Source organism: Anomaloglossus baeobatrachus, chromosome 2 (genome assembly GCF_048569485.1).
Source record: "Anomaloglossus baeobatrachus isolate aAnoBae1 chromosome 2, aAnoBae1.hap1, whole genome shotgun sequence".
In the NCBI taxonomy this organism is placed as follows: domain Eukaryota; kingdom Metazoa; phylum Chordata; class Amphibia; order Anura; family Aromobatidae; genus Anomaloglossus; species Anomaloglossus baeobatrachus.
Window position 1 is genome coordinate 149,677,803 of NC_134354.1, and position 144,179 is coordinate 149,821,981.

At 43.8% G+C, this 144,179-nt stretch overlaps 2 protein-coding genes and 1 non-coding gene across 8 annotated transcripts in view; 2 read left to right on the forward strand and 1 right to left on the reverse strand.

The window, feature by feature from the left end:
- Positions 1–24,223: 24,223 nt before the first annotated feature.
- RS1 (retinoschisin 1) lies at positions 24,224–105,824 on the forward strand. The gene is made up of 9 exons (XM_075333467.1): positions 24,224–24,412; positions 63,921–64,093; positions 64,166–64,236; positions 81,556–81,624; positions 85,781–85,797; positions 95,068–95,155; positions 102,864–103,005; positions 104,564–104,759; positions 105,481–105,824. Exons 1-9 carry the CDS (start codon positions 24,224–24,226, stop codon positions 105,631–105,633), a joined length of 1,098 nt encoding a protein of 365 aa, XP_075189582.1. The 3' UTR covers positions 105,634–105,824.
- On the forward strand, positions 37,211–37,283 carry TRNAV-UAC (transfer RNA valine (anticodon UAC)). Its single transcript has one exon. It is a non-coding gene; the product is annotated as a tRNA-Val (tRNA).
- A 14,047-nt stretch (positions 105,825–119,871) lies between the features above and the next one.
- CDKL5 (cyclin dependent kinase like 5) overlaps positions 119,872–144,179 on the reverse strand; it is a 482,986-nt gene continuing 458,678 nt past the window's right edge. For 5 of the 6 annotated variants that reach the window (XM_075335447.1, XM_075335445.1, XM_075335443.1 and 2 more), the window contains 4 exons: positions 136,303–136,399; positions 127,905–128,027; positions 123,499–123,618; positions 119,872–121,031 (listed from right to left, as the gene is read on the reverse strand). In XM_075335447.1, the coding sequence (XP_075191562.1) occupies positions 120,648–121,031; positions 123,499–123,618; positions 127,905–128,027; positions 136,303–136,399 (724 nt within the window). In that variant the 3' untranslated portion in view covers positions 119,872–120,647. The remainder of the gene's footprint in view (positions 121,032–123,498; positions 123,619–127,904; positions 128,028–136,302; positions 136,400–144,179) is intronic. The other variant, XM_075335448.1, reaches the window with a different exon arrangement.

Consider the following 144,179-nt stretch of genomic DNA (forward strand, 5'->3'; position numbering starts at 1 on the left):
GTGGGTATTGTGAATAAACCAAATTGTCCTGGGTAGTGTATTCCAAAGAATTGGCGCAGTTTGCGAGACGTTTTAGAGATGGGAGTGTTTGGATTATAAATGATGCCAGTCATTAGGTCATTAGCAGAACAGAGGGCACGAGTAGAGTGATAGACAGAGATGAGGGAGGAGATATACAGTTAGGTCCAGAAATATTTGGACAGTGACACAAGTTTTGTTATTTTAGCTGTTTACAAAAACATGTTCAGAAATACAATTATATATATAATATGGGCTGAAAGTGCACACTCCCAGCTGCAATATGAGAGTTTTCACATCCAAATCGGAGAAAGGGTTTAGGAATCATAGCTCTGTAATGCATAGCCTCCTCTTTTTCAAGGGACCAAAAGTAATTGGACAAGGGACTCTAAGGGCTGCAATTAACTCTGAAGGCATCTCCCTTGTTAACCTGTAATCAATGAAGTAGTTAAAAGGTCTGGGGTTGATTACAGGTGTGTGGTTTTGCATTTGGAAGCTGTTGCTGTGACCAGACAACATGCGGTCTAAGGAACTCTCAATTGAGGTGAAGCAGAACATCCTGAGGCTGAGAAAAAAGAAAAAATCCATCAGAGAGATAGCAGACATGCTTGGAGTAGCAAAATCAACAGTCGGGTACATTCTGAGAAAAAAGGAATTGACTGGTGAGCTTGGGAACTCAAAAAGGCCTGGGCGTCCACGGATGACAACAGTGGTGGATGATCGCCGCATACTTTCTTTGGTGAAGAAGAACCCGTTCACAACATCAACTGAAGTCCAGAACACTCTCAGTGAAGTAGGTGTATCTGTCTCTAAGTCAACAGTAAAGAGAAGACTCCATGAAAGTAAATACAAAGGGTTCACATCTAGATGCAAACCATTCATCAATTCCAAAAATAGACAGGCCAGAGTTAAATTTGCTGAAAAACACCTCATGAAGCCAGCTCATTTCTGGAAAAGTATTCTATGGACAGATGAGACAAAGATCAACCTGTACCAGAATGATGGGAAGAAAAACGTTTGGAGAAGAAAGGGAACGGCACATGATCCAAGGCACACCACATCCTCTGTAAAACATGGTGGAGGCAACGTGATGGCATGGGCATGCATGGCTTTCAATGGCACTGGGTCACTTGTGTTTATTGATGACATACCAGCAGACAAGAGTAGCCGGATGAATTCTGAAGTGTACCGGGATATACTTTCAGCCCAGATTCAGCCAAATGCCGCAAAGTTGATCGGACGGCGCTTCATAGTACAGATGAACAATGACCCCAAGCATACAGCCAAAGCTACCCAGGAGTTCATGAGTGCAAAAAAGTGGAACCTTCTGCAATGGCCAAGTCAATCACCAGATCTTAACCCAATTGAGCATGCATTTCACTTGCTCAAATCCAGACTTAAGACGGAAAGACCCACAAACAAGCAAGACCTGAAGGCTGCGGCTGTAAAGGCCTGGCAAAGCATTAAGAAGGAGGAAACCCAGCGTTTGGTGATGTCCATGGGTTCCAGACTTAAGGCAGTGATTGCCTCCAAAGGATTCGCAACAAAATATTGAAAATAAAAATATTTTGTTTGGGTTTGGTTTATTTGTCCAATTACTTTTGACCTCCTAAAATTTTGAGTGTTTGTAAAGAAATGTGTACAATTCCTACAATTTCTATCAGATATTTTTGTTCAAACCTTCAAATTAAACGTTACAATCTGCACTTGAATTCTGTTGTAGAGATTTCATTTCAAATCCAATGTGGTGGCATGCAGAGCCCAACTCGCGAAAATTGTGTCACTGTCCAAATATTTCTGGACCTAACTGTAGGTCATTGCAGAACTGTGGAGCGCTTTGTGGGTGAGAGTGATAAGTTTATATTGGACTCTATAGCGGATGGGCAACCAGTGCAATGACTGGCACATGTTCATTAACTTTGTGTGCATTGGAACAACATAAAAAAATGGAAAAAAGGCAAATTGATTATAATTTCACATAAAACTCCAAAAATGAGCAAGACAAAATTGTTGCCACCTTTCTAAAATTGTGAGTAAACAACTTTCTTTCAAGCGTGTGATAATCATTCAAACTCACCTAGGGCAATTAACAGGTGTGGGTAATATGGAAGTCACACCTGAACCTAGATGAAAAGGAGAGAAGTTGACTCAATTTTTGCATTGAATGTGCCACACTAAGCACGAAGAACAGGAGAGGAGAAGAGAACTGTCTGAGAAAATGAGAAGCAACATTGTTTAAAAATATCAACAATATTTTCAAGGATACAATTTCATCTCCAGAGTTCTTGATGTTCCTTTGTCAATGGTGCGCAACATAAACAAGAAGTTTACAACCCATGGTACTGAAGCTAGTTTCCCTAGATGTAGATGGTAGAGAAAAATTGATGAAACATTGCAATGCAGAATAGTCCGGATGGCGGATAAGCAGCTACAATCATGTTCCAAAAAAAATTCAAGCTGTCTTGCAGGCTCAGGATTAGAGTTGAGCGCGGTTCGCGGTTCGAGATTCTCCAGTTCGCGGCTTGAGTGATTTTGGGGGCTGTTCTAGATCGAACTAGAACTCGAGCTTTTTTGCTAAAGCTCGATAGTTCTAGATACGTTCAAGAACGGTTCTAGCAGCAAAAAAAACAGCTAATTCCTAGCTGGCTTTCCGCTGTAATAGTGTAAGTCACTCTGTGACTCACACTATTATGACATTTCAGTGTATAGTGTGCGGGAACAGAACATTCAGATCACTGCTGTATGTATAATGGCCATTTTTTTTTTTTCCTTGTCTTCCTTCCCTAAGCGCGCGTATAGTGGGGCGGGCCAGCATGTCAGCCAATCCCAGACACACACACAGCTAAGTGGACTTTTAGCCAGAGAAGCAATGGCATGTGTGATAGGATGTCCATGTCACATGTCCCTGCATTATAAAACCGGACATTTTCCTCCAGCACGCCATTATCTGCCTTCTGCGTCCTTGGTGTCAGACATCACTGGAGCAGCTCCTATCGCCGATACTGCTGTATACGCTCCATACACAGCGCTGTACAGCATAGGGATAGCACTTTCTATCAGTCCTTTTAAGGGCTCATACCGGCAGGGTCAGAGCCATAGGTGACAGAGCTTAAAACAGAGTTTAACAGCTACACAAGATGACAGCGTCTGTGTAGCTAAGGTCAGGGATTTCCTCGCTGCATTTCCCCATTAGGAGGGATAGAAAGGCAGGCTTCCATTCCTCTACCCAGAGCCCCACAACCCTGCCAGTGTACCCTCCTGCCCTTTGCACACTCCAACTCATTGTTACTAAGCCATTATACTAGCAAACACTGAGTGAACTTAGTGGCATCCTAAACGTGGCTGTTGGACTGCTGTATAGTCCCACTAGTGCAAAGATATTTGCAGCACCTCTGCCTGCATTGCACACTAAAACTCATTGTTACTAAGCCATTATACTAGCAAACACTGAGTGAACTTAGTTGGATCCTAAACGTGGCTATTGGACTTCTGTATAGTCCCACTAGTGCAAAGATATTTGCAGCACCTCTGCCTGCATTGCACACTCAAACTCATTGTTACTAAGCCATTATACTAGCAAACACTGAGTGAACTTAGTGGCATCCTAAACGTGGCTGTTGGACTTCTGTATTGCTCCACTAGTGCAAAGATATTTGCAGCACGTCTGCCTGCATTGCACACTAAAACTCATTATAACTAAGCCATTATACTAGCAATTTATGCTGCCAGTTTAAGGGCCGTAGTTGCATTGTCAGGGATAATTATTCTTAATTATTCTGCTGTTAATAAAGCTAGACCACCGCTGCAATCTACACCACCTCTCAATTTTTACTACCACATTTTAAGTGCACAATCTTGTCGCAATCAACATGAGTGGCAAAATGACAGATGCTGGTGGAAAGGGGAAGAGGTGTGTTGGAAAAGGAAAAAAAGGGTTTGTCCGTGGGGAAGGTGGCAAAGATCCATTAACATCTTCTGAAGATAGACCATCTACCAGCAAAAGTAAGATTAGAGAAAAACTCCACAAAACCAGACTAATAATGCAGGGGATCCAATTAAAATTAATGGTCCGCCTGCTGCACAAGCTTATGTACATATTAGGGAAAGGAGGAACGACAAGCTTTTAAAGTGCAAAAAATGTGACAGGTTTTTATTATTATGGCAGGTGACAATTCATTACAAGATTAACCCCTTAAGGACAAAGCCAGATTTGTACTTAATGCCCAGGCCATTTTTTGCAATTTTGACCAGTGTCACTTTATGAGGTTATAACTCTGGAACGCTTAAATGGATCCCAGTGATTCTGAGATTGTTTTTTCGTGACATATTGGGCTTCATGTTAGAGGTAAATTTAGGATGATATTTTTTTATTTTATTTGTGAAAAAATCTGAAATTTGACAAAAAAATTAAAAATTTTGCAAGTTTCAAACTTTTAATTTTTATGCCCATAAACCGGAGAGTTATGTCACACAAAATAGTTAATAAATAACATTTCCCACTTGTCTACTTTAGATCAGCGCAATTTTTGAAACAAAATTTTTTGGGGTTAGGAAGTTAGAAGGGTTCAAAGTTCATCAGCAATTTCCCATTTTTTCAACAAAATTTACAAAACCAATTTTTTAGGGACCACATCCCATTTGATGTGACTTTGAGAGGCCTGGGTGACAGAAAATACTCAAAAGTGACACCATTCTAAAACCTGCACCCCTCAAGGTACTCAAAACCACATTCAAGAAGTTTATTAACCCTTCAGATGCTTCACAGGAACTAAAGTAATATGGAATGAAAAAAATAAAAATTAACATTTTACCTAAAAATGTTACTTTAGCACTAATTTTCTTACTTTTTCAAGAGGTAACACCAAAAATTGGACCTCACACTTTGTTACCCACTTTCTTATGAGCGCGCCGATACCCCACATGTGGTCAGAAACCTTTGTTTGGGTAAATGGGAGGGCTCAGAATGAAAGGAGCAATATTTGAATTTTGGAAAGCAAAGTTGGCTGAAACAGATTGCGGGCACCATGTTGCTTTTACAGAACCCCTAAGGTACCTAAACAGCAGGAACCCCCCTCAAGTGACCCCATTTTGGAAACTAGACCCCTTAAGGCTTCTATCGAGGGGTATATTGAGCATTTTGGAACCACAGGTACTTCACAGATTTTGATAACGTTACTTTGTCAAATTGAAAATTGTAATTTTTTTCTCAAAAATGTTGCTTTAGCATCAATTCTCTCACTTTTTCAAGAAGTAATTCCAAAAATTTGACCCAAATGTTTGTTACCCACTTTTTTATGAGCGCGGTGATATACCCTCACATGTGGTCTGAAACCTTTGTTTGGACAAATGGGAGGGCTTGGAACGAAAGGAGCAATATTTGAATTTTGGAAAGGAAATTTGGCTGAAAGATTGCGGGCACCATGTTGCATTTGGAGGACCCCTAAGGTACGTAAACAGCAAAAAACCACCACAAGTGACCCCATATTGGAAACTAGGCCTCTCAAGGAATTTATCTAGATGTTTGGTGAGTACCCTGAACCCCCAGGTGCTTCACAGAAGTTTATAACGTTGAGCCATGAAAATAAAAAAATAAAATTTTACCACAAAATTGTTACTTCAACCAGGTAGCTTTTTTTTCACAAGGGTAACAGGAAAAAATCACCATGAAATGTATTCTGCAATTTCTCCTGAGTTTGGTGATATCTTATATGTGGTGGAAATCAACTGTTTGGGCACACGGCAGGTCTTGGAAGGGAAGGAGTGCAATTTGACTGAACATTTGGCTGGAATAATTAGTGGACGCTATGTCGCATTTGGAAAGCCCCTAAAGTGCCTAAACAGTGGAGGCCCCCCACAAGTGACCCCATTCTGGAAACAAGACATCTTAAGGCTTTTATCTAGGTGTATATTGAGCATTTTGAATCCACGAATACTTCACAGAATTTGATAAGCTTAGGTTGCCATATTGAAAATTTTCATTTTTTTCACAAAAATGTTTCTTTAGCATCACATTTCTCACTTTTTCAAGAGGCAACAACAAAACGTGGACCCCACAGGTTGTTATCCAATTTCTTGTGATCGCAGGGATACCCCATATGAGGCCAAAAACCTCTGTTTGGATATATGGCAGGGCTTGGAATGGAAGGAGCACCATTTGAATTTTGGAAAAGTTGAAATAAATTGCGCGCACCCTGTCACATTAGGAGGGCCTGTTGGGTACCTATACATTAGAAACCCCCCACAAGTGACTCCATTTTGGAAACTGGACCCCTCAAGGATTTTATTAAGGAGTATAGTAAGCATTTTTAATCCACAGGTACTTCACAAAAATGTTGCTGTAGCAACAAATTTCTCTCTTTTAGGCTATGTGGCCATGATCCAGCGACACGGCGTCCAGTACACAGTGTCAGCCTTCCTACAGAGATGTGAGTGTTGTCCACGGGAGAACGCAGCTGCCCATGCCCACGATTTGGGTTCAGGCTGCTGTGGAGCTCTATGCTACCTGCAGAGCACACTCATCTCCGCAGCATAAATTGACATGCTGAGGCTCGGGAAGCTGCGCCACAGGTCGGTTTATGCTGCGGAGAAAAGAAGCACAGTGGGCACGGGATTTCTAAAAATCCTTCAACTGTGCTTCTACTGCACAACGCAGCGTTATGGACGCAGGGAAAACAATCTGCGCCCAAAACGCTGCAAACCCTGATTGTGGGCACATAGCCTAAAATGCTACAATGGATGAATGGATAGATGTCAAACATATATAACGTCCCACCCCCCTGCATATTCTAAGCTGGCGCCCTTTAGTGCCTTTCATGTGGCACTAAAGGGTGCCTAGCCTTGTATTTAGCCCAAAAAGAAAAAAAAAAATAATTAAAATAAATGACGTGGGGTCCCCCCTATTTTTGATAGTTCCTTTGCAGTTCCAGCAAAGGAAATAGATTTTTGATAACAATGAAAGATAATTACCTTTCACAAATGGTACAGGACCCCACAAGAGGGGGAGCACTACTAGACCTTGTACTAACCAATAGGCCAGACCGCATATCAAATATACAAGTTGGGGGTTACTTGGGGAATAGTGATCACAAAATAATAAGTTTTCATGTATTCTTTAGTAAGATGTCTAGTAGAGGGGCTACAAGGACACTAAACTTCAGGAAAGCAAATTTTAAACGGTTGAGAGATGATCTTAGTGCAATAAACTGGGATGATGTACTAAGTAATAAAAGTACACAAAGCAAATGGGAGACTTTTATGAGCATCCTGAATAGGGCTTGTGCAGAAAATATACCCTATGGGAACAAACATGCTAGAAATAGGAGGAAACCCCTATGGCTAAATAGAGCTGTAAGGGAAGCAATAAAAGAAAAACAGAAAGCCTTAAAAGAATTAAAGAGGGTAGGTAGTGATGAGGCATTATATAATTATAGAAAATTAAATAAAATATGTAAAAAGCAAATTAAGTTAGCTAAGTTTGAGACAGAGAGACTCATTGCGAGAGAAAGTAAAAATAATCCTAAAATATTCTTTGACTACATAAACAGTAAAAAACTGAAAAGCGATAGTGTTGGCCCCCTTAAAAATAGTCTTGGTGAAATGGTGGAAGGGGATGAGGGTAAAGCCAACCTGCTGAATGACTTTTTTTCTACGGTTTCTATACAAGAAAATGCCATGGCAGATGACATGACCAGTGATACCATAAATTCACACTTGAATATTACCTGCGTAACCCAGCAGGAAGTACGCCGCCGCCTCGAAATCACTAAGGTTGACAAATCTCCGGGCCCGGATGGCATACACCCCAGAGTACTACAGGAATTGAGTTCTGTGATAGATAGACCATTATTTTTAATCTTCTCAGATTCCTTAATAACAGGGTCGGTACCGCAGGACTGGCGCATAGCAAATGTGGTGCCAATATTCAAAAAGGGGACAAAAACTGAGCCGGGAAATTATAGGCCGGTAAGTTTAACCTCTACGGTTGGTAAAATCCTTGAGGGTTTCTTGAGAGATGCTATATTGGAGTATCTCAAGAAAAATAACCTTATGACAGAGTATCAACATGGGTTTATGAGGGATCGATCCTGTCAAACTAATTTGATCAGCTTCTATGAAGAGGTAAGTTCAAGTCTGGACCAGGGAAATGCAGTGGATGTTGTGTATATGGACTTTTCAAAAGCTTTTGATACGGTGCCACACAAAAGGTTGGTACATAAAATGAGAATAATGGGGATAGGGGAAAACATGTGTAACTGGGTTAAAAACTGGCTAAGTGATAGGAAACAAAGGGTGGTTATTAATGGTACGTACTCGGACTGGGTCTCAGTTCTTAGTGGGGTACCACAGGGGTCAGTATTGGGCCCACTTCTTTTCAACATATTTATAAATGACCTTGTTGGGGGCATGCGGAGTAGAATTTCAATATTTGCAGATGATACTAAACTCTGCAGGGTAATCAATACAGAGGAGGATAATTTTATATTACAGGGAGATTTATGTAAATTGGAGGATTGGGCTGAGAAGTGGCAATTGAAGTTTAATGTAGATAAATGTAAGGTCATGCACTTGGGTAGAGGAAATAACATTTATGATTATGTACTTAATCGTAGAACACTGGGTAAAACAGACACAGAAAAAGACTTGGGTGTATTGGTGGATGGTAAACTTCACTTTAGTGGACAGTGTCAGGCAGCTTCTGCCAGGGCTAATAAAATAATGGGATGTATTAAAAGAGGTATAAGTGTTCATGAAAAAAATATAGTTCTACCTCTGTACAAGTCACTAGTGCGACCACACTTAGAATACTGTGTACAATTCTGGTCACCGATATATAAGAAGGACATAGCTGAACTGGAGAGGGTGCAGAGAAGAGCCACCAAGATTATTAGAGGAATGGGTGGGCTGCAATACCAAGACAGGTTATTAAACTTGGGGTTATTTAGTTTGGAAAAACGAAGGCTTAGGGGGGATCTAATCACAATGTATAAATATATGAGGGGACAGTACAGAGACCTTTCCAAAGATCTTTTTACACCAAGGCCTGCGACTGGAACACGGGGGCATCCACTACGTCTTGAGGAAAGAAGGTTTAATCATAATCACAGACGAGGATTCTTTACTGTACGAGCAGTGAGACTATGGAACTCTCTGCCACATGATGTTGTAATGAGTGATTCACTACTAACATTTAAGCAGAGCCTGGACGCCTTTCTTGAAAAATGTAATATTACCAGTTATGTATATTAGATTTTATGACAGGGTATTGATCCAGGGAACTAGTCTGATTGCCGGATGTGGAGTCAGGAAAGAAATTTTTTCCCCATTGGAACTTGTTTGCCACATTGGGGGTTTTTTTGCCTTCCTCTGGATCAACATGTTAGGCTACAGGTTGAACTAGATGGACTTAGAGTCTCCCTTCAACCTTAAAAACTATGATACTATGATACTATGATACTATGATAGCCAGCTAGGGTAAAGCAGACAGCTGTAGCCTGCAAACCACAGCTGACAGCTTCATCTTGTCTGGTGATCAATTTGGAGGGCTCCCCAAGCTGTTTTTTTTTTTTTAATTATTTATAAATAAATAATTAAAAAAAAAAAAAAACATAGGGTCCCCCCCAATTAGATCACCAGCCAAGGTGAAGCTGACAGCTGGGGTCTGGTATTCTCAGGGTGGGAAGAGCCATGGTTATTGGACTCTTCCCAGCCTAAAAATAGCAGGCCGCAGCCGCCCCAGAAGTGGCGCATCCATTAGATGCGCCAATTCTGGCGCTTCGCCCCAGCTCATCCCGCGCCCTGGTGCGTTGGCTAACGGGGTAATAAATGGGGTTGATACCAGATGTGTAATGTCACCTGGCATCAAGCCCAGCAATTAGTTATGTCACGGCGTCTATCAGATACCCAACATAACTAATTGACAGTAATAAAAAAAAATTGACAACAAAAAAAATTTATTTGAAAAAACACTCCCCAAAACATTCCCTGATTGACCAATTTATTGAAAAGAAAAGAAAAAAAAAATCCACTGTAATCCATTTGGACATCCCACGTCGCCTCTGGACCTTCTAGAATATGGGGGACACGTTCAGGGAACGTATCCCCCATTTTCTAGGTGTGAGGACCCTCCATTTGAGGAGAGTGGGTGCAATGAATCTGCACCCACCCTCCCCGGGTCACAGCTGCACAGTGCCGAGCAGCAGCCAGCACAGCTCACACTGAACACAGTGCTGGCTGTCAGCTGCTCTGCACATGTGACCGGCGTCTGCTGAGAAGGAGCCGGAGGAGGGGGCCGCGGGGGATCAGCGCTCCGACAGGTACGTATGACACCGGGGAACACCGGGGGGGATAGGGGGGGACCCGGCAGGGCCTGGGGAGCAGGTTTCTGTCGCATGTGTTATGGCACATGCGACAGAAACCATAGGAAAGGGGGAAATGCGGCCGGCGCGCTGCTGTGATCGGCGGTGCGCGCGGCCATCTTGGATTTTCGGGAGGGGGTTGGGGGTCGGGGGGGGCACTTTGGGGATACCGAGGGGACCGGAGGGAACCGGGAAAAAGATTTATCTCCCATCTGGCATGTTTGATCATGCCAGATGGGAGATAAATCATTTTTTACCGGCGCGGTCATTTACTGTAAACTGATCATCGGTATACGGTGTATACCGGTCATCACGTGAGCGGGGACCGGAAAAACCGGCCAGAATCATGATCTCCAGGGTCTCAGCTACCCCCGGCAGCTGAGACCCCGGAAATTTTCTGACTCTGGGGAGCGCTAGACCCTTTTTTCCGACCGCCGTTAAAAAGCGGCGGATCGGAAGAAGTACCCTAATTTGCCGCCGTTAAAAGGCGTATCGGCGGTCGTTAAGGGGTTAAAAACACTTAAGAACAGAGACCTAAAAAAGGGGGACAATGTCCTGTTTCTCCCCACATCCCAACACACATGTATATATCTGTAAACATAAACATGGAAAAGATGGTAGCTGATTCTCGGTACAATAACCCAAATGAACACATATGCATTCCAGTGTTAAAGCCAATTACGCTGGTAGATGTTGCAGATAGTGCCCGGAAACAAGGTTAGGGAAATCATCACAAAGGATGATAAGGGGGACATGGAGCCAAAGGTGAACAGCTCTAGGTAGTAGCCATTAAGGTCTCAGAGCGACCCTCATACCAGCCCAACGTACGTTTCAATGCGATTTTCTTATCTTCTTCAGGGGAAAAAGGTGCTGTAAGGTATGCCCACCAAAAACCGGTTTTTAAATGCGCGCCGATCAAAGCCGGGATTCCCCGGAAGTGACGTATCGGTCCGTCAGTGGAAGAGAAAGATGTGCTGCGGATTATGTTGTTACATGCCACACAGTGGCCGCAAGGGTAGCAGCCACATAATGGAATCCTAGGGCCAAAAAAGTTAGAAAAGTTAGTTGCATCCTCCTCCACCACTCGAGGAGGTCAACAGAGGCGGTGGAGGAGGATGCAACCGACGACGAAGTTACCTTGCGCCTTCCTGGACAGAGTCGGAGCACTGGTAGCACGTCTACAACTGCATCATCAGCCACCACTCTGCCTCTGAGCACTAGTCGGGGGGGCTCAGCAGGTCGCATGCCCTCTAAGCCTTGCCTAGCCTGGTCCTTTTTTGACATAGAAAAAGATCGCCCAAATTATGTGATGTGTAAAATTTGTCGTGATTCTGTTAGTAGAGGTCAAAACCTCAGCAGTTTGACAACTTCTTCCATGAATCGTCACATGAATAAATATCATAGGTCCCAGTGGGAAGCTCACCGTGCTGCAATGCGGCCTAGCGGAGCGAACCATCCACGACCTGCCCCTTCCAGTGCATCCGCGCGCTCTTCATCTTCTAGGACCCGTGGGGACAGCTGTCACACCTGGTTTTCCACGCACAACTTCCACTACTGTAACCGCAACAGGGAGTTTGCTTGGTAGGTCGTCAGTTGGTTTGGAAGGGGAAACAAGTGCGTGTGTACAGCTCTCTCAGACATCGATAGCACCAACGTTGGATGAAGGCAACATCATGTCTCCGACTGCACTTTCCTCACAAACCTGCATTTTTCCAGGGACACCCTACTCAACACCGTCTACACACAGCAGCCAGATCTCTGTCCCTCAGATGTGGACAAATAAAAGGCCATTTCCTGCGACCCATGACAAAGCTAAGAGGTTGACTTTATCCCTCTGTAAGCTCTTGGCTACCGAAATGCTGCCTTTCCGCCTGGTGGACAAACAGGATTTTAGAGACCTTATGTCTGTCGCTGTGCCCCAGTACCAGATGCCCAGTCGCCACTACTTCTCTAAGAAAGGTGTGCCCGCGCTACACCAGCATGTCGCACACAACATCACCGCTTCCTTGAGAAACTCTGTGTGTGAACGGGTGCATTTTACCACCGATACTTGGACCAGTAAGCATGGACAGGGACGTTACATGTCGCTGATTGGGCACTGGGTAACTATGGTGATAGATGGTGAAGGGTCTGCTGCACAAGTCTTGCCGTCCCCACGACTTGTGTGTCAATCCTCTGTCTGTCCAAGTTCCGCCACTGCTTCTGCCTCCTCCACCTCATCTGTGTCCTCCACCTCCGTCCCAAGCCTGCCTGGTCAGGCCACCAGCGTTCTCACTGCGCAGAAGGAATCACGCACCCCTCATTACTATGCTGGCAGCAGAGCGCAACGTCATCAGGCGGTCTTTAGCTTGACATGTCTTGGGAATAAGAGTCACACAGCTGAGGAGTTGTGGTCAGCTCTGCAGTCCGAGTTTAATAAATGGTTGTCTCCACTCAACCTGCAGCCTGGTAAGGCCGTGTGCGACAATGCTGCAAACCTGGGTGCGGCCCTTCGCCTGGGCAAGGTGACACACGTACCTTGTATGGCTCACGTGTTGAACCTTGTTGTCCAGCAATTTTTAACACACTATCCCGGCCTAGATGGCCTGACCAGGGCACGAAAACTGTCTGCTCACTTCCGCCGTTCAAGCGCCGCAGCTGAGCGACTTGCATCGCTCCAGAAGTCTTTCGGCCTGCCGGTTCATCGCCTGAAATGCGATGTGCCGACACGCTGGAATTCGACTCTCCACATGTTACAGCGACTGTGGCAGCACCGCCGAGCCCTGGTGCAATACGTCATGACGTATAGCCTGGGCCAACGAGATGCAGAGGTGGGGCAGATCACCCTGATGGAGTGGTCTCAGATCAAGGACCTATGCACCCTTCTGCACAGTTTCGACATGGCGACGAATATGTTTAGCGCTGACAATGCCATTATCAGCATGACAATTCCAGTCATTTACATGCTGGAGCACACGCTCAACACTATTCGGAGTCAGGGGGTGGGACAACAGGAAGGGGAGGAACTACAGGAGGATTCATATGCGCAAGACATAACAACATCTCCAAGGTCCAGACGTTCATCATCACCAACGCGGCAGGCATGGGACCATGGGAGACAGGGATCAACAAGGGCGCATGGTAGCAGGCAAAATGTTGAGGAAGGTGCAGGAGAACATGAAGAAATGGAGGACAAACTGTCCATGGACATGGAAAACTCAGCGGATGAGGGAGACCTTGGTCAAATTTCAGTTGAAAGAGGTTGGGGGGAGATGTCAGAGGAAGAAAGAACGGTTAGCACCTCTATGCCACAAACACAGCGTGGACTTTGTCCGCATGGCTGCGCAAGACACATGAGTGCTTTCTTGCTGCACTACCTCCAAAATGACCCTCGTATTGTCAAAATTAGAAGTGATGATGACTACTGGCTTGCCACACTATTAGATCCCCGGTACAAGTCCAAATTTTGTGACATAATTCCAGCCATAGAAAGGGACACACGTATGCAGGAGTATCAGCAGAAGCTGTTACTCGATCTTAGCTCGGCTTTTCCACCAAACAACCGTGCAGGTGCAGGGAGTGAATCTCCCAGTTGTAACTTGACAAACATGGGACGGTCTCGTCATCTTCAACAGTCTACCCGTACCAGTAGGACTGTATCTGGTGCTGGTAACAGCAATTTTATGGAATCTTTTCATAATTTTTTTAGACCCTCCTTTGCAAGGCCAACAGAGACAACAAGTCTAACACATACTCAACGGCTGGAGAGGATGATACAGGAGTATCTCCAAATGAACATCGATGCCATGACTTTGCAAATGGAGCCTTGCTCATTTTGGGCTTCAAATCTTGAAAAATGGCCAGAACTCTCCACTTACGCCTTGGAGATTTTGTCGTGTCCAGCTGCCAGCGTTGTCTCTGAACGTGTCTTCAGTGCTGCTGGGTGTGTGCTGACAGATAAGCGCACGCGTCTGTCCAGTGACAATGTGGACAGACTAACGTTCATCAAAATGAACAAGTCATGGATCCACAAGGAATTTGCTACCCCTGTGTCATCCTGGGGAGAGGAAATGCTTGTGGATTTGGAATGTGCTTGATGCAAATCAAAAACATCCTGTTTGCAACTAGGGCACAAGTGCTGCCACTGATGGGGTGTCTGTGTGGCCCAATTTTTTGAAAAAAGGGAGACTCCACTTGGAGTAACCCTTGCTTACATTGTTTTTAAAAGGAGCCAAGATGAACAAGTCATGGTTCAGCAAAGACTTTGCTACCTACCCCGGTGTCATCCTGGGGACAGTTAAGAATGGCGTATTTTTGAATGTGCTTGATGCAAATCTAGCTGTGAATTGTACAACTAGGGCACAACTGCTGCCACTGAATGGGTGGGTGTGTGTGGGGCACAATTTTTGGAAAAAAAAGGGAGACTCCGCTTGGAGTAACCCTTGCTTGCTGTGTTTTTTAAAAATGATCCAAGATGAACAGAGCTGGGATCAGGAAAGACTTTGCTACCTACCCCGGTGTCATCCTGGGGACAGTTAATTATGGCGTATTTTTGAATGTGCTTGATGCAAATCAAAACATCCTGTTTGCAACTAGGGCACAAGTGCTAGCAATGATGGGGTGTCTGTGTGGCCCAATTTTTGGAAAAAAGGGAGACTCCGCTTGGAGTAACCCTTGCTTACATTGTTTTTTAAAAAGGAGCCAAGATGAACAAGTCATGGTTCAGCAAAGACTTTGCTACCTACCCCGGTGTCATCCTGGGGACAGTTAAGAATGGCGTATTTTTGAATGTGCTTGATGCAAATCTAGCTGTGAAGTGTACAACTAGGGCACAAGTGCTGCCACTGAAGGGGTGGGTATGTGTGTGGCCCAATTTTTGGAAAAAAGGGAGAACTCCGCTTGGAGTCACCTTGTGGTGTTTTACATGATTTTAGAAGGGCGTGCCATGCCTATATCTGTATCTCCTCCTCTTTTTCCTTGTCCAGCTCTTTTGTTTTCACATGAGTATATGTCCTTGTCACTTTCCCATGTGTTTGTGTTGTGTTGTGAGTTGTTTGTAACCTTTTGGACACCTTTGAGGGTGTTTTCTAGGTGTTTTTATCTGTTTGTGAATGCCTGCCATTGTTTCCTATGCGGTTCGAGTTCGGTTCGTCGAACGTTCGACGAACCGAACTCGAACGGGACCTCCGTTCGGCGAACCGACCTCGAGCCGAACCGCGACCGGTTCGCTCATCTCTACTCAGGATGTATCTTTGTCAGTGCGGACTATCAATTAACATTTGAAAAAAATGAAACACTATGGCAGGAGACCCAGGAGGACCCCACTGACACAGAGACATAAAAATGCTGGATTGCAGTTTGCCAAAATGTACGTGAGTCAGCTAAAATCCTTCTGGGAAAATGCAGACAGATGGGACAAAGATAGAGTATTTTTGGTAAAGCACATCGTTTTACTCTTTACTGAAAAATGAATGAGGCCTACAAAGAAAAGAACACAGTACCTACAGTCAAATATGGTGGAGGTTGAAAGATATTTTGGGGTTGTTCTGCTGCCTCTGGCACTGACTGTATGCAAGACACCCTAAAATTTAACTATTACCAAAGAATTTTGCGCCGCAATGTAGTGCCCAATGCCAGAAAGCTGAGTTTGTGTCCTAGGTCATGCGTCTTTTAGCAGGAGGAGGACCCAAAAAATACTTCAAGAAGTAAACTGAAATAGATGGAAACAAAGCATTGTAGAGTTCTGAAGTGGCCAGCAGTGAGTCTGGATCTAAATCTCATTAAACACCTGTGGAGAGATCTTAAAATTGCTGTTGGGAGAAGGCACACTTCAAATATAAGAGACTTGGAGCAGTTTGCAAAAGTGGTCAAAATTTCCGGTTTAGAGGTGTAAGAAGCTTGTTGATGGTCATAGTAAGCAATTGATTGCAGTTATTTATTCCAAAGGGTGAGCAACCTAATATTAAGTTGAGGGTCAATTTTGTCCGGCTCATATTTGGAAATTTGTGTGAAATTACGTCCAATTTGCATTTTTTTTTCTCTGTTTTTTTTGTGTTGTTCCAATACACAAAAAGAAAATTACATACATATATATATATATATATATATATATATACATATGAAAAATGTGTGTGTGTATATATATATATATATATATACATATGAAAAATGTGTGTGTGTATATATATATATATATATATATATATATATATATATATATTGTGAACGTTGCTTACCGCAGCCCGGGGGTTTTACTCGCTTGCAGCGGTGCAGGGTAGCTTAGGCATACACAGGCAACACAGTCTCTCTCAAAAATGCAGCAGTTTATTAGTAACCAACATAAGCTGCCCTTCCAAAACACAATGAAGCCTCTCCTGGCTTAAAGGAAAATATAACATCCACATACCGTGGGCTTCCAGTCCAATTAAGTGTCCATAGTGGATTCTCCACACTCTGGCTCCAGCCAGCGAACACAAGTCACTGTGGTTGCTTCCTGCAGCCTCCAGCCCTCTCCAGCCAGGCTGCAGTATTTTTCCCCAGTCATCACCGGGACTGATTTCCAGGAGTCTCTCTTCAGTCTTCACACAGACTGAGATCTCCAGCACACATCCTCCATGTGCAGCACTCTCAGGCTTCCCCCTGTTTCTAAAACTAACAGTCTCTTAAAACCCAACCGGATACACCCACAGGTGGAGGTATGTGATTCTCCAGCTCTGTCCATCACACTGGTCACAGTTTAAAGGGAACCTAACCCTTAATTACAACCCAAGTTCTGTGGAACTACAAGTCCCAGTCACACCTTCAGTTCAATATCACAGGGGGATCCTTCTCCACTGCGACCATCCACAACATTGGTGGTCGCTACCTCACATATCCCCCCCCTCTGTTCAAACTTGTAGGGTTGAACATTTGATAACCCACAGGGGCCCTGAGACAGGGCATTAGTGTTACCTTGCCCTACAAGTTGAGAGGGTCCTCTCTGATAAATTTGAGCTTTAGCTCCTGACAGAAAGTCGATCATTGTCACCAGACTCGTCTCAGTCAACCTCCTTGTCAGGTACGCCCCCCGGTCAGACCTATCTCTCCATGACTGTCTCCAACGGCTAGTGTAGTAGCGAAAGTCTCTTCCAGTCGAAACTACTGTCTGGTCTGACTCTGAGCTATCTAATCCACTAGAAGGGCTACTGTCTGGGCACCTCAGCACTGAGCGGATAGACGATCTGCTATATCTAGACCGTCTGCATTCTCTTTTTGCAGATATACTATGGCTTGTTCTGCCATGGCGTCTTCGGTTGTCATCGCTCTGTTGGTGTGTTCTTTCAAGACTATCCTTCGCTGTAGATACATCACTCCCTTCATCCATTCCTTTGGAGTTTAGAGTAGAGGACTTGGACCATTCAGAGTCTATGCTATAGCCCAAAGTGTAGTTAGGTCTTCCATGACCTTGGTTCCTTTCATTATAGGACCTACTTTCTGTGCCAACTGAAGCAACACCTTTATCAGGTGGGCAACCCTTCTCCTGGCCCCAGCCTGAAAGCGGTCTCCACCTCATACCCACTTGATGGAGTTGTTCTGCAATATTCTGCCTTTTTAGGTTCAACTGCCTTAGTTCTTCCAGGTAACCCAGGCGGTACTCTAGGAGGACTCGTACATTTTCAACACACTCCTTTGTTCCCACAATGACACATGGAACCATACCGACTTCACAGAGTATCTTGGCTTCATTATGAATATTAATTCTTACTCTCGTCACACCGGACTTGTCAACCATCTCCTGCATGACTCTTCCATTTCTTCCAATCAGCTTCTTAACCAGTTCTCTGGGCACTTGTGTGACCTCCTCCACAAACTCCAACAACTTCCGAGCTGTCTTGACTGCTCCTGCAGTTTTCCCATAGATTCGAAATGTTCCACTGGTTTTTTCCAATTCAATAGCTGTAATACCTGGAACCTTCCTGGCTTGCTGAATGTTACTTCTCAGCGCTCTTATTGCAAGCCCAATTAATGGTTTCTTCACAACCACCACTTCCTGAAACGCTGCGGTGAGCCGCTTCATATGCTCCAATCGTCTGGTGTCTTCTTCCATCTTTGTAGAGATGAGCCACTTCGTGCGAAGACACTGTAGGTGCATGCCACTCAGGATAGCCACCCGCTTCTTTGTGACATCACTTACAGAGCACACCAGCAACCGACAAGACTCTGGGGCAAAGTACACTTTATAGGCTCCTACGGCCGTCTTGAATTTTTCATGTACCGCCTCACTGGCACAGGCTTTTCTCAAGTCTGCAGGGACTTCTACCATGCACGTAAAGACTGGCCGAATTTCTTTACCTGTAAGGCCATCGGACCGTTCCTTGGGTCTTCCATATCCATCCTCTTTTCTTATCACAGGCTCCACCTTTGGAGTTGCATTCCCCTCAGGTTTTTCCATAGCCTCAGAGCCTTTGAATTTTTCCTCATCTTTGGCCTCAAGATTCTCAATCTTCTGTACCAAGTCCATCTTTATGGCCTCCATCTTGGTCTTACCAGTAAGTTCAGTTAAGCTCTCAGCTGCTGATGGGACTTCTGGGCTAGATTTCCCTACTTTAAGGGTTCTCTCAATTTCTGCAGCTTCAGCCATCTCTTGGGACTCTGCAGCATCTCCCTCAATTTCCTCTTGATTCTCTGCAACTTCAGAGGCTTTCTTGCACTCCATACCTTCAACCTCAGATTCTCTGGGGTCTACAACAGCTTTTGTGCCGTTTGCACTATTATTCACCCCAGCACTGGGTGGATCACTGGTCTGCTCACCATGACCTTTGTGGATTTTTCCTCCACCAACAGCCTCCAGGATTTCTTCTCCTATAGTGTTTTCACTCAACAGACCATCAGCTTCACACCAGGAAATCATAGGGGACATCACCAATACTGTTTTGGTCGGCTCCTTTTTTGCACTTTCACCCTGCTGATTTCTGTCGTTACAGTGTGTCTGTTCAGTTTCTGACTCTTTCTTTTTCAGGATTTCACTGTCTGACTCTACATTAGCGGTTGCTACTGTCAACGTGCCTTCCTCAACCTTCTCTCCCCACTCAGACGATATACATTGCACTACCCCTCGGCGCTTATTACGTCTTCGGCGTCGAGAGGAGATTTTATCTTTCTCAACTGTCTGTACCTCACTGTACTCAGTCGTCAGGTTACTAGAGTCAGTGTCACTCCCCCTGGTGTCCTGGACTAACAAGCCCCCACTTAACCAAGTGTTGAACCCCCTGTCTGGAGCTCTCCCATTTTTAACGGTCTTCCCCTTATTACACAATATCATACTACTAGGAACACTTTCAGCCTCCCGCTGTGATAGGGCTTCCTTTGAGCCTTTCCAGCTTTTACACAAGCAGCTGGCCATTTCTGCCATCGACCACAAGTCCTCAAAAAAATTAAAGTCCCGGCCTATTATAATGGGATGCGGTAAGTCAGGCACTACCCCAACATTAACGGATCCAAACACCCCATCCGTCTCAACGACCACTCGGGACCGTGGATACTCTCCAATATTCCCATGTCTGCAGCGGGCTTCCATCCTTCCAAGAATCGGGTAGGTATCGAGCGTGGCCCTCACCAGGGACACCAAGCTCACCGAGTCTACCAGCCCAGTCACACATTTGCCATCAACTTCCACAGAACACAGACGTGACTTCTCGTCAGCCGGGCAGTCTGTACCGCAGACCGGACACGAATAGCATGAACACCATTGTCCTTGGCTACTGTCCATTGGTGCCACTACACCTTCGGATTTGGGATACTCCGCCCCTTTTCGTGTCACCACCGTTTTCTGGGACCCCGCCCCCTTTTGGGTAACCACCCCTTTCCGGGCCTCTGTCCCCGTTTGGGTAACCGCCCCTTTCCGGGACTCCGCCCCCTTTTGAGCGACTACCCCTTTCCGGGCCTCTGTCCCCTTTTGGCTAACCACCCCTTTCTGGGACTCCGCCTCCTTTTGGGGTTTCTGTGGCTTCCTTGCAGTGTCTTTAGACCCGAATTCACACAGTTCCCCTTTATCTCGCTGGGCACCCTGTGTTCGTATTGGCCCCAGAAGGGAGTTCATCAACTGGTCCACTGCTGCCACATCAGTGCGCACTGACGGCTCCTGCTGTCCACGCACAAGGAACTGGTACAGCTCATCAATAGCATCCATTTGTGCGCCCTCCATGCTGAAACAAGAAAACAAACAGGAGGAGCGCTCCAATGGGTAATACCCAGTGGTCTAAAGAGGGGGGGGGGGGGTTAGAGAACCACTAACCTTTCCAGGTTGTACCGCCCGTACAACCAGGATCTCCAGCCTGTGGTGTATCACTGCTCACCAAACAGGGCCCCGCAATTCTGGGTTGGCCTGGAACCTCCAGTCACTGGTCTTTCGCCACTGCAGCACGGAACCCCGCAGACCCGCAGATTCACCGCCAGCAGCTGGAGTACGCTGTCCCTGTTCGTGGACCCACCGATCCACCGCCAGCTGCTTGAGTGCGCCAACACGATTTTCGTGGACCCGCCGATCCACTGCAGACAGCTTCGAAAATTGTTTTCGTGGACCCGCCAATCCACAGGCAACACTTCCTTGCAGTGTGTAGACAGCAGAAAAAAAAAAAAACCTTCGTGGACCCGGCTGATCCACAGGAACAACACCTCTGCAGTTGCTAGACGTGCTGCCTGGATTGCTGCCTGCATTCTCCACCATATGTGAACGTTGCTTACCGCAACCCGGGGGTTTTACTCGCTTGCAGCGGTGCAGGGTAGCTTAGGCATACACAGGCAACACAGTCTCTCTCAAACATGCAGCAGTTTATTAGTAACCAACATAAACTGCCCTTCCAAAACACAATGAAGCCTCTCCTGGCTTAAAGGAAAATATAACATCCACATACCGTGGGCTTCCAGTCCAATTAAATGTCCATAGTGGATTCTCCACACTCTGGCTCCAGCCAGCGAACACAAGTCACTGTGGTTGCTTCCTGCAGCCTCCAGCCCTCTCCAGCCAGGCTGCAGTATTTTTCCCCAGTCATCACCGGGACTGATTTCCAGGAGTCTCTCTTCAGTCTTCACACAGACTGAGATCTCCAGCACACATCCTCCATGTGCAGCACTCTCAGGCTTCCCCCTGTTTCTAAAACTAACAGTCTCTTAAAACCCAACCGGATACACCCACAGGTGGAGGTATGTGATTCTCCAGCTCTGTCCATCACACTGGTCACAGTTTAAAGGGAACCTAACCCTTAATTACAACCCAAGTTCTGTGGAACTACAAGTCCCACAGTCACACCTTCAGTTCAATATCACAGGGGGATCCTTCTCCACTGCGACCATCCACAACATTGGTGGTCGCTACCTCACAATATATATATATATATATATATATATATATATATATACACAGAGAGTGAGACAGAAAGAGACAAATATTACATGACCTTCACAAAATTAATGATCATCAATGGAAATCACAGAAGGAAGTAATAATGAGTTTTAATTCAAACCTCAGCCCCTTGAGGTGTAATTATCACTTATTAGTACTGCCAGATATATCTCCTTACTTAATGGTACACAATGTCTAAGTACAGCTTATCCTAAGTCTGATGTAATAACAATAATACGGAAGCTATTATATTTGTATTAGTGACCTGTCACTTTTAGCCCTATAATTAAATTTAAATGTGCAAAAAATGTAAAGATTATCAGATGCTTTAATATACTATGCATTCAGAAAGTATTTAGATCAACTAGGAAATACTGTACTGCATGAAAAACGTCTGCTATCTACACCCTGTGCAGAATTATTAGGCAAGTTGTATTTTAGAGGATTTTTTTTTATTATTGATTAACAACGATGTTCTCAATCAACCCAAAAGACTCATAAATATCAAAGCTTAATATTTTTGGAAGTTGAGAGTGTTTTGGGTTTTTTTTAGATTTGGCTATCTTAGGAGAATTTCTGTTTGTACAGGTAACTATTACTGTGCAGACTTATTAGTCAACGTAATAAAAACCAAATATATTCCCATCTCACTTGTTTATTTTCACCAGGTAAACCAATATAACTGCACAAAATTTAGAAATAAACATTTCTGAAATGCAAAAACAAAACCCCAAAAAATTAGTGACCAATATAGCCACCTTTCTTTATGATGACACTCAACAGCCTACCATCCATAGATACTGTCAGCTGCTTGATCTGTTTACTATCAACATTGCGTGCAGCAGCCACCACAGCCTCCCAGACACTGTTCAGAGAGGTGTACTGGTTTCCCTCCCTGTAGATCTCACATTTTATGAGGGACCACAGGTTCTCTATAGGGTTCAGATCAGGTGAACAAGGGGGCCATGTCATTATTTTTTCATCTTTTAGACCTTTACTGGCCAGCCACGCTGTGGAGTAGTTGGATGCATGTGATAGAGCATTGTCCTGCATGAAAATCATGTTTTTTTGAATGATACCGATTTCTTCCTGTACCACTGCTTGAAGAAGTTGTCTTCCAGAAACTGGCAGTAGGTCTGGGAGTTGAGATTCACTTCATCCTCAACCTGAAAAGGTCCCATAAGTTCATCTTTGATGATACCAGCCCATACCAGTACCCCACCTCCACCTTGCTGGCGTCTGAGTCGGAGTGGAGCTCTCTACGCTTTACTGATCCAGCCTCTGGCCCATCCATCTGGCCCATCAAGAGTCACTCTCATTTCATCAGTCCATAAAACCTTGGAAAAATCAGTCTTAAGATATTTCTTGGCCTAGTCTTGACGTTTTATCTTATGTTTCTTGTTCAAAGGTGGTGGTTTTTTAGCCTTCCTTTCCTTGGCCATGTCCCTGAGTATGGCACACCTTGTGCTTTTTGATACTCCAGTAACGTTGCAGCTCTGAAATGTGGCGAAAATGGTGGCAAATGACATCTTGGCAGCTTCACGCTTGATTTTCCACAATTCATGGGCAGTTATTTTGTGCTTTTTTTGCCCAACATGCTTCTTGCGACCCTGTTGGCTATTTGCCGTGAAACGCTTGATTGTTCAGTGATCACGATTCAAAAGTTTGGCAATTTCAAGACTACTGCATCCCTCTGCAAGACATCTCACAATTTGACTTTTCAGAACCTGTCAAATCTCTCTTCTGACCCATTTTGCCAAAGGAAAGGAAGTTGCCTAATAATTAAGCATACCTTATATAGGGTGTTGATGTGTGAGGGTGTTGACACCACACCTCTCCTCATCACAGAGATGCACATCACCTGATTTACTTAATTGGTAGTTGGCTCTCAAGCCTATACAGCTTGGAGTAGGACAACATGTATAAAAAGTATCATGTGATCAAAATACTCATTTGCCTAATAATTCTGCACACAGTGTATAATATACACTAATGAGCAAAAGCGTAACAATGCTTTGAACTTTGCCTTTCAGGCTCTATAGCTCTCCATCCACTACATCTTAGAGATTACATTTCATATACAATAATCTTGGCTATCTCATACATAAATTTGTCTTACAACTATTTAGCGCATGATTACTTATGCGGATTCTTGTCATGTTACTGCATTGTTACTGTTTTGCTCCTGGTGTTTGATTTTTTTTCTTCCTGTATAATACAAATTACAACCTGTTCTCACATTCCCAAGCAAAAGGTCACTGGTTCCATTCGAGGACAAGCCATGTAGATTTCCAAATAAACGACAAAGAGCATCATCCAGTTCATCGATAGCGGTCTCTCGGACAAGAAAATTGACAAACTGCATCATGTGAGTGTCACGACAGTTGGAACAATATGAAAGGAAGTCCGTCCATCTATGTAAATGCAAAGAGGTGTCCTTCCAGCCAAAATTTTGGAGTCAACAAGGTCTATCAGTTCTGGCACCACAAACATGAGAGTGGAGGAGGCTCGTATACCTCGTAATAGTGAGATCATAGATGTCCAGGCAAGCACCTTACACACGACTGGAATGGTGGTACGAAAGAAGGTGAAAAAGCCACAACTTCATTATCATCATAAGAAGTGTTGGCTTGAGTTTGCAAAGGAGAATGAAAAATGCACAGCAGAAAATTGGAAACGGGTGATTTCAAGCGATGAGACGAAAGTCTTAGGTTAAGCTTTGATGGGTGCAAATGAGTCTAGAAGAAACAAGGGAAAAAGAGCCTAACGGATAAAGAAATTGAAGGAACCGTCAAATTCGGTGGAGAAAGTCTGATAATATAGGGTTGCTTCACAGCCAAAGATGTTGGACACTTCACCAGGATTTATGGTGGTCTCAATGCTGAGCTATATATGAATATCCTATAAGATGAGTTAATTTGTACAAGTACCATGGGTATGAAAGTACGACATAGAGTTCCAGCAGGAAAACAATCCAAAGCATATGTTGTTGAGATTTGTGAAGAAATGGTTCAATGACAATGAAGTAGAGGTGTTGCATTGGCCCTCACAGTCACAAGACCTCAAATCAAATGAACACTTGTGGGTAGAGTTGAAGAAAAAGCTGTATACATACCCAAGAGAGTCGACCAGTATTCACCCACATTAGGACCTGTAAAAGAGACCTTGGATCAGATGAAGCATGCGTAAATCTGATCAAGAGCATTTCCAGAAAGATTCAGGCAGTGTTGAAAGGTAAAAGGTTGGTTTAGAAAATACTAACAAAATAATAAAAATATAAAATTTAGATTTTAGGAGTAAAATAGTAACAATGCAGTGGCATGACAAGAATCTGCATAAGTAATCATGATTGTTTATAAAATGAAGGTAGAATAATGCTCAGGCAAAAGTTGAAAACATTGTTACCCTTTTGCTTGTCAGTGTATGTATAAAATGAAAAGATGAGCAGAGATACAGTGGCTGATACAAACAGAACAGGACCCTTATGCAGAAATAGTATATGGTACCTTTTCAGTTTAATAACTCATCAAAATGTACAAGGGGCTGCTGATAAGTCTTTGGCTTTACCCAGAAAGAAACTAGAAAGGATAATGAAACTTTCCATTTATTCCACATACTCTCCACTGATGTCAACACATTTCTTACATTGGTATCCAAGTTCTATAAGCCTAGCCAAAAGAAAAATTTTGGTTGTGCCTCAAGCCAGGCATCCGCAGCAGCCATGGCATGAAATTTGGTAACCTCGAGGTGTTTCTACAGGTTTGGAAACAGATGATAGTTGGAAGGAGCTAGATCTGGTGAATAAGGTGGGTGGTCTGTAGGAATATGGGCACGAAGATCTATGCAACCTTGTGAGATTAATGATTTGCCACTGTCCTCTGCTGGCCAAAGAAATAATAGCAGCCAGAAGGCAAATAGCAGCCTAGGAATTGAAAACTTGAGGAACAGTTCCCAGGAGGAAGCCTTAGAGAGAGGGACTAGTTCAGGAAGAGACAAGGGACGAGGAGGTGAAGTGAGCCGGAGGAAGGACCCGAAGAGTAGCAGGGGAATGAAGCAAAGCAGCAGCGCGGGAACGTGCAGACACAGGGGAAGAAGGAAACCTCCCCTGCAGAAGACTGGTGCGGCAGCGGGCCGGTTCTGGAGGTGGCTGAAGCAAGTAGTATGCAAGACCCTCCAGGCCCCCACACCATCCTACGAGACTCCAGCTACGCCAGTCAAGATCCCTGAGATCCCCCCACTACGCAGGTCAAGACCCCCACTACACCGGTCAAGACCCTCCAGACCCCCCACACCGTCCACCGAGATCCCGCTACGCCGATCAAGACCACCGGTTCAGACTACATGGGCAAGCTGCAGATGTCGCCAAGCAAGATAGCCATCTTGACCCATATGTGGCGGGCTGCTGCCTTCTGCTTGGCCATGGGGTACTTAATGCGGAGATTATGATGATAGTGGTTTGAACTTAGCATCCAGTGCAACTCAGTTACTATAAGCCACAGAGACATATGGTTAGTGGCTAGGGACTACGGACATAGACCCTAACTGGTCCAGATCCTTTCTCATAGTGGGTAACGTGGGTCACGTGTAGAAAGAATGATACTTCCCTGAAGTCTGGTATACTGAGAGTTTATTGACTGCTGTTGTTGAGAACTAAGAATACTGTAATTATTCTCTTGTGAAAAGCAACCCCTGTATTTTCCTATCCCTACTTATGGATTAAAGGGAACCTGTCACCACTTTTTTGGCCTATAAGCTGCGGCCACCACCACTGGGCTCTTATATACAGCATTCTAACATGCTGTATATAAGAGCCCAGGCCGGGGGTATCCCAGAACATAGACGCCATCACCTTAGTGGCTGATTTTTGCACCCTTAACTTCTTTGGACGAGGAGAACCACTGTGCCCCTACTCTTTTGACTGCTCCTTGTTTTTAGGGTCATACAAATAAATCCAGGTCTCATCCATAGTCGATCGAGAAAGTTCTTATCAATCCAGAGATGCTGACAAATGGACCGGAAAGTTTGCACTCACATGCTTCTCTGATCTGCTGTCAAACATTTGCAGATAGCTTCATTTGCAAATGTTCATGGATAATGACACAAACACGTTCACGGGAAATCCCCATGGTGTCTGCTGTTGCTTTAGCTAAAATTCGTCGAATCTCCAGTATGAGGAAAAACAACCACTCTCGGTCATTCAGGACGTTCCTCATCATTGGTGCTGAAATGGACCGTTTTAAATTTGGCAACCCAGTTCTTAACTGTGGAATATGAATGACATCGATCCCCCAATGTCTGCGACATATCACCATGAATATCCTTCGCGGACTTTCTTTGCAGAAACAAAAAATTTAACACTCCTCTGCTCTTAAGGCCCAGTCACACACAACGACTTATTTGCATTCCCGAAAACGATACGACCTGATAGAGATCGCTGGTAAGTTGCTGGGAGGTCGCTGGTGAGATGTCACACAGTCAGACCTTACCAGCGATGCAGGAACAATACAGGTCGCAGTAGCGATCTGTATAACGATCTCAGCAGTCACTGTGACCCTGTCACACAGTGTCAAACACAGCGATGAGTCCTGCCCAGCAGGATATCGCCTTTGAAGAAAATGGCCTGGACCATTCGGCAATGACTAGAGATCTCACAGCAGAGGCCTGATCGCTGGTAGGTGTCACACATAACAAGATCGCTAACGGGATTGCTACTGCGTCACAGAAACCGTGACTCAGCTGCGATCTTGCTAGTGATCTCGTAATGTGTGACGGTATCTTTAGTTGCTGTGAATATCGCATTTAACTCTACTATATTGTTTTTCCGTGTGCATAGAACTCTGATAAGCAACAAACACAAAATTTTGAAAAGATATTTTAGACACATAATGCTTTCATGTGATGTAACATTTGTTACCATAGAAACAAAAAAGGATCATAAAGCCAAAGACTTATCAGCAGCTCCTCGTACAAATACAGCTGCTTTGGATGTAGAAGTGACCTCTTTACCTCTTGGACCCTTTGGCTGCACAGGTTGCACCAATGATATGTCCTCCTCTGCAGAGATATTCCTGATATAAATCTGTTCCACAACCCTCAAGACCACAGACTGGGATGGCAGTCTACCTATCAACAGGACAACAACCCTAAGGTAAGACAATACAGGAAAGTCATCAGAATAAGTGTTCTTGAATGGCCCAGCCAAAGCCTAGACCAGAGGCCAAGACTAGAACATCTGAAAATATCTGTGCATCAATGGTCCCTATCCAATCTGGCAGAACTTGTGAAGAGCCTCATAAAAATGAATAGAAATCTAGATGTGCCAAGATTGTAGTGTCATACTTATCAAGAAATTGCTGGAAGGGAACTTCATCAGTGTACTTAGATAATGAGAGTATAATTTTGTAAATTTGATGTTTTCCATTTGTTTTCTAATTTTGAATACTTATTACTATATTTCCACAAACTACTTTATACTAATTATTTATCATTATAAGTAATCCTGTGTTGAATGGTGGGAATGAATATTAACTATAACAAAATTATGGAAAAAGTAAATTCTTCCTGAAGGCGCTGTAAATGTAAAACAGATACATCATCCTGCATGTTATCGTGGTAGGTCAGTTACAGTTCATGCACTCAGTCAGTGGGTGTAACTAATATTGATGGATAACAGAACATAGCTGTGCACTGTTCTGCAGCAAAAATATTCAATAGCTATAAACACAGTCCTGAACTATAGCTATATAAATAAAAATCTTACGTGCGTTTGTAAAGACCTGCTTATCCCAGAAAGTTCCCACCAATTGTTGGCAAATTTTGACACAATGTCCCCCCAAGCCCCGCTAGTGTTTCGGTCCACTTATCACGATCCACGCATGTGCGCAACCACAGAAAATTTCAACTGTTCATGCTGTTCATGGTAGACTAACAACGACGCTATATGCTGGGTCTTCGCGATTCACTCATGCATCCAACCGCAGAAAATTTCAACTGCATGCGCGCAACCGCGAAAAATTTCAACTGTTCACAGTAGACTACAGTAGACTAACAGCCGCGCTCTATGGTTAGAACCGAGGTGAAACAACGCCAACAGATGCAAAATGACGGTCATTTTCTCACTCACTCAATTGACAGATGATTGTCCAAAACATGACCGTCCCGTCACAGATTTTGTTTCTGTGACTGGAATGGAAAAAATGTTATATGCTGGGAGCGAGGCGAAAACTTGCTACAGCTGATCAACAACACCAACAGTTGAAAATGACGCTCATTTTCTTACTCACTCAATAGTCCAAAAAAATTACCGTCCCCTCACAGATTTTGTTTCTGTGGAAAAAATGGTCAGCAATCACGTTATTGCCATCTAGGAAAATGGTTTCTATATTATTCGAATATTGAATCCGTATTGATATCGTATCCAATGTACTTTTATACATTTATTACATAAAACTGTATGTATCTGCTGAAATAGCCGCTTTAAACATTCAAAGTTTGATTTTTATCCGCTAGGGGCCCATTTGTCAACCTTAGTCAAGAATGTGTCACAGCGAAGCGTAGCAGGGTACAGCTAGTGTGTATATATATTATTATCACACTGCTGGAAAGCCGGGAACCAGAAGTGCTAGCCTGACAGTAGACCCATGAACATAAGTCACTGTTTTTGTGATCATCCCAATCCTGACACCATTACCCAGGTTGCTGCTTGGATGTTGAGCTTTAATTATTCGTCATAATTAGTGATCAGCAAGCACTAAAATGTTTGCGTTCTCTGTACTCGAATCGAGCAATTTGTAATGCTCAAGGGGTCGTCTCGACTATTGAGCATAATGGAAGTCAATGGAAAACTAGAGCATTTTCCAGCAGACCCTCCCAGGAGGATGAGGCCTGGAAATCACTGAAATGGCAAAGCTCGTTTAAAGGGTTGATAATGACTTTTAGGATTGCTACTTCCAATAAGTGGCACTAAAGTTCAAGTCCTCTTCCTCTCTGAAGATACAATTTGCATATTAAATTTCCCAGGGGAGCACTGCATGGCATTTAAGCCTCATCATACTGGCATGCCAGACCTGATGTGTCACTCTCCACAAGGAGAAAACTTCCCCCTTGGATCCAAAACTTAAGGCTGCTTTACATGCAGCAACATCGCTAGCGATGTCGCTGGTGAAAGCACCCGCCCCGTCGGTTGTGCGTCACGGGCAAATCGCTGCCCGTGGTGCATAATAGCCATAGGCTCCGTCACATGGACTTACCTTCCCTGCTACGTCGCTGTGGCCGGCGAATCGCCTCCTTTCTAAGGGGGCGGTTTGTGCGACGTCACACGGTAGGTGGCCAATAGAAGCGGAGGGGCAGAGAGCAGCTGAAGGAAAGACACGCCCACCTCGTTGCTGACTGGACACAGGTACGGTGCTGTTCCTCGCTCCTGCGGTGTCAGACATAGCGATGTATGCTGCCGCCGGAACGACAAACAACCTGCGTCCTGCAACAGCAACGATATTTGGGATTAGAACGAAGTGTCAACGATCAACGATTAGGTGAGTAATTTTGATCGTTAACGGTCATTCCTGCGTTTCACACGCAACAACGTCGCTAACGAGGCCGGATGTGCGTCACGATTTCCGTGACCCCAACAACATCTCGTTAGCGATGACGTTGCGTGCAAACCCCCTTTAGCCTCTCACCTAGCCAAACCAGATTTCATATATTACACTGATGAGGAGAAATACCACGAACCACGGTGTCTGTACACTGAGACTCTGGTATGGCTTATATATCCTAAGTCATATAGCAAGGCTCATTTAAAAAGTTAATATTGACTTTTAGGATTGCTACTTCCAATAGGTAGCATTAGAGTTCAACTCCTCTTCCTTCTTCAATTTACATATGAAATGCATGGAAACACCACTGAAATGAAATGGGAAGAGCATGAGGAAGACGCCTGGACACATCTCTGACTCCCAGGTCGCTGCTAGGAACACTATTGTCAGAGTATTACGCCACTTTTACGGACTGACAATAAAACTTTCCAAACAAAAGTTGACATGGATTTATAACGAAAAAATGTTAGGAAACTTGTATATAAAGCAATTTAACCAGAGAGTAAAACCACCTCCTCCACCTCTTAGGATATGTTCACACATACTGGTTTTGCACTCTCATTGCATGGTAAATAAAATACTGCAAAAATACTGAAAGCATTGACATGCTCCTTCTTTAAAAAATGCAGCATTTTTCCATTTCAGTGAGGGAAAAACGTAATTGTGTGCATGAGATTTCTCAAATTTTTTTTCCCATTTGTAAGGAGTGGGACTACTAGACTAGTGAAGCCTAAGTACTAAGTGTAAGGACTATCATAAATTGAAAAGAGGGATTGCAATATAACCTGGAATACACACAGAGGATGGCCTCACAAAACATTTTTTCTCCATTTTGAAGGAGTGTGACTCCTAGACTGGCAAAGAGTATGTGCAAGGGCTGCCAAAACTGTAAGGAAGAACTCCAATACACCCTGGAACACATGTAGATTAGAGCCTCAGAAAACATTTACATTTATAAGGAGTGGGACTTCTTTGGCCAACAACAAGCAGTCCTGGAGGCCACTACTCAGTGTACAAGTGGCACAATGACCTTCAGACATCCAACTCCGATTATGCTCCAGCTAAGGTGGCCGGCAGTTCTTCCTGTGCCAGCTCAGGGTATAAGGCAAATAGACTGGAGACCATTGTCAATGAAAATTCATGAACCATGTGGGAGGGAACGTCTCCAACCCATTCCGCAGGAAACAACACCACATGTCCTTTGTCCATTTATTCACACAAGTGATGCATTTGGGTCTTTCTCCCATTGCATGAATGCATCTTTTCTTTTTGTTATATACGATAACAAGGTGTTGAGGCAAACCTGAGGCCCACAAGCTGCAGTCACTGCTTCCTCCCTGCTTACGTTGATCGAATAGGTTTTTAGGGCTACTGGGGGCATAATAATTAATGGGCGCATCTGCCTATCAGATGAAAATGTTGACAGGCTGACTGTTCTAAAAATGAACAAGGCAAGGATCAGCCCCGACTTCTCAACCTCAGCAGATGACATTGGTGGAACATTAAGCCAATTTTCCCCTACCTCCTACACTAGTTTCTGCACCCCCTTTTCCTCCTCCACCATCTTCGAATTGTCTTCTTCGAGTACGTCATCCTTATCATTAACAAGCTGTAAGCATTGCAGCACTGCCTTGGTAAAGCGGCAACAGGCTATGGCTATGTGCACACAGTGCGTTTTTTCGCGGCGTTTTTGCGCGTTTTTCGGGTGCGTTTTTGGCCTCAAAACTGCATGACTTTGCTTCCCCAGCAAAGTCTATGAGTTTTCATTTTTGCTGTTCGCACACAATTTTTTTTTTAAGCTGCGTTTTTGAGCTTAAAAAAAAAATGGACAAGTCAATTCTTTCCTGCGTTTTTCTGCGTTTTTCCCTCATGTAATGCATTGGAAAAACGCAGAAAAACGCAGAGATCAAAAACGCAGCAAAACGCAGCCAAAAACGCACCAAATCGCTGTAAAAACGCATGCGTTTTTTGCCGCGGCTGCGATTTCGTGCGTTTTTAGCGGCCAAAAACGCACAAAAACGCAGCGTCAAAAAAACGCAGCGTGTGCACATAGCCTATGGTGAAACTAATTTCTTTGTATATATAAATCTTCAGCTCACCTCTGATCCTCCAGTGAATTGCAGACTCCCTGCTGGTGCTCGGAGCTGCCCTGACCTTGGGCAGTGTTGGACAATGCAAAAATAGAAGAAAGGATCTCCAGCAGGTCGGTAGAATAAGATAAAAAATATTTTTTATTGTAGTCCTCTAAAACCATAGAAGTAGTAAGGGAACACAGTTAGGTACTCAGCTTGATCCTACATGTTTCAGAATGGAGCCTAAAGGCCACGTCACACTAAGCAACATCGCTAGCAACATCGCTGCTGAGGCATGACTTGCTAGCGATGTTGCTGTGTGTGACATCCAGCAACAACCTGGCCCCTGCTGTGAGGTCGCTGGTTGTTGCTGAATGTCCTGGACCATTTTTTAGTTGTTGCTCTCCCGCTGTGAAGCACAGATCGCCGTGTGTGACAGCGACAGAGCAACAACTGAATATGCAGTGAGCAGGGAGCCGGCTTCTACGGACACTGGTAACCAATGTAAATATCGGGTAACCAAGAAGCCCTTTGCTTAGTTACCTGATATTTACCTTCGCTACCAGCGTCCGCCGCTCTCACGCTGTCAGTGCCGGATCCCTGCTCTCTGCACACGTAGCTGGAGTACACATCGGGTAAATAACCCAATGTATACTGTGGCTAGGAGGGCAGGGAGCCAGTGCTAAGCGGTGTGCGCTGGTAACCAAGGTAAATATCGGGTTGGTTACCCGATATTTACCTTAGTTACCAAGCGCAGCATCGCTTCCACGCGTCGCTGCTGGCTGGGGGCTGGTCACTGGTTACTGGTGACATCTGCCTGTGTGACAGCTCACCAGCAACCCGTGTAGCGACGCTCCAGCGATCCCTGCCAGGTCAGGTTGCTGGTGGGATCGCTGGAGTGTTGCTTAGTATGACGGTACCTTAAGGCTATGTGCCCATGGGACAACGTACTCGCGGATTTTGCCGCGGAAAACCTGCAGATTTATCTGGATTTTCCAGATAAATCCGCAGGTTTGCGCAAGTACAGACACTCCCCATGTTATCCTATGGGATTTGGGGAGTGCTGTACCAATGCTGCAGTATGTGCGGCTGCGGAAAATGCTGCGGATGTTCTGCAGCTGCACGTAACTGCATGTCAATTGTTCATGTGGAAATATCTGCGGATGTCTCGCCTTTCCACTATGGAGATAGAGCGGGACTTCCGCAGGTATTTCCGCACTTGTTCCGCAGGTTTACCGCAACAAAAATGCTCGACTCCCACAGCAATGGATAGCTGCGGATTCCGGCCAGTAGCTGTGGTAAACCTGCGGACAAACCTGCGGCAAAGTCCGCGGGTACGTTGTCCCATGGGAACATAGCCTTAGGGGCACTTTGCACACTACGACATCGCAAGCCGATGCTTGCGATGCCGAGCGCGATAGTCCCAGTCCCCGCCCCCGTCGCAGCTGCGATATCATGGTGATAGCTGGCGTAGCGAACATTATCTTCTGGATTACTGTATATGAGCCCAGGCCGCTCTGTATAACATAAAAAACACTTTTATTATACTCGCCTAGAATGCTGTATATAAGGGATCACTGGTGGTGGCCACATGTTATAGTCGCCAAATCTAGTGACAGGTTCCCTTTAAAGGTATAACAGACCCAAAAGAACTGTGACTTTTGTCGCTTAATCCACAACCAGGCATGGTCTTGTGTGATAATGTCCGTAACCTGGATTGCGGCTCTGAAGCTTAGCAAGCTCGCACATGTAGTATGACTGGCCCAAGTGCTCAAATTAGTGGTTCAGCACTTTCTGAAAACCTACCCAGATTTGCCTGAGCTACTTGTAAAGGTACGCAGCGTGTGTGCTCCATTTATGTCCTGCAGCCTTTCCCATGACCCTCACATTATATGCATTTTAGCCAAAACTGATTAATGGTTGTTCACCCTTTAACCCAGGCTACAAGAACTTTCCATCTCTCCTTAATAAGGCAGAGAGGGTCAGTAAAATGGTGCAGTACCAGAAGGATAGAATTGAACTATTCGTACAAAAATGTACTATCTAATAACGCTGGTGGCCAAGTTCATAGTTGGAGAAAGAAGAGAAAAGAATCCAGCTCTTGAACATGCAATTTTTTTCTAACTCCTCACGAGCCGCGATCCACCCACATCTGTTAACCCCTTAAATTACTATGTCAAAATGTGACCGCAATTTAAATAAATCGTCTTTCCCCGCCACCATCTGAGGCCCTGTAACGCGATCATGAGGAGCCGATGGTCGCAATGGTAGCACAGGGTCATGTGATGACTTCTGTCCCTATCATGATGTAGTTCCTGTTACAGCCGGCAGAGCAGTGGCTGTGAAAGGAGGGCAGCATTTCTGCTGATCAGAGCTGTGCAGTTCTGATAAACAGAAATGAATTAGCGATCAGACTGCTAATTATTATAGTTCCCTAAGAGGACTAGTAAAATTTAAAAAAAATACAAAAAAGTTTTAAAAATGAAAATGAAAAAAAAAAACCTAAAAGTTCAAATCACCCACATTCGCCCCATTGAAAATTAAAGGGTTAAATTTTTTTTAAAAATATACAGATATTTGGTGTTCAGAAATGCCTGATTTATCAAAATATGAAATCAATTCATTTGATCAGTAAACGGTGTAGTGTCAAAAAAATTTCAAAGGCCAAGATTATGTTTTGTGGTCGTCGCAAATTTTGTGCAAAATGCAATAACAGGCGATTAAAACGTAGCATCTATGCAAAAATGTTACCATTAAAAACGTCATCTCGAGGCTCAAAAAATAAGCCATCACTGAGCCCCATATCCCAAAAAATGAGAACACTACGTGTTGCGGAAAATGGGGCAAGAAGTGCGGTTTTTTGGACAAACTTCTGAAATTTTTTAACTCCCTAGATCAAAGTAAACCTATACATGTTTGGTGTCTACGAACTCGTACTGACCTCAGGCATCACACCCACACATCAGTTTTACTATATGTGAACACAATGAATAAAATACCCCCAAAACAATTGTGCAATCGCACTTTTTTGCAATTTTTCTGCACTTGGACGTTTTTTGCCGTTTTCCAGTACATTATATGGTAAAACTCATGAAGCCATTTAAAAGTACAACTTGTGCTGCAAAAATCAAGCCCTCATATGGCAAGATTGATGGAAAAATAAATAAGTTACAGCTCTTGGAAGAAGGGGAGCAAAAAACAAAAAACAAATGGAAAATTGCCCAGAGGTGAAGGGGGTTAATATTTCAAGGGAATTGCATTATAAACAGATCAATAACACGAGTAACATATCCATCTATATCTATATCCATCACTTCAAGTGCACATGGCACTATCAGACATGATGTCAGTTCTTTCAGCCTTTTTCACCCAAGGAAAAGGGAAAAACGCATAAAAAATACATTAAAAAAGCGCACATATTTTTGCAGTGTTTTTCCTGCCAAGAGATGTTGTTTTGGTGCAGAAATTTCTGCTGCAAATACTGCAGAGACCTGCGATGAGAATTTGGGGAATTTTGTATGCTGCAGATTTTCTGTACCTGGTAGGCTGTGTGCACACAGTGCGTTTGTGACACATTTTTGATGCGGTTTTGAGTGCAGATTTGTCACAAAACTACAAGCAAATCCTGATGCCAGCAAAGTCATTGAGAATCCTGAAGTACAGTGCACACGGTCAGGATCTTCACTGCAGATTTGGTGCAGAAAATAATTTTCAGCGTGGCAATTCTTTCTAGGTTTTTGGCAGTGTTTTTCATTGACTAAATTGGAAAAAGAAACATAGAAAATGCATTGAAAAACATGGCAAAATGCTGTTTTTCCTGCCAAGAGATGCAGTAATTGCTACACCAAATCTGCACTGTGTGCACACGGCCTTAGATTAGGTTCATTGCGTTTTTAGTGCATTTTACATTAATGTTTATCATGTCTTTAATAATAGTAATAATAATAATAATAACACTAGTAGTAGTAATAATAATAATAATAATAATAGTAATAATAATAATAATAATAATAACACTAGTAGTAGTAATAATAATAATATTAATAGTAATAGTAGTAATAATAATAATAGTAATACTAATAATACTAGTAGTAATAATAATAATAGTAATACTAATAATAATAAAATAATAAAAAATACTACAAGTAATAATACTAATAATAATACTAGTAATAATTATAATAATAATAATCATAATAATAATACTAACAGGACGAATAGTCACAACTACAGCTACCGATGTTATAACACTACTAGTAAGAATAGCAATAATATTAATAATACTACTAATAATAATGTGCTGCTGTCAGAGCAATGATAGGACACAGCATGACACAGCCTGTGACCTCCATGCTCCCTCCTTACTGTCTGGCCTCTCTATTTGACCACGCCCACCCCATGGTTACCGGAGCGTCAGTCCCGGCTGCTCCCTCAGTCTCTGAGCGCCATCTAGTGGTTAGTGGTTGTAGGTGCAATGATGTCCATCCAGGAAGTTCTCAGCTACAGAAATGCAAGTAACGTAATATACCTGATTAATAAATAAGTACATGAATCTCGCGGCTTTAGACTGAATGTATAAGAGTAAGGAATATACAAGAACTAGGACACATTACACTCTGCAGAGATATACAGCCGATTATAACCGAGCTGCTGCTTACACTTCTAGACGTCATTCAGTCGCTTTATGTACAATGTCTCGTGTTATGTGACATTACTGGGCTCGGTTACATCCACAAACCAGCTGGTATACAAATGTCCCTGAGGCGGCTCAGATTCCCTTTTATACGGAAGTTTGCTAACATCTTACACAGCGGTTCCATAGTGTAGTGGTTATCACGTCTGCTTTACACGCAGAAGGTCCTGGGTTCGAGCCCCAGTGGAACCACATTTTTTTTTTTTTTATATTCAAAAAATATTTTTTATTTTTTACTCTTTGTTGTTATTTATATTCCATATTCGTATATACATACATAAAATAACAGACTTCTTACTATTTGCTTTGTGGCACTGTAGTAATAGAAGTATGTTTTTGCTAAATATTTATATAAAAACTTGTTTCAGTGAGTGCGACATAATCATAAGTCATGCGACATTCCACTGTGGGGTTCTGGAAGGTACATGTGTAACGGTGTGCCAGGGGCGCCTCTGGGCTTGTAGTCGTGGCCCCTTCTGTCAGGCTTACCCCTGGTATCGCCGTCACTGGGGGGACAGGAGGTGCCTTGGTGGGGCAGAGTGTGGTGGTGCAGGTGTTGTCCGGCGCACAAATACTCTTCAGGCATGGTTCAATGCAAACAACAAACATGTTTTATTCTTCGCAATTCTTCACACTTGGCAGTAATAAAGCACAATGCTATGGCGCTTCCTTCAGCTGAGGGGAAGTCTACTCAGCTCCACACTCTGCCCCTGGCTGTTTCTTCTCTCCCGTCCCGGACACAACTGCCTTCAGCACACACTTCCTTTCCCCCTAAGCTGCCGGCTCCTCCTCCCTCCTCTACAGTTTCTATGGGGACAGCATTAACCACTTCAGAGAAAACCTGTGCTTCCTTCTAAGGGGTCTGCCCACCCCTTACATACCTCCCCTCTTTAAGCCTAAGCCTCCCGGCAAGGCACAAATCTAAAATCACATTTTAAAACTAAACAAAGTCATTTTAATGAAACTGCGAACATGTTCACCTGAGGGCACCCGCAAGGGCACACCAGTCCAGCGCCCGGAGTTCCTCCTGGAAGCTCCCGGTCTTAGTCGTGCCCGGAGGCCGTCGGCAGGCACTCCCGGTCTTAGTGGAGTTTCTGCCCGGAGGCTTTTGCAGCACTCCCGGTCTTAGACGTTAGCTGGCAGGAACACAACTCGGCAAAAATCTTCTTAACGACGCGGAGGGAGCCCCTGGCTCAGTCCAGCATCAGGCTCTCTTCCGGACTCAGCAACTTGAACGGTTACAAACAACACACCTTCTTCCGGCTCAAAACAACGCCGGTGTTGAACAAAAACAGGCCCGCCATCTTCCGGTCTTGAAAAGTCACTCCGGATGATATGCACGTTGCCATTCGGCTCGTTGGGCCTGCACGTACTCCGACAGGGACTGTCCGGGCAACCGGCGCAGCCTCCGGAAGGGCTCGTAGTTGGCGGGTTGCTCCAACGTCTCGGGTGGGAGAGTTCAGCTAGCACCGGTCTTTGCTGCGACCGCCGCCGGTATTGGCATTCCTCCCACTCGATTTCCTGTTGCCACTGTGCGGCCTCTTGTGTAGTGGGCCGCTCCGGTCCTCCTGGCACAGCCGGTAGGTTAAGGGTGGGTCCTTCCGCAGCCGCAGTCTGCTTCAGGCGTCCTCTGCCCAGGCTAGTCGCTACTAGTGCGGCTACCGCAGCTTGCTGTCTTCCTGGAGTCTCCATCTTGCTCGGAGTCAGCTTTTCTGGTAATGGCGTCGGGGTCAGTGGAGATGCTGGAGGAAGTGGAGGCGGGCTTACTTTTCCCGCTCTTGGGTATACTCCACCCCCAGTCTCACACATCAGGTCGACCCCTACGCGGCGGTTCTTCTTTTTCTCTGGAACACCGCCCACTTCACATATCTTCCTTCGTGCCCTGGGACCGGCACCTCCCCTCTTTGGGCGGAGTACTCCGAACTTCTTTTTCGGCACCGGCCAGCCCCAGGCTCTTCTTTTGGCGCCAATTCTGCGCGCGCTTTCTGTGTCTTCACAGACAACGGCCATCTTGCCGCCATCTTGTGCCCGGTCCAACGCCTTAGGCACTTCTTCCTCTTCCCACCATGGGATCGGGACTCTTTTCCAATAATCTGGATCCAGTGTCCTCGGCATCACTTGATCTCCTTCTTCTTGGAGCGGGTCCCCTTGCATACGATCCGGATCCTGCCGACTACGCCAAATGTAACGGTGTGCCAGGGGCGCCTCTGGGCTTGTAGTCGTGGCCCCTTCTGTCAGGCTTACCCCTGGCATCGCCGTCACTGGGGGGACAGGAGGTGCCTTGGTGGGGCAGAGTGTGGTGGTGCAGGTGTTGTCCGGCGCACAAATACTCTTCAGGCATGGTTCAATGCAAACAACAAACATGTTTTATTCTTCGCAATTCTTCACACTTGGCAGTAATAAAGCACAATGCTATGGCGCTTCCTTCAGCTGAGGGGAAGTCTACTCAGCTCCACACTCTGCCCCTGGCTGTTTCTTCTCTCCCGTCCCGGACACAACTGCCTTCAGCACACACTTCCTTTCCCCCTAAGCTGCCGGCTCCTCCTCCCTCCTCTACAGTTTCTATGGGGACAGCATTAACCACTTCAGAGAAAACCTGTGCTTCCTTCTAAGGGGTCTGCCCACCCCTTACACATGTACTCCTGTCCTTACTGGGGCTCTTCTATATGAAAGAGCTGCAAAACACAATCTGCAAGCAGCCTGTGCTCAATGGTTTATCACCATAGGAGAAAAATAAACAGAAAAGGATAGATAGACAGACAGATAGATAGAGGGATAGATAGGTGGATAGATAATAGATAGATAGATAGATGGCTAGATAAATAGATAGAGGGATAGATGGATAGATAATAGAGAGATAGATAATATATAGATAGATAGATAGATAGATAGATAGATAGATAGATACTAGATAGATCTAATATATAAAGCTGAATGTGTGTGTGTGGTGTGTGGTGTGTGGTGTGTGTATGTGTGGGTGTGTATGTCCGGGATTGGCATCTGCATTGTCGCAAGCTACAGCCACAAAATTTCGCACACTCACACTTCTGGACCCCAAGAGCGTCATAGGCTATGTTTTGAGGGGAAATTTTAACCCCGCTCTTTACAGTTATTCACCAAAAAACCTGCCTCCATTAAAGAGAATGGAGCTGGGAGCCACAGTGCAGCCAGAACTTCAGAAGAATGCCCAGTCACGCCCTTATATGGAATGTTGGCGTGTCACAATGCAGCCAGGGAAAGAGATAGACACAGACAGGGAAAGAGACAGACTGTAATGCCTGATAGGAGCCACAGACTCAGACTGGCTGTAAGGGGAATCTAGTGAAAAGCCGCTCACAAAGCAGGACCCCAAGAACTCTGCAACCCTTTAACCCCTGTACAGGGATTTGGAATTACACAGAGCCTCAGAGATCGCTACCTGTGGTAGACTGTAGTCCGTGGTCGTCAGGCAGGGTCAAAATCCAGGAGATGCAAAACAGGAACAGAATCGGAAGGCAAGGGCGTAGTGAGGAGACAAAGCAGGGGTCAAATCCGGAACTGGCAGCAAGGGACAAAAATGACAGGCAGGAGGGTAGTCAAACACAAGCAAGGTCAGCGCACAGGAATCACAATACAAACAGCACATGAGCCAGGAGAACAGAACTATCACTGGCAGTGGTCATGTGACAGGAGGGGGAATAAGAAGGGTGTGGTATCTTTCCATAGGCTGCAGGTGAATGTTGGCCACTTCAGCCCGGAGACACATGCCACCTACAGTCAGCCAGTGGTACTGCAGGTTCCAGGGAAACCCAGCCTAGTGGATGAGCGGAGCCTGTGCTCCGCAGAGCCACGGGCACCGATTCCTCTCCCATCACCAGCACTATCCATGGTGGGAACATGGCGTCGTCTGGCAATCGGAGCAGAAGTCGCAGGAGCGGACTCCGGTGGGGATGTGACAGTACCCCCCCCCCTCCACGAGGGGCCACCGGACCCTCAAAACCCGGCTTGTCAGAGAACTGGAGGTGAAATCGCCTGTCAAGACCTTTAGCGTGGATCTCACTTGCTGGGACCCATGATCGCTCCTCAGGGCCATAACCCTTCCAATGTACAAGATACTGCACCGCCCCTCTAACAATACGGGAGTCAAGGATCCTCTGTACTTCATACTCCAGGTTACCCTTGACCAAAACAGGAGGAGGGGGTGGCCTGACTGGGTGAATGGGAACACGATACAACTTGAGGAGGGATTTGTGGAACACGTTCGATATTTTGAAGGACTGAGGGAGGTTCAGGCGGAAAGCTGTGGGATTGATGACCTCGACTATCTCGTAAGGTCCAATAAATCTGGGACCCAGCTTAGCAGAAGGGACCTTGAGTTTAATATGATGGGTGGACAACCATACCTTATCCCCAACTCCAAGGCTTGGGCCCTTGGAACGCCTCTTATCAGCAGCTGAGGCTTGACCACCCTGTGCCCTCTTCAAGTTTTCTTTCACCTCAGACCAGATAGCCTTCAGTTTGTTCACAGTGCTTTCAGCCTCAGGAGTATCCACCATAGCGGAAGAAAAGGAGCCAAAACGTGGATGCAACCCGAAATTGCAGAAAAAAGGGGTAGTCTGGATAGACTCCTGATACTGGTTATTAATGGCAAACTCAGCTAGTGGTAGATATTCCACCCAGTTAGACTGATGATCAGACACATAACACCGGAGATATTGTTCTAAGATTTGATTAGAACGTTCAGTCTGACCATTGGTGTCTGGGTGATAGGCGGAAGAAAAAGATAGCTCTATATTAAATTTTTTTACAAAAAGCCCTCCAGAATTTCGAGAAGAACTGTGTTCCTCTGTCAGAAACAATATTTTCAGGAACCCCGTGTAACCGCACAATATGCCTAATGAACAACCTGCTAAGCGTTTCAGAATTAGGTAAACCGGACAACAGAACAAAATGGCACTGTTTACTAAATCTATCCACTACTACCCAGATACAAGTCTTCCCTTCTGAGGGTGGAAGGTCAGTGATGAAGTCCATGGAGAGGTGGGTCCAAGGACTTTCTGGAATAGGTAGGGACTGGAGAAATCCAGCGGGACGGGTACTGGGTGTCTTGGCTCGAGCACAAGTTTCACAGGCCAGGACGTATTCCTTACAGTCCTTTGCTATGGTTGGCCACCAAAAGCTCCTAGTTACAAGTCGGAGGGTATTGCCTATACCAGGGTGACCTGCAAGGACAGAATTATGGGACTCCTGAAGAACCCGTAGACGAAGTGGGGGAGCGACAAACAGTTTACGGTCAGGAGTGGTTTCAGGGGCCTGGTCTTGGGCATCACGGATTTGTGCTATCAAATCTATGGATACCGATGATACCACAATGCCCTTACCTAAAATAGGGACTTGTCCTATGTTGTCTGACTGAGAGGGACAGAAGCTATGGGAAAGTGCATCAGCTCTTGAGTTCTTGGTACTGGGCCGAAACGTCACCACGAAATCAAATCTGGAGAAGAACAATGCCCACCTAGCTTGCCTAGGATTGAGTCTCTTAGCAGATTCCAGATAGGTGAGGTTCTTGTGGTCTGTGAGAACTGTGACCTTATGTTTGGCAGCCTCGAGGAAGTGGCGCCATTCCTCGAAGGCCCATTTAATGGCCAACAGCTCACGATTACCAATATCATAGTTTGTCTCGGTGGGGGAAAATTTGCGGGAAAAGAAGGCACAAGGACGAAGTTGAGTGAGAGACGGAGTACCTTGTGATAGCACTGCCCCCACTCCAATTTCGGATGCATCAACTTCTACAATAAACGGACGCATGAGGTCAGGCTGAACCAGAATCGGGTCTGAGGAACAACATTCTTTTAATGTAGAGAAGGCATGGATCGCCTCTGGCTTCCAATTTACCACATCAGCCCCCTTTTTAGTCAAATCAGTGAGGGGTTTGGCAATCTTGGAAAAATCCCTAATAAATTTGCGATAGTAATTTGCAAACCCAAGGAAACGCTGTAAGGCTTTCAGAGACTTGGGTTGCACCCACTCCCTAATCGGCTGTAGCTTAGAGGGATCCATGCGGAAGCCTCCTGCAGACAATATATAACCCAGGAAATTAACCTTATCAACAAAAAAAAACACATTTTTCATACTTAGCAAATAGGGAGTTCTCCCTGAGTCTCTGGAGTACAGTGCGGACATGTTTGACATGTGACTTAGCATCAGGAGAATAAATCAGGATGTCATCCAGATAGATCACCACATATTGACCACCACATATTGACCACAGATATCCCTGAAAATGTCATTGACAAAGGCCTGAAAGACCGCCGGCGCATTACTTAAGCCAAACGGCATTACCAAGTATTCATAGTGTCCCTCTGGAGTGTTAAATGCCGTTTTCCATTCATCCCCTTCTCTGATGCGGATTAGGTTATATGCACCCCTGAGATCCAACTTAGTGAAGTACCGGGCTCCTGTGAGCTGGTTAAAGAGATCGGGGATCAGTGTCAGAGAGTACTGATTCTTTATGGTAATGGCATTAAGTTCACGGTAGTCAATACACGGTCTGAGGCCACCATCTTTTTTCTCTCCACAAAAAAAGAATCCAGCGCTGACTGGTGACCTGGATGGTCTAATAAACCCTCTCTGCAGACTGTCTGCTATATAATCTTTCATGGCCTGACGTTCTGGACCAGAAAGATTATAAATCCTACCCTTGGGGAGTCGGGAATTGGGGACCAAATCTATGGGGCAGTCATATTCTGTGTGGAGGTAATTTTTCAGAGTCAGAAACAGAGAACACATCAGCAAAATCCCTGAATGCATGAGGTATGAGGACAGGTTCAGCTTTAGTCAGGTAACCAGATAACGACATACACGTCTCCTGACACTCAGGGCTCCAGTGCACAATCTCACCCTGGTGCCAGTCTATGACAGGGTTATGCTTGCGCGGCCATGGCATACCCAATACCACTGCTGCTGTCAGGTTCTCAAGAACAAAAAACTACACTGATTCTACATGCAGAGCCCCCACAAGCATGGAGATCTCTGGAGTTACAAAAGTAACCACACCCTGAGTGAGAGGGGTATTATCAATTGCAGAGATTTTAATGGGAGAGTTCAGTCTCAGCAAAGGCAAACCAAGCTCTCTTACTACATCAGAGTTTATGAAATTAGCCGCAAACCCACAATCAATAAAAGCCTGTAGCGACACACCTTTTCCTTGGTGAGACAATGAGACAGGTAACGTTAACTTCATAGGGTCTGCAGGGAGTACCTGGGCACCTGAGTGAGTATCCTGGGGCTCAATCAGGTGTGGTTGCTGCTCTGGAGGCGATTGTCTCTGACATCCAGGCTCTCCATGATGGTCTCCCCAATGTGATCTGCTCCCTTGATGTCGACGGGACTCTGGACATGATGAGGAAGGTGCTGCAGAAGCTTGGACCTGGGCAGACTGGAGCTCTTGCACCTGCTGTGCAAGTCCTTGAACCAAGCCAGACAGGGTCAGCACCTGGTCCATCACAGCTTGGAGAGGTTCCATTTTTTTTTTTTTTTTGTCTGTGTTAGTGGGCCAGTGATAATGTAATGCCTGATAGGAGCCACAGACTAAGGCGGGCTTTGCACACTACGACATCGCAGGTGCAATGTCGGTGGGGTCAAATCGAAAGTGACGCACATCCGGCGTCACTTGCGATGTCGTAGTGTGTAAATCCTAGATGATACGATGAACGAGCGCAAAATCGTCGTCATCGTATCATCGCTGCAGCCTCCGACATTTCCATAATGCCGGGGGAGCGACAGGTACGATGTAGTTCCTCGCTCCTGCGGCAGCACACATCGCTGTGTGTGAAGCCGCAGGAGCGAGGAACTTCACCTTACCTGCCTCCCGGCTGCAATGAGAAGGACGGAGGTGGGCGGGATGTTTACATCCTGCTCATCTCCGCCCCTCCACTTCAATTGGCCGCCTGCCGTGTGACGTCACTGTGACGCCGCACGACCCGCCCCCTAAGGAAGGAGGCGGGTCGCCGGCCAGAGGGACGTCGCACGGCAGGTATGTGCGTGTAAAGCTGCCGTAGCGATAATAATCGCTACGGCAGCTTTCACTATATATCGAACGTGCGACGGTGGCGGGACTATCGCTGCAGCATCGGTAACACATTGTTACCGATGTTGCAACGTGCAAAGCCCGCCTAAGACTGGCTGTAAGGGGAATCTAGTGAAAAGCCACTCACAAAGCAGGACCCCAAGAACTCTGCAACCCTTTAACCCCTGTACAGGGATTTGGAATTACACAGAGCCTCAGAGATCGCTACCTGTGGTAGACTGTAGTCCGTGGTCGTCAGGCAGGGTCAAAATCCAGGAGATGCAAAACAGGAACAGAATCGGCAGGCAAGGGCGTAGTGAGGAGACAAAGCAGGGGTCAAATCCGGAACTGGCAGCAAGGTACAAAAACGACAGGCAGGAGGGTAGTCAAACACAAGCAAGGTCAGCGCACAGGAATCACAATACAAACAGCACATGAGCCAGGAGAACAGAACTATCACTGGCAGTGGTCATGTGACAGGAGGGGGAATAAGAAGGGTGTGGTGTCTTCCCATAGGCTGCAGGTGAATGTTGGCCACTTCAGCCAGGAGACACACGCCACCTACAGTCAGCCAGTGGTACTGCAGGTTCCAGGGAAACCCAGCCTACTGGATGAGCGGAGCCTGTGCTCCGCAGAGCCATGGGCACTGACTCCTCTCCCATCACCAGCACTATCCATGGTGGGAACATGGCGTCGTCTGGCGATCGGAGCAGAAGTTGCAGGAGCGGACTCCGGTGGTGACGTGACACAGACACAGACAGGGTAAGAAACAGACATAGACAGGGTAAGAGAAAGATACAAAGAGACAGACACAGACAAAGAAACAGACTGTCAGGGAAAGAGACAGACAGGGAAAGAGACAGGGAAAGTGACAGACAGGGAAAGTGACAGAGATAGATAGACAGGGAAAGAGATAGATAGACAGACAGGGAAAGAGATTGAGACAGACGGAGAAAGAGATTGAGACAGACGGAGAAAGAGACAGACAGGGAAAGAGACAAAGAGATAGAGAGAGAGAGACAGAGAGATATATACAGAGGGGGAGACAGACAGAGAATGGGCAGCGTCGGGTGCTATGTTGTGAGGCGAAATTTTAACCCCGCGCGTTCCAATTTACCAATCAATTTTGCCACTATCTACATAATGGGGAAAAAGTGAAACGAAAAGTGTTGGGGGCAAATTGACAGCTGCCAGATGTGAACAAGGGGGACTTAAAGAATGAGAGCGATGGCGCCAAAGAGTATATACCGTACAGTTGCTAAGGTGGGGCCCCGACATGGGATACTCACCACACTCGGGGATATGAACACACACACAAAATGCACTACACACTATCACGTGCTTAAACACATATACCACCCTCAGCACACATTTCACCACACATACACCAACCTCACCACATAATCGCCCTAAAACACACACAAGTCTGGTATTATCCTTCAAAAGTAAAAATCTGATTAATAAGCAGCCACACTACAAGAACAACAAATGTACCATATAGGAAATACGGCAGCTGTCAGTCACATGACCTGTCTATTTTGTCATAGGCTATATTTTGAGGGGAAATTGTAACCCCGTGCTTTACAGTTATTCACCAAAAAACCTGCCTCCATTAAAGCGAATAGAGCTGGGAGCCACAGTGCAGCCAGAACTTCAGAAGAATGCGCAGCCACGCCCTTAAATGGAATGTTGGCGTGTCACAATGCAGCCAGGGAAAGAGACAGACACAGACAGGGAAAGAGGCAGACACAGACAGGGTAAGAAACAGACATAAACAGGGTAAGAGACAGACACAAAGAGACAGACTGACAGGGAAAGAGACAGACAGGGAAAGAGAGGGAAAGAGAGAGACAGGTTAAGAGACAGACAAAGACAAAGAGACAGACACAGGGAAACAGACAGACAGGGAAAGAGAGGGAAAGAGACAGACAGGGTAAGAGACAGACAAAGACAGGTAAAGAGACAGACAAAGAGACAGACACAGAGAAAGAGACAGAGGGAAAGACACAGACAGGGAAAGAGACAGACAGAGGAAGAGATAGACAAACAGGGAAAGAGATTGAGACAGATGGAGAAAGAGACAGAGTCAGAGATAGACAGGGAAAGAGACAGACAGACAGACAAAGAGATAGAGATACAGAGAGATATATACAGAGGGGGAGACAGACAGAGAATGGGAAAGAAACAGAGAGACAGTTACTATCCCGGGCAGTGCCGGGTGCTATGTTGTGAGGTGAAATTTTAACCCCGCGCGTTCCAATTTACCAATCAATTTTGCCCCTATCTACATAATGGGGAAAAAGTGAAATGAAAAGTGTTGGGGGCAAATTGACAGCTGCCAGATGTGAACAAGGGGGACTTAAAGAATGAGAGTGATGGCGCCAAAGAGTATATACCGTACAGTTGCTAAGGTGGGGCCCTGACATGGGATACTCACCACACTCGGGGATATGAACACACACACACAAAGTGCACCACACACTAACACGTACATGAACACATATACCACCCTCAGCACACATTTCACCATGTGAAACTTTTTAATAATTACATTTCTATCTATTTATTTTGTGGTTTTTGTGTGCAGAATACATTTTTGTTAAAACAGTCTATTTTGTTAACAGCAGTTATTAACCCCGGCGAAGCCGGGTAGTACAGCTAGTAGATAGATAAAGATAGATAGATAGAGGGATAGATAGATGGATAGATAATGGATAAATAGATAGATAGATAGATAGATAAAGATAGATAGATAGATAGAAGGATGGATGGATAGATAGATAGATAGAGAGATGGATGGATAGATAGATAGATAGAAAGATAGATAGATAAAGAGAGATAGATAGAGGGATAGATAGAGGGATAGATAGATAGATAGATAGATAGATAGATAGATGGATAGATAGAGGGATAGATAGATAAAGAGAGATGGATGGATAGACAGATAGATGGATAGATAGATGGATAGATAGATAATAGATAAATAGAGGGATAGATAAAGAGAGTTTGATAGATGGATGGATAGATAGATAGATAGATAGATAGATAGAGGGATAGATAGATAGCTAGATAGATAGATAGAGGGATAGACAGATAGATAGATAGATAGATAAAGAGAGATAGATAGATAGAGGGATGGATGGATAGATAGATAAAGATAGATAGATAGATAGAGGGATAGATAGATAGATAGATAAAGAGAGATAGATAGATAGAGGGATGGATGGATAGATAGATAGATAAAGAGAGATAGATAGAGGGATAGACAGATAGATATAGGGATAGATAGATAAAGAGAGATGGGTGGATAGATAGATATATGGATAGATAGATGGATAGATAGATAATAGATAGATAGAGGGATAGATAGATAGCTAGATAGATAGATAGCGGGATAGAGGGATAGATAGATAGATAAAGAGAGATAGATAGATAGATAAAGAGAGATAGATAGAGGGATAGATAGATGGATAGACAGATAGATAGAGGGATAAATAGATAGATAGAGGGATAGATAGATAGATAAAGAGAGATGGATGGATAGATAGATGGATAGATGGCTAGATAGATGGATAGATAGATAATAGATAGATAGAGGGATAGATAGATAGATAAAGAGAGTTTGATGGATGGATAGATAGATAGATAGATAGAGGGATGGATAGATAGATAGAGGGATAGATAGAGGGATAGATAATGGATAGATAGATAAAGAGAGCTAGATAGATAGATAGATAGATAGATAGATAATGGATAGAAGGATAGATAGATGGATAGATAAACAGATATAGATAGATAGATAGATAGATAGATAGATAGATAGAGAGATAGATTGTTAGATAGATGGATAACACTGGGGAACAAATTATAAACATTTTTTTATGCCTCAGGCATTAGGCTTGATTTGATTTACACTCAGTCTTCTGAATCAGCTTATGTCATTCATTGTCTTGTAGCAGCTCCATGTTTTGAAATAATGTACAGTTCTCCACACATGAATTTGGGATTTTATTTTCTCAATAGAGGTAGTAATTATGGAATCAAAGATAAGTGGGAATGAGCAAACCCCAACATTAAAGTTCGAGGTTTATACTGGACACCAAGTGTCCAAGCTTCAGACTTGAACACTGATTTTTTTTTTTTTTTTAAAAAAAAAGTCCATGTCTGAGTTCGGAGTTCGGATACTGTTCATAGAGTTTATGGTTTATTTAAAGGCTGCAGCACAACCCGTGAACAAGCTTTATTGCAGGACTGTATGCTGCTGTGAACAATAAAGATTAAAAAAAAATGACGTGTCTCCCACCTATTCTTGATAACCAGCGCAGGTAAAACAGAGAACTGTGGGCTGCAACCTTCAGCTGTCTGCTTTACCTGGTTATCAAAATTAAGGGGTATCCCCTGCCTTTTTATAACAAGGTAAAGCTGACAGTGGAGGTTGACAGCCCACAGTTCCACCTGCGCTTGTTATCAAGAATAGGTGGGAGTGACACGCCCACCGGGGCCCTGGGGGCACTCGTTACCGGGCCAGTTCTGTTCTTAGGGAGAGGATCACGGTGGCAAGGCCCGACTCCGTGACCCTGGCAGTGTCGTTTTAAGATAATGGGTGAAAAAGTTATTTACAAGGGGAGATGTTGTGACGCCACCACCTGTGGTGTGTGGCAAGATAGGTGCTGCCGCTGCTATTCAGTTCCCTTCGGAACGGTGGTGATGCAGCTGAGTTGGTATAACTCTCCACAGGTAGAGCTGGGCCCCAGGGCTGTTGATGGGGTCAAGATGTAATGGCGGGATGCAGGGCCGGAGGCGCAGCCAATAACTGGGCAACACAGGAATGCAGTCACAAGTTCTTTACTCACTGTTGATAGTTCCAGGTTACCACAACTCGTCAGAAGCTGCCCTTGGAGTGATGGGTCCTGCTGTGATGGGATAACCAGCGCCGGATAGTTCGGAGGCACAATCCGGTACAACCTTCTGTGTTCCTTCCCTGGTCATCTTCCTGCGCTGGCCTCTCCCGCCTTCCCCGCGCCTCACTCACAGTGCCTTGAGCCGGAGTCCTCGGATACCTTTTGTGGGTGTCTTTCCTGCCTTATCCCTTGGTCCTATGTGGTCATCTTTTCAGCAGGTTATGTGCGGTGGTGACTTCGATACTTGAAGTAACCTCGGCCTCTGGTTTACTAGCTGAGTCTTGTAGTCCTCCACTAGTCTAAGGACTGGTCCCCGTTGCGGCCAAGTTCCTCCACACCGGTATGCTGGCTGTGGATGCGAGCCCACGGGTGTATGCCGCACTTCCCACGGCTCTAGGACTCCTTCTGTGCTGATCCTGGGATGAGCTGCTCAGGCTCCAGACCCCAGGACCTTTTTCCTCCACGTCCACTTCCTGACTGACTAACGTTCTACAGTCTGCTCCCACTAACTAAACCCCACCTCCAGACTGACTTCGGGACTGTGCTTTCCCTAAGGTGCAACTCTCCCTAATCACGGCCTAACGGAGTGTCGCTAAATTAAGAGTGTGTGTATGTGTGCAACAAGTTATGGCTTCCTCCTTACCCGGGAATGGGATACCACACCTCTGGCTGAGGTGCAGTACCTCTGTGGTGACTGGACCCTCAGGGGCACCAGAGGTGCAGACGTCATTTTTTTTGTTTTAAATGTATTCCATATCCACATGTTTGCAGGACAATTGTCCCTTTTCAGCCCCCTAGCCCTCACTACGACCATTTTATAGCACAGAAGTTCAGATCCCCCATAACTTATATGGTGTCCGGAGTCAAGTCGAGGTCCCAAACCAAACTTTTAACTAAAGTCCGGCCGAACCAGAAATTCCATGGGTCCACTCATCCCTATCTGTAATGTCTTCTCAAAGGAAAGGGATTTTCTTTATTGCAACAATGTTCAAGACTTGCTGAAGAGCATAGGCATGTCATAATATCGACTAAGCAAATAGCGACTGTTCATAGACAATTCTAAGAGAAGTCTAAAATGTGTGCTTTACACAATGGAAACAAATATGGATGAATCCTAGTAGGCCACTCAACTAAGATGACTGAAGATCGAAACACAATTGCTCTGGTGCTATGGAAAATATCCGGTTACTAGGGGCCAATGTGTGTGGATCTAAACACGGTGAATATTTTCCCTGGACAGCAGAGTGGATACACTAAGGGGCACTTTGCACACTACGACATAGGTAACAATGTGTTACCGACGCTGCAGCGATAGTCCCCGCCCCCGTCGCAGGTGCGATATCTCGTGATTGCTGCCGTAGCGAACATTATCGCTACGAAAGCTTCACATGCACTCACCTGCCCTGCGACGTCGCTCTGGCCGGCGAACCGCCTCCTTCCTAAGGGGGCGGGTCGTGCGGCGTCACAACAATGTCACACGGCAGGCGGCCAATAGAAGCAGAGGGGTGGAGATGAACGGGACGTAAACATCCCGCCCCCCTCCTTCCTTCTGCAGAGCCGGCATGAGACGCGGTGACGCAGGTAGGAGATGTTCCTCGCTCCTGCGGCTTCTCACACAGCGATGTGTGCTGCCGCAGGAACGAGGAACAACATCGTACCTGGCGCTGCTGCCAAATAATGGAAATGTCGGACCCTACACCGATGATATGATAACGGCGCTTTTGCGCTCGTTAATTGTATCAAAAAGGATTTACACACTACAATATCAACTGCGACGCCGGATGTGCGGCACTTTCGATTTGACCCCACCGATGTCGCACCTGCGATGTCGTAGTGTGCAAACCCCGCCTTAGTGTTACTGTTTTATCTGTCTCTGGGATAGTAGAGCAAAACATGGGCCCTAGGTGAGAAAACACAGAGAACACATGGTAGAAGGAGAAAAGAAAGGAATTGCAGAACCATTGGTGACAGGAATAAGATCATTTTTCCACCACTGTACATCAAATTAGGTTTAATGGAGCAGTTTGTAAACGCTCTAAACAAAGAGGGAAGATGCTTCGAGTACATCTGCTAACCATGGGGAAGCTGAGGCATGTATTTTTGAAGGTACTCAACCAGAAAGGACTCATGAAAGAGACACATGTCTTCAAAAGCTAATTTGACAGAAAGCAATTAATGATTGCCAACATCATAATTTCTCTGAGCAGAAGAGAATTTTCTAGAAAAAAAAAGCACATGGCCACAAGCTGGTCAGTGTCTTGAGACCTTGAGACAACACAGCCCCTATCCCAATTTCAAAAGCTTCCACCTCCACAATGAATGGCTTTTGGAGATCTGGTTGGATAAGAACTGGAACGAACATTAAACACTTTTTTAATTTATTAAAGGGACTAACAGCATCCTGGGAACAAATACTAAGATATGGGAGAGGACTAACAATTTGGGAAAAAACCCTAGTAAATTTGATGTAGTAATTGGTGAATCCTATAAACCGTTGCAATGTGTTAAGGTCCCATGACGGAATCCAATGAATTATGGCCTACACCATCCCAGGATCCATCTTAATAAACCTTTCAGCCAATACAATGAACTCCAATAACTAAATTTCTTACACAGAAAAAGTATATTTCTCCAATTTAACAAGCAAAGAATTTTCACTATTCTTTTGTAAGACAAAATGGACATGTTGATAATGTGACTCCAGAAAAATTTGAAAAATGACTGGCTCATTGATTAATCCAAAAGTCATGACAATATTTTGAAATAGGCCCTTAGATGTTAAAAGCACCATCTTCCACTCATCATCCTTCTGAATGCGTATCAAATTAAAAGCCCTTCGAAGATAAAGTTTGGAAAACTATTTAGCCCCTGAAAACTGATTATATAGGTCGGGGATAAGTGGAAATAGATAGATATTCTTAACAGTAATTTTGTTTAATTCATGGAAATCAAGGCAAGGATGGAGACACCCATCTTTTTTTTAACAAAGATAATCCAACAGCTACAGGCGAGTACAAAGGACTAATGTGACCCGTCCATAAACATATTCTTTCACTCTGTTCAGGACCTGATAGATTATACAGGCAAGCTGTAATTAATTCGGCATTGGGAATCAGATAGTTAGTACAGTCATAAAGGCCGCTTTACACGCAGCGACATCGCTAAAGCGATATCGTTGGGGGTCATGGAATTCGTGTCGCACATCCGGCCGCGTTAGCGATGTTGTTGAGTGTGACACCTACGTGCGATCAAAAAAGGGTGCAAAATCGTGAAAAATCGTTAATCGTTGACATGCCCCCCTATTCCCAAATATCATTGCAGCTGCAGGTACGATGTTGTTCGTCGTTCCTGCGGCAGCACACATCGCTATGTGTGACACCGCAGGAACGAGGAACCTCACCTTACCTGTGGCCACCGGCAATGAAGAAGGAAGGAGGTGGGCGGGATGTTCGTCCCGCTTATCTCCGCCCCTCCGCTTCAATTGGGTGGCCGCTTAGTGACGTCACTGTGACGCCAAACGAACTGCCCCCTTAGAAAGGAGGCGGTTTGCCGGTCACGGCGACGTTGCTAGGCAGGTAAGTATGTGTGATGGGTCCGAGCGATTTTGTGCGCAACGGGCAGCGATGTGCCTGTGACGCACAAACGATGGGGGCGGGTACGCACGCTAGCGATCTCGCTAGCGAGATCGCAGCATGTAAAGCGGCCTTAAGGACGATGGGGAGGTAACAGCCTCGTAGTCTTTCAGGTACTCTGGAAGACCCTTCAGACTAGCAGAGAAAACCTGAAGAAAAAACAAAAAGCCAGCACCAAATGTGCACTACAGCACTAAACATTCCAAACTGTACTTATTATAAAAAATTTTTTGAGATTTTTGGCAAAAAATTGCAATTTCTTGAGCTGCTTCGCCACGTCACGGCAAATCTCATTTGAAGCAGTCCTACACTAAAATATTTTTATAAAATGTGCCATACGGCCTCACATATGAATAGTAGAACTGCTCTTAGCAGCACTCACCTGGTCTATTTCAATCCCGTACCCATGACTGAGTCATGGCTGTGGGCGGGACAGGTCCAAGCAAATGCTGCATGAAGTAAATAGCCTGTGGACAAAGCCTGATGACTTAATGTGAACAGTCACCAACCGCCAAAATCCAGACAGATGGAATACATCCCAAATTGGGGTGCATAGCAAGGTGGAGGTCAACCACCGACCAATTCAATGAAGAAAAAACAAAAAGCCAGCACCAAATGTGCACTACAGCACTAAACATTCCAAACTGTACTTATTATAAAAAAATTTTTGAGATTTTTGGCAAAAAATTGCAATTTCTTGAGCTGCTTCGCCACGTCACGGCAAATCTCATTTGAAGCAGTCCTACACTAAAATATTTTTATAAAATGTGCCATACGGCCTCACATATGAATAGTAGAACTGCTCTTAGCAGCACTCACCTGGTCTATTTCAATCCCGTACCCATGACTGAGTCATGGCTGTGGGCGGGACAGGTCCAAGCAAATGCTGCATGAAGTAAATAGCCTGTGGACAAAGCCTGATGACTTAATGTGAACAGTCACCAACCGCCAAAATCCAGACAGATGGAATACATCCCAAATTGGGGTGCATAGCAAGGTGGAGGTCAACCACCGACCAATTCAATGAAGAAAAAACAAAAAGCCAGCACCAAATGTGCACTACAGCACTAAACATTCCAAACTGTACTTATTATAAAAAAATTTTTGAGATTTTTGGCAAAAAATTGCAATTTCTTGAGCTGCTTCGCCACGTCACGGCAAATCTCATTTGAAGCAGTCCTACACTAAAATATTTTTATAAAATGTGCCATACGGCCTCACATATGAATAGTAGAACTGCTCTTAGCAGCACTCACCTGGTCTATTTCAATCCCGTACCCATGACTGAGTCATGGCTGTGGGCGGGACAGGTCCAAGCAAATGCTGCATGAAGTAAATAGCCTGTGGACAAAGCCTGATGACTTAATGTGAACAGTCACCAACCGCCAAAATCCAGACAGATGGAATACATCCCAAATTGGGGTGCATAGCAAGGTGGAGGTCAACCACCGACCAATTCAATGAAGAAAAAACAAAAAGCCAGCACCAAATGTGCACTACAGCACTAAACATTCCAAACTGTACTTATTATAAAAAATTTTTTGAGATTTTTGGCAAAAAATTGCAATTTCTTGAGCTGCTTCGCCACGTCACGGCAAATCTCATTTGAAGCAGTCCTACACTAAAATATTTTTATAAAATGTGCCATACGGCCTCACATATGAATAGTAGAACTGCTCTTAGCAGCACTCACCTGGTCTATTTCAATCCCGTACCCATGACTGAGTCATGGCTGTGGGCGGGACAGGTCCAAGCAAATGCTGCATGAAGTAAATAGCCTGTGGACAAAGCCTGATGACTTAATGTGAACAGTCACCAACCGCCAAAATCCAGACAGATGGAATACATCCCAAATTGGGGTGCATAGCAAGGTGGAGGTCAACCACCGACCAATTCAATGAAGAAAAAACAAAAAGCCAGCACCAAATGTGCACTACAGCACTAAACATTCCAAACTGTACTTATTATAAAAAAAATTTTGAGATTTTTGGCAAAAAATTGCAATTTCTTGAGCTGCTTCGCCACGTCACGGCAAATCTCATTTGAAGCAGTCCTACACTAAAATATTTTTATAAAATGTGCCATACGGCCTCACATATGAATAGTAGAACTGCTCTTAGCAGCACTCACCTGGTCTATTTCAATCCCGTACCCATGACTGAGTCATGGCTGTGGGCGGGACAGGTCCAAGCAAATGCTGCATGAAGTAAATAGCCTGTGGACAAAGCCTGATGACTTAATGTGAACAGTCACCAACCGCCAAAGTCCAGAGCAGAGAAAACCTGTACAGAATTAAGACATTTCTAATGACTATAGGTATGTCACTTACCAATATCCCACCAACCCCCTGCACCCTCTGAGGTAGTTTATTGTGTATTTTGATGTGTGTTTAGGATCATTATCCAGTTGTAAAAGCCATCTTCCTTTCAACGTCAGCTTTTTTTTTTTTACAGATGGTGTTCTTTGCATCAAGAGTTTCTTGAAATTGAATTGAATTCATTCTACCCTCTACCCGTGAAAGGTTTCCCATGCCATTGGCTGCAACACAACCCCAAAGCATGATTGATCCAACCCATGCTTAATGGTTGGTGATATATTCTTTTCCTGAATTTTTGTGCCCTTTTTTCTCCACACATAACTTTCATCATGGTGTCCAAAGAGTTCTATTTTAACCTCATCGGTCCACAGGTCTTGTTTACAAAATGCATTGGGCTTGTTAAGATTTTCTTTTGCATATTTCTGATGCTGAATTTTATGGTGAGGACATAGGAGGTTTTCTTCTGATGACTTGTCCATGAAGGCAATATTTGTGCAGACGTCACTGAATAGTAGAACAATGTACCAAAACTCCTGCAAAATCTTCCTGTAGGTCTTTTTCAGTCAAACAGAGTTCTGATTTACCTCTCTAATAGTGATGAGCGAGTATGCTTGTTACTACTCGGTACTCGCACGAGTATTAATGTACTCGGGCTACTCGGCGGGGACCGAGTAATCTCGCGATACTCGTGCTGTACTCGTGGTCTTCATGTTGGCGCTCTTTTTACAGCCATCCCTTATGCAGGGATTGGCTGGCAGACCACTGCAATGCCACAGCCCTGTTGTGGAATTGCAGTGATTGGCCAGCCCGCACAGCGTGACCGTGCCTTTAGCCCGACACTTCCCCGCTCGGCTACGGCCCCTCCCGCACTCCACTCCGCGTGTATATATATATGCACGCTTACACACACACGCACGTTTTTTTTTTTAATTTACAGTTTTATGGTTTCTACATGCTGCCGGGGGTCATTTCAGAAAAATACTCGGGTCTCCCATAGGATAACATTGGGCTCGGTGCTCGGGCCGAGTACACGAGTATTTTGAGATGCTCGGCCCGAGCCTCGAGCTCCCGAGCATTTTAGTACTCGCTCATCACTACTCTCTAACAATCCTACAAGCTGCTTTCACAAAAATTTTGCTTGATCTTCCAGACCTTATCTTGACCTCCACTGTTCCTGTTAACTGCCATTTCTTAATTACATTTCGAACTGATGAAAGGGCATCTTAAAAACACTTTACTATCTTCTTGTAGACTTCTCCTGCTTTGAGGACCTTCATCATTTCCATTTGCAGAGTGCAAGGCAGCTGCTTAGAAGAACCCATGCCTGCTCTTTTTTGGCACATGGTTAGAGGAGGCTGGGTTTTTATAAAGCTGTAAAATTTGCATCACCTGACCTTTCCTCATGATGATAGTGAACAAGCCATAACCCTAATAGGTTAATTGAGGTTTGAAACCTTGGTAAAAGTTATCTGAGCACAGAAATCTCCAAATGTGTCACAATCACAGTAATTTTGACCAGAGGTGCCCTAATATATGCATGCCACCATAGATGGATGGATGCATGGATAGATTTCTTTCATACAGGAATTTCTATGTTTTAGCTGCTCTTCCACACCCATACCTATCCTCACATATCACCATCTACGTAACCCTCAGGATATATTTCAGATTCCGTAGATCAATGTACCCTTTCTGGTTCATTTGGGGTATTTTTTTTTTTCCTTATCACTAGATTTGTTGCTCATCGTTTATATCCACATTGTTAATCATTTGTGGTTTTATCACCTTAAAACCATTATGAGAAACTGCATTCTGTCTCAACTCGTTTTCTAGATGTTTCACATGCAAAGATCTGTGTTTAAAAATCTTTAAGAAATTGACATGAAGGGAAAAAATGTACAAACTAGAAGCACATTAATAAAAACACTGTACGACCTCACGCTGCTTATTGTTCAGAAGTAGGAATGTTCAGTCCTATACCATGCATACATTACATATTAAAATCTTTTCTAGGAATTTTGTCAACATAAAGAAATAGTGAAATATGCAGTAATCATGATGAGCGTGTGGGTGGTGTTTAATCTCAGGGTTATATCTAGTAAATTGATCATTATACTATTTTTACAATGTAAAGCAGCGTGTGTGGAATTCAGAGCGTCACAATGCATGAAGTCATTTACAACAATCATTACCACTTTAACTAAAAGTAACGCATTTTACTGTATCTCATAATCATTATTTAAAAATACACTGGAAAGAAAAAGACTCCAGTCCATACATTAAGTCTTGAATTATGAAACGTCGCTCTGATGAGATCTATATTAGTGTTTTGTTCCTATGCGAGAAAACCGATCAATTAAGGCTTCAAGGAAAAAATCAGCGTCTTACAAGTGAAAAAACATTGACCTATTAGTTCAAATATCCAAAGCCTTCACTCACATGTTATTAGAATGCAGACATACTTAGCGATATTGTTAGTGCTTCATTAAAAGGATATTTAAGTATTAGGGTAAATGCCCACAATCAGGGTTATGTTGCGTTTTGCACTAACCACTAATCACTGTCTCTCAGCCAGCATAGGGTTAATAGAAATTCACAATTTGCCTAAGCAACAAATACCCTAACTAAAGATTATACTATATAAAATGTAATTTTTAATTCCCAAATGATTATAACAGCACACATTTAAAAGCACATACTGGGTGGGGGAAAGGTACTACACTATCCAACCAGTAATCCTGCGGGATAATAGTGTTTGTGGCCAAGGACCACAGTTATTAATTTCAGTATTGTATCCCCAGCACAAAGTATGCTACTAAAAATCAGCAAATAGCCTTCCCAACATGTTTCACCAAATACATGGTGTCATCAGGGTGTTGAGGCTGGAATCAGCTCATTTTAGCCTCAACACCCTCATGATGCTTGTACTGTACTACGCAGCGTTTTGGATGCAGAGAAAATATGCTGCGTCTAAAGCGCTACTACTCCCCGTCGTTCGCACATGCCCTGAAAGGTTATTCCCTATCACATGTTGCCATGCTGGGTGTGGGGAGAGACACCCAGCAAGTGGCCTCCTGGGAATAAGGGAGGGAGGCTGAAATACAAAGGGGGGTAACCAGGGGCTCCTGCACTGACACTGGGGGGCCCTGCGATTGCCCTCAAATCACAGGTACCTATAAGGGTTAGGCGGTGTGACCCGCTAACGTGTCCCTGTCTCCTAGCCAGACCCTATGACTAAATGCCACCACACACTAATCCACGGAGGGAAAAACAAACACAAGAATAAACAGCAAAAAGGGGAAAAAGGAAAAACAATAACTTATCTTGAGAGGGAATCTTCAGAATATACAGCAACAGTATTCTGAAGCAACATGCACTCCTGAGCAAGCAACTTCTCCAAGTGAAGAGTATAACCCGCACTGGAGGAGAGAGAGGCCCCAGTTATAAAGGCCCTTAGGCTATGTGCACACAGTGCGTTTTTCTCGGCGTTTTTGCGCGTTTTTCGGGTGCGTTTTTGGCCTCAAAACTGCATGACTTTGCTTCCCCAGCAAAGTCTATGAGTTTTCATTTTTGCTGTCCCCACACAGTGTTTTTTTTCAGCTGCGTTTTTGTGGTGACCACAAAAACGCAGCATGTCAATTATTCCCGCGTTTTTCACTGCGCTTTTCATCCATTGAGTTCAATGGGATGTTGAAAGACGCAATGAGAAACGTAAATAGCTGCATTTTGGTGCGTTTCTAAGACCAAAAACGCAGCTATAAACGCAGGAGGTGGGTAGTAAAGTGACGTGTACAGGAAGAGGATTCCTTCTGTCAGTATATACAGAAGCGTGAATCCTCCCGGTACCGTCACCGCCGCTTCCACCTCCCGTCCTGGGCATGTATGCTGCCGTGCGGCGCCATGTCTGGGCGGGAGGTGGAAGCGGCTGCGAAAACAAAAGTTAACAGTAGAAAAAAAAAAAAAAAAGTTATACTCACCTGTCTGCAGACTCCCGGTGCCATGCCCGCTCCCAGCTCCTCTCACGGTATCGCCACCCCTGCTCCGGCTGTGTGCAGACGGCCGGGAAACCTCCGATGGATGCAGAACCTGGCGATGGATCACCTGATGCAGTCACCTGACGCATCAGGTGATCGTAAGTATCGCGGTGACACGGGCGCCCGGCCGGTATCAGCGGATGCGTGAGGAGACTTCATCCCTGATTACCGGCAGCTGCTGCAGCGATCGGACAGGATCAGACTCCCGCCCCATCGCTGCAGGAGCTGCCGGTAATCAGCACATAAGTGAGTATTATTATTTTTTTTTTTTTTTCACGATGCATCAGCTGATTGTATAAAAGCCGATTATACAATCAGCTGATGTGTGATGGGATTCAGGCACTTGATCCTGACACATCATCTGATCGCTTTGCCTTCTAGCAAACCGATCAGATGATATTGGATCCGGATTGGACGGCGCGGGACCCTAACCCAGGATTACTGCGGAGGGGGGTGCTTTATTTCAATAAAGATGGAGTCACTAATTGTGTTGTGTTTTATTTCTAATAAAAATATATTTTTCTGTGTGTTGTGGTTTTTTTTTATCTTTACTAGAAATTCATGGTGGCCATGTCTAATATTGGCGTGACACCATGAATTTCGGGCTTAGGGCCAGCTATACAGCTAGCCCTAACCCCATTATTACCCAGCTAGCCACCCGGCTTCAGGGCAGCTGGAAGAGTTGGATACAGCGCCAGAAGATGGCGCTTCTATGAAAGCGCCATTTTCTGGGGTGGCTGTGGGACTGCAATTCACAGCGGGGGTGCCCAGAAAGCATGGGCACCCTGCACTGTGGATTCCAATCCCCAGCTGCCTAGTTGTACCCGGCTGGACTCAAAAATTGGGCGAAGCTCACGTCATTTTTTTTTTTAAATTATTTCATGAAATTCATGAAATAATTTAAAAAAAAAAGGGCTTCCCTATATTTTTGGTTCCCAGCCGGGTACAAATAGGCAGCTGGGGGTTGGGGGCAGCCCGTACCTGCCTGCTGTACCCGGCTAGCATGCAAAAATATGGCGAAGCCCACGTCATTTTTTTTGTTTGGGGGGGCAAAGAAATCCTGCATACAGTCCTGGAAGGAGGATGCTGAGCCTTGTAGTTCGACAGCTGTTGTCTGCTCTCCTGCATACACTATTGGATGGAGTATGCTGAGCCTTGTAGTTCTGCAGCTGTCTGCTCTTCTGCATACACTAGTGGAGAATGAAGAACACATTGAAGAAGGAAATGACATCAGACCTTTTTTTTTTGTTCACTGATAAAAAACGCATAAGGACGCAGTGAGCAAAAACGCAGCAAAACGCAGCAAAAAAACGCACCAAATCGCGGCAAAACGCGTGCATTTTTTGCCGCGTTTTTTCGACGCAGGTGCGTTTTTGTGCGTTTTTAGCGGCCAAAAACGCACAAAAACGCAGCGTCAAAAAAACGCACTGTGTGCACATAGCCTTAATTACCAGCTGGAGGAAAAGGCTCCACCAACCTGGCAAGGAAACAGAAAAAAACCTTAAATCAAGCCCTTAAAAGGGACAGCGTCCATTAACGTCTGGACGATCGCCGGGCCCTTCTGCACCTGTTCTCAGCAGCAGCACCTGAAGGTCCAGAAACATCCGTGACACATGTGTAGAATGACGAGGGGCGATAGTTGAGGGCGATGGATGACTCTTAACGCCCTGGCATGCTACATTAAATATCTGGTCCTGGCTGGATGTGTGGAATTTGGCTGTGTAGGCTGGGAACCCCTGTAGGCTGCATACTGCCGCTGGTGTCAGCTGCCCAGGACCGGATGATGACTCACATGCACAATTAGGCCAACTATTCACTTTAAGCCTAAACTCTTTACTGGACTATTCATTGTCATTCACAACTTTAAGTTCCACATAGTGGGCACACATCTTTCAGTACATTGCATTTTCACTTTGCAGTAACAGAAACAGTTAAACTTCCCATTGTGTCCACTCTAACTTGACCCATGAGTCCCAGTGCAACCCAGTCCAGCATTAGAATATACACCGTGACAATCACCTTCCTGAAGTCCTCTATCCAGTCTCTTCAGGGATTGCATAATGACCGGGGTAAGGTTTTGCACATATCAAGCAGCAGACTGCTCAGTTGGTTGGTTATTTCACATGACACTTGAGATTAATCCGGTACTGCAACAGTTAAGGTACCTGGCCACTAGAGTCCCGCACCAGTAGAAGTCACCCGGTACCTTGATGGTTAAGGGGCCTGGATGTAAGGATTCTGTTCAGCTCCTATTGACTGGGACCACTCCGTTCGATGATCGGTCTCTAGTTATAACACTGTTCACACCCTGTGTTTCTGGCCACTCCCGAGATTCATGTTATCCTGACTTATGTCTCCTTTGCTCCTTTGCCACAAATTACCCACAATACGTCTGTCACGTAAGCTTACTAGAACTTCACTGACTCTTTTTAGAATGAACCGTCCCTTTCCTTTCAACTGACCACTGCCATGGTGGTCCCAAAACTTAACTGTTTCTGTCCCTGCAGTCTATTGCTTGGCAGACATAACCTTTCACCTACATTCTATACAAACATTATATTATATTTCACATGACACAATATTTACAAAAGATGCAAGACGTTATTCACATTACACTACAAGACAATAATTAATGCAATTGGTGTCTTCAGGGGCAGGAACATGACCATCATTATCCACCACTCTTACACACGGAAAGGTGATAACTTTGTGATCACTGAGGGCCTATGACTACAGTAGATGACACAGTAGAGGGTAAATAGTATACACTATGTTTAAGAGCTGCCAAAAATTATAAGAAGGTACTACAATACACCCTGGAAGAAATGTAAAGGAAGGCCGCTGAAAACCTTTTGTTCCCATTTTCCCATTTGGAAGAAACAGGGCTGCCAGACTGGTAAAGATTATTTACTATGTGCAAAGAGGAAAAACATTTATATATATATTTAGAGGTAGGGCTATAAAAATTGGGTAGTGGGACATCACACACCCTGAAAAAAATTAAGGGTGACGGTTATCATGATCCTTTTGATATGGTGGAGGAGGAGGGGGACACAAAAGAGGAAATAGAAAATAAGAGCTGTATTCCCTCGTATGGGTGGGAATGTGTGCATGGGAATGCAATACAAAAAAAGGAAAGTTTTAGTTGACTTTATGTTCGGCTGATATCATCCGGTGGTGTTTAGAGGTCTGGGTCAATCCAGGCCTTGTTCATTTTGATAAGAGTCATCCTGTCAGCATTGTCAGTTGATAGACAGATGTGTATATCAGTTATTATGGCACTAAAAACTCATTGACAAAACACTAGCAGCAGTGCAGGCCAGCTCCTCCAAGGCACAGCGGGACGCTTCATGTCACATGTCAGGCTTGGAGACCCAATAGTTGTATGGCACAGAGGAATCACGAAGGTGGTACGGTCAGTTATGTACTCCTTTACCATCTTCATAAACTTTTCCCTTCTTGTCAATAGTATTCCATGCATCAGGACCTGGGCGATGGGAGGGTCAAATAAAACTTTTCCAGACATCTGATAGTGTTACCCTGCCTCTGATGAACCTGGTGTGTGTCTCCCCTCATCTCTCATCCTTAGTTTCCAAACAACTATCACCTCTGCCTCCAGCCTTGTCAGATGGGAGGGTTTTTTTTACCAATTCTTTAGGACCTTCTAGTATTACACCATTTTAGTAGCCTTCTCCACCACAGGAAGATGAGATAGAAAGTTCTCCTTAGACTCCAAAGTTAATTCAGACCATAGACTGCATCCAAAAATGTAATTAGATATTGCAAAATTGTTTTTTTCCCTCGTTTATGACATCTAGAACTGATTTACAGTTTTTTTTTATTAAGCATGTGTTTTTAATTTGTTTTTGCTAAGGTTTTTGTCATTTCTATTGTTTAGAATCTTTATACTCAAAGCAAAACTGCAAAAGCTTTTATGGAGCATCTTTGTAACAATATCTGTGACAGTCACAAGACTCATGTGAATACAGCCTTAAGCTTTTTAGTGGTTCAATCTCTAAATGACAATAATGTATCTGATGATTTGATGACCCTCAATAGCATGTTAAGAAGGTAGGCATAAGGTGCTTAATGAGGGACAGATTAGCTTAATCTCACTCTCATGCAATGCTTTTCACCACACAGATTTCGGAGTGAGAGAGAAATGCATTTCCACAGAGGAACATTGCTATTCTTCATTCTATTTTGTCTGGAAGGTAAGGGAAAGTCCTGCTGAAATCCCCTAGTAACTCCTTAATCATTATAGGAAATGCTATGAACACAAAAGAACAATGCTAACTGGCCTTGTAAGAAATAGCTCCATGTCTTCCTTTTAGATTCTGTACAGAATGTTGTGATATATATGGGCCGATTCATTAAGCATGGCATTGTACACCATAGTTGAAATGTATGGTGGGGTACGATGCTCCAAATTCATTGAGGTGAATACCACTTATTCGGCACATCGGTGAATTCGGCACATCTTCATAGTGGTGTGCACCAAGCCTTAAAAGCTACACTGGTCAGGGAAAAGAGTAACATTTCTGGCATAAATTATAACTTGTGATGTGCATGTGCCCATGCTTTACTAACCGAGGCTGGTGTAAAAATTCCAAAGTTGCCAAAAAGTTTGCAATTTACCAATAATTTTGTGATTTTTAAAAGTCGTTCACCGTAGAAAACTGGCACAAATTCTTTGATAAATTGGCCCCATAGCGTGTTACATTCTCTGTTACCAGTCATTTATTTTCAATTAACTAAAAAATTACACATATGTTATAAAGTAACTCACGGACTGTAAGAATTAACAATAAACAAGAATACCATACAGTGCTTTAATTAGCCTTTAATAGTTCCTGGAATCCATTCTGTAAGATGACATATGCATAGTCAGTGACTACTTTGAGAAACTCAGTTTTCTGAACAAACTGGATTTGCATTTGAATTAAAGCAACAAATTAAGAGTTGAATTTCCATGTAATTATATGCATAAAAACACATTCACGTGTACTAGTTGGGCATTAGGTTTTATTATTCCTGAAGTCTAAAGCTAGAGGACCTTTAGGCATGTGAACACACTGCATTTTTAATGCATTTTTTGGTGCCGATTTATCCAAATCTGCTTGCCTATCCTTATGACAGCAAAGTCAATGAGAATTCTGAAGGGTTGTGACCATGTTGCCTATTTTTTCCTTGCAGATTTGGTGCAAAAAATAATCTGCAGCATTTCAAGTCTTGGTGCGTTTTTCAGCCCTCCCACCCATTGACTTCATTATGAAAAACCCATGCAAAAAAATGCACCAAAAACTAGGCAAAAACGTACTTTGTGGTGCATTTTTTCCTGCCAGAAGATGCAGATTTGGTGCAGAAAATTTCTGCACCAAATACTTAACATTTGCACATCGCATTAGACACCTGCTAATTTGTTCAACCTGCTTACATCTATACTCAATGGGGATGGGCAGCCAGAAAAGCTGAAATAGGATCTATACTTCTATCTATATGTTCGAGAAAAATGCCTCTTCCCCATTTATCAGTCACTTTTCCCCTGCACTGATAAATCACTCTCAAAAATGACTTAAATTTATGTACAGATTTGTCTTTAGTTAGTTTGTCGCACTATCCATAAAAGTCTATGGAGAGGGGAGGGACCTGGAGGGAGACAGAGGCAGAGAGAAACAAGGGTAAACTGCTGAGGCTTCTAGTGCAGCAAGAATAAAACGGCTAAAAATGCCGGACACAATACCGGAACAATCTGATAAAAAGATACATCGCCAGACTATCGACCACTCCAGCCGTAAAATTTTCAAAAATACTGGAGTGGTGCTTCAATGTTTGTTGTGAAAAATGTTCTAACGTTTTTTAGAAATCTATTACACAATAAATTCTACCGTTTTATGAGATAAACCCCTTTACCACTTGGCAGTTTTTCTTTTTGTTTTTCCCTTCCCTTCTTCCAAGAGTAAAAACTTTTTTATTTTTCAATCAACATAGTGGCATAAGGGCTTGTTTTTTGTGGGACAAGTTTTACTTTTTAATAAAACCATTACATTTACCATATAGTGTACCGGAAAATGGGAGAAAAAAACTTCCAAGTCCAGTGAAAATGCAAAAAAAAAAGTGCAATTTCACAATTGTTTGTTTCTTTTTGTTTTTATATTTATCATATTCACTATATAGTAAAACTGACCTGGCAGACTTTTCGAGATCAGTACGAGTATGTAGATAGCAAACATGTATAGTTTTTCTTTTATTGAATTGGTGGAAAAAATTCTGAAGTTTGGAAAAAAAAATTGTTTGGGCTGTGTGATGGCATTTTTTTTTCTTCCCAAGTTAACGTTTTTACTGATATTGGGTAGACGTGATGTTTTCATTGATTCTTATTGCATTTTATTGTAATATTGTGCCTACAAAAAAAAACATAATTCTGACATTTTGTTTTTTTTTTCCATTATGTTTAATGATCAGATTAATTTATTTTAGATTTTGATACATCGGACATTTCTGAACTATATCACATATATATACATCAGACTATTTCTGAGCGATACCAAATATGGGAGTGGGTTTTAATTATTTTATCTTCAATAGGGCAAAAATCAGGTGATTTGAACTTTTATGGTTTTTTAGCTTATTCATATTTTTAATGATGATTTTTTCCACATTTTATTGTATTTACTAGTGCCCTTAAAGGACTTGAAGCTGCAATCATCCAATTGCTTGTGCTGTACAGTGCACAGCATCAGCGCAGCTCTGTACAGCAGACATGATGACTTCCTGTGAATGTCGGCTCACAGCTGGCATTCACTGAAGTTCATCATGACAAGCACAGGAATGATCAGTGCCCTGTGATCGAGTCATGGGGCAGCTGCAGGGTGTGGGGAATGATGTGCTTCCCATCAGCGCGTGGTAAATCCTGCTATGAAATTGACAGCAAGATTTAACTGGTCAATAGCCATGGGGGATTTCCGATCTATTCATGGCTGTTAGAGGCACATGTAGGTTGATCAGATCAGCCAACATGGACAAGGAAAGATGTGGGCCCACATCAAATGAAGGGACACGACCTTGGACGTATTTCTACCTCCATGGTCGTGAAGGGGTTAAAAAGCCTCCACAATGGATACAAAATGCTAAAAAAAATGCCCAAGAATCTTTCCAGTGTTCTTTTTTGCCTTCCCAATGACTTCTATTGTAATGAATTAGTAAGGTGTTTTCATCAGTTTTTTGTCATAAAAAAAATTCAGTCAGCTCTGCCAAAGTGGGTGGAGGTAGGGCGAGATGGGGCGTAATAAAGCCCACACAAAAAAATTCAACGAAAAATTGAAAAGTCTTCACAGGAGTAACATTTCTGTTGTAGGAGCACAGAGTCTAAGTGAATTGGGCCTATGGTGTTTTTGGTAACTTGGTGCTAAGAAAATGTGATCAAAAGTTAGAACATAGGAACAGCAAAATAATTTTTCAAAGAGTCTTTTAGGCTATGTCCGCACGTTGCGGATTTGCCGCAGATTTGCTGCAGAAAATGTGTGCAGTAATTCCCCAGCAAACCCTATTGGTTTTAAAAAATGCTGTGCGCACACTGCGTTTTTTTATACTTGTGGATTTGCCCTCAGATTTTCCGCTGTGGAATTAATGGGCATGCCACTTCTTTACCATAGATAATGGTAAAAATCCGCAGGGACCAACTTGCGGTAAATCCACAGCAAATCCACGTCAAACCGAGGCAAACCGTAGTAAAACCGCATGCAGATTTTGTTGCGGTTTTTGTGTGTTTTTTTACTGCGAGTGCGGGATTCTTTAAGAGTGTCCGGATTTTCCTTACGAAAAAGTCACTTTCTAGTGCGCACATGACCTTAAGGGTTTTATTTTTTTCTAGCATCTTTTGAAATGGACTCTAAAAAGAAATCCTAAAAAACCCTCAGTGTACATATAGCCTAACGTTTGTCCACCAGCGGTTTCCACATGTCTCTGTTATTATATCCTACAAGAAAAACTGTGCAAACACAAACATAGAAAAATGTGGAAAACGTTATTGATCAACAGGTTAAATAAAAGACGCCCCTGTTGTGTCTATAAATTTTCTTTTGATTGTATTCCCTTTTAGGATATATTCGTATGGAGTATTTTAAGTGGTTTTCAGAGCAGATTACAAAATCCACATCGAAATTACTTCAAATACTCTTTCATTAAGCTTCATATAGATTATAAATCATACTGTTGTTCATACAAGAAGCTTTTTTTTCAGATGCAGGTTTTAAAAACCATGCCGTAGAAAAAACAAAGTGACATCACTTTTATGCAGATTCCCCATGGAATCTGCAGCACACTTTGTATTGAATTCAATAATCTGATAAAAAGCATCAAAAACTTCCTTAGGCCCTGTGCACATGCTGCGGATTTACCGCAGATTTTGCCGCGAATTTGCCGCAGATTTGCTGCAGAAAATGTGTCTAAGGCTATGTGCCCACGGGGACAGTGTCCTGCGGTTATATCCGCAGGACATATTCCGCAGGAGCTCCCAGAAATCCGCAGCACAACTTTTGTCTGCTTACATGCTGCGGATGTATTGGGGAATGTCCTGCGGATATGCTGCGGTCATTCTGCATTGAGGATACAGTACCATGGCTTCGGCACTGCATCCTCAATGCAGAACAAGTGCTGGAGTGATCGGGGAGTTCATACTTACCTTCATCACGCAGCACTTCTCTCCGGCCGTGTCTGCACTGTGCACAAAAGAAGGTGGGCAGGCCTGAACTAGCTCCAGCTGTCACATGACCAGAGCTCATGCAGGCCCCGCCCACCTCTTCCTTCCTGTACCTGGCTCCACCACGCTCCTGTGCACTGGACGGAGAAAGTGACTCCGTTGTCTTCTATCAAGGCAGGTAAGTATGGGACCCTGCGGAGAAATCCGCAGGAATAATTGACATGCTGCAGATTTTTCCACAGGGAAATACCGCATTATTTTTGCGGAAAAAAACACAGCATGGGCACAGCAGTCCCCAAATGCCATAGAAATCGCTGGGGACTCACTGTACTGCGGATTTTTGAAAAATCCGCGGAATTTTCGCGAAAAAATTGCGGCAAATTCCGCAAATTTTCCGCAGCGTGGGCACATAGCCTAACATTGCTGCAGTCATTCCCTAGCAAATCCTATGGGTTTTAAAAAAATGCTGTGCGTACAGTGTGTTTTTATATACCCGCGGATTTACCCTCGGATTTTCCACTGTGGAATTAATGAGCATGTCACTTCTTTTCTGCAGGTACCTGCGGTTTTTGCCATAGATAATGGTAAAAATCCGCAGGGACCAACCTGCGGTAAGTCCGTGGTAATTCCGCAGTAAATCCACGGCAAACCGCGGCAAAACCGCATTCGGATTTCTCTGCAGTTTTGGTGCGTTTTTTTACCGCGGGTGCGGGATTCTTAAAGAGGGTCCGGATTTTCTTTAAGAAAAAGGCATTTTCTAGTGCACACATAGCCTAAAGGCTGCTTTACACGTAACGACGTATCTAACGATATGTCGTCGGAGTCACGGAATTCATGACGCACATCCGGCCTCATTAGCGACGTCGTTGCATGTGACACCTACGAGCAACCGCTAACGATCAGAAATACTCACCAAATCGCTGATCGTTGACATGTCGTTCATTTTCATAATATCGTTGCTCGTGCTGGATGCAGGTTGTTCGTCGTTCCTGAGGCAGCACACATCGCTACATGTGACACCCCAGGAACGACGAACAATAACGTACCTGCGTCCTCCGGCAACGAAGTGGGAGTGACGTGAATGCGGCTGCTCTCCGCCCCTCCGCTTCTATTGGTGGCCCGCTGATTGACATCGCTGTGACGCCGCACGAACTGCCCCCTTAAAAAATAGGTTGTTCGCCGGCCACAGCGACGTTGCTAGGAAGGTAAGTATGTGTGACGCGTCCTAGCGATATTGTTCGCCACGCGATTTGCCCGTGACGCACAAACGACGGGTGCGGGTGCAATCGCTAGCGACATCGCTAGCGATGTTGCAGCGTGTAAAGCACCCTTTAGGCTACGTGCACACATTTTGTATTCTGGTTTTGGCTTACGAACTCACTTGTTTTGGCTTAAAAAAACTCACCAAATACTCAACATGAGAACGTGGCCTTGCAGTCCTAGCAAAGTGCTCACTGTGCTGCGGAAACACACTAAAAACACATGTAAACTGCACATGACTTTATCACTGAAGTTTTGTCAAAGCCAAGTACCAGAAAGCCTAAAAAACTAGCAACTTTTATTAAAACAAGACACAAAAAAAGAGACTGCAGCTTCAAAAACAATAAAAACGCAATGAAAAAACTTTAAGCAACCTATGGTAAATTACCTAATAGATGCAGAAATACTGCAAAAAATCTGCACCATCAAATACTCATTCTGTGAACATAGCCTTGAAAACCATGTTGAAAAGAAAAGCTTGTAAAAAAAAACAAGAAAACGCATGGATTCCTGACATGGATTTCTATTGAAAACCAAATTTCAATTTTAAAAGAAACTTGGTTTCCACATGTCTTTAATAAAGTGTTTGCCGTATTAATTGATAGATGCTACTTTACTAGAGACTATACTTTTTTGGTAAATATCCAATATTTGAATTTAAATCTAGCATATGTGAAACTTCGCATTGATAATAATTAATACTTTTTATATAAAGTTACAATTTTTAATTTTATTGTAATGTTGCCATGTGAGGGTAAATCATATTAACACAAACTTCTTAAAGGGATCCTGTCAGGTACCCCTATGCCCTCCAACCCAGCAGCATTCACATCTGTATGCCCAAATTTCCTCCCTAACAAGCCCTGTATAATGTTAATTACTAAAATCAAAATTTAAAACAAGGACTTATAAACCTCACTGTCCCTATGCTAATTAGCCCTTGGCTAGTCGATGGGGCATTGTTTCCCCAGACTAGTTGGCCCTCTTTCCATGTTATCACGCCCCTGTGGTGGGATAACATGATTTCCATGAACATCTGCTGGAAATCATGTGCATGTTCGCGGCTTTGTTCACTCACATTGAGCCTCTTCTGAAGCTGAGTGTACGTTTTGTGACTTCAGCGAGGCACACTGTACATGATATGATCGGAAGAACAGCTTCTGCATTACCAATCATGCACAGTGCGCCTCTCTGAAACCGGGACCGGTGCACCTGGCTTCAAAGGCTCAATGTCAGTGAACAAAGCCGCACGTATCTAGGAGCTGCTGGTGGCACTGGCGCCTGGAAATCAGGTTATCACCCCACAGGGGCATGATAACATGGAAAGAGGGCCAACCAGTCTCAGGAAATTAACGCCCATAGACTACTCAAGGACCTAATTAGCACAGAAAAAGCACGGTTTATAAGTTCTTTTTTTAAACATTGATTTTAGTAAATAACATTATACAGGGCTGGTTAGGGAGGAAATTTAGTCATACAGATGTGAGTGCTTCTGGGATGGAGGGCTCTGATGAACTGATGAACAGTAGACTGAAACAACCCTCTAAGCAGGTGGGATCGGGCTAAGGATTTCAGAAACTGACCGACCAGTCATATTAATTTGGCCCATCTTCCTTCAAACCTGAAGAAATAATTTAATATCAAATCTCCAATGTCTTGTCCTGTTTAGAAATATCTGAGACTTATCTGTTGTTTTCCTGGGAATCCTTGGAGCAATGTCAAAAGTCACTCAGGAAAGGTTTGAAAATGCACACAATGAAAATGCAGGTCATGATACTTCTCCTGAGAAAACTGTATTCTAGTAAACATTAAAAGGGTATAAAATCCAGCAAGGGAGAAAGTTTTCTCAAATTACCCTTTGATTCCAGGGAATAGGATTGTGGTTGGTCCTCAGGTCGCTCCCCTCTATTTTACTATAGTCAATAGGCTATCATAAGAAAGTCATTCTTCGCTTTTGTGTGACGGCTGCTCGTACAATGATTCCTCGATGCTAGAGGTCATCTCATACTCACACCATACTGGATTCATACAACAAAATGACTAATATTTGTGGGATGGAAGATTTCTCTGCTCATACTGTGTTTTTGCAAAAATAAGACACTGTTATACTTTTTTGCCTCAAAAAAAGCGCTAGGGATTATTTTCGGGTAGGTCTTATTCTTGGGGAAATGTAGTTGGGGGTAAGTTTACACCCTAAAAAATGCAAACCCACCTCCCTTCCCAGGAGACATACTTACCAGACCCTGGACATCTGCATGGCTCTCAGGTCCTCCCTATGATCTTCGGCAGTCGCTCCCAGCAGGTATGCTCCATGCGGTCCTCCACTGCTTCTGGCCCGCACACTCACATACATCAGATTGCACACACACACACACACACACTCATACAGACACACACATCAGGTCACACACGCAATCACACATCAGATCGCGCACACACAAACTCACTCACCACATCCGGCGATACGAATTGCTTCTGGTCAGCAGGGGAAGATGGGACGCAGTGCAATGGAACGCATGGAGGACGTAGCGATGGAAACATTGATGTGTTCCACCACAGATCCTCTATGTCTTCCACCACACTGCGTCCTAGGATTCTCTGCCAGCCAAAAGCAATCGGTATCGCTGGATTTGGTGAGTGTGTGCAATCTGATGTTTAGGGGGTGTTACACGCAGCGATATCACTAGCGATATCGCTGGTGAAAGCACCTGCCCCCGTCATTTGTGCGTCACAGGCAAATCGCTGCCCATGGCGCACAAAATCGTTTGGAGCCATCACATGTACTTACCTGCCGAGCGACGTCGCCGTTGCTGGCGAACCGCCTTCTTTCTAAGGGGGCGCTTCGTGCGGCGTCACAGCGGCGTCACTAAGCGGCCGCCCAATAGAAGTGGAACATCCCGCCCATCTCTTTCGTTCCTCATTGCCGGCGGCCGCAGATAAGTTGCAGTTCGCCGTTCCCAAGGTGTCACACGTAGGGATGTGTGCTGCCTTGGGAACGACGAACAACCTGCGTGCTTAACAATCAACGATTTTTTAAAAAGGAACGATGTGTCAACAATGGACGATAAGGTGAGTATTTTCCATCGTTAACAGTCGTTCCTTGCTGTCACACGCAACGATGTCGCTAATGATGCCGGATGTGCGTCATGGAGTCCATGACCCCGGCGATATGTCGTTAGATACGTCGCTGCGTGTAATGGGGCCTTTTGTGTGTGCGATCTGATGTTTGTGGGTATGCAATTTGATTGTGTGAACGATCTGATGTGTGTGGGTGTGCATTTCGCTGCAGGTCCTCCCATTCAGCATCTGGTGAGTATGATTGCGGGGTCTTTTGCCTTCTTTCTTTTGGGGTGTCTGCTTTCTATAATGAAGTGTCCTGCGGTATCTTTAACTTTTTTTTAGCTGCATGGACACTTCCTTGTTGAACCGCGACTACTGCTTATTTTTGGGGTAGGGTTTATAATTAAGCCTTGCTGTGAAAAGGCCAAAAATTCCTGCTAGGGCTTATTTTTGGGGAGGGCTTATTTTTGGAAAAACACCGTAGAAATTTAGGAAATTTGGATTCTGTTACAGGATTCATCAGAATTTCACAGATTTCTCTGAGGTTCTATGGGTCTTGCTGTGATGGACCTGGATTGGTGCTGTGGGTTTGGTGTTGGGACATATATTGAAACAATGGATCTCCCTCTCCCCTCTTCACTACCCTCTCTGTCCTTACCCCTTTATATTTTTATCTTTTTTTTTTTCTCCCCCTCCACTCCCCAAGGTGATACTTTCTTGAAGATTCTTTTTTTTCCATCTTGTTGTTGCATAGTACCATATTGGTTTGATATCTGACATCATCTATTTGGATAAAAATTTATATATATGATTTTCTATGAAGGCATTCATTTGCTACAGTTTGAAGGTTCTACACAAGATTGCCTTTATTGAAGCTTTGCCATGTCATAGTTTGATACTTGTATAATTAGGCGGGGTGCAGGAGGATTTCAATAAAAATAGATTGAACATAAAATCCACCAAGATAGTAAGGGGTACTTTGCACACTACGACATCGCAGGTGCGATGTCGGTGGGGTCATGTCGAAAGTGACGCACTTCCGGCGTCGCTCTCGACATCGTAGTGTGTAAAGCCTAGATGATATGATTAACGAGCGCAAAAGCGTCGTAATCGTATCATCAGTGTAGCGTCGGCGAAAACCATAATTACCTTGCTGCGACGGTCCGATGTTGTTCCTCGTTCCTGCGGCAGCACACATCGCTGTGTGTGAAGTCGCAGGAGCGAGGAACAACTCCTACCTCCTTCACCACGGCTCCTGTCGGCTATGCGGAAGGAAGGAGGTGGACGGGAGGTTTACGTCCCGCTCATCTCCGCCCCTCCGCTTCTATTGGCCGCCTGCCGTGTGACGTCGCTATGACGCCGCACGGCCCACCCCCTTAATAAGGAGGCGGTTCGCCGGCCAGAGTGACGTCGCAGGGCAAGGTGAGTGCATGTGAAGCTATCACCACATATCGCAGCTGCGACAGGGGCGGGGACTATCACACTCGCATCGCAGCATCGGCTTGCGATGTCGTAGTATGCAAAGTACCCCTAAGTTTAGAGCCTGCATGTTTTTGTGACTACCCTGCTCATCCGTATGATATAAAGAAAAGTGGATGACTACATTCAATTGGCAAGGTGGACTTCCATTTTTTTTAGGGTTAATGACTCGCCCACCCCAGGGCTATAGGACACCCGGTGCCGGGCCGGACTAGTCCGGTGGTAGTCAGTGGTGGCTGGGCCCGGCTCCGTGGCCCTGGTGGGTGTCAGTAGAATATGTGGCTAGGTGAATAAAGTTTGTGTTCGTGACGCCACCTGTGGTATGCGGCTATTAAGCCGCCGCTGCTGTGTGAGGCCACCGGGATGATGTTATGGCAGCAATGTTGGTACTGCTCCCCACAGGTGGAGCAATGCCCGGGGCACAGTTGGTGCTTGTGAATGTCTATGCAGCGGAAATAACAGAGACCACTTCAAGGGTGCAGTTCAAGTTCTTTACTCACAGTTCTTGTCACAGCTGTAGGGACCCTCAGACTGCTGGGACCACTGTCAGGGACCTCCGCCGTTTCTGGATGATTCAGAGAGTAAAAGCCGGTGCCCTTCTCTTAGTGTCTCTTTCTTCTGCTGTGTTCCTTAGCCTTGCCTTTGTTAGGATAAACCTGGCTTGGCCTCCACTACAGCCTCCAGGCAGGGGGGTCACCTGTCGGCTGATTACCCCTTTTCTGGAAATCTGCTATGGGTTCTGGCCCTGGGAGCTTACAACGTCCCTGGGCCTCGGTTTTTACTGTTTGGAGATGATTTTGCACTCCTCCAGTCTCTAGGGACCGTCCCCTGTCGCAGCTTGGTCCCTCCACCGATGTGACTGTGGAACAGGCCACCGCAGGCTACAACTACCCGTGGCACTTCTAGGGCCCTCTCCTTGGTACCTCTAGGCCTGCTCGTGATACTTCCAGGACTACCCACGGCCCTGCGACTCCTTCTGTCCCTTACGTGGTGTCACCTGGACCTCTGGGTCCCAGGATCTTCACCGGGAAGCGTCTCCTTTTGTTTCTCTGCTCCTGACTGACTTGGAGCTCTTTTCCTTCTTTCCTCCTTTCTTTCTTTCCTCCTCCTTGCCTGCCTCCAGCAGGCCTCCTCCTCCCTCCTTTCTCTCGTTCTTCTTCTCCAACTACATGCTCACTCTCTCACTCTCTGAGGTAAACTGAAACTAACTTGACCTTCCTCTCTGTGTCTGCTCTCAGATGGCTCCTCCCACCTCCCCAGTTGCTAAGCTACCACCCTATGGGAGCAGGGATGGGTCTTACGGCCCCTCTCAGCATGCAGCATGGGAGGGTTGCCTGCCACTTTCCCTGGTCCCAGTATGTACCTAACAATGGGTGTAGTGTGGATTTACCAGGGGACCGGAGTTCACTCTCTTCCTCTCCCAGAATGGGGCATCACACCGCTGGATGGGGTGCAATGACCTGTGGCGACGGAAGCCTCAGGGGCGCCACACTCCCCCACAGCAAATCCCAGCACGTCCTCGGGCTGAAAAACAACAAAAACATGTGGAAGAACTGCAAAACATTTTTGGTATGCAAAACATAAAACAATAAAACATTTCTTCCCTTTATGGGAGGCACAATTACTTTAATGTTGCAAACTTCTTATAAAGAAACTATGTGTGCACTTTCAGTTCATTGCACAGTTTGGGCACTTCCCCCATAATTCTGGTAGGGGGCACAACGGGTGCAACTATATACATTTTCGGCTACAACAAGTCCAGTAGCCCGGCAGTTCGTTTTTTTCAATCAAACAACAATGGGACAAAATCAACCAGCCATTAAGTCCAATGGCCTGGTTACATAAGACACATACACATCCACCGGGGCCCACATTCCAGTTCAGTGGCCCGGTAACACATAAACATGGGGGGGTGACGTCTTCAAAAAGCATGAGGGGCAGTACAGCAGGAAAGGGTGTCATCTTCGAAAAGAATGAGGGGAAAAACACAAGGGACTTCTTCAAAAAGAATGAGGGGCAGACAGGGGCTATGTACAGTTCAGCATCTCTTCATCTTTACTCACGAGGGTAGATGCGGGGGTCCCACTCCGGCATTGCTCCTGGCAGCAGGTACGCCGACGATATCATCGTCTGGGTCCCCTGGGCGCTGGTCCCTGACCTTCTGCGCTGTTCTGCAGCCTGGATTGGAGTGGGACTGCTTGCAGGTGTTGCACGGCGCTGCTGCAGAGGGCTGCTTGTCTGCAGGGGGCTGTTGCTGTGGTCTCTAGGGCCCTGCTTTGGCCAGGCTCCCTGCATCACACACGCCATGGAAATTCGGGTCTGCGTTTCCTGCGTGGCTGTTGCAGGACCTCTGCTTAGTTCTGTGGCCTGGGTCTGCCTTGAGGTGGTGCTGCTGCTAGGGGAGATGCTGCGCTCTTGCATTGTGCGGCGCCACTCTGGTTCTTCTGGGGCCGCTTCTTCCCGCAGGATATGTACATGCAGCGCGTACCATCCACGGTCCCCCATCAGCCGTGTATACTCCACCACATCACCCGGCTTGGCATCGCGCCCTGGGTGGCCCCTGGGCAGGTGCTCCTCGATGTCTCTCCGGGCCACAAACACGTCCTTGCCCAGACCGGGCTCCCGGATGAAGCCCCAGCCACCAGCTTGTCGGAAGTCCACTACTAGGCCCCGTCGCACTGGGCCCTCGGATCCCCTCAGGGCCTTCCTGACCTCTTCTTTGGAGGCCAGATTAGCGGCTTCTCGGGCCCTCCGTTTCTCCTCCCGGAGTTCCCGCTCCCTCTGGTACTCTACCACCAGCCTCCGGCATGTCAGCTCGCTGACCAGGGGAGTTTCCTTGGGGAGCAGCGGCCGCTGCAGTCCCCTGCTTTCAATGGGCGCTGCGTCCCAATTCACTCCCGGGGATGCCATTCCCAGGAGGCTCACAGGGGGACTCGGCAGGGGGCCCACTAGTTGTTCAGGGTCCACCCCTCCCCAGGCTCCGTCTGCGGGGGTCTCAGGCAGGCCTCCGGTGCCCCACCGGGCGTCCGCGGGGTAGGCTGGGAAGGCCAGGGGGTCAGTGAAGGGGCTAAGCGGGGGCGCATGGCGGGGCCCTGGGTCCGGACTGGACGGGGTTTCTGGTTGCTCACCCTGCTTCCGCTCCGCGGCATCCATCCACCGCTCCAAATCCTCCGGCACCCTCGGCGTTTCTTTCTGCCGGTCCGCTTCCACTTCCACACTATTCAGCCTCCGGGCCAGGACTCGCATTTCTTCTCTCAGCAGGTCCAGCTCGGGATCCACTCTTCCGGTCCCTGGTGCACCTTGCTGCAGCTCCTCCGCCATGCTTCCGACCTGGGGAATGCTGCCTGGGACACTGCTCGGGTGCTCGACCACGCCACTCGGCTGCTCCCTTTCCCTTCTCGGAGGCGGGGCTAGAGGCTGCACTAGCAACTGGCGCCAGACTGGCGCCCAGCCCATCACGGCCGGCACCGCTCCGCTTACTATCAGGTACATTTTCTTTATCTGCTGGTCTGGCATTTAGACTCTTTCTGCCAGCCGGCCAGCTTATCTTGTCGCCATTTCTTCTTCTTCTGCCTTCTCTGGCGGTCACCGCTTCGCGCTCTTTTCTTGGACAAGGGGGCGAGGCTTCTCTTCGCGCCCTTTCTTCTTGCACGCCCCCCTTCTTCCCGCGCTCAGCGACTTCAATGGCGGCAGTCTCTCAGTACAACACAGGTTTTTTCACGATTCTTCAGGCGCACAGTACCCGGTGAAACCGGGCACGAAATCCTGTTCGCAGCGCCAAAGTTGACTCGCCCACCCCAGGGCTATAGGACACCCGGTGCCGGGCCGGACTAGTCCGGTGGTAGTCAGTGGTGGCTGGGCCCGGCTCCGTGGCCCTGGTGGGTGTCAGTAGAATATGTGGCTAGGTGAATAAAGTTTGTGTTCGTGACGCCACCTGTGGTATGCGGCTATTAAGCCGCCGCTGCTGTGTGAGGCCACCGGGATGATGTTATGGCAGCAATGTTGGTACTGCTCCCCACAGGTGGAGCAATGCCCGGGGCACAGTTGGTGCTTGTGAATGTCTATGCAGCGGAAATAACAGAGACCACTTCAAGGGTGCAGTTCAAGTTCTTTACTCACAGTTCTTGTCACAGCTGTATGGACCCTCAGACTGCTGGGACCACTGTCAGGGACCTCTGCCGTTTCTGGGTGATTCAGAGAGTAAAAGCCGGTGCCCTTCTCTTAGTGTCTCTTTCTTCTGCTGTCTTCCTTAGCCTTGCCTTTGTTAGGATAAACCTGGCTTGGCCTCCACTACAGCCTCCAGGCAGGGGGGTCACCTGTCGGCTGATTACCCCTTTTCTGGAAGTCTGCTATGGGTTCTGGCCCTGGGAGCTTACAACGTCCCTGGGCCTCGGTTTTTACTGTTTGGAGATGATTTTGCACTCCTCCAGTCTCTAGGGACCGTCCCCTGTCGCAGCTTGGTCCCTCCACCGATGTGACTGTGGAACAGGCCACCGCAGCCTACAACTACCCGTGGCACTTCTAGGGCCCTCTCCTTGGTACCTCTAGGCCTGCTCGTGATACTTCCAGGACTACCCGCGGCCCTGCGACTCCTTCTGTCCCTTACGTGGTGTCACCTGGACCTCTGGGTCCCAGGATCTTCACCGGGAAGCGTCTCCTTCTGTTTCTCTGCTCCTGACTGACTTGGAGCTCTTTTCCTTCTTTCCTCCTTTCTTTCTTTCCTCCTCCTTGCCTGCCTCCAGCAGTCCTCCTCCTCCCTCCTTTCTCTCGTTCTTCTTCTCCAACTACATGCTCACTCTCTCACTCTCTGAGGTAAACTGAAACTAACTTGACCTTCCTCTCTGTGTCTGCTCTCAGATGGCTCCTCCCACCTCCCCAGTTGCTAAGCTACCACCCTATGGGAGCAGGGATGGGTCTTACGGCCCCTCTCAGCATGCAGCATGGGAGGGTTGCCTGCCACTTTCCCTGGTCCCAGTATGTACCTAACAATGGGTGTAGTGTGGATTTACCAGGGGACCGGAGTTCACTCTCTTCCTCTCCCAGAATGGGGCATCACACCACTGGATGGGGTGCAATGACCTGTGGCGACGGAAGCCTCAGGGACGCCACATTAATTAGCACAGGCATTTAAATACATTGAAGCATTACACAGCTTCTAGTGACAGCTATTTTTTTTTCTTTACAAATTGCATTAGTTCGGCTAATTTCACACGAGCATATAAAAATTAATCTAATCTTCATCTAGAAAAAAACCAGATAATTTTATATCTGTATTACTATTGCCATCCATACATTAGTTTTTAATATCCATACGGAATCCGTTTTTATTCATCAGTGGTAAATAAAATCTATAAGACCAAAGTACAGTTTCTTATGTTAATAATTGCAATGCATCTGTAACATCGAATGCAATACGGATGTTCCATATGGGATTCGGGGTTTTTTGCCCCCGTAAATTTTAGTGGGTGAGTCTTTGGAGGAAAAAAGTGCATGCTGGAATTTACTTCAAACATACATTTCGTCATGCAGTGACCACCAGATTTCCGCCAGGCAAAAGGGAACTCCTCACAACACACAGGGTAAACTAGGAACATGATATAGCGGTGTGTCCCGGCGCAAGGGAGAGGGGAGTGGGGTCACATCCTGCCATTTGACGCTGATACCTGCACTCCTTAGTGTCCATTCCCCCATCACCGATCACGTGCATAGGTACTCGCTTGCCTTGAACTCACCCTGGCTAGTGAGAAGGCTGGCAAGAGTAACAGTCTCACCACTGCAATAATACAACACAAGGGAAGAAAGACAGACAGGGAAAAACAGACACAAAAGGAAAACACTACAAGCTCCTCTGATGCAGCTAAACACCACAGTTGCAACTGTCATGCTTCCTCAGCTTCTTCCAGAGACTAGCTTCTTCAAAAGTGATCAGCATAAGAAGGAAGATTCTATCACCGGCATCAGATGGTAAGACACATGAGTTTTTGAGTTTTTGTAGTGAATGGCAGTGGTCACAAAAGAGCTGCACCTTGGATTAAGGCTACAAAGGACATCCAGATAGGAAAGGGTCCTTAACCTATACAACACTAAAAGCAAGTAGATTTCACTCAAATACAAGTTGTGGATCTGCGAGCAATAATGTATAGTGACCCTCTGATTCCAGACTCGCCAGAGGTCTCCCCAGAGTGGGACATACTGATGACACATTTGGATGGGACTGTAATCTGAACAGTCATATTTAATATTTATTAACATTGGTCAGTGTGGTGCCTGTGTTTTTTTCACAGACAGCACTTTGACTGAAAATACAGTCATGTGAATGTAGCCTTATGCAATGCTATATTTCCATATCAGCGGTCCTCTGCATGCTATACAATCATGTAACATTACAAATCAGCACTGGCCTAATCTGCAAATCATGGCATGTATGGAAATCATCCAACTCAGATTCTCTTATGAATTGTCCATGGCCTTTTCATGTTTTTTTTTTCCGATTCTAATAATGATACACAGCTTGGGTCCATATTGCTTCTCATTTATCCTTCTGAACATTATTTTAATGGCAATTTTAAAAGCCAAGATATGTAAAATTATCATCAAACCAACTTGTCCAAGGTGACTACCTCTGTGGAAAGATGATTAGCGTAATCTATAGACTAACCAAATAAAATGCCGACAGTCCATTATATGATAAATAAGCTTCATTATCTGGTTACTGGAAAGGACATTACCCTGCATGTAATGAACAATAATGGTAGGGTATGTCAGACGCTTCATCAAAGATTTATGTAGTGCTCTACGAGGCAGCAGATCTCCGCATGATGTCCTCTCAGCGTGTCTGCGGCTCCTGTGCGAACCCCTACACATTTTACTGCAGACACTATAATGTACTATTAGAAGAGTTAGCCTAATTACGCCCAGGTCGGAGACATTCTGTAGAGCACCTCTAACACGAGATTGTGGGGATCTCATTCTGTTACTATTGCCTAATGCCTAACATGTAATATTCAAGCTAACAATTCCCTTCATCCTGCAGTGGCTCAAGGAACTAAATCTTGGCAAGATGATTTACTAGCTGATGGTGAGAATGACACATCAACAAAAGGTCTGGTCTGGTGTTATCAAAGGTCCATTACTGTATCCATTGTTATGTAGGAATTGTCAAATATTTGATTTCCAAATTAAAGGGAACCTCTCACATGGTACATGCTGTCCAATCTGTAGAGAAAGAGAAGCATAGCAGAATAATATATAGGTGTGTTAGAGAATATTTAGTAGAACTTGTAATCGTATTCATGAGTCTAGAAGGCGGATCTGCTCTGTGATTGACAGCTATCTCTGCATGCACAGTAAGGCCGGCTTTACACGTTGCGACATCGCTACCGATATATCGGTAGTGACACACATCCGGCGCCGGTAGCGACATCACAATGTGTAAATCCTAGGTGCAACGATGAACGAGCGCAACAGTGACAAAAATCGCTGATTTGTGTCACGTCGTTCATTTTCATAATGTCGCTCCTGCTGCAGATACGATGTTGTTTGTCACTCCTGCAGCACCACACATCGCTGTGTGTGAAGCTGCAGGAACGTCAAACATCTCCTTACCTGCATCCACTGGCTATGTGGAAGGAAGGAGGTGGGCGGGATGTTATGTCCCGCTCATCTCCGCCAAACCACTGCTATTGGCCGGCCGTTTAGTGACATCGCGGTGACGTCGCTGTGACGCTGAACGCACCTCCCCCTTGAAGGAGGGATTGTTTGGCAGTCACAGCGACGATGCCGACAAGGTATGTGTGTGTGTGAAGCTGCCATAGCGATAATGTTCGCTACGGCAGCAAACACCTTATATCGCACACACGACAGGGGCGGGTGCTATCGCGCTTGACATCGCTAGCCGATGCTAGCAATGTCGCAGCGTGTAAAGCACCCCTAATACAGGGAAGACTGTCAATCACTAACTAGGACCACCCACTGGACCCCTACACATACAAGCACCAGAGATTTCAATGAATTAAAGTTTTACTGAAACATTTCCCAAAACAATGTACAGTATATCAATCTGCTCAGCTCCTGCTCTATAATATCCTGCCTGCATATTAGATACCATTTTCAACATGACAGGTTCTCTTTATAGGGAACCTATCAGGTCCCCTATGTCCTCCAAGCCAGCAGCATTGTAATCTGTATGTCCAAATTCCCTGCCAAACCAGCCCTGTATAACACTATTCACTAATATGAATGTTAAAAAAAGACTTAGAAACCTCGCTGTCCTTATTCTAATTAGGCCTGTGACTAGTCGCAGGAGCATTATTTGTCCAAGCTAGTCGGCCATCTTTCCATGTTATCACGTCCCTGTGGGCATGATAACATAATTTCGACGAGCCTGCATCAACGCCAGTTTATGGAAGTATTGTGCATGCATACAGTTCATCTCAGCCGCGTCAGTGCTCCTCAGGAGCTGGGTGTATACTTCTTGGTTCATTAGGCGCACTGCGCTTGACCGGAAGTTAAGAAGACGGCTCACGTACATGTCTTCAGATCTTCCGGTCATGCGCAGTGCAAATAATGAAGCCGGGACACCCAGCTTCTGGGGCACAATGACAAGGCCAAAATGAGAAGCGTGCATGTGCGAGAGTTCCATGAGCTGGAGGTAATGCCAGCTTGTGGAAATCATGTTACCACGCCCACGGGGGTGTGATAACATGGAAACAGGGTGGACTAGTCTGGGGAAACAACGCCTCTGCGACTAGTCAAGGACCTAATTAGCATAGAGACAGCAAGGTTTATAAGTCATTTTTTAAACATTCATATTAGTGAATAGAGCTATACAGGGCTGGTTATGGAGGGAATTTGGGCATAGAGGTTACAAATGCTGCTGGGTTGGAGGACATAGGGGACCTGACATGATCCCTCTAACTGCTCTCTCTATTAAAAAAAAAAAAGCACTTGTTTCATCCCTTGAATCAATAGGCAAAATTTTCCTATTTCTGGATATATCAATAGGTGATATAGTAAAGGCCGCTTTACACGCAACGACATCACTAATGCGATGTCGTTGAGTCATGGAATTCGTGATGCACATCCGGCCTTGTTAGCGACGTCGTTGCGTGTGACACGTACGAGCGACCGCTAACAAGCAAAAATACTCACCTTATCGTTGCTCGATGACATGCTGTCCTGTTCCCAAATATCGTTGCTGCTGCAGGTACGATGTTGTTCGTCATTCCTGCGGCAGCACACATCGCTGTGTGTGACACCGCAGGAATGAGGAACCTCACCTTACCTGCGGCCGCCGGCAATGAGGAAGGAAGGAGGTGGGCGGGATGTTAAGTCCCGCTCATCTCCGCCTCTCTGCTTCTATTGGGCAGCCGCTTAGTGACGTCGCTGTGACGCCGAACGAACCGCCCCCTTAGAAAGGAGGCGGTTCGCCAGTCACAGCGACGTCGCTAGGCAGGTAAGCAGTGTGACGGGTCCGAGCGATGTTATGCGCCATGGGCAACGATTTGCCCGTGACACACAACCGATGGGGGCAGGTATGCACGCAGCGTGTAAAGCGGCCTCAAGTGTGATATGATGATTCCCATATGTGAGACTAAAGGCCGCTTTACACGCAGCGACATCGCTAAAGCGATGTCGTTGGGGTCACGGAATTCGTGACGCACATCCGGCCGCTTTAGCAATGTCGTTGCGTGTGACACTTACGTGCGATCGAAAAAGGTCGCAAAATCATTCAAAATCGTTAATCGTTGACATGCTCCCCTATTCCCAATTATCGTTGCTGCTGCAGGTACGATGTTGTTCGTCATTCCTGCGGCAGCACATATCGCTATGTGTGACATCGCAGGAACGAGGAACCTCACCTTACCTGCGGCCGCCGGCAATGAGGAAGGAAGGAGGTGGGTGGGATGTTATGTCCCGCTCATCTCCGCCCCTCCGCTTCTATTGGGCGGCCACTTAGTGACGCCGCTATGACGCTGAACGAACCGCCCCCTTAGAAAGGAGGTGGTTTGCCAGTCACAGCGACGTTGCTAGGCAGGTAAGTAGTGTGATGGGTCTGAGCGATTTTGTGCGCCACGGGCAGCGATTTGCCGTGACACACAAACGATGGGGGCGGGTACGCACGCTAGCAATCTCGCTAGCGAGTTCGCAGTGTGTAAAGCGGCCTTAAGAGCTAAGTTTTCCGTGTGGTGGTCCTGGCCTCTGACCTAGTGGACTGCAGCCTGCCCCCATTCCCTGTGCTGCAGTTGTACCCCATAGCTGGTGGCTGGAAACTCTACTGTGCGAAGAGGCCATCCCCGAGGCATCGTACCACAGAGTGACGGCGTATCCTAGCTATACACATTCACTTTATGTGGTGATAAAACACTTTAAAAAAATTTGTAGAAAACACTGCTGTCCAACATTTATTTATTAACAAAATCACCGGTTGTTCCATACAAGTGTATTTATATGAAACTTGATTTCTTTAAAGTAAATTGATACTTTTTAGTAGCATTTTCTTTTCTGAAATTTTTAACTGGCTAATATCTGACTTTATCTTTGTAGTGTTAAAAGCCCTATTTTATTTTTAATTTTTTTTTAGAGAGAAATCTAAATCTGACCCTGCATCTTAATGAATGTGGTGTATCTTTCAGCTCCGTCAAGAAAGTACAACACTTATTATACTGTACTTTTCACCACTTTGGTGATATACACGATTATATTTTTTTGTGCTTTGCTGGGTTACGATCCCTCCTGGCAGAGATGACAAAACCAGGGTAAAAAAAAACACAAAAAGTTGCAAAATATTAGTGCAACTCCAAATCCAACCACACAAAAAAACATAGCTAAAAAGTTTTGGGTATAACTATCCTTAAATTACTTATTGTTTATTTTTAAAGATTTTTAACAAAATGAAAGCACTATGGGTTTATACAAGAACACTGCTCAATGGTTTTGCTAATTTTACCATAAAGCTAAGTATTGCTATTCAATGAAGACGGCTGTTCAGTACCCAGAAGGAAAGATTTTTGTCGATGCTTTTTTAAGTGAAGGAAGAATCTGACCACAAAGACCTTCCATCTCAGAGACAATGAGGATAGATATTGGTCTATGTGTTTGTTATTTTAGGTGTTATGCTTTTTGAATATGATTACCAATGACTTTACCCTAGACTATGTTGTCGATACAATATTATAAACAGATATATCTTATAATCGGTGTTCTAATGTAATAAGTGTCTTTATAGTTATCTCTTTCTCATTTTGTTATGTCGTCAGCCTTTGTTAATAATGAGGTAAGAGACACTCTCATTTTCACAGTTTTGTTTCTTTTCCTATTAGTCCACTTGACATGCATGCTAATGTAATGTGGCATATATATATTATACTAGCTGTAGTACCCGGCGTTGCCCGGGATAGTATGTCTCTCTGTCTCTCTCCCAGTCTCTGTCGGTCTCGCTCTCTGTCTGTCTCTCTCTCTATCTTTTTGTCTGTCTGTCTCTTTCCCTTTCTGTCTCTCTCGCTATCTCTTTCCCTGTCTGTCTCTCTCTTTCTCTTTGTCTGTCTGTTTCTTCCCCTGTCTGTCTCTGTCTCTTTCCCTAAAAGTGTAAAGAATCCGGCACACTCAAAAATTGATTTCAACAGATGATGTTTCGTTTCAATGATTTTATTGTTCTTGTGAGGATATCAAAAACGTAATGTGTGTACAAGTCCAACGTTTCGACCAAAACATATGGTCTTTTTCAAGGACTACGAAACAGAAAACAATATATCAGATAAGGCAATTTGCATTAGGTAAAAAATATGTGGAGAGCTGTTACATGATCTCATATAAAATTTATATACCCCAATGTAAAAGAAAGAGAGCTAAGAAAAACAGGGATTACACTGAATTTCATCACAAGAACTCACAATTTTTATATAAAGTGACAGTAATATTTCATTACGGTAGTATACATCAGATTTTCAATGAAAATAATAATAATAACAAACAAATAACAAAGGAAGTTTATAGAGTAACACCAACCTTAAAGGTTATGGTATGGTGTTACTCTATAAACTTCCTTTGTTATTTGTTTGTTATTATTATTATTTTCATTGAAAATCTGATGTATACTACCGTAATGAAATATTACTGTCACTTTATATAAAAATTGTGAGTTCTTGTGATGAAATTCAGTGTAATCCCTGTTTTTCTTAGCTCTCTTTCTTTTACATTGGGGTATATAAATTTTATATGAGATCATGTAACAGCTCTCCACATATTTTTTACCTAATGCAAATTGCCTTATCTGATATATTGTTTTCTGTTTCGTAGTCCTTGAAAAAGACCATATGTTTTGGTCGAAACGTTGGACTTGTACACACATTACGTTTTTGATATCCTCACAAGAACAATAAAATCATTGAAACGAAACATCATCTGTTGAAATCAATTTTTGAGTGTGCCGGATTCTTTACACTTTTTGGATATATATTTTTCCGAGCACCTTAAGCTTTTCATCCTGAGTGAGCCAGGCATTTCTATTACATCTGTCTCTTTCCCTGTCTGTCTCTCTCTTTCCCTATCTGTCTCTCTGTCTCTTTCTCTGTCTGTCTCTCTCTCTGTCTCTTTCTCTGTCTCTCTCGCTATCTCTTTGTCTGTCTGTCTGTCTCTTCTCTGTCTGTCTCTTTCTCTGTCTCTTTCCATCTGTCTCTCTCTTTCCCTATCTGTCCCTCTGTCTCTTTCCCTGTCTGTCTCTCTGTCTCTTTCCCTGTCTGTCTGTCTCTTTGTCTGTCTGTCTCTTTCCCTGTCTCTCTTGCTATCTCTTTCCCTGTCTGTCTCTCTCTCTGTCTGTCTCTTTCCCTGTCTGTCTCTTTCCCTGTCTGTCTTTCTCTCTGTCTCTTTGTCTGTCTCTTTCCCTGTCTGTCTTTGTGTGACGCCCTGGGCAAGCCAGGGGGTCACAGGTTATAACACCACCACACCCTACACCCCAGTTAGGAACACCAAGGCTAACCTAAAATCCTTGTTGCCTTCCTCCAGGGGCTGATGTCCACACCAGGGGGTGGGCCAGGCGGTTGGCTCCGCCCACCGAGGAGTTCACAGCCCTGGAGGCGGGAAAACCAGGCAGTTGAAGCCAGACTAGGGTCTGAGGAGGAGTTTAAGCTAGGGGAGTGAAGTAGAAGGAAGTAGTAGTGCAGCTAAGGAGAAGAGCTGAAGTGACAGAGAAAGTGAGAGTAGTAAAGCCTGAAGTTGTTCCGGGTGTGTGCCCCGGACAGTGACAGCAAGGTCAGCAGACGGCGGTGATAGTCCGCAGGGGTGACTGCTTGGAGGTTGCTGGAAGGACCGCAGACGGGTGGTGACCCGGCGGTCTGGAGCAGTATACGAAGAACAGTCAGCACCAGGGCAGGGGCCTTTCGGATCCCGGCAAGGCTAGGAGTCGCCATAATTTGCCAAATCCGTCAGTGAAGGGGACGTCTGTCTCCTAACAACCAAGTCCCGATTGAAGGCAACAGTCCAACCGTAACGGAGAGACACCGCCACCGCCAGGGCACCAGTTTCTCAGGGCCAGCGCCTGCGGGCAAAGTAGGGCTCCTCCGGCCCATATCCAAGCCGGGCAGCGGGTTACCGGTGGGAACCCATCGCAACCATCATCATCTTAGGTGCAGGAAAAAGGGACCGTCACCGTCACCTACTGGGGAAAGCAAGTGCAGCCGTCCGTGGGAACCGTCTTTCCAGCCATGTGTTTTACCGAGAACTGTGTCATCGTCTCAGGCTGAGTGAGTACCACAGTGCCGCAAGGCACAGAGCTGCCCCCGCGTCCCTGCACCCCACCAAGCCCTGCATCACCCACCTCATCACTGGGCCCCGGGACAACCAACCCCCTACCCACGGAGGGGAGGACTCACATCTAGCTGCTCCATACCACCACTCCCGGGCTCCCCATACAGAGCAGCGGTGGTGTCAACAAATCACCACAACCGTGGGTGGCGTCACGGACAATAAACTATCCCAAAACACCAATTCCCCTTTCACTCACGGGCGAGGAACGCCGCTCGAGACCCCGGGATCCGGCCCATCGCTCGAGCCACCGAGCAGCGGCAGCAGCGGGCCGCAGTAGCCGGACCCGAGCAGTAGGGAGGGCGCAGCGTCCCCTCCTCTGCCCGCGACAACTGTCTGTCTCTTTCCTTGTCTGTCTCTCTCTTTGCCTATCTGTCTCTCTGTCTCTTTCCCTGTCTGTCTCTCTCGCTATCTCTTTGTCTGTCTGTCTCTGTCTCTGTCTCTTTGCATCTGTCTCTCTTTCCCTATCTGTCTCTCTGTCTCTTTCCCTGTCTGTCTCTCCATCTCTTTCCCTGTCTGTCTCTTTATCTGTGTCTGTCTGTCTCTTTGTCTGTCTCTGTCTGTATGTCTCTTTCCCTGTCTCTTTCGCTATCTCTTTTCCTGTCTGTCTCTCTCTATCTCTTTGTCTGTCTCTTTCCCTGTTTGTCTCTGCCTGTCTGTCTCTTTTCCTGTCTCTTTCCCTGTCTGTCTCTTTCCTTGTCTGTCTCTTGTCTGTGTCTGTCTGTGTCTGTCTTTCTCATTATCTGTCCGTCTCTTTGTCTGTCTGTTTCGTTCCCTGTCTGTCTCTTTCCCTGTCTGTCTCTGTCTCTTTCCGTCTGTCTCTTTGTCTGTGTTTGTTTATTTCCCTTTCTGTCTCTTTGTCTGTGTCTGTCTCTTTCTCTGTCTCTTTGTCTGAATTATATATGGCTATTAAAGGGGATCTGTCAGCAGGTTTTTTTTTGCTATCCCATCTAAGAAAACCATAATGTAGGGGCAGAGACTCTGATCCCTGTGATATGTCACTTACTGAGCTGTTTGCTGCAATTTTGATAAAATCACTCTTATCTGCTGCAGATGTAACCATTTTCTGAATACTGAGCTCCACTCATGACTGATTGACTGGCAGATTATTTTGTACACTATGCATAGGTTGAAAGCTGCCAATCAGTGGTGGTGGTGTGGTTATATAGAGCTCATGAATATCAAGGACTATTTGACCACAGGTTTGCTAGTCCTCTAGAGATAATCTGTGGATAAAACACTGATCTTAATAAAAGTACTTCCAGCCAGCACCCCAGTATGTGACATCACTGGAATCATTATGTGCTCTAAGATTAGGTGACAACACCTGGTAACAGATTCCTTTTAATCCTTTCCTTTTCTAGTAGGAAATTGAATGATCAGAAATTTTAAACAGGCTGCAAATCTCTGCTGTGCACTGATGACTGTTTTGGATCACAGAGGACACTCGTTACTTGCCCCCTCCATGCTGTTGGATTTTGTAGTATTAAAGTATTAAGAGGATAAAATGTGACTTATGGTCAGATGATTATATAACAGTAAGAGCAATGATGAGCAATTAGAGATTAGTGTCTGACTAGCCCACCAGAATCATTGAAAACTGTATCAAATTTACAACTTATCCCTAAAAAGTCTCCATTTAGGCTAAATCCAGACTGTCCTCGCCAAAAGTACAGTCGGGAGCGTTTTCTGATCTTTATATAACATTCCTTATACTGTCATTTACCAGACTGAAGACAGCCCCTATCTGACACAGTAGCTCAGTGCTTACCAATGTGATTCACAGCATTGTGGTCTTGATTTCAAATCTCTACCAAGGACATCATCTGCAAGGAGTCTTTATGATTAGTGTTGAGCGGACCCGGACTTGCAAAATCCGGATCCACGCGGTTTCAGCGTTAGATCCAGGTCCGACCCGGATGCGGGATTCCGTTCCGGTTATACGATCCGGATTTTTTGTTTGTTTTTTCTCTCTCTCTCTCTCTCTCTCTCTCTCTCTCGTGGAGGGGACATACAGCTCTGGGGGTATAGTGGTATGCAGCTCCCATATTCCTCCATATAGTGTTATGAAGCCCCCATAGTCCTCTATATAGTATTATGTAGCCCCCATGTAGCATTATGCAGCTTCCATATGGCACTATGCAGCTGCCATATGGCACTATGCAGCTGCCATATGGCACTATGCAGCCCCCATATGGCACTATGCAGCCCCCATATGGCACTATGCAGCCCCCATATAACATTAACCAGCAACCATATATCACAATGCAGACCCAGATAGCATTAGGCATCCTCATGTAGTATACAGCCCACATATAGCACAGTGCAGACCCAGATAGCATTAGGCACCCTCATGTGGTATACAGCCCGCCTATAGCACAATGCAGACCCAGATAATATTAGGCATCCTCATGTGGTATACATCCCGCATATAGCACAATGCAGACACAGATAGCATTAGGCATCCTAATGTAGTACACAGCCCCTATATAACACAATGCAGACCCAGATAGCATTAGGCATCCTCATGTAGTACACAGCCCCTATATAGCACAGTGCAGAGCCAGATAGCATTAGGCATCCTCACATAGGGCACATCCCTATATAGCACAATGCAGACCCAGATAGCATTAGGCATCCTCATGTAGTACACAGCCCCTATAAAGCACAGTGCATGCAGACCCAGATAGCATTAGGCATCCTCACGTAGTACACAGCCCCTGTATAGCACAATGCTGTCGCTCACTCTGACCTCACTGCAGGCGCGCAGTGATGACGTCACCGTGCTCCGCTGTTGAGCTGTCAGAGCACCGACAGAGTCAGACAGAGCGGGAGAATCATGAGAGAGGCAGGTCGCTGCTCCATTCATCATTGCTCTCAATTATATCGTCAACTGCAATGCCGATACAATTGAAAGCGCGATCCTCGGCGGGGGGAGGCCAGTGACAGCGCGGGCACCAAGCACCCCTGACTAGCGGTACACCACTCCTGTCACCATGAGTGGGCCCCCCCGGCAGACCAGGGCCCCAGCATTTGACCGGGTTTGCCGGGTGCTGATGCCGGCCCTGCTTGTGAGCCCCAATGGGGACAGTATTGGTAATGTATGAAAAGTGCTGCAGATAATGTTCCTTGTTCTCAGTAAGAGAAACAAAATAATAATCTGATAGACACTAAAATATATAAAATCTAACAAAAATAATATAAACGATGCTACAAAGCGAACCAGCAAAATACTAAGGTCTCCCCATCAGGCATGGTATAACAAAGTATCTGAAGAAACACACACACACACACACACACACACACACACTCACACACACAGACACATGTATATATATATATATATATATATATATATATATATATATATACATACACAGTGTATATATATATATATATATATAAATATATATATATATATATATATATATATGTATATATACTAGCTGTAGTACCCGGCTTCACCCGGGTTAGTCGGATATATAAAAGACGTTCACTCTCAATCTTTGCATACATGTCAGCAATAAAATGGTGGAAGAGGTGTCTGCATTTCAAGATGTCATTTTCCTCTGCAAATCTTGTCATGATCCTATATGCATAGAAGTCCATGGCAGACGCTTTTTTTCCTGAAGGGTTTCCTGTTGTAGGATCTGTCTGAGGTATTCCAAAGTGATAGCCATCCTGTCTCTGCCAAAAGATGATTTGATATTGCAGAGCATCATAGGACTTGTGAGTTTCTGCTACTCGTTGCAAACTATTGTTCCTTTTCTGAAGCACAATGTCACGGCTTTGGAAATCATTACCTACAATCAAGATGGCTACCTCATCAAATGTGGGAGCATTGAAACGTCGCTGATGTTCACCTTGTGGTGTTTTGTCAGCTCGAATGACAACCTTGTAATCGTTATTTGGCATGCATTCAAATGCAGTCTTGAAAAGTTGAACATATGGATTGTTGGAGTGAAGGAACTGCTGTAAAATAGTGACAATATCAAGGCGAGTGTTAGGCATTAAAGAGCATCTCCGCTGAGCCTCTGCTTCTGCATTTCCCATGAAGAAGAGTTGAAGAAATTGAGGTTCTTCTCTTTGTAATGGAAGCAGTGACCCAATTGAGTGGTAAACTTGTTCTTGAACTTTAAATGTTGGCATAAATCCTGTTGTAAACATTTCTTTTGTTGCACCAAATGATGTCATTTGGAAGCAGGAGAAGTATTTCCTAATGTTGTCCAAGAAATGCTTTGATATCGTATTGGTACCTGTCATCAGAGACTTTAGGGGATCTGGTGGTGACAGGAGAGGTGGAAGTATTATCTTGCCATTTGCACAACATAAACCTGGCGGTTCATCTTTCCATTTCAGGGCACTGCAGTACATGCAGACCACAACCATTTTTCCTATCTGAACTTTAGGATGATCCTGATAGTTTATGTCTGACTGGTAACAAAAGGCAGCATGTTTCAAATCTCCAACCATTTCCTGTACCCTGGTGGAAGAAATAGCAATTCTCTTAGTGGCAAGTTGGCCTTCTCTCTGTTGAGATGACTCATTGGCCCTTGAGAAAGCAGTTCTTCTCTTATCTGCAATCCTCGCTTCCCTCTCCTCAGAAAGTTCATTGGCTCTTGAGGAACCAGTTCTTGTTTTCTTGTCTGCAAGCCTCTTTTCCCTCTCCTCAGAAAGTTCATTGGCCCTTGAGGAAGCAGCTCTTGTTTTCATGTCTGCAAGCCTCGCTTCCCTCTACTCAGAAAGTTCATTGGCCCTTGAGGAAGCAGCTCTTGTTTTCTTGGCTGCAAGCCTCGCTTCCCTCTCCTCGGAAAGTTCATTGGCTCTTGAGGAACCAGTTCTTGTTTTCTTGTCTGCAAGTCTCACTTCCCTCTCTTCAGAAAGTTCATTGGCTCTTGAGGTAGCAGCTCTTGATTTCATGTCTGCAAGCCTCGCTTCCCTCTCCTCAGAAAGTTCATTGGCTCTTGAGGAAGCAGCTCTTGTTCTCTTGTCTGCAAGCCTCGCTTCCCTCTCCTCAGAAAGTTCATTGGCTCTTGAGGAAGCAGCTCTTGATTTTATGTCTGCAAGCCTCGCTTCCCTCTCCTCAGAAAGTTCATTGGCACTTGAGGAATCAGCTGGTGTTCTCATGTGTGTCAGTCTTGTTTCTTGGTCTTCACATTTTTCATTAGCCCGTAATACAGCTTTTCTTTTTGCATCAGCTGACATTCGTGCCAAGGAATTCCTATTCTTATGAGGCATTATTGTGGTAAAAATAGTCTTTAACTGACAGTTTCTATATCCTCTCACATAGAGGTAATGTGACTGACATGCCTTTCCACTAACACACCCTAACTGACATCCTATTACCTCATACAAGCTTTGTTATTCTGAGAATGTCCTTTGTTGCCTATATTAACCAATCAGAGCTCAGATTAATTAACTGTAGCAAAATAGAAGCTGAGCTGTGATTGGTTGCTATTGGCAGCCTGATAAATCTCCAGGCAACAGAAAGCCCTCCCCCTGACAGTATATATTAGCTCACACATACACATAATAGACAGGTGATGTGACTGACAGCTGCCATATTTCCTATATGGTACATATGTTGTTCTTGTAGTTTGGCTGCTTATTAATCAGATTTTTATTTTTGAAGGATAATACCAGACTTGTGTGTGTTTTAGAGCGATTATGTGGCGAGGTTGGTGTATGTGTGGTGAGATGTGTGCTGAGGGTGGTATATGTGTTCAAGAACATGGTAGTGTGTGGCGCATTTTGTGTGTGTGTTCATATCCCCGAGTGTGGTGAGTATCCCATGTCGGGGCCCCACCTTAGCAACTGTATGGTAAATACTCTTTGGTGCCATTGCTCTCTTTCTTTAAGTCCCCCTTGTTCACATCTGGCAGCTGTCAATTTTCCTCCAACACTTTTCGTTTCACTTTTTCCCCATTATGTAGATAGGGGCAAAATTGATTGGAAAATTGGAATGCGCAGGGTTAACATTTCGCCTCATAACATAGCTTATGACGCTTTCAGGGTCCAGACGTGTGAGTGTGCAAAATTTTGTGGCTGTAGCTGCGACGGTGCAGATGCCAATCCCGGACATACACACATACATACATACGTACATACATACACACACCACCGTGTGTGTGTGTGTGTGCGTATGTATATATATATATATATATATATATATATATATATATATATTTATTTATACATATATATATATATATATATATATATATATATATATATATTTATATACATACATTTTTATATAAAACAAGAGGAGAGACCAGGTGTAATAAACAGACATATATATAAATAAATACATCAATAAATAAATGAGCTTGGATATTAAATTCTTGATTATTTTCAACAAGTGCTGTGAGAGTTTCATTTTCTCAAAATTGATGGGACAATTGAAAGCAATCAGTCTTTAACCGTCAACTCAGTATTTTAGCTGAAATATTACATCTTGCATTCAAGCTCCTTGTAGATGTTGTTTTTGGTGGGATTTCAGACCAAGACCCCAGTGCTGTAAAACACCATCGCTAACCACTGAGCCACTGTGCTTCAAGTACAATTCTATATTTATACAGTGTGGATATAAACACTTATATTTTCGTGTGGTAGAAGTGGATTTCTTAAAAATATGTTCACATAGGATGATTGAGAGTTACTTTTATAGTTTATCGCAATCATAGTAATAAGTAATGTATAAAAAATCATGAAAGATCATTTTATCTACGTTTGCTTTCCACAGTTGGTTACAAAGGCCTGCAAGTGTGACTGCCAGGGAGGAAGTGGATCAACTTTATCCTCAAGAATTGCTGCGATGGATTGTATGCCAGGTAATAATTATGTGCTGCCAACTTGTCCTAAGCTTGCAGCTATGTGATGGGTTGTCAGTGGACAGTGCAACTTTTAAATGGGTTTTCAAGTGTATAAAGCAAAATCTGCAGTCACTCTATATAACTGTGAAATACACACTGTCATAGTTTCCTTTTATAACCCCATGACCCCTGTGAGTGGGTGATCACATGACTGTATGTGTGCAATTTGCATACTTGCAATCCACATGCAGACTAGACTCATCTGGCTCCTATCAATTCATATGTTCACAGGTGAAGTAATATATGTGAGTGAGTTCTGTAATATACTGTATATTAGAGATAAGTACATTATAGAACGGGGGTCTCTCCATAGGGATCCCTTATATAATCCAGAAAAGAGGCATACTGTAAAAGTGTGCCGCCCCCGTGCCAGCAGCCGACGCTGCTCGGATCCGGGCCTACAGGGGTGGTGGCTCGAGGGTCTCCGGACCCAGGGGTCTCGCGGACATGCCGAATAAATGGGGGGACGTATATGTACGGGCTGGACCGTATTAAGTTTGTGACGCCACCCACAGTGTGTGGTGAGGTGGGACACCACCGCTGCTGTTACGGGGCACCCGGGGGAGATGTTGTGCAGCAAGTTGTTAACCCCTCTGTGGGCAGGGATGGTGGCAACGGGACCCGGTTGGCGCGTGCAGGGGATGGCGACTGCAGGGGGTGCTGGTGTACTCACAGTTAGTAAAACACACAAGTCTCTGACAAACCAAGGTGATGGTGGCCGATGCTGCGGCCGGTTGCGTTCTGGTCCCCCACCCGGCTGGTGGTTTCTATCCTTTTCCTGCACTGCTGTGTTAAAGGTGGACTTTCCTAGTGTGAAACTCAGGAGTCCGCTCCTGGCTGGATGTGGCCTAAGTTGCCGTGCCTGCAGACGCTGGCCCGTGGGATCTATGGGCCCTGGCGGTGACCTCTTATCCCTAATCGGTGGGCTGTTGTCTTCTATGAGGGACTTTGGGTGGGACAGAACCTCTAGTTCTGGCCTCAATCGGTTAATTAACCAGTCCATTTGGTTCCGGTTTCTGTCTTCAGGGTCCGAGTAGCCCCCTTTGTACTACGGTTTCCGGGTCGGTTCCCCGTGTCGGTACCGGCGGGCTACAACCCTGTCCCGGTCCACCTCGGTTCCAGTGAGCCGTCTTCCCGTCTCCTGCTGACGGAGACCACCGTCTGCCTCCTAGCCAGTGGCACCAGCGCTCCTACCCTGGTACCGTTCAACTTGGACTTCACTGCTGGAGCTACCCCTAGCTCCAGCCCACACTCCTCTCCAACTGAACTTCAGACTAATCTGAACTTGACTGCCTGTTTTCCTGCCCTGGGCTGTCTAGACCCATGGGTGGGCGTGTTTCAACCGCCTGGTCACGCCCACTGGTGTTTCTATCTTTCCCTAAGGGGGGGTGACTAGGGTTTTCAGGTTGGCTGTGTGTTTCCTAATGAGGGAACGGTGTTATGCAGGGGCCTAACTGTGACTACCTGGTTTTGCCAGGGCATCACAAGAGCGTCTCCCATTCTGGAGGCCTCCAGCAGCCTTATTGCTTGGACTGGTATTTATCTGAATAGCCACCATGTAGTGGCAACTGCAGAGAAAATGTCAGACTAGCTGTGGATTTTCCAAGCTATATAATCTGTGTCAGTCGTTCTCATACCAATCAGCCTGGCATTTGTATTCTAATATAATACAATTAGTCTAATATAGTTATAGCCAGTTTTGCCTTGTGCATACATCGTGCTTTTGTTAGGAGCCAGAGCTCCCACCCTCTGTGGCTCCCCCAGCATTTTAAGCAGAAACTGCAGTGATAATACAAGTTCTGTATTATCACTGCAGTTTCCAAAGTTATGACTACAGAAAGATCTTTGGTGACATCATGGTCACGTAACCACGATATCACCAAATGTCCTTAACAATGTAGGTGTCCGGACCTGCACAACATGCGGCGTGCAGGAACCTGGAGACCCTGTCTGCCGCCTTCTTATATTAAAGGGAACCTGTCAGCAGAAATTTCGCCCAAAACCTAAAAGATTCCCCCTCTGCAGCTCCTGGGCTGCATTCTAGAAAGGTCCCTGTTATTATTATGCCCCATGTGAGACCAAAATAAAGAGTTTATAAAGTGGTACCTTTTTGTATTCAGATACTGTAAATGTGACACGGGGGCGGGCTTTCTGGCATCCGTTATTCTGCCCCCTGGTCCTGTATGCCGTCCCCATCGCTCCTTTCCATAACTGATGCACCGCCCACTGCTCCAGCCATCCCTGCGCATGCCCAGTGCCAGTCTCATGGGACTGAGCAGTGTGACCGCTGGTGACGTGTGCGCAAGCAAGTGATTATGGGCGGGGCTGTGATTGTTATCAGCAAGTACCCGCCCATAATCTCGTGAGCGCGCAAACCTCACCAGCGGTCACACTGTGCTCAGGGTAGTGCTAGACTGTATGGGCTGCTTCCAGGGATGACGTCCCTTTTGTCACGTGATAGGGGCGTGTTCAAAATACTATCACGTGACAAAAGGGACGTCATCCCTGGAAGCAGCCCATACAGTCTAGCACTACCCTGAGCACAGTGTAACCGCTGGTGAGGTTTGTGTGACGCCCTGGGCAAGCCAGGGGTCACAGGTAATGACATCACCACACCCTACACCCCGGATAGGTACACCTTAGATAAACCAAAAATTCTTGTTGCCTTCCTCCAGGGGCTGATGTCCACACCAGGGGGTGGGCCAGGCGGTTGGCTCCACCCACCGAGGAGTTCACAGTCCTGGAGGCGGGAAACCAGGCAGATGAGTTTGCAGTTGAGTTGAGTTTGAGAGGGAAGTGGTAGAGGAGCAAGTGAGAGGAGTTGAAGTGAAGGAGAACGTGACAGTTTAGAAAGCCTGAAGTTGGTCCGGGTGTGTGCCCCGGACTGAGACAGCAGGGTTGGCAGACGGCGGTGACCGTCGGCAGTGTAGGCTGATCGGAGTTGCCGAAAGGACCGCGGACGGGTAGTGGCCCGGCGGTACCGGACCGGTACACAAGGAGAAGCCAGCACCTGTGGCAGGGGCCTTTCGGATCCCGGCAAGGCAAGGAGTCGCCGTGAATTTGCCAAATCCGTCAGTGAAGGGGACCTCCTGGGTCTCCAAACAACTAAGTCCCGATTGAAGGCAACCATCCAACCGTGAGAGAGAGACACCGCCACCGCCAGGGCACCAGTTTCTCAGGGCCAGCGCCTGCGGGCAAAGAAGGGCTCCTCCGGCCCATATTCAGGTCGGGGAGCGGGTAACCGGTGGGAACCCATCGCTACCAACATAGACTTAGGTGCAGGAAAAGAGACAGTCACCGCTAACTACCGGGGAAAAGCAACAGCAGCCGTCCGTGGGAACCGTCTTTCCAGCCGTGTGTTTTACCGAGAACTGTGTCACCGTCTCAGGCTGAGTGAGTACCACCGTGCCGTGAGGCACAGCGCTGCCCCCGCGACCCTGCACCTCACCAAGCCCTGCACCGGGCCTGCCATCCCTCATCCCCCATCTCATCACTGGGCCCCGGGACAACCACCCCCTACCCACGGAGGGGAGAAATAACAACAAGCTGCTCCCTGCCACCGCTCCCGGGATACCCATACAGAGCAGCGATGGTGTCCACCAAAATCACCACAACCGTGGGTGGCGTCACGGACAATAAACAATCCCAAAAACCAATCCCCTTTCACTCACGGGCGAGGAGCGCCGCTCGAGTCCCCGGGGTCCGGCCCATCGCTCGAGCAGCAGCAGGCAGCAGCAGCAGCGGCGGCCGGACCCGAGCAGTAGGGAGAGCGCTGCGTCCCCTCCTCCGCCCGTGACATTTGCGCGCTCACGAGATTATGGGCGGGTACTTGCTGATAACAATCACAGCCCCACCCATAATCACTTGCCTGCGCACACGTCACCAGCGGTCACACTGCTCAGTCCCATGAGACTGGCACTGGGCATGCGCGGGGATGGCTGGAGCAGTGGATGGTGCATCAGCTACGGAAAGGAGCGATGGGGGCGGCATACAGGACCAGGAGGCAGAATAACGGACGCTAGAGAGCCCGCCCCCGTGTCACATTTACAGTATCTGAATACAAAAAGGTACCACTTTATAAAGTCTTTATTTTGGTCTCACATGGGGCACAATAATAACAGGGACCTTTCTAGAATGCAGCCCAGGAGCTGCAGAGGGGAAATCTTTTAGATTTTGGGCGAAATTTCTGCTGACAGGTTCCCTTTAAAATGTATTCACGTCTTTCAGATGCAAATACATTTGAACAGTGCAGAACCAGGACTAAGGCAGAGAAGAGCTCCTCATCCCCTGCACCAATATGGAGCGGTATGGTGAGGTTAGCATGCTGCAGATGTCATCACACTACTGCCACCACCATGGCTGTAGAGGGGGAGAGGAGAGGGCGGGCAATGGTAAGCACTCCAGGAGGAGCCGAAGAAGTGATGTAGAAAAGGGCTGTGGTGGGGGAGGATTGGTGTTACTTTACAAGGGACATTACAATGCAATGGGGGACTTTATGGGCCAATGAGGGACATTATGTAGCAAATTGGGACATTATGGAGCAACTGGGGACATTAGGGAGCAAATTGGGACATTATAAGTCAATGGGGGACTTTATGAAGCAAATTGAACATTATGGAGCAATTAGGGTGGGATTGTGAAAGGGAGCATAGTATAAGGAGGAAGGGGGAGACTTTATGCAGAAATGTAGCATGGGCGAGATATTTTAGAAATGGGAAGTTTGGGGGGTACATTATGGAAAGCGGCAGTTTGGGTGCCTAGTTTTGAAGGTTAGTATGTGTTAAATATTATGGAGAGGGGCAGTGTGGAAGGATGGTATTATGGAGAGGGGCAGTGTGGGGGGGATATTATACATCGGGGAAGTGTGTGGAGACATATTATGGAGAGGAGCAGTATGTGCGGGAATATTATGGAGAGCAGCAGTGTGTGGATCTTATTATACAGAGTGGCAGTGTGTGGAGAGATATTTTATGAAGGAAGCACCATGAGCGGCAATTATTTATTCAGGGGCGCAGGATTGGAAATATTTATATTTCTGGGTCACTATAATGATACTTTTATTTTTAAGGGCACCATATCAGGACGTGCTACTGAAGACAGAGAAGAGAGAAATTTGGAGAGTAAAAGCTGTGGAGACAAAAAGGAACGGGAACAACTTCAATCTGAGATGACATCATCCATAACAGGGGTCGGGAACTTATAGCTCGCGAGCCAGATGTGGCTCTTTTGATGGCCGCATCTGGCTCGCAGACAAATCTTCCGGTTTATAAGACACACTTTTTTCCCACAAAACTGGGGTAAAAATGGAGGTGCATCTTACAAACCGCATATGGCTTACCAGGGCGGCAGTGGAGACGCAGGGTCGGCAATACTGCGGACTCATAAGGTACCATGGCAGCGGACAACATGGATCTATAGGCTGCTTGAATCTCCCGCATTTGACGAGATTGACTTCAAGAAAATGGTCATGGAGGCGGTGCATGCGCAGATAGGACTCCATGGCCATTTTCTTGAAGTTCATTGCATCAATCTGCACATGCAGCGCGACCATTTTCTTGATATCAATATCGTCAACTGCAGGAGATTCAAAGCAGCACACCGGATGGTCAATAGCGCCTGCCGCCGTGCCACCCCATGAGCCCAAAGCAGTATCGCCGATCCTCCGCACACTGACCCTCCTGACTCGCGACATCCACCCATCCATGCCCGCAGCATCGCCAACCATGCCTCCTGGGACCTTCTGAGCCGCTCCACCACTGCCGCTCCCCCCGTGTGAGTATGGCTCTCAGGCATTACATTTTAAAATATGTGGCATTCATAGCTCTCTCAGCCAAAAAGGTTCCCGACCCCTGATCTATAAGGTACTTGGATGTAAATGTTTATTTGTGATACTGCATACATCTCATCGGTACTGTGGTTTCTGTATTGTCTGCAGTCTCATGATGATTGTTAACAATAACTCACAGTATCTCCTTATCATCATTGATAAGGGCATACTAGTAATTGTAAATTCAAGTAATTCAATTATATATGGGGCTGACCTGACATTACAATTCATTGCTGTACTAAGCTTGGTGCTTTTTCTACCCCCAATCCAGTATGTGAAAGACTAGGAGTGAATAAGCACATGTAGTCTGAAACTAGTTCCTCTACTTAATTATTCATTGGATTTTTTTAACTCCTTTATGAACTGATGTGTTTTACTATGGATTAAAATAAAGGATTTTTATACAACCTGGACGTGATTGCTGGATATCTTCCTTTTTTCCTGCTAAGCTTGGTGCTATATACATGTACTGATGGTGGGGCTCTGGTGGTTTTGTGTCTGTATATATGTATATATGTGTGTGTGTGTGTATATATATATATATATATATATATATATATATATATATATATATATATATAAAATATATATATATATATATATTTGCGCTGTATAAGTGTATGTATGTTCTTTGTGAATATATATGTGTATTTGTGTGTATTTGTGTGTGTACATTTGTGCTGGAGATGCATGGGTCTTGTAAGATTCCTACTTCATTACGTGGTGTGAGCTTTTTAATGAAATAGTGAATAGTGAATATTACTCCAGTTGCTTAATTTATTTAGACTGACATGCACAATGCCAGTTTTAATGAATCAGGGACCAGGACCGTTGTTCTAGGCAGCATAATGTGATGTCTGTCTGGGACAACAGACACAGGGTGACTGTCACGGACAGACTAGAGGCAAGCCGCTCACTCAGCAGAACACTTTAACCCCGAAACCCTTTAATCCCTGTACATGGATCTGGAATTACTACAAGGTCCAGGAGATCGCTGCCTATTGAAAGGCTGAAATCCAGAGAAGAATAGTCATCAGGCAGGATCAAAACCATTAGGTACAAAAGGTGCAAAATCAGCAGGCAAAAGAGTTGTCAGTAAATCAGGCTATGGTCAAAACCGGAGATGGCAGCAAGGTACAAAAACAGCAGACAGGTGACTAGTCAGAAATCAGGCAGAGGTCAAAAAAACAGGGAACAGTAAATATACAAAGGCTATATCTGGCGGTGACCAGCATACTGAAGGCAGAATAAGAAGTGTGTGGTGCTTTCCCAGTGGCCATGACTGAGAGGTGGTAACTTCAGCTGGAAAGCACACACCACAACAGTCAGCCAGTGGTACTGCAGGTCCCAGTCAAACACAGCTTAGTGGATAGACAGAGCCTGTGCACACCAGACCCACTTGTACTGACTCCTCCCCTATCACCAGCACTGCACACAACGGGAATACGGTGGCACTTGGTAACCAAAGCAGAAGTCGCTGGGGTGGACTTTGGTGGAGATGTGACACATATTGCCCGGTGTAAACAGGAGATGTACTGCCAATAACATGATGTGTATGGAAACAGAATAATCTATTAGTGATCATTCTAACCTCATCGTTCGTTGTCAGCCTGTGTGAGGAGGCTTATACACGTTGGATGACATTACTATAGTCGATCGCGCTTATTTAAAGATCTAAAATTGGCTCCTGTAAATACAAATTAAATGTTTGTGTGTGACGCTGCAATGTGTGACCAGTTGGGGCCCCACTTTTAACTTTTGTCCAGAGTCACACTTTGTCTAAAACTGACCCTGTGCATACACAACATACAGTATATTCTTCATGTGTCTGTTTTTCAGAATGTCCTTATCATAAGCCTATGGGATTTGAGTCAGGTGCTGTCACAATCGATCAAATCAGTTGTTCCAACCAGGATCAATACACAGGCTGGTATTCATCCTGGACTGCAAACAAAGCACGGCTTAATGGCCAAGGATTTGGGTAAGCAAGTCATGTTCTGAAGTATGATATGCATACAACTATAAGAGACACAAAGTAAGATGATCTCTTCATGTTGGAGAATAATGAAACGATGCATTTCAGTGCCCTGTTTTGACCTTTTGAAGAGGTTTGGCTCTTACAACACTGGTCCTGTAGTAGGAAAAGAGAAAAGACAAAAATGTTAAATTTAGTATGTCTAAGGGCTCATCCAGATATAATTTATTTTTTTCATATGCAAAAAAAGGTCAGAGTTTCATCAGTGTTTTTGATCCGATTTTTATCAGCATTTGGTCAGCTTGGAAGCTTTTCCCGTCAGTGTTTCCTCAGTTTTTCTAGCTTGCTAAAAAAACCCAAAACATGGAGGTTTCTTAAGGCCCCGTTACACGCAACGACGTATCTAACGATATATCGCCGGGGTCACGGGTTCCGTGATATACATCCGGCATAGTTAGCGACGTCGTTGCGTGTGACAGCAAAGAGCGACTGTTAACGATGGAAAATACTCACCTTATTGTCCATCGTTGACACGTCATTCGTTTTCAAAACATCGTTGATTGTTGAGCTCGCAGGTTGTTCATCATTCCCGAGGCAGCACACATCGCTATGTGTGACACCTCGGGAACGACGAAGTACAGCTTACCTGCGGCCGCCGACAATGAGGAAGGAAGGAGGTGGGCGGGATGTTACGTCCCACTCATCTCCGCCCCTCCGCTTCTATTGGGCGGCCGCTTAGTGACGCCGCTGTGACGCCGCACGAACCGCCCCTTAGAAAGTAGGCGGTTCGCCAGCAACAGTGACGTTGCTAGGCAGGTAAGTCCCGTGTGATGGCTCCAAACGATTTTGTGCGCCATGGGCAGTGATTTGCCCGTGAAACGCAAATGACGGGGTGGGTGCTTTCACAGCGATATCGCTTTCGATATCGCTGCTTGTAACACCCCCTTTAAGCTTCTCCTATCAGTCTGTGAAAAACAGAGTGCATATGGAGCAGAGTGCTGATTTTTTTATTGAACCCATAGACTTGCCTTGGTGAGTTTGATGTGTGTCTTGGATTAAAGTCAGATAGGTCTCAGTGTTTTTGTGCGAACCACTCAGTCCTTAGACTTGTGCCCAGCTCCATAGACCATAATAGGCACAGAACTAATATATTTACATCTTCGAGTTCTAACTATTTTGCCATATCAAATTTTTGCTGTCAGTAAATGGTTTACATGCAGTGGATCTAATACTTCTGATAGCTGAGAAATTGCGCTACCATGGAATGCAATTTGCCCGGATTACCAAGTCTAAACGCGTCTGATGTGAGTCCTGCAATTCATCATGAACCTGCTATATCATTCATGAATTATGTGTAGTGTATTGATGATTTTAAAGAAAATTACCATTGAAGGCTGGATTTTATTGTAAAGAAAAGTATGGAAGCTGGATCATTTCCTTTCTTCAAATGTGCCCAGATTACCAACCTATTGGATAAAGCTTAGTGTATATGCTATAAGTGCCACTCCATATTCTGTATAGACAAGCATTGAAACTATGCTGTATTCTCTTTCCCTACATAAAGATGTGCATGGTTATCCAAATTCCAAGACATTGGACAGTGGCTTCAGATTGATCTGAAAGAGTTAAGGGTGGTATCTGGGATTATGACACAAGGAAGATGTGATACAGATGAATGGATGACAAAATACAGCGTCCAATACAAGATTGATGATAGCTTAAATTGGGTATACTACAAAGATCAAACTGGAAACAACCGAGTAAGTTCTTGCTTTACTAATGTTTGTTATACTGTATATACAGGTAAAAGCACAGAGGTAAAATATACAAAGTACCTTATGCTGCAGGACTTTAATGTCAGAGTCCATGCCCATCTCACCCTATAGGCAGTGCCAAGAGAGCTCACTGCATTCACTCAGATTGTGCTGCCCAATTCACCAATTTGGTGCAAAATTGGAAGCAGAGTAGATATCTTCATTCTGCAAAGAGGAAAAACTAGGTGCCCACTGTGTCTGGCATTACCTAGGGCTGTAGAGTTGCCTAAGAGCAGAAAAGGGCATCAAATAATAAAACAAAACACTTGGTAAACCCCCTGCTATTCCAGTGTGCCACTCTGGTGGTCTCCGTCAATCCTGAAGGAATGATGTCACATAAATCATTCACATGACCACGGCATCGAATCGCTTGCCTCAATAGTAGTCACATAAATGATGAGCTTGTGTTCACTTCAGGACCGGAGGCGAACACTGGAAACAGTAGTGATTTAATGGATGAGTAATGTTTTATTTTTTTTGTACTTTTTATTTTTCTTGCTCTTCAGGAATTTTTTAAAAATCTCAGACAGCCCTTTATATATTTTAGATGTTATTATTTTAGGTCAATTTTTCTAATGATCAGCTTGATGCAGTAAGGGATTTTTATGTTATTTTCTGTATGAACACATCTACTTTATATACAATATAATTCTCTTTTTTATACTAGGTATTTTATGGAAATTCAGATCGAACGTCTACAGTACAGAATTTTTTGAGACCACCAATCATTTCGCGTTACGTAAGGATCATCCCGTTGGGCTGGCATGTCCGCATAGCAGTACGGATGGAGCTGCTGGAATGCATGAGCAAATGCAGCTAAACTGCTGATACCGTCTCCTATAAATCCTAGAAATCACATTACTGAAATCTAAATAATGTCGGACGGATCAGGACACAACGTATTAGTTATAAACACATCACTTGGATCAGTTGTTTTGGGACTGTCAGTATGAAAAGATGTAAATGGAAATATCAGCATAGAAATGTGAAAAACAACTGGTTCCAGTATAGAAGAGTCAATGTTTTATCTAAAAATGTAGATAATTTTATCTTGGCTTGCATTTTTTAGTGGAATATTAGAATAAAGATGAATCCTGTCAGTAAAACTCTACACCGCAAAATGGTAATTTTTCTCATGCTTCATAATCTTTTCAACAGATTAGGATTGGAAGAATCAATGGGGCACCATATCACACTACCAAGACCACGGCTCACTCTCCGATAATGAATCACTTGTCATCCACACAGCAGAAGATATACAGTATCTTTGTGTGCACATGACCTTACTATATATCTACTAGTTTATCTATCTAATTTATCACATTATCTATATAAATGATATTCTTGCACCCTTTACTTGCTGGGAAGCGTCAAAATAGTGCCATATAGTACTCACATATGTATACAGTAATATGCACAAATAATAGTCATATACTATTCTATGGTAAACCTGTCCCTGTTGGAAGATAAGAATGGCATACCTATGTACAGTATGCTATGGAGGACCAAGCTGGATGCCGGAACAGGGCAGCACAAATCTTGTTGCTCAACTCTAGCTAATACTTACGTTCCTTGGTAATAACAATTCTGGATTAACTTTTCTTAGAACCGTGTTGTGCTGTGCCTCTGTCAAGGAGGATTTACATTACCGATTTTGCATTGTTGACGACCACTGACTCGTAAATATTTAGCAATCGGTAAAGTGAATAGGTCTCCATTTTTCTTGGCAGCGCAAGTCGTCTTTACACAAGAAGAACGTGTTGTCAAGAACAATGAGTTTTTTGTGAAAAACAAAAGATCATTCATTTCATCTGATAAATGAGCAGTTTATACATTGTACATTGGCAGCCTGTTTACACTGCAAGATAATCATGAAACGTGAATTCCTACATAGACACTTTAATCTTACTGTGTAAATGCACCTTTATCCTCATGGAAATGAATGAGTAGATTGACAACTGGATGTTACTATTTGCATGACCAAATAGTGATGTCACAACAATCTCTAACACTATGGATTATGGATTCAGAGCTGGATTATAATAGGGAAGGGGTTTCTATCACTTTATGTGCCAATGCTAACATAGGAGGGTATGTTAATAATGAAATAATATCCAGTATTCTATAGGGGGTTAAAGACAGGGAGAAAGATAACATAGTAGAGACGTTGATTAACATTCAACAACATACGTTTCGGGTATTAGTTCCTTAGTAATTTAAAGGGAGTGTCCACTACTCCGGCAACACCTTCTCAATTGCCCAGTATAATATAAAAACAGCTTATACACACCTCCAGTGCCAGCATTGTTCTAGAGATGACATCATTGAGTCTCTGATGTTTTATCATGAGACCCCCTGCAGTCAATTAGGTGTCCCTGCACTCTCACTTCCTTCAGATGTAACTGACTTTCGGAGGAAGTCAGAGATCAGCAGCAGCTTTCACTATATCCAGGTGTCAATTTTGTCTGAAGGAAATGAGAGTGTAGGGACAGCTGATTGGCTGCAGGGTTCGCTCCCCGGGAGACCATGCTGCCATTGCTGGACTAGTGCCTACACCAGAATAGAGTATGGGCTAATGTTATTTTTTTAAGAGGGAATATAGTATTTGAAAAGGGATTGTCTGAGTAGTGGTCAAGTCATAGAAAGAGGTTTTGACCCTATAAATACCCAGGAAATTCTATTAATATAACTGAAATCAATGTAGTTTCTTCTCTTCCATCACTATATAGCAGTACAACTGATCTATGGGACAATTGTATGACTGGTTTCCAACGAAGTTGGGGACTTACACCCAGATTCAGTGCACATGCCCCAGGAGCTGGTTGTCAGTGTGCAAGAGTGGGATTTACTCAGCGACTGCCGTGACTTTGGGGCACTCCAGCCCATCAATTAGACTGTGATAGGCATGACTATTATGAAGAAGACCGTGACTATAACGATCAAAGCCACCACCCATATGACCGAAAGAGAAGGTCTACTATGCAATTGCTAAATGATAAAAATTATTCACATGATAGATTTCCTTTAAAGGATGGTGTTGGAGGAGAGAAAATATAGTCAATTTAAACTTTAATTTCCCATTGTATTCTACTGTGAAAACACATGAATGCTTGGCTGAGCCGAGAGTGCATGTGTATGGGATAGATAGATACTGTACATGTGAGTAAAGACTGCATAGACTACAACAAACATAAGTGATGATGGAACACAAACGATGAACAACAATCGTCTGCATGGTGTTATTTGTCAAAAGCCAGGAGTTGCTTATTCTAGATGGACTCTCATCTACATGCAGTTGTATATGCTCCCTAATAAACTTGAAGATTAGTGTTCCAGAAGCACTGTAAGATAATGAAAGCATAAAAAGAGGAAAATGGGATTATCCTACATCTGGTAAAACCCATCACACCTATGTACACAGGGGGGTGCAAAGCTCACTCAGGGACAGAGTCTACTCAATACAGGGAAAATGTCAGCTTTATTATACAACTGAAAACCACAAGTACTGCAGTGATTAAGGCAAGCTTTAATCACTTTAGCATACCCCCTTAGAAGATGTGGTCAATAGTCACTGTGGCATCTAAGCAGTTAGATATGGGAGGTGCCGTCTTGGCTCTCACTGTTACTCCCAATAGTGCAATATCAAGGTCCAATGGGTTTTCAGGTCAGCCTAATTCCAGTGTCTAATATCTTTGCACACCTATGAAGCCCTGCCACACTGTTAATATTTTCATTTTAGTGTTAAAGAATATGAAAACTATCAAGGGAGGGAGCCACTCGTTAAATATTGGCACTGATCCCACCAATGTGGCAAAACAACCTTACTCAACGTACTGTATGAACTATCCCTAAGATAAAAAGGCAAGAAAATGATGCACATGGAGTACAGTATGTCCTTATTCCCATGTAATTTCACACCTGAAACAAATTTCTGCAGTGTAAAACAAGGGGAATGCAGAATGCACCAGAAACTCATTACCTAAAATTACCGAGAATGAAAAGAAACCATACAACAATGAAGGAAGCAAATTACTTTTTTTCAAAGCCTAAATTCTAGAAATAATATAACTAATTTCAGGCGGAATATATTTTTTTGACAAGTAATTTGATGTTGTTTCTGAATGAATTTAATTGTATGAATTCATTATTGTGTGATTGTGATATTCTTCCTCCAAGAAGCTTCCATGAAGGTTTCTACGCATATTTCATTGTAGACAAAAATAGATGTCTTACCTCATGCTGAGCTAATGACAAGAAACAAAAGAACAGAAGAAAAGAAGACTGATTTGCAGGTCAGTAATTGTGATTACGTATTGTATTCTTGTAAAGAATGTATTCAATGGACTACAGTAATTCTAAATGAAAGGAAGAATTTTAAGGTAGCCCATACACATTAGCCTAAAGTGGCTCAACATTTGACCCAAACTGAACATTCATTAAGTGAATTTAACATAGAATGGTTGACGTTCCCAATATTTTTCAAGGAAGAAGCCGGGTGTATTTTACATGTTTTGTCCAATAGTCGACAGAAAGAATGTCCCTGGAAAGATTAGTCGTCCTTCACATGGTGGCAATGAAACATATAGCCAGTCTGACTAACGGCCAAAATAGAAAACAACATGTATGGCTGATTGCTCACCAGACAATTGTTCATTCAACCAAGAACCTACCTTCAACCTAATCTGTAAGACCACCTTTAGGCTATGTGCGCACTTTGCGTCGAGGTAGATGCAATTCAAAAAGCATCCTCTGGCAGAAAGGATAATGCTTTTGGCTTTACAAATGCATGTAAAACGCAAAGAAAGTAGCCTATGCGCACCTTGCGGTTTTCATGCGTTTTTAGTGCTTTTCCGGTGCTTTTAGAAACGCTGCAGTTTTGTATTAAATTGAATGGATGGGAAACGCAGCCAAAATGGCAAAAACAATTGACATGTTGCTTCTTTAAACGCTGAGTTTTTGCTCAAATTTATGCAAATTAAACACAGTGTTTTGAACAGCATAGTGCGCACAAGAAAGCTCAATGTCCCATTGACTTTGCTTGAAAAGCATAACGCAAGCATTTTGGCATGAAAACGCTGCAGTTGAAAAAGCAGTGGAAAAGCAGGTAAAAAAAGCAAAGTGCGCACATGGCCTTAAACCATACTTGAAAGTATCATTTTTAATCAGCCTTTATTCCACCTTTTTTACTTTGCAGCTCGATATTAAAATATAATAAAATCCGCAACAATGGATTTTAGATTTTCTTGTTCCCCTCCAAAATCTAATTCTCTCAGTATGGTATTTTTTCGATGTTTTTCTCATAAGCACACATCAGACTGCAAAATGCCTGAAATAAAATGATGTTTATAATGTTAAACGAAAAACACAAAAATGGGCAGCACGATGGCCCTGGACTGAAATCCCAGCAAGGACAACATCTTTAAGTAGTTTGTATTTTCTCCTTGTGTTTTGGTGGGTTTACTCTCACACTCCAAACACATACTGAGCCAAATAATAAGTAAACTCTTGTAAAAAAATGATCTGAAAAACACTTGTGCCCTAATTCATTATTTGCATTTTTAGTCACTTTTTTTGTTGTTGTTTTGTGGTACTGTATTTGTAGCCGTTATTTTTTCTACAGTCTCCTAGCTGAGCATGTGGATCATGAATTTTGAGTAAAGTTAAAAATGGGCTTTATTTTTGCCTTTAAAGATGTTTTTCACTACTGGAGCAACACCTTCTAATTCCACAGTTAAAATAAAATGCACTCACCTCTCGTTCTGGCGCCATTCAAACTCTCTCGGTAACCGTGATTTGGGGCTCAAGTGACATCACCGGAGCCCATAGTCCAATCACTGTCAGCTTCTCTCCACGCCTTCAGACCAAATGAGCAATCAACAGGAAGTGGGTGGCAGCCGCAGCGTTACTTCCTGTTGATTAACTAATTTTATCCAAAGGCGGGAAGAGAGAAGTCGGGGGAGATTGGATATGATACTTGCTTGTCATCACATCACGTGAGCCCCAAACTGCAGTTACTGAGAGCGCTAGAATGGCGGTAGAATGTGAGGCGAGTACAGGGTCTTTTATTTTAACTGGGGCAAACAAGTGGAATCATAAGGGGTTGTCCTGGTAGTGGACAACCCCTTTAACCAGTAATGCTTCTTTTTAAAGCATAAAGCCTTATCTTCCACAACATTTGCACAAAGTTGACATTTCCACTAAAATTAAGCACATTTTTAAAAATTCACATTTGATGAATCAATCTAGAGGATCTCAAAAAGGCACAGAAATCAGATAATTAATAAAACAACTAAATGCAACTTTAAAAAACTGCACAAATCCTTTGATGAATTTGTCACAAATCAAAAAGTCAATAATTAAGAGTTATTAAAAAAAACTGGAAAAAAAGGAATAATGTATTGGATCTACTGTATGATGTTTAAAAAAAATTGTGTTTGAAGAAACCCTAATGAAAACGTACAGTTTATGTTCACAAGAACAGGTTGCGATTCCAGTTTTTTTCTTTTTTTTTTACTTGTTTCTTAGTGAAAATTTGGCAATAGTGCTGTTTCATTTCCTTCTTAATATGACAACTTTTGTATCCACATTTTGAAGCTTGACTGCTTTCATCCAAAAACAGCATCAACAGTCCTGTGTGATACTGCAGCTCATTCCCATTTACGTCCATGGAGTTAAACAGCAATACCAGACACAATACTTGTGGTGGCATTTTAAAAATAAAGAAGACATGGTTTTTTAATCTTATGTAACACCCTTAAAGGGAACCTGTCACCACTTTTTTTGGCTATAAGCTGCGGCCACCACCACCGGGCTCTTATATACAGCATTCTAACATGCTGTATATAAGAGCCCAGGCTGGGGGTATAACATTAAAAACACTTTATAATACATACCTAACGGTTGCGGTGTGTGCCTTATGGGTGTCTCCGTTGTCCGGTGCCGCCTCTTTTGGCCATCTTTGTTCTCCTTCTTCTCTAGCCGCGGTGCATGACGGGTCCGACGTCATACACACTCGCCAGCATTCAGGTCCTGAGCAGGCGCACTTTGATCTGCCCTGAGTACGGCAGATCAAAGTATTGTAGTGCGCCTGCGCAGGACTGGCGAGTGTGTATGACGTAGCCGCGTCATGCACACAGGCTTCAGAAAGAGGACGAAGATGGCCAAAAGAGGGAGGCGCCGGCACCGGACAGTGGAGACGCCCATAAGGCCCATCGCGCGACCGTTAGGTAAGTATTATAATGTGTTTTCTATGTTCTCACAGTGGCCTGGGCTCTTATATACAGCATGTTAGAATACTGTATATAAGAGCCCGGTGGTGGTGGCCGCAGCTTATAGGCCAAAAAAGTGATGACAGGTTCCCTTTAATGCGACCAGAAATTGTAAAAATACAGAAAATTCTGCTGCCTGTATGTGATCATTGTTATGAAGGCATCAGCTATGATGCATGAAATGGAAGCAGTCACATGGGTAAATCATAAGACTGTTCTACACATGCCCATATAAATTAAACAAATGACAGTGTCAGTGTAGGTGAAAAAAATGTGCAAAAAACTTCTTTAATCCACCATAAGTGCAACGTTTCAGCCTACCATAGGTCTTTATCAATTTCTACACATGCCATCTATGGGCAGCAGGCTACATTGGTTTTCTGAAGATGACACGACAGTTTATGGCATTATAGAACTTTTATTATAAAGTTGCCGAGCCACTGAAGGTCTGCACTTACATATGATGTAATAAAGGGATTCAATCACAATATTAAAGGGAACCTGTCAGGTCCCAAGTGCACCCAGAAACACAAGCAGGTCTGGGTGCATACTGCTAATCCCTGCCTAACAGTCCCAGCATTTACGAGCATACATAAACAGATCTTCAGAAAAAGTATTTCTAAAGGTCGTTTATGAGATGGTAATGAAGACTGTGACTAGTCGCAGGGGCGTTAGTTCCCTCTTTAGTCAGCCCACTTAGATTGTTATCCGGCCCCTTTGGGTGTGCTATGTTTTATAATGCCCAGCGTCATGGCAAAGCGATACAAAGACACGCATTCATGTAGCTTTGTACCTATGATGCCGGTGTATGCATCCCGGCTTTAAAGACGCTCACTGTCCATGATCGGCAGTTGTCTGCACTTCCGTTCATGCGCACTAGTCAGAAGCTGATTGTATGTATCCCAGCTTCAGAAAGGAGTAGTGCGCATGACCAGAATGGTGGATGACAGCTGATCATGGGCAGTGAGCGTCTTTGAAGCCAGAGTGCATACACCAGGCGACAAAGGAGCTCAATGCTAATAAGTACAAAGCCGCAAGCATGTGCAGCTTTGTATCATGTTGCCATCATGCTGGGCATTGTAAAGCATAGCACACCCACAGTGGCGGGATAACAAGCTAAGTGGTTCGACTAGCCAAGGAACTACCGCCTCTGCGACTAGTCACAACCCTGATTACCATCTCATAAATGATCTCAAGAAATACTTTTTCTAAAGATCTCTTTATGTATGCTACTACATGCTGGGATAGGCAGAGATTCTAGATATGCACCCAGAACTGCTCGTAGTTCTTGGTGCACTGGGGACAGACAGGTTCACTCTAATATAATAATCATGGGTAATAGCTATATATTTAGGAACCATGTTAAGGCCCTGTCACACACAGAGATAAATCTGTGGCAAATCTATAGTTGCAGTGAAATTGTGGACAATCAGTGCCAGGTTTGCGGCTGTGTACAAATGGAACAATATGTCCATGATTTCACTGCAACCACAGATCTGCCAAAGATGTATCTCTGTGTGTGATGGGGCCTTTATAGTTGAGGCGTAGCAGCAATTGCAAAACTGGAATTTTAAGTATTTTCCTGCCCTTGGAGGCGTTACAATGTCATAGGTAAGTTCTCCATAAAGTCCAGCTTTGACATAAGGAAATGCATCTTTATTCTTTATTATATAATATAAGGATACATAGAAATAAAACAAAAAAGCTGTCTTCTTTATGTTCTCTAAGCCGAAGTACAGCTTAACACATGGGGTTTTGTACTCAAACTAGTACAGAAAAAATATTGGATCAGCTGTTACATTTCCTAACCCGTGTTTGTAGAAAGATGGCAGCAATCTGATGGGTTACTGCTGCCTTCATCTTCAGGTGAATCTGTCAAGTTTCTGCTCATCAGAAATACTGTTGGCTATGTGAATATCACGGTGGTACATCATGTGGTGCAGAATGGTAAGAGATAAATGAATGACAGACACAAAAATTCTACAGGACATTTTTAATTGGAAATTCAATTCTGGATTTCATTTTTTCCCCATTTATTTTAGTATTTGAAATCTTTATTTTAAGCTTATATCAGACTCCTGTGTATTAATCCAATCTTTTTTGGTGTAGCAATGACAGATTTGTGTGCCCTAACAGCAGGCAACATGTACTGACCGTCCTGAGGTCCTTTTTAGGTCCCCATCGCTAACTGTACAAAGGTCATTCAGTCAACAATCATGTCATGGAAATTCCTTCAAAAGACAATGTCTGTGTTGGTCATGTCACAATTACTCTTGGCTGTGGCAACCAAAAGGTTTTAATAGAAAGGATTCAAGCAACATGTCCTCTTTCATTAGAAAGCCGAGCTCCTGCTTCAGGGCAACAGGGACTACCCCCATACATGTCCTAGAAAACAAGGCCCCAGCCCACCATAAAAACACATAAAGGGGAAGTTGCCATAGACTTATGCTGTTTAATAAAATTAATGTACAGTGGGTGCAGAAAGTATTCAGACCCCTTTAGATTGTTCACTCTTCTTTTCATTGTAGCCATGTGGTAAATTGAAAAAAGTTCATTTTTTTTCTCATTAATGTACACTCTACACCCCATCTTGACAGAAAAAAAACAGAAATGGAGACATTTTTGCAAATTTATTAAGCAAAAAAAACTGAAATATCACATGGTCATAAGTATTCAGACCCTTTGCTCAGTATTGATTAGAAGCACCCTTTTGAGCTAGTACAGCCATGAGTCTTCTTGGGAATAATGCAACAAGCTTTTCACACCTGGATTTGGGGATCTTCTCCATTCTTCCTTGCAGATCCTCTCCAGTTCCGTCAGGTTGGATGGTGAACGTTGGTGGACAGCAATTTTCAGGTCTCTCCAGAGATGCTCAATTGGGTTTAGCTCAGGGCTCTGGCTGGGCCAGTCAAGAATTGTCAGAGAGTTGTTCTGAAGCCACTCTTTTGTTATTTTAGCTGTGTACTTAGGGCCATTGTCTTGTTGGAAGGTGAATCTTTGGCCAAGTCTGAGGTCCAGAGCACTCTGGAAGGTTTTCTTCCAGGATATCTCTGTACTTGGCCGCAATCATCTTTCCTTCAATTGCAACCAGTTGTCCTGTCCCTGCAGCTGAAAATCACCCCTATAGCATGATGCTGCCACCTCCATGTTTCACTGTTGTTATTGTACTGGGCAGGTGATGAGTGTGGAGACACGGGGCTCAGTGGGTGATCTCGTCCACTAAAACCCGCCGCCTTTAGAAAGACAGCGTGGCTCAGGGCTCATCCCAACTGAACGCCGGCCTCCTTAACCGTGGGCGTAACACTACTCAGACAACACAGGATGAGGGAACCACAATAATTAGACTTTATTGGATCCCCAAACAATTAACGGCACATAACACATAACCAGCAAAACACACAAATGTAACAGGCAACAGAGTCTCACCCTTCCGCTGGCTCACCAGGGATTTAGAATGTCCTTGCCTCAGAGGTTCCAGGGCCGCTTACTCCAATCCAGCAGCACCCCGCTTTTGGCGGCCACCCACCGAGAAAGGAATAGCGCCAGATTTAGGAAGCTGGCCGAGGTCTGCAAAGTCTGTTCCAGGTGACTGAACTGTCCCAACCTGAGTGTCCTCCTTAGGTAGTCCTGTATGATGTTACAATCCTGGCAGCCGGAGTTGAAATCCCTAGGCTGTGGATATGGTCTCCAACCGGAACCGGAGTCCCTAGATTGAAGCCATAAGATATCCTGATCCTCTAGTCAGCTCCAAAGAGCTTAGACTGTATCCATCAGCATCCATCAACCTGGTGGCTTAAAGAAATCCCTTTTATAGCCACAGCCTTCCACTTGGATACACTGCGTCATCATCGATTGGTTGGACAAGATCGCCTCTCCGATTGGATGAATCTCAAGCTGCATGGACAATGTTCATTTAAATGATGTGCATAGAAAAACTGAAGATATCTACATGAAGTCTGCAAGTCACAGACTTGACAATGGCTACTAAGGTAATCACATTAGCAATACACAACTACAATACAATGGTTACTGGAAAAGTCTGGAGAACAATACGTCTGGCTTTCAGTGGCCAACACAATTACATTGAGACAACAAGAGTCTTGTAAAAACAATGAGGGACTTATCCCCCGTCTATAGACAATCTATCATGCTGTCTGGCTGAATTTTAAGAGACTTTAACCCATGAGAGTCCATGTCGTCACTATGAGTAGTGCCTGGTTTTCTCCACACATATCGCTTAGAATTATCACCAAAAAATTCTATCTTCGTCTCATCAGGCCAGAGAATTTTATTTCTCATTGTCTGGGAGTCCTTCATGTGTTTTTTTTGCAAACTCTAGGCGGGCTTTTATATGTCTTGCACTGAGGAGAGGCTTCCGTTTGGCCACTCTGCCTTAAAGGTCCGACTGGTGGAGGGCTGCAGTTATAGATGACTTTGTGGAACTTTCTCCCATCTCCCTACTGCATCTCTGGACCTCAGCCACAGTGATCTTGGGGTTCTTCTATTTCTTCTATACCTCTCTCACCAAGGCTCTTCTCCCACGATTGCTCAGTTTGGCTGGACAGCCAGGTCTAGGAAGAGTTCTGGTGGTCCCAAACTTCTTCAATTTAAGGATTATGTGTTAGGAACCTTGAGTACTGTGAGCTGTGAGATCTTATATAGACAGGTGTGTGGCTTTCCAAATCAAGTCCTATCAGTTTAATTAAACACAGTTGGACTCCAATGAAGGAGTAGAACCATCTTATGGAGGGTCACAAGGAAATGGACAGCATGTGACTTACCGTATTTTTCGGACCATAAGACGCACTTTTTTCCCCCCAAATGTTGGGAGAAAGTGGGGGGTGCATCTTATGGTCTGAATGTAGTGCTGTGTGGAATGAGGGTGCTGAGGTGGAGCGGGTCATCGGGGGCATGAGCAGGCTGTAGCAGCGCCTGCCGTGACCACGTGGACCCGCTCATTTAATATGCACGCCCATCATCCCGCCCATCATCTCTCAGTGCTGACAGGTGGGCGGGATGATGGGCGAGGGATAAACAGCCGGCCCACATGATCACCCCTGACAACTACAGCCTGGAGTGATCATGTGCGGCTGTATTCACTTCCCCCCGTGCATCATCATCAGTGCGGGGTGCAGTGAATCAGTACACTCACCTGTCACCATTCCCCTGCAGTACCGCGATCTCCTCCTGGCTGCCAGCGGCCGCTGAGTGGAGCCGTCCCCTTTCCCCTGTAGCACCGCGATGTCCTCCTGTCTGTGCCGGCGGCCGCTGAGTGGAGACTAGTGGTGCGCACAGCGATGACGTCATTGCTGTGCGCACGTGTCCACACGCAGCCGCCGGCAGCCAGGAGGACATCGCGGTACTGCAGGGGAACAGGGACGGCTCCACTCAGTGGCCGCCGGCAGCCAAGAGAAGATCGCTGCCGCTGACACAGACGGGAGGAGGAGCGATGCTGCAGGGAGTGAGGTGAGGTAAGTTGAGTATGAATGTTTATTTTTTTTATGTGCCACAGGATGCAGGCCGTATACCAGCATGGGGGTGTATAGCAGGATGGGGGTATATTATGAGCAGGATGGGGGTATATTATGAGCAGAATGGGGGTATATTATGAGCAGGATGGGAGTATATTATGAGCAAGGATGGGGGTATATGAGCAGGATGGGGGTATATGAGCAGGATGGGGAATATATGAGCAGGTTGGGGGTATATACTGTATATACAAGGCATGAGGATCATTACCAGGATGGGGTATCTTAGTAGAGAATTTGGGGACATTACCCCAATAACAGTGTCAGCAGCAGATCCTCACCCCATAACAGTGTGCCATGACTCCATTTTTTGCTTAAAATTTTATTTTTCTATTTTCCTGCTCTAAAACCAGGGTGTGTCTTATAGTCCGAAAAATACGGTAAATATGAGTGTCTGAGCAAAGGGTCAGAATTCTTATGACAATGTGATATTTCAGTTTTTCTTGATTAATAAATTTGCAAAAATTTCTACATTTCTGTTTTTTTCTGTCACAATGGGGTGCAGAGTGTAATTTATTGAGAAAAAAAATATTTTTGAATTTACCAAATGGCTGCAATGAAACAAAGAGTGAAAAATTTAAAGGGGTCTGAATACTTTCCGTACCCACTGTATGGCTATGTGCGCACAGTGCGTTTTTCGCGGCGTTTTTGCGCATTTTTCGGGTGCGTTTTTGGCCTTAAAACTGCATGACTTTGCTTCCCCAGCAAAGTCTATGAGTTTTCATTTTTGCTGTCCGCACACAACTTTTATTTTAAGCTGCGTGTTTGAGCTTGAAAAAAAAAATGGACATGTCAATTCTTTCCTGCGTTTTTCTGCGTTTTCCGCCCATGCAATGCATTGGAAAAACGCAGCAAAACGCAGAGATCAAAAACGCAGCAAAACGCAGCCAAAACGCACAAAACCGCGGTAAAAACGCATGTGTTTTTTGACACGGGTGCGTTTTTGTGCGTTTTTATCGGCCAAAAACGCATAAAAACGCAGCGTCAAAAAACGCAGCGTGCGCACATAGCCTATATGTCATTTCTATTTTTGGGAAAATGTAATGAAATCTAAATTACTGTATTGTCAAATTACTTAGTCTAATTGTCTAATTGCTTTGCATTTATATTTATAGACTATTTGAATAAAGAACAAATATTGGTATGTCCATATGTTAACAAGTAATCTTTACTCTTTAAATGACTGATGGAAGGAAAGAAGAGAGAACAAAGGAAGGGAGGAAGGTAAAAGGAAGGGAGAGAGAAATAACAGGTGAAATGGAGATAGTGAATGAAACCAATTAAAGAGGGGAGGAAGGAAGGGAGAAAGAAAAGGAGACAAAAAGAATAATAGAAGGAAGAAAAAGGAAGACAAAGAAAGAAAGAAAGAAAGAAAGAGAGAATGGATGACAGACAAACAGGATGAGAGGGAAAGGAAAGAAGAGAGAAAGTAAGGGAATTGAAGAAAGGAGGGAAAGAAAGGTAGAAAGAAAGGAAAGAAAGAAAGACAGAGAGAAAAAGAGAGAAAGAGAGAGAGAAAGAGAGAAAGAAAAAAACAACAATGAGAGGGAAAGGAAAGAAAGGGAGGGAAGGCAGGAAAGAAGGAGGGAAGTAAAGAAGGAATGGAGAAAGAAAGGGAGAAAGAGAGGGAAAGGAAAGAAGGAGGGATGGAAGTAAGAAAAAAAAGAGGAAGGAAGGAATGCAGAAAGGAAAGAAGGAAAATCATAAAAGAAAAAGAAAAAAGAGAGGAAGAAAGGGAAGGAAAGAAGAAAGAGAGTAAAGAAGGAATGGAGAAAGATAGGGGGAAAGAGAGGGAAAGGAAGGAAGGAACAAACGAAGAAAGGAAGGAAGGAAGGAAGGAAGAAAGGAAGGAAAGAAGGAAGGAAGGAAGCAAGCAAGGAAGAAAGGAAGAAAGGAAGGAAGGAAAATCATAAAACAAAAAGATTATTGGGTTTCCTTATTAGACAAAACTAACCATTACCAAAAATATATTTTTATAAATGCTAAATGTCCTCTATAAATGTTCTAATTGTGTCCAATATCTTCAGTCTACAGCATAGAAAGAAAAATTTCCATTGAACTTTTGTCACTGACAACGCAAAATGCCTTTGAAGCGGAGAGTAAGGAATATCTTCAGTGGAGCTGGGTCATTCTGACTTTCAGTGAGTTTCCCAGCAATAACATAAAGCAAACATCACAATAGCGCTGGCTGAGTTTCTAAAGTAACCTTCAGACCTGCTACTGTAGACAGACGAGATTCACACTGCTGCAGGGACATCGACATTTCTAGTTTACTCCCTTTTATTAGAAGTACATTAATACTGCACAAATGTATAAAAATATGGCAGAGTTGTCATCATAACAATACTTTCTTCTCTATATGCTCATAGTTATAAAAAAATGACAGTCATATAACATATAAACAAACTACACACACAAATGTCTGAGTGTGCAGGTAATATATATATATTTATATTTTTATATAATACTCTTAATGCAATATATAAATGTTATACCGTAAGATTTCATATAAACTACTTTAGCTGTTGTACGGGTTCACAATGTATTTAAACAGCTCAAAATAACTTGACATTGTAACAATGATATGACTTTATGATAATAATAATTATAAATAAATATTACAAAAAATATCAAATATGGAAGTGTTAGTTCCTTAAAAATCTCTTGCTCTGGATAAACCCACTTTTACAGTATATTTAAAATATTTTTTTTCCCTGGATAAGGCCATTCATTTGTGACGTATAAATATAATGGCGCCATTCTTTTCATTGTGTACAACTGGGGAGATCTTTTGGATCTTGACAATATCTTTTTATTACACATTCTAATGTCACAAAGAAACTGGTAGCAGGTAACCAGACAATCAACAAAAGTATTAGTGGGTGGGTTTGCGGCACAGTGTAACCTCACACAAGCATATTGCACATAATCAATATAACTATAGGTACTTGCTTATATATTCTTTCACGCTCCTTCACCAAGTCAGCATTCACCCAGAACTCATTTCATGTACACACTGCCTTCTGCACATGGGTCAACTAAAGAGCGGTCTCTTTTAAGTCATTTAAATTTGGCAATCTGGTTCTTTTTGTCCGGTTAAAAGGCATCCCGTTCTGGCCAGGCTTGGCGGCCAGCTGGTCAGGGAATGAAGCTCCCTCACTAGTTCCCCTATTTACCGGGGAGACATGCCACAGAGGTTCTGGTTGTCCTGGAATCTGCAGTCCAGATCGGCTTTTTGGCTGTGGCTCCTGACGATGGACAGAGCTGGAAGGCTGACTCATCGGGTGTATTCTAGCTTCTGCAAAGGAAGGTGTCTTAGGTGGCTGGGTTGGCAAAGGTTGGAATCTTGGATCTTGTGGTACTGAGTGATTTGAAGATGAAGAAGGGTGCAGAAGCTTCCACAGAGACTTTAACGGTTGACTCTGGAAACATAGATGGGTACAAAGATTAAATGGAATTTCTATTATTATTATTATTATACAATTCTGATAATGAAACATGAAATTGAGCAGCGGAAAGTAGAACTGTTAAAGGCCCATCACAGTGTTTTAAATGGGCATAAATCCCAAGTCATATGACAGGGCTTGTTAAAGGGTTACTTTTTACTTTTAGAATTGCTACTTCCAATAGGTGGCACTAGAGTTAGTCTACTTCCTCCCTGAAGAGACAATTTGCATATTTCCCAGAGCAGCATTGCAGCTATAAGTCTCCTCATTACAGGCATGCCGGATCGGTGTGTCAGTCTTCGCAAGGAGAAAAGTTTTCCCCTGAGAGCCCATCTTAGATTCTCATACAGTCAGATCAGGTCTCATACTTTGCACTGATGAGGAGTAATCACCACGAAACACTGCGTCTGCAAGTTGAGGTTCTGATCTGGCATAAATCCTAAGTCATATGACAAGTCTCGTTAAAGGGTCACGTTTAATTTTTAGAATTGCTACTTCCAATAGGTGGCACTAGAGTTTGTCTATTTTCTCCCGGAAGAGACAATTTAATTGAGTAGGACACTTTATTCTCATTTTTGCATACTTCTTTACAAGGACTGTCGTTTTTCTTGAATAACTTTGCTTACAGCATAGCACAGCGCTACTCGTGCTGTGTGCAGCGTTAAAGGAGGCTGGCAATGGACAGCTCTGGTCACACGCCTCCCCATCAGTGGCCTCTAGACAGGGGTGAAGGCAGGAGTAAACAAAGCAGTGACATCAAGATTTTGGCTGAGTAATCACATACACATGTGGGAAAATTGTTGGTACCCCTCGTTTAATGAAAGAAAAACCCACAATGGTCACAGAAATAACTTGAATCTGACAAAAGTAATAATAAATAAAAAATCTATGAATATGAACAAATGAAAGTCAGATATTACTTTTCTGCTTCCACAGATTTAAAAAAAAAAACCAAAACAACTCATGAAATAGGCCTGGACAGAAATGATGGTACCCTTAACTTAATATTTTGTTGCACAAGCTTTTGAGGCAATCACTGCAATTGAACGATTCCTGTAACTGTCAATGAGACTTCTGCACCTCTCGACAGGTATTTTGGCCACTCCTCAAGAGCAAACTGCTCCAGTTGTCTCACATTTGATGGTTGCCTTTTACAGACTTCATGTTTCAGCTCTTTCCAAAGATGCTCAATAGGATTTAGGTCAGGGCTCATAGGAGGCCACTTCAGAATAGTCCAATGTTTTCCTCTTATCCATTCTTGGGTGTTTTTAGCTGTGTGTTTTGGGTCATTATCTTGTTGCAAGAGCCATGACCTGCAACTGAGAGCAAGCTTTCTGACACTGGGCAGTACATTTCTCTCTAGAATCCCTTGACAGTCTTGAGATTTTATTGTACCCTGCACAGATTCAAGACACCCTGTGCCAGATGCAGCAAAGCAGTCACAGAAAATATCAGAGCCTCTTCCATGTTTCACAGTAGGGACAGTGTTCCTTTCTTGATATGTTTCATTTTTCTGTCTGTGAACATAGAGCTGAGGTGCCTTGCCAAAAAGGTGTCATTTTTGTTTCATCTGTCCATAGGACATTCTCCCAGAAACTTTGTGGCTTGTCAACATGTAATTTGGAAAATTCCAGTGTGGCTTTTTTATGATTTTTTTTTTCAACAATGGTATCCTCCTTGGTTACCTCCCATGAAGTCCATTTTGGCTCAAACAACGACGGCTGGTGCGATCTGACACTGATGTTCCTTGCACTTGAAGTTCACCTTTAATCTCTTTAGAAGTTTTTCACATAATAGGAGTTTTAGTATTCAGCAGTGACCACCAAAACTAAACAGTGTGACGGAGCTGTGGTGCTCCGCTCTGTACACTGTTTGCATCTGGCCAAACCTAAAGCCAATCAGTGGGGGTATCAGAACCCCACCAATGTGATATTGATGACCTATCCAAAGAATCTGTTATCTATAACATACTAGGCAAAAACACATTTAATGGGGATACCAATTTGAATCTATATAATGGGGTAAGCTCAAAAGAACTGCTCACTGAGGCCTGAAAATTCAGGCACTGATCACAAAGTTTACATCATACAAGTTGAAAACCCCTATAAAGGCTATTAAGTTTTTCATCACATAGAAATACGAATTTATCTACACTCTGTCATGACTAAGACTATGTGTCAAAACGCGTAGTTCGATGGGGTCCCTGTAAACCTCTCTATATCCTGCTGACTGCTTTGTATTCTACAATTTTTAATGGATTTATATGAATAAATGTTTACTATTTTTAAACCTACACTCTGAGGACTGCGCTGGACTTCTTTTTCCTTTATTGAGCAATTGGCAGTCAAGCCTTCCGTGCGCTGGGTCCGGACAGACAGCGGTGAACATCAAATCGGTGAGCTGAACTTTTTTCTTTTTTCAATGGCAAAATCAAAGTACTTACATGAGAGTGAATCTCCGCCATCTTGTCTGGACGCCACTCTTTGTGTCGGCTGCTTTTGTGGCTGGATGAGTGAGCGCTTTTCTGTATGTTGTGATGATCTTGACCATCTGTATTAGGCATCTATGTCACAATAAAACACCGGGGTCAGATATGAACAAGGGCAAAAGTAAAAGCAGCAGCATTATTTGTGGTCCTTTGGATCACTTGTTCTACATCGAAATGTTACTTAGACACAGGAAAAAATTTGAGGATTGTCATCTGTATTTATTATTCTATTTTCTTTAAAGCCTATAGAAAGCCAAAGTGAATGAGAACTGGGCGTTCAGCCATTCACAGCAAGTAGACACATCACTTTTGGAATCAATACATTTTAACATTTCTCTTGGTAGTTGCTCTTCTCAGAATGTCACCATCATGACTGAATCAATGATGACTCCTAGATCCAAAATGAGCCAGCAAAGAACACTGCTGCAATGGTACAATAAAGAAACAAAAAGATTCCCCTTCAGGTAGATGTCAGCCCACATATTACTCATTCTTCTGGAAACCTTTCTGTATTCCGCATGCAGATTTCACCATTTCCCATAGCATTTACATGCTGTTAGTTTTAAGCAGAGGAGAGAATGATTGAGCAGGAAATTTAATAATTTTATAGATTTATGGGTAAAATTAAAAAGAGTTTATGATGAAACAAGTATAAAAATCTGAACTTGGATAGGATTGACTTTGGGAACATGAAGTATTTGTGTTGCGTTCAGGCCAAGAAAAAAGTTGCCAAGCAATTTATGAAGGAACACATTCTGCCTGGTGCTTTTCTTCATAACCATTATTATTGTATGATAATATATCACATTTTAGATATTTGGAGGGATTTGGCTACATGTAAAAATGGTTGCTGTTTGCTTTATGAAATATTTCAGTGTATATGCAGTGCGCATTGGAGTTACACATGAAACTATGATAATTTACAATTTCATTAGTTTCTCTCCTATTGTAAGCATGAGCTACCAAATCTAAAGTTGGGATTTATATGCTTGCTGGCCCATCAAGTGGTTATACGTGGTTGTCTCTATATACAAACTAGAAAGAACCACATAAAGAATGGAAGAAATCCCAAGGAACTTGATTTCATTACATCTTGTATGCCATATCTTTAGGATGCAGGTAGCGATTTTGATGTTACAGTTAGTCAATGGATGAAGAACTCATGTGAGCCTCCTGACTGCCCACCAACATATCTCAGAGGACAATGAGATCGGTCACAAGAGTTAACTCACTGCCCAACGGTCTGGAAGTGTCTTATTCCACTATTCCCTTCAAATAAACATGTAGAGTATTATAAGTACACAGCTATCCCTATATGTTGGCATGTGTACCTCCAACCAGTAATACATTTTAAGATAAATAGTGCATATTGTATAGGTATAAGTTCATTCTTGTTCGACCATGATGCTGCATGGTACAGCTGACCATGGAAATCAATGTACTGTTATCATAAATGTCATGACAAATGTTACCCTCTTGGCATGCATTAACTGTTTAATGGATATGTAAGATACACATGCTGCATTACAAAAATACAGTCCTATGGTCAATAAGGAGTACTGCATATGGTAGTAAAATGACTCCCTAGTGATGATAAACCTTGGGGGTTGGAGAGTTACTAAAGTTCTCCATAGTTTACCGTCAATGTAATGTCTCGAGTTGTAAAAATTGGAGTTTTCTTTTATATGTGGTATAGACTCGGAAAGCAAAGGCTTTGACCCCCCAGGGGCTTGAGGTCACATTTGCCTGATCCCCCATATGGATGGATAAATAAAAATGTCCCATTGGAAAGCTATCATCGCTCTTTTAAAATAAAAGGAACACTTTTCCCTCAAGATGATGGTGTAGGCTTGTATAAAGCCTCGGGCAGTGCTGAGGAGCGCCACACTTCATTGTACATTCTTGTAGGAAAGATAAGAGAACAGTATTTTGGCAGTTTTATTTACTAAGTGTACGAGGGCTGCTGATAAGTCTTTAGCTTTGTGATTTTTTTTGTTTATGTGGTAACGAATGTTACATCACATAAAAGCCTTAGGTGTCTAATATATGTTTTCAAAATTTTGTGTTTGTTGCTTATGGCAACAGTGTTCTACGCACTGGGAAAACAAAATGGCGGAGTCTAATGCGATACTCACAGCAACTGAGAGCAGAGGTGTGATAAAATTCTTGTTTCTGCAAGGAAAATCCATGAACAATATTCATGGTGATATGTCGCAGACATTGGGGGATCAATGCCCTTCATATTCCCCAGTTAAGAACTGGGTTGCCAAATTTAAAACGGGTCACTTCAGCACCAATGATGAGGAACGTTCTGGATGATGGAGAGTGGTTGTTGTTCCGGAGATCGTCGATGCTGTACACAACCTCAGACTGGAGAATCGATGAATTTCAGCTAAAGCAATAGCAGACATCATATGGATTTCCCGTGAACGTGTTTGTGTCATTATCCATGAACATTTGGACATGAGGAAGCTATCTGCAAAGGGGATCCCCAAATGTTTGACAACAGATCAGAGAAGAATTCAAGTGAAAACTTCCCAGTCAATTTGTCAGTATTTCCGGACTGATAGGAACTTCCTGGATCGACTGGTCACTATGGATGAGACCTGGATTTATTTGTATGAACCTGAAAATAAGGAGCAGTTAAAAGAGTGGAGGTACAGTGGTTCTCCTCATCCAAAGAAGTTCAGGGTGCAAAAATCAGCCACTAAAGTGATAGCGTCTGTGTTTTGGGATTAGGAGAGCATGCTGCTAGTGGACTACCATCAAAAGGGTTTCACCATCAATGCAAGGTATTACATTGAACTTTTGGACCAATTGAAGGCAGCTCTGAAGGCCAAAAGGCGTGGTAAGCTGTCCAAAGGAACCATGTTCCTGCAAAACAACGCCTCCGCTCACATTGCACAAGCGACCTCGGCAAAATTGGCAGAGCTGGGCTTCCAGCTGGTTGACCACCCATCTTATTCACCAAATCTAGCTCACTCCGACTATCATCTGTTTGCAAACCTGAAGAAATACCTCAAGGGTACCAAATTTCACACCATTTCTGATACCATGGCTGTTACGGATGCCTGGTTTAAGGCACAACCAAAATCCTTCTTTTTGCTAGGCTTACAGAACGTGTAATACCGATGTAAGAAGCGTGTTGACATCAGTGGAGAGTATGTGGAATAAATGTAAAGTTTCATCATCCTATCTCGTTTCTTTCTGGGTAAAGCCAAAGGCATATCAGCAGCCCCTTGTACATGGGTCATCAGAAGATCATCTGTTGTTTAAATCAAATTTTTGTGTTACATTATTTTTTTTGCATCTTTTTTATATCATCATCATCATCATTAGCAAAAAAATAGCAATGTTATAATTTTCAAACTGGCTACTAGGGCTTTTCATATTCATACTTCCTGTCCTTTCAGAAACAATTTTCAGCACGTTTCTTATCATCAAAGACAGGGAAACTATTTCTATCGGTTGCAGTGGCTGCTATTAGGGGTAATGACTTGCAAACTAAAGGGAAGTTATTATGAGAAAATTACTTATTGTCAAATCAGGTGTATTTAAGCAAAAAGAAAAAAAACTTTTTAAAGTTTTATAAAATGAAAACAGTAATCTTGTCTTTTGAAGAAGACTTTTTAACAGTTTGCTTATCAGCAGAGGCAGGATTTCAATGACACTCCTATACACAGCTGATAACAGGATACACCAATCACAATAGGTGATGTCACAGCTGACCTGCTTCCCCTCCTTCGCACACTCTCATTAGATGCTTTAATATAAAATATAGGTTCTGACTCATTGCTCATTGCTAGGGTCTAAAAAAGTCCCATTGTCAGTATAAAAATTGCAAGATTTCTATTTTTTATTTTTAATAAAGATTGTGAAATGGAAAAACATTGTGAAAATTTTTTCAAAAATATATTTAACACAAAAGTCTAATTTAAATAATAAGGTGGGTAATTTTCTAATTCCTTTAAAATTATAGTGGGACTTTTCAAATATTTCTTGATGTATCATATCGGATAAACAGCACTTAATTCTACAAATAATCAGTCGATTACAAGGAAACAATTGGTTTAACCGTTTCGTACTGCAGCATGGTAACACTGGAGGAATGTAATGTAAAAAATAATGTAATGTCCTTGGTGACAGGCTGGTGGAAGTAAGCTGCCAATTGTGCCTCTGCTATGGAGATGGGCAGATTTCTGTTAATTAGCACATCTCGCTCCATCTGGTTCTGGTTCTATCAAAGTGTATTAAGATTAGGAAGTTGGAAAAAGGAAAGAAACCCTCTTGACAGCCCAGGTCCATGCTGTTTTATGTGATGGTGGAAGTTTTATTGCCAGCGTATTTAAAGAAAAGAATACCATCGGCAGATTGACTACAGGCAGCTTTTTCATAGAAGAGCTGCGCTTTAAACTGTTCTTTGAACTAAAAAGTGGAAAGAGGCTTTTCTTGATGTTCGGTTTTTCAGGATCTGTGGATTCTGTCTGCAATATAAGATACAAATACACTAATTGCATTGATGCAGCATTACTACTAATATTTAGTATTATCCGGTAATGATGACTTCTATTGCATTATATGAGTACAAGGTTAAAGCATAACCATTGTTTTCATTTTTATTACAAAAATCAATAGTACACATGAAAATAAGAAACTTTGTGATATATCTTAACAGATAAATCTGCTTCTCTCTATGCCAGAATTGACCAGTCATTATTAGTGATGGGCGGAGCCGGACTGTATAAGTTTGGATCCGCGTGGTTTCAAGGTCCAGAACTCTCATGGAATTCCAGCTAATGATGCGGATCTGGCACTCGGGTAATACAAAAAAAGAATAAAGGAAAAATAAAGAAAAAAATAATAAAGCAAGTGCTTCATATTTACCGAGGCTCCAGCACGACTGTAACTGCTTCCTGCTTCCTCGTGGTCACAGGTGGATGGCCATTGGAACCTCTAGCTGTAACCCCAACTAACCTGAGTGATGTCAACACTGATCACTGAGGCTCAGTCTTTGCCTGAAGTCTACAGCGGACGGGTATTTTCGATGATCGCATGTTGTAACTTCAGATGTAGCATAGCTGGAATTGTTGTTGGAACTTGTATGGATTGTGTCGGACCTGCCGGGGTGTTTTTGGGGTTAATAAACTGGTGAAAGAGGGTGTTATATTGTATTTTATTTCAAATAAAGGATTTTTTCAGTGTTTGAGTTTATTTACTTTCACTTACAGATTATTAATGGGGTGGTCTCATAGACGCCTCCCATTACTAATCTAGGGCTTAGTGGTAGCTTAGCTGCGATTAAGCCCTTATTACCCTGAATCCCACTCCACCAGGGCAATCTGGAAGAGATAAGTAAAGTGTTTCGAGTGTCACATCTAATGGATGTGACAATTCTGGGTGGCTGCAGGCTTCTATTTTTAGGCTGGGGGGCCCAATAACCATGGGTCTCCCCATCCTGAGAATACCAGCCCCTAGCTGTCTGGCTTTATCATAGCGGTGTATCAAAATTGGGAGGGCCGGATTCCGTTTTTTAATTATTTATTTTAATAATTTTAAAAAATCTGCATGCGGTTCCTCTTATTTTGATACACAGCCAACATAACTGCACGGCTGGCAGCTGCAGCCTGTAGCTATATGCTTTAGCTATGCTGAGTATAATATGGCAGAGGTTCCCAACTCCAGTCCTCAAGGCACACCAACAGTGCATGTTTTCAGGAGTTCCTTAGTATTGCACAGGTGATAATTTAATCACCTGCAAAGGTGCTGAATCCAACACCCATGCAATGCTAAAGAAATCCTGAAAACATGCACTGTTGGTGTGCCTTGCCCTTGAGGACTGGCGTTGGGAACCTCTGTAATATGGGATGACCCTATAACAATTTTTTTTATTTATTTATTTTTATACCACGATAGATGCAAATCTATGATTGGAAGCAGCCAGCTGACACAATACCACACAGGGTGGGGGCGCGCGTCTGAATGCAACCAATCACAGATGCCAGCGGGTGGGGAAAGCAGTACATGCAATGAAGGCAATGAGCGGCCTTGGAAGTGATTGAGCGGCCAGGAAGCTGTTACAGCCGTGCCGGAGACTCGGTAAGTACAGCGCGCTTGCTCTAATCCTCCTATCCCTTCCACCACCATTTTTAGTTGCCGAATTCTGGTCCCCATGGATTTATACAGGGACCAGCATCCAGCCACATATCCGGGATCAATTCCAGGCCTATCACTAGTCATAATCAAAATTCTCAATTCTGAGGTAAAATCTGTATTCAGTGAAGACTTTCCCATTACTGAGATAAGAGATAGCAGTTGTTACTGATGAGATTCTATGATGACGGGAGGAAGGAGAAGCTAGAGTCCGAGGGAGGAGCTAGAATCAGAGGGAGGGGTTAGAGTTGGAGGGAGGAGCTAGAATCAGAGGGAGGGGCTATAGTTAGAGGGAGGAGCTAGATTCAGAGCTCCGCCACTCCTCCCTCTTCAATCTACATAGAGTCTCATGAGTAAGAGATGCCATCTCCTATCTCAGTAATGGGAAAGTCTTCACTGAATATAGATTTTACCTCAGAATTGAGAATGTTGATAATGACTGATCAATTCTGGCAGAGAAAGAAGCAGATTTCTCTGATGAGATATATTACAAAGTTGCTTACTTTCATCTGTACTATGGATTTGTGAAATAAAAATTAAAATGCCAGTTACGCTTTAAACAACATATCCACTCATAAGAAATATTTATTAACGAATCTAAACTATGTATGCAAATTATTTTCCATTAAGTGAACAATATTTTGCAAATTATGCGACTTGTTAATAACCTCCAAACTGAAAGGAGTCCCACGAGACATAGGGTGATTGAACACAATTCAGCATGACAAACATCTTTTGCAATCACTAATCCCTTAAACGCAATCTGTCAGCAAGTTTTTGCTGTGTAATCTCAGGACGATGATGTAGGGGTTAAATAACCAAAAATCAACTATACCTCTTTTATCAGGCTATGTGCTGTTGTTTACTTAAACTATCATTGCTGGGTTAGACGGCAAGTGCAAAGCAGTCCAACATGTCCCCTCCTGTGATTGACACTTCACTGTTAATGAACAATCTCTATTGATAGCTTGGTGTGTGGGGGGACAGCTCCGAGCTCTGCTGCTTTGCTAAATCTATCTGAGAATGGCTGCACCCAGTAATCTAAGTGATACATCTTTGGATTCAGGATCTATTTGCCTACATCATGCAGGTCTCAGATGAGGGTGCAATAACCTGCTGACAGATTCCCTTTAATACTCAGTGACATGTATATCGGCTGGTAGGTGTTTAATCATGCTCAGATAAGAATATGATATGTTGGTTTCTGCTCAGTGTTCCTGTCATAAATGCCATGGTCAGAGATAAATCGGATCCTGGCTTCATAACCCCTTTGATGCTAAATGCAATAGAGCCAGCAGCATGTAAGGTGTTTCACAGCGGAAGGTGGCTTCATATAATATATTCCTAATTTATTCCTATAATGTATAACAGTAATATTGTGTGATGATGGACAATATTACTAACTGTGACAGGCCACAAAATTTTCAATCACTATGTGTTGGAAAGTATTTTTTTCCATCAATAAATCTCAGATTTACGTCTTTTAGTAGTAAAAACTAAACTAAACAAAGGAAAAATAAAGCATCATAAAGTTCTATACTGACCCGTATTACAAGGTAACATTATCTATGAGCTCAGTATAAAAAACCCCACAGTGGGTCTGCAGATATTTGACACCCATCACTTAAAAAATGAGTAAAAGCTTGTGAAAATGCACGCCAAAATAGCGCTAATAAAAGCTACAACCCGTCCTACAAAAAAACGATTTCATACAATCATGCCAACAGTTATGACTTTTGGGATGTGGTAACACAAAAATGACTTCTGGTTTGTTTTCTTTCCCAGATGTAACGGGTGATTAGTGGACATGTGAACTCGGCCTAATACTTGTGCAAAAAAGACATCTAAAAGTTATTTGTATTCAATATTCAGTAAAAATATATTTTAGGAGTACATACAGTTGAAACCAGAAGTTTATATACACTGTCTAAAAAGACACATATCCATGTTTTTCTCACTACCCGATATGAAATCAGAACAAAAACCCTGTTTTAGGTAGATCAGGAATAAAAATTATAAACTGTATATATTTGCCAAATGCCAGAATAATGAGAGAGAGAGAGAATGTTATAAGACATTTTTATTACTTTCTGCAAAGTCAAAAGTTTACATACACTAAGAGTACTATGCCTTTAAACAATATGGGACAGCCCATATGATGATGTCATGTCTTTGGAAGCTTCTGATAGGTTTATTGTTAACATCTGAGTTAATTAGAGACACACCTGTGGATGTATTTTAATGCATATTTGAAACCCACTGCTTCTTTGTGTAGCATCATGGGAAAGTAAAAAAAAAATCAGCCAAGATCTCAAGAAGAGAATTGTAGACTTTCACAAGTCTGGTTCATCCTTGGGTGCAATTTCTAGATACCTGAAGGTGCCTCGTTCATATGTACAAACAATTATATGCAAGTACAAACAAGATGGGAATATCCAGCCATCATACCGCTCAGGTGACGGGTTCTGTGTACTAGAGATGAACGTGCGTTGGTCAGACATGTGCATATCAGCCCAAGAACAAAAGCAAAAGCCTTTGTGAAGATGCTGGCGGAAGCTGGTAAGATTGTCTCATTATCCACAGTGAAACGAGTACTGAATCAATATGAGCTGAAAGGCCACTCTGCCAGGAAAAAGCCATTATTCCAAAAGAAACATAAAAAAGACAGATTAATGCTTGCAAATACACACAGGAACAAAGACCGTTATTGTTGGAGACATATTCTGTGGTCTCAAAAAACGAAAATTGAACTGTTTGGCCATAATTAGCATCATTACGTTTGGAGGAAAAAGGGAGAAGCTTTTAAGCCTAAGAACACCATCCCAACTGTGAAACACGGGGGTGGCAGAAACATGTTGTGTGGTTATTTTGCTGCGTGAGGAACTAGTTCACTTCACAAAATAGATGGCATCATGAGGAAAGAAGATTATGTGGCAATACAGATGTGACATCTCAAGACATCAGTCAGGAACTTAAAGTTTGGGTGGAAAAGGGTCTTCCAAATAAACAATGACCCAAAGCATATTGCCAAACAGGTTACAAAGTGGCTTAAGGATAACAAAGTCAATGTTTTGGAGTGGCCATCATAAAGCCCTGATCTCAATCCTATTGAAAATGTATACAAAAGGCAGGTGCGAGCAACGCGACCTACAAACATGGTTCAGTTACACCAGTTCTGTCAGGAGGAATGGGCCCAAATTAATACCAACTATTGTGAGAATCTTGTGGAAGGATATCCAAAACAATTGACCCAAGTCATACAGTTTAAGGGCAATGGTACCAAATGCTAATGAATATAAGTAAACTTTTGCAGAAAGTAATAAAAATGCCTTAAAACATTCTCTCTCTCATTATTCTGGCATTTGGAAAATATAAATAATTTTGGTAATCCTAATTGACCTAAAACAGGAAAGGTTTATTCTGATTTCATGTCATAGTGAGAAAAACATGCAGATGTGTCTTTTTAGATAGTGTATGTAAACTTCTGGTTTCAACCGTATGTATACATACAGTTGTGCTCAAAAGTTTACATACATCGGCAGATTTTTTTGCTTTCTTGGCCTTTTTTTAGAGAATATGAATGATAACACAAAATCTTTTTTTGTACTCATAGTTAGTAGTTTGGTGAAGCCATTTATTGTCAAACTACTGTGTTTTCAGTTTTTAAATTATAATGACAACCAAAAACATCCAAATGACCCTGATTAAAAGTTCACATACCACAGTTATTAATACAGTGTATTGCCCCCTCTAATATCAAAGACAGCTTGAAGTCTTTTGTGGTAGTTGTGGATGAGGTTCTTCATTTTCTCAAGATGGTAAAGCTGCCCATTCTTCTTGGCAAAAGCCTCCAGTTCCTGTAAATTCCTGGGCTTTCTTACATGAACTACGTGCTTGAGTTCTCCCCAGAGTGGCTCAATGATATTGAGGCCAGGAGACTGAGATGGCCATTCCAGAACCTTCACTTTTTTCTGCTGTAGCCAATAACAGGTCGACTTGGCCTTGTGTTTTGGATCATTGTCATGTTGGAACGTCCAAGTACGTCCCATGCGCAACGTCTGGAACGATGAATGCAAATTTGGCTCCAGTGTACTCTGATAACGTGCTACATTCATCTTTCCGTCAACTTTAACCAAGTTTCTCGTGCCTTTGTAGCTCACACATCCCCAAATTGTCAGCGATCCACCTCTGTGTTTTACAGTAGGAATGGTGTTCCTTCTATCATAGGCCTTGTTGATACCTCTCCAAATATAACGTTTATAGTTGTGGCCAAAAAGTTTGATTTTGGTCTCATCACTCAAAATGACCTTTTTCCAGAAGTTTGGAGGCTTGTCTCTGTGCTGTTTGGCATATTGTAGCCAAGATTTTTTGTGGCATTTGCACAGTAATGGCTTTCTTCTGGCGACTCGACCATGCAGCCCATTTTTCTGCAAGTGCTTCCTTATTGTGCATCTTGAAACAGCCACACCGCTAGTTTTCAGTGAGTCCTGTTTTTCAGCTGAAATTATTTGTTTGTGGGTTTTTCTTTGCATCTCGAACAATTTTCCTGGCAGTTGTGGTCGCAAATTATGTTGGTCTACCAGATCATGGTTTGGTTTTTACAGAGCCCCTGATTTTCCATTTCTTAATCACAGTTTGAACACTGCTGACTAGCATTATCAATTTCTTGGGTATCTTTTTGTATCCCTTTCCTGTTTTATACAGTTCAACTATTTTTTCCCGTAGATCCGTTGACAATTATTTTGCTTTCCCCATGACTCACAATCCAGAAATGTCACTGGCTGGATGAAAGATGCAAGTGTCTGTCTGAATCCAAGAAACTCACTCAGCTATTATGTGCACACATTGATTACAAGCAAAGAGGTCACAGGTGAGGATGTTACCTTTATTAGCCATTCAAACCTATTTGTGTCAACTTCTGTGCATGTGATCAGGCCAAAATCACAAGGGTATGTGAACTTTTGATCAGGTCATTTGGATATTTTTGGCTGTCATTGTGATTTGATAAGAGAAAACAGGATAGTTTGACAACAAATGGTTATGTAAACTTTTGAGCACAACTGTGTGTATATATATATATATATATATATATATATATATATATATATATATATATTACACATTTGGAAAATGTATAAGGACAAATATTTTTATGACTCTTTCTAATGCCTCTATTTTTCTTCAGGTATTCTTTGGCTGCCTGGCTTCCTGGAGAGAATGCTTTCATAATACTGTTCCATACAACCATACAAAGTATTAAAATGTCATAGCGACCATACACTCAGCATGTACAGAAATCTGTCAAGTGAACAGGCCTAATCCTGCATTTTGAGTTGAAAAACAGAAGGCAAAAATGTCACAATAACATTAATTGCAACAGAAGTAAATAAATAGGAGAAAAAAGCTCTATTGGTCAAAGAAAAAATAAAGTAGAAAGAGACAAGAAGATTAAGAAATCCCATAAAAAACATGGCTGTATCAAATTGATAAAAATTGATAGCAACAAAGATTCAAATTATTCTAATGATCCCAAGTGAACTAAACAGAATTTTAACAGAAAAAAAATAGCAAAACTGGATTGTAAATACACCCTCGACGTGTGCTGCATGAAAATACATTTGTAATTAAAATTATTAACCATTTTTTCTAGGAAGGAAAGACTGACTGGTTGACAAAACAAAAAAGTCATAACAAACTAACCTTGCTGCATGTGGAATTATTTTTTATGTGGCTATATTGTACATTTGTAAAACACAGAACATCGTTCATTTGGATTTCATATAAATTAATTAAAAACAAAAATTGAGCCATGTTCCATCAGATGCTTTATTATGGAGGAATTCCTGGTAGGGTTAGGATATCTCTGACACACATTGGAGCCACACAGTCCACTACAAAAGAGAGTTTCTGTAGCTCCATAGTGCAAAGCTGCACAACCTCCAGCACATATATATGTTTCAATGTCATATGGGTTATCCAGGACTTTGGTTTTTTTTGGCTATGGGGCTAAGAACTTACAGCATGTAGTTGCTGCCTTTTCTGCCCTTCAACAAAGTATTCTGGCTCAGAGAGGGTTACTCCAGATAAATTTGAACTCACTTTGAATGGCTCATCTCTTTCTCACTAGCGGTCTGCTCTTTCGATGTGGCATCACTGCTGACATCATGCTGGTTGACTACTGGCTCCCCACATTGAGGTAGGGAGGAGACGGTGGTCAATCAGCTTGACATCAGCAGTGACTCCCTGTCAACAGAGTAGAGCGGAAGAGAAGAAGCTGCTCTCCCCACGTGATGTGAATAAAGAGAATTGGTGGCCAGACTAGTCCATGATCAGTGCAGGGGAGATCAGACAAATTGCTCGAAACTACCTGCCAAGAAATTCTTAGCTTTGTGGAAAAAAAACCAAAGTACCAGATAAGTCCTTTAAGCTACAAATATGCAGATCAACATTGATAATAAATTGGGTGAGTTGGGTAATCTACTGTGTTCCATTTTTTCACAACACCTGATTTACTTTAGTCTTTAGCAAGGTTACACCCTATGGGAAGTTTTAGCCACAAACTCTTTGTATAAAAAGAAAATATTAAGTTACTCAATTAAATCAACTTACAGCTTGAGACTTCTTCTTTTTCTTTTTTATAACTCGGAAAAAACTTTGCTTTTCCTTGTCTTTAATTTGTTCTGAATGGCTTTTTTCTGTTGCTTTCCTATAGGAAAAAAAACATCACATATGAAACCATAGGCACAACTTTATTTCATTACTAAAGGTGCGTATGGTCAGTCACAAACGCATGGAAAGTAGCATATATGTCTTAATAATGTTTGCTTTTTATATTTGGTCCACCTGTGAAAGGTGTCCCGTCCTACGTATAAGAATATATTCTTTGTGCAGAATTCTTCCTTGAATTTAATTGTAGTCCAGACTTCTTGGATATTAGTTTTAGATAATAATATAATACTCTATCTAGATCTAAATACTAATTTTGGTTACTATGAGAAAGTCTTCAGACTATCCAAGTGACAGGGAGGTTGGCAGTAACAGTCTAGGGTCTAAGGTCTTGAGAAATCTTAAAGGGAACCTGTCATCAGAAATTTAGCTATAAAGCTAAAAGTTCCCCCCTCTGCAGCTCCTGGGCTGCATTCTAGGAAGCTTCCTATAGATTTTGTGTCACCTTTTATCCCAAAATAAACACTTTATAAACTGGTACCTTTTCGTATGTAAATTTCTTAATTTTCCATGTGGGCGGGCTGCCTGATGTACGTTGCTGTTCCTCCATCATATTGACGCCGCCCCCGAACGCTGAATTTGAAAGTTCAGGACACCGCCCCTGGGTGCCCGTGGTCCAGCGCATGCGCTGTTCCACTGTAGCGGTGCCGTGCACTGTGTGCACGTGCGACCGCTGTGACGCTTTGCGCGGGCACGAGGTTATGGGCGGCGCTGTTAGTGTCATCAGTAAGTGCCGCCCATAACCTCGTGACCGCACTTTCCCCTATTACTCCAGCGTTATGCGCAAGCGCTGGAGGAATGATGCCCGGACGTCCCCTCCTTCCCATCATGCTCAGCACGAGGTCACGAGGTTATGGGCGGCACTTACTGATGACACTAACAGCGCCGCCCATAACCTCGTGACCGCACTTTCACCTATTCCTCCAGCGTTATGCGCAAGCGCTGGAGGAATGATGCCCGGACGTCCCCTCCTTCCCATCATGCTCAGCACGAGGTTATGGGCGGCACTTACTGATGACACTAACAGCGCCGCCCATAACCTCGTGCCCGCGCAAAACGTCACAGCGGTCGCACGTGCACACAGTGCACGGCACCGCTACAGTGGAACAGCGCATGCGCTGGACCACGGGCACCCAGGGGCGGTGTCCTGAACTTTCAAATTCAGCGTTCGGGGGCGGCGTCAATATGATGGAGGAACAGCAACGTACATCAGACAGCCCGCCCACATGGAAAATTAAGAAATTTACATACGAAAAGGTACCAGTTTATAAAGTGTTTATTTTGGGATAAAAGGTGACACAAAATCTATAGGAAGCTTCCTAGAATGCAGCCCAGGAGCTGCAGAGGGGGGAACTTTTAGCTTTATAGCTAAATTTCTGATGACAGGTTCCCTTTAAAGATAATGCTCAGTAAGAAAAATCATGCAAATTACTGCTTCAATAAAAGGAAGCAAAAAGCATGTTGAGCGGCATCTGGCAATGGCTTGTGTGTAAGTCAACATCTGACCGATTTAAAGGCCTTGAAACACCACTAAGGATTTGTATCAAATCATAGAACCCCATAGATAGCTGTTTTGGCGTTCTTGGCCATCTTTACTAGATATTAGGGTACTGGGTGCCAGTTATGATGCTTCGTCTAGGTCACTCATTCAAAACATGGCTCTTGTCTCACATTTCTGCATTTCCCATATCCAATCTGACTGATCACTATTTCTACAAGGCTATTCAAAGCTCTATTAAAAGGGTTTTTCAGACATTAGATATTGATAACCTATCCGTAATGTAGCTAATCTATATCAGACCAGTCCGGTTTCGACTCCCAGGATTTCTACTGAGCAGCTGTTAGCAGCTCCAGCAATGGCTGGATGTACATAGGGTACAAAACTGTAACATAACAGCTCTGTGTACCATGTAGCGTCCGTTCACAAGTCTTGAGGCTCTGACCTCATTTACTTCAATGAGAGCTAAGCTGCAGTACCTGAGAATGACCACTACACAGTGCATGGAGCTGTTTTGTTATGGTACACAATCTAGCCATTGCGAGAGCTAAAGACGCTGATAGGTGAAGGTGCTAGGTTTTGGATCACCACAACTTTGATACAAATGATCTAGGACAAGTCATCAAAATCTAATCCCTTTAATTATATGTTTGCAAAGTATGTGTTGTTAAATATGGGATACATAGATAGCCCTTATTATTCTGCAGCAGAGAAGAAGCTTGCACGGCATACATAAAGATGTTTGATTTGTGAAAAACAGGGGTGTACGTGAATGTACCTTTAAACAGTTGAACAACTTGACGTTGACTTATTCTAGAATTATACTGGAGGTTCAGAAATGATAGCATGTTCAATTATTCACAGCATTAACTCAGCAGATATAGCAGGAATCCCAAGAGTAATGACTGCTAAGAGTCACAACCAGTGACCTCATTTTGCAGCTTCCCCTCCCAACGCAGGGAAACACGCTGATTATCTTAGCTCCACTTGTTTAAATTCATCAGGCGAGTGCGCTGCGCACGGCATCGATGCAATAAATAATACAGCACAGAGCAGATGTAGGTAGTGCACCTTTTTGTCCAACTCTGCAGGGATCTGCTATTATGACTCGTGATTTAATAACCTGGAGGATATTGGGGCTGACAGCGAGATCTTTATCACATTTCCTAACACTGCTCTTTTCCAATCATTTTTTTTTAGAACACTTTGAAGTCATTGAATATAATGTGTTACAATTATCAATTTGGATAACAATGTGATAATTACGTTTTCAGGATCATTTACTAATACTAAATATGGTCACTATTATTCCTACTTATACGTCTATCCATAAGTCACTAGATATACAGTCATGGCCAAAAGTATTGGCACCCTTGAAATTGCTCCAAAAATGAAGTATTTCTCCCAGAAAATGAATGTAATTACACGTTTTGTTATACACATGTTTATTCGTTATTGTTTACTTATAATTTTGGAAATGTGACCATTTTTGGAGTTTTGTGTGAAAGTATGTAAAATTTGCATTTTTTTCTCTTTTTTTGTTTTGTACCAATACACACAGGAAATAAACATGTGTATTTGCAATAATTTTTTGGGAGAAATACTTAATTTTCTGGAGCAATTTCAGGGGTGCCAACACTTTTGGCCATAACTGTATATCTATATCTCTATGCCGACCACAGGAGAGCAGGACTGCAGGAACAGTTGAGCAATCTGTGCCATGCTGTTCCTATATGGTAAGTCCCATAAAGGTGAATAGCATAGGGAAACCGTGTGGCTCCCTTGTTATTATGTTTCCTCCTGTGGACGATGCAAAAAGATAGATATTCTTGTCTAAATGAGCCTGTTGTAGCTGTTCTGCTCTGACTCAAAGGTCAGATTACGGGATCACCAGTGAGGTCTAAATTGAATTAGGGTATGTGCGCACGTTGCTTTTTACCTGCTTTTTACCTGCTTTTTTGCTGCTTTTTCTTCTGCGCTGTTTAATGCCAAAATGGATGTGTTCTTCTATTCAAGCAAAGTCTATGGAAATTTGGGTTTCTTGTTCACACTATGTTGTTCAAAATGCTGCCTTTTTGAGGCAGAACTTTGGTCAAAAACTCAGCTTTGCAGTGCAAAACCCAAATGGCAAAAACAATTGACATGTTGCTTCTTTGAAAAGCTGAGTTTTTGACCAAAGTTCTGCCTCAAAAAGGCAGCATTTTGAACAACATAGTGTGAACAAGAAACCCAAATTCCCATAGACTTTGCTTGAATAGAAGAACACATCCATTTTGGCATTAAACAGCGCAGAAGAAAAAGCAGCAAAAAAGCAGGTAAAAAGCAGGTAAAAAGCAACATGCGCACATACCCTTAGGCCTCTTAGATATCAAGCGCATGGAGAAAGGAAATGCACACTTGTTGTGAGCAAAATCAGTTTCTGTTTATTTGCCGATGCACGCATTATTTATACCATTTACAGATCAATGTGATATTGCATAAATGGTTCAGTGGAAATTTACCAGTTGTTCCCCTGCATCATATATAACATTTAAGTCTCAGAAACACAGAGACTAAGGCCACTTTCATATTGTGTTTTCGCCTATGTTTACTGGTCCTGTCGGGGCATCTGTACGAATCCCTCTCCCCCCGCAAAACATGTTTGGGACCCATGTGCCGACGGGGCCATTGACTATAATGGAGCAGATGGAGTCAACGTGTGCTCTCACGGGCATATACGTTTTCTGCAGCCGGACACCTGAACGTAGTCTACTACGTCTGGGTGTCCATCTGCAGAAAACATATATGCCAGAAAATGGAGCAAGACAGAGCACACGATGACTCCATCTGCTCCATTATAGTCAATGGCCCTGTTAGCACATGCGTCCCAAACACATTTTGCAGGGGGAAGGGGGTTCGGACAGATGCCCCGACAGGACCCGTAAACATAGGTGAAAACGCAAAGTGAAAGTGGCATTAGAGTCTTGCATATGAGATAAGAAAATATTTAAGATTTTGAATTTCAGACTATGAGAATAGTATGTACTAAAACAAAATGTAATAATTAAAACTAAATGTAAAAATAAAATATTTAAAATTTAGAAATATATAAACTATTAACACTTCTACATCAATTTACCCTTTTGGAAATGGTATAACCTTCACCACAGGGTCAGTAGGTATCCACACAGGAGCTTCTGTCTCATGGGCCCATGTCCCCATGAGGGGACATCCTACCAACTTCACCCATCCACCCTCATTGTGGACACCTACTCCCTGTCAGCGGGAATTTTTTTATGATGCTGTGAAATTCGGTTTGTAGTGTTCTGCTTGTCTAGTTAAATTTATAAAGAACAGCCACCACTAGGGGTAGCTAATTGTATGTGGATTTACAGGGGTATTCCCATGAACAAAAATGATGAAAGAGCTTGTAACAATAACAATTTACAAAATTTAATGTGTTTAAAAACAATATTCCTGTGCTGAGATAATCTTATATACATTATGTGTCCCTGCTATGTACGGTGTAATTGCCGTGTCTGACTGTACGGGGACATGGTCTGATCATACCACATCTCCTGGGTCGGGGAGGAACAAAAATAGAGTATACAGACATTACAGCTTGGGATCACAAAATAATTTTTTCTTTGAGGTAAAACTTTAAAAAAGAGGAAGAGAAATGTTTTACCTCACAAAAAGAATCATCTATGATCCCATGTTGTAATGTCTGCATACTCGTTTCTTCTCCTGCCCAGGAGATGTGGTATGATCAGACCATGTCCTGTACACAGCAGGGAGATACAGTGCCTTGCGAAAGTATTTGGCCCCCTTGAATTTTTCAACCTTTTCCCACTTTTCAGGCTTCAAATATAAAAGATAAAAATAAAAATTTTATGGTGAAGAATCAATAACAAGTGATACACAATTGTGAAGGTGAACGATATTTATTGCTTATTTTAAATTTTTGTAAAAAATAAATAACTGAAAATTGGGGCGTGCAATATTATTCGGCCCCTTTAAGTTAATACTCTGTAGCCCCACCTTTTGCTGAGATCATTGTCTTGTTGGAAGACAAATCTCCGTCCCAGTCTCAGGTCTTTTGCAGACTCCAACAGGTTTTCTTCAAGAATGGTCCTGTATTGGCTCCATCCATCTTCCCACCAATTTTAACCATCTTCCCTGTCCCTGCTGAAGCAAAGTAGGCCCAAACCATGATGCTGCCACCACCATGTTTGACAGTGGGGATGGTGTGTTCAGGGTGATGAGCTGTGTTGCTTTTACGCCAAACATAACATAGCATTGGGCCCAAAAAGTTTGATTTTGGTTTCATCTGACCAGAGCACCTTCTTCCACATGTTTGGTGTGTCTCCCAGGTGGCTTGTGGCAAACTTTAAACGATACTTTTTATGGATATCTTTGAGAAATGGCTTTCTCCTTGCCACTCTTCCATAAAGGCCTGATTTGTGCAGTGTACGACTGATTGTTGTCCTATGGACAGACTCTCCCACCTCGGCTGTAGATCTCTGCAGTTCATCTAGAGTGATCTTGTGCCTCTTGGCTGCATCTCTGACATGACATTTTTGAGGGACGATCAGGTCTTGGTAGATTTGCAGTGGTATGATACTCCTTCCATTTCAATATGATCACTTGCACAGTGCTTCTTCGGATGTTTAAAGTTTTGGAAATCTTTTTGCAACCAAATCCGGCTTTAAACTTCTCCACAACAGTATCACTGACCTGCCTGTTGTGTTCCTTGGTCTTCATGATTCTCTCTGTGCTTTAAACAGAACACTGAGACTATCCCAGAGCAGGTGCATTTATACGGAGACTTCATTACACACAGGTGGATTATATTTATTATCGTCAGTCATTTAGGACAACATTGGATCATTCAGAGATCCTCAATTATCTTCTGGAGTGAGTTTGCACATTGAAAGTAAAGGGGCCGAATAATATTGCACGCCCCACTTTTCAGTTTTTTATAAAAATTTAAAATAAGCAATAAATATCGTTCACATTCACAATTGTGTCCTACTTGTTGTTGATTCTTCACCATAAAATTAAAATTTTTTATCTTTATGTTTGAAGCCTGAAATGTGGGAAAAGGTTGAAAAATTCAAGGGGGCCGAATACTTTTGCAAGGCACTGTATATATAAGATTATCTCAGCACAGGAACACACCCTATGTTATAGAGTAGGATGAGCTGTATAGATTGATATATAGTTTTGTGAGAACATATTAAGTATAACTTTTATTTAGTCATTTAAACCTCTGCTTTTTCTGGTATTTTCAATCCAGTGGATGGTCCTATCAGTGACTGACAGCCATGTCTGTACGCACACTTATACAATGTAAGCTGTCAGTCACTGATAGGACTGCCCATTGGATTGAAAATCCCAGAGAAAGCAGAGGTATACTGAATCTTTTCTCACAAAACTATATACCAATCTACTCAGCTCTTCGTGTTCTATAACATGGTACCTTCAAGTTGGACTGCATTTTCATGGTGATGGGTTTCCTTTAAGCTCAGTGTGTCACGATTCACCTTTGGCTCTTCTCGTTGCAGAGCCATTGGATTTTGCCTATTGCTTGGTTGTTTGTATTCCCCGGGTCCTTGCCGGTGGGCAGGGCTTGTTTGGTGCCTCATGCCGGTAATCACCTTGCTTTATATCACCGGAACTTTGCCAGTGATAGTTCCTGCTCTGCAGTGTGCACTTTTGGTTCCTGTGAGTTCATGCTGATCCTCGTCCCGCTACCCCAACTCCTTATCCTGTCCACCCTCCGTCTATCTTGTTTGTGCTTTGTGACCTTCCACTTGTCTGGTTCCCTCAGCCCTGTTTCCCCCCTTTTGTACTGACGTTTCCCTTAGGCTTCTGACCTTGGCTTGCTCTCTGACTACAGTTCTGCTCCCCATCTGTATCTGACGTTACCTCCCGGTTAACAACTTTAGGCTTCCACATGACTTTGGCTCCTCTTCCTCCTTTGCACTGACATGACCTCCCAGCTCTGACTCTTGGGGTGTACAACCATTCTGCTATCTCCCTGTCTAGATACTGCTGACATCTAGTGGGCAGATGCCGCATTACACCTAGGAGCTCTACATATCTCTTGTGTACCTGTGCTGGTGGCAGCATTACACAGTGGAGTAGTAACAGGGAATGCAGCAGCTTTAGTACTGCAGGGACATTGCCATACAAGATCACTAATTATTAAATCGCACATTTTTATTACCTCCATTTTTTAATGGACTCTCTATGGAGTCCACTGATTTCCACATGCACC

Bases quoted from the DNA above. Each gene is read 5' to 3' on its own strand.
- RS1 (XM_075333467.1), top strand. From the start codon at position 24,224: ATGAGAGTGGAGGAGGCTCGTATACCTCGTAATAGTGAGATCATAGAT. The intron at 64,237-81,555 runs GTAAGGGAAAGT...TTCATCCTGCAG, and splicing joins CATTCTATTTTGTCTGGAAG to TGGCTCAAGGAACTAAATCT. The intron at 104,760-105,480 runs GTAAGTTCTTGC...TTTTTATACTAG, and splicing joins ATCAAACTGGAAACAACCGA to GTATTTTATGGAAATTCAGA.